Raw genomic sequence first — 126,751 nt, 5'->3', positions numbered from 1 at the left:
AGTGATGTTTTACCTAAATTGCTATCATGTTCTGGTGTGGTTTGTATTGCAAAATTATGTCGATTCTGTAATATGACTGTGTGATGAGTGATTAGAAAAGAAGAAGGGTAGGATGAGGTTCATGGAGAATACAGGAACGAGGGCAGTTTGGCAGGTTCTGGTATATCGCCTAGCGGTTCCTTGATAGTCGCCAGGCGATGGCGCGGGTAGACCCAATTAGGGCTGTGTTGCAGTTGGTTTTGTGGAAGGGAGAAAGAGAGTTTTGGTAAATTCAAAGGGGACGGTGCGATTGGTGATTTAAAAGAGGAAGACAGGGGTGCATGTGTGTTAAAGTATGATTCTAGATGAAGTGTGGACGATGGAGGGATGATGGACATATATAAATAACTTATCGCTGTGTGGGATAGTTGTAGGAAGAGATGTGTTAGGATGGAGTATTTTCGATGAGGTATAATGTAGATGCGATGTTGGCTAAGTAAGGGTCTTGTTAAGTGAAAACTTAGGCGTAGACTCAATTGGAAAGGATTTGAATTGAAATTATGGTAAAGTTATAATAAAAGAAAATAACAGTCACATTCTTAGAGATAACTGGACTATGGGATATTGTCATACAGTGGAAATCTGATGCGAGAATAATACTAGAGCGGGTTCTGCTATAACTTAATAAGTTACATTGTTCTTCTTGATGGTGGGTAACTCATCTAGTTTGAATGGGTAGAAATGTGAGTATATGTGATAAGAAATAGATTTGTGTGATGGGATGATTAGGCTTGAGGTTCGTTAAGTGGAGGTGCTACAATGATCTAGAACACTTTAGGGTTTAAGATGGATAGTATGGAGTGCATGTAATATCAGGTTTCACTATTGTCATGGCGCCTGGCGGTTCGAGTAAAGCGCGCCAGGCGATAGACATAATAGGGGGAACCTCTGCACCGCGTGGCGCCTGGCGACAAGGGATTGCTCCGCCAGGCGGTGTTGGAAAAATAATGGCGCTGGAAGAGCGCTGGCGCCTGGCGGCGGGCAGGTACCGCCAGGCGGTCTGAGCCTGTTTCGCCAGGTGGTGCTGGCTGATGCGCCAGGCGGCTGTGCAGCGGGTTACGAGTTGTGTGTGTTGTTTTTAACTGACAATGATGCTTTGCTTGGATCGGGAGATGTTGTGCCATGAGCGGGTAGGTTCAGGGATAGTGGTTGACATGTGATGATATGAGCGGGGAGGTTCATATCCAGTTACTCTCACGTGGGGATACGAGCGAGGTAGGTTCGTATGTTCCGTGCTCACGTTGAGAGATGCCACGTGCGGGGAGGTACGAGGTTGGTGGATCACATGTGTTGGACTACGGGCGGGCAGGTCCGTAGAGCAGGACTACAAGCGAGGAGGTTCGTAGAGCAGGACTACGAGCGGGGTGGTTCGTAGAGGTAGGACCACGAGCGGGCAGGTTCTTGTGAGCATCATATTCCCGAGTCCAAGGCTAACCTGTTGTGTGATTTGAAGGCTACAAAGCCTTGGGGTTAAGGTCTTGGCCAAGAACTATGTAAATGAATAAGATGGGTGTATGATTTACTTTGCATATTGTATATCTGTTATTTTATTTTTCTCAGCTCACCCTTTCTATTTGTATATGGCGATGATCGTGTGATTCGTTACACGGGAGAAGATGTTGAAACAAGTGGAGCTGAGGATGTCCAGCCGACAGAGTGAGGGCTAGCTTGGGGATTAGAGCTAGGGTTTTTCTCTTATTTATTTACGACGTTTTATATTATAAACACGAATTTTGGAAACTTGTAACACTTTAATGTTTATGATATGAGTTTTGGCGCGTGCTTTTCATGAATTTAAATTTTCCCACGTTGGGAATATTATTAATGCGACCTTTGATTTAATTTATTTATTTATTTTTAAGTAATATTCCTTAGGGATGTTACAGTTACGGTGTGTGATCCGTAGCTTGGTTTCCCGCATGTGCTCTATCGGTTGTGGCCGATAGGTATGGCAGCAAGACATCTTGAGGTAATCGTTAGAAGACGTAGAACACGATTATCATGGTTATGGCCATATGGGATGGAATCAAAGGAGGAATTCCTTTGGTGTGATTGTTTAATATATATAACTGTGTCATATTTATATATATGTGTAATTTGTTAGCTCACCCTATCTGCTTGTGTTTGGCGATGATCGTGTACACGGTACACGGGAGCAGATGATGTGCAAGTGGATCTGGTGAGGCGTAGAGCTAGAACAGGGCTAGACTTGGGAGATTTTTATCAGAACTTTTATGAAGTTTTTTTTATTTCAAATAAATTATAATTATGGATATTCTGAACTTTTGGATAATTACAATCTTATTTATACTTATGGATTTTGGTTTAGTTTTTACTATGTAATGAAGTTTTAAATTTCCCGCATTTTGGGAAATGAGATTTAATAAATGATACTGACATATTATTTCTAGTTTATTTTATTTAAAACCGTAATATCTGGACAGGATGTTACACTAGGACTGTGAACTTTATTGGCTACATTCTTGATTGTGGCTAACTTCATTGTCAAAACGCCTATAATTCTAATATGTAAGTTAATAGATACAATAAATGGTAAACAATATTATACGTACTAAATAAACTAATCAACTAACACATATCATATCCATTACTCTTTGAATCAGACCAATTCAGCACATTCATCACCCATTAACAACTTTGAATCATTTGAGGAGTGTGATATTGACACTGGCAACCGTTCTAAAGGCAACAGTCAAATCATTATTACAAAACCACAAAACCACATTGAAATTAAATTTACAAACCTAAACACAATTTGAGCTTAGCTTGAGTCAACATAATGACAACTATTTGAATTTGGTTTTCCCCTCAATTACTCATAACTTTAACGTGATAGAAATCCCACAACGTACACCCAACCAGGACACAACTATAAAAGGAATCACAATAGTTTATCAATATCAATTAATAAAATGAAACCATAATAACAAAAAAAACATTATACTCAATCCTTAATAACCTCAAATCCCTTATATGAAATACAACATTGTCGGTCTAAGTCTTACACCTGACGTTGTCCACCACCTTAATAATATTTTAAACGAATAATAACATCACCACAAATCATTAAATATAAAAACAACATTATATGTACCTACCAAACACCAAATCAACATAGAAATTTCCATCAACAATATCCTCGATACTTTTGAAATTGTAAACGTTTAATGGAATATTTGAAATTGGATGTTCTTTTATAGTTGTTGCTCCTATGAACAATAACTTGTAAGGATGCTCACATACTAGAAGATTCACGGGTTGTAGAGAGTGAGAGAGAAGGGCTGGAAGAACAAAGAGGGCTAGTGTGGATTAAGGGAGAACTCAAGTTTTTGCAAATTGAGCTAGGAATCCAGGTTAGGGGAGCTATACTACGTGCTTTATATATATCGTAATGTTTATGAAATGATTGGAATGCATTTGAAACCCAATTTCTGTCAAAAATGTGATGCACTGTTCATGTTTCTGGAATTTTCCAAAAATCGCTTGGCGGTGTCGGATGACCCGCCAGGCGACACACGTTCCAGGACCCAGTTTCTGGATTTCTTCCATGAACTGCTTGGCGGTTAGGTATTGTCTGTCAGGCGGCGAAAATTGGCTTGTGCAGTTGCTCCATTTTCTTGAACATTATGATGTTTGTGATGCTTGGGTGGAGTTTTGCATCCAATTGTACACCTATTTTCATGTTACTTTGATGATAATGGTGTGAATCAGAGTATGATTTGGAAAATTAGGGTTCATATGGGAGGGTTGGAAATTTGAGAATATACTCTTGTTATAATCGATTTGTGATGAGTTCTGCTATATTTGAGAAGCTCGATTGATTCATTACGTATGTGTGTGTGAATTTGTTTATGGATAACTATCTAGAAATAAGATTCTCAGTGATATGATATGTATTTTTGTATGAGTTGGAATTAGGGTTCATGATGGAAATGGAAATGATGAGGTATGGTTTTATGTGTATGATTAGAGTGTGGTTTCATGAGAATAATAATAATTTTAAATAAGCACGAATTTATAAGTTTAATTGAACATGGAAGGGGGTGCCAAAATGCATAACATAATTGAGGACTGGGGTTTTAGGGTTCGTTTCAGTGAAGGAAAATCTGGACAAAACCCGAAAATGCATGCATTGCCTGGTGGCGCATGAACTGCCACCAGGCGACACGTCAAAACAACTTGCTATTTTGATTTTGTCTGGGTTTCGTGTTATTGGGTATTTAATTGGTAAATTAATACGTATATGATTAAAATTAAGCATGTAGATGAATGTGGCATAATATGGACTAAAGGAGGTCAAAATAAGTGAAAGTTGTGAAGTGTGATATAGTGTAGTGGTTGTTTTTAAATGTTTGGTTGTATGTGATAAGCTATAATTCAGAATGTATGCTAATTTGGTAATAAGAGTGAGATTGATTTATGTGCACCCTCACACCGACAACACTAGCCAACCCGAGCCACAACTCAAGAGTTCCTCATGTTCATATGCCATCTCAAGCCACAACTCAAGAGATGCTATTTTGAGCCACAATTCAAGGAATATCACGTGCTCAACCCCTATCTCGAGCCACAACTCAAGGGATACGTTCTGAGCCACAACTCAAGGAACACTAGCAAGCCGACCTTTAAGATATCTTAGAAGCCTTGTAGATGACGCACCTCAAAGCAAGCGAACACATTTGCTTCACGGTATCCCCTGGCACAACGTCTTGGGCGCGAAGCGCATCAGACTTCCAGATCGCCTGGCGGGGGACGCGTACCGCCAGGTGCCTCGCACCTCTGATGCCACTGTCCTTCAGTTACCGCCTGGCGGATCGATCATCGTTGCTACGCGCCATGCCCTCTGTTGCTTTCTGCAACTGTAACTATCGCCTGGCGGGTCCCGTTCTATCGTCAGGCGCTGCACTAGTACAACAATAGGTACTAGTTTAGGCCCTACAAATCTGATGGTACACTCTCAATAGGCACCAAACACCCCCTGTGAACTTTACCAAGTTAATTTAAATAACTTCCAATATCATTAGATTCATAACCCAAGATTTCCAATAATGGAACTTGTTCAAGTTCAACATCGCCAGTTCACTAGATACCACTGTTAAATTTATATCTCATATACCATATTATTTATTCCAAATGGTACCTAAGTCTCTACCACTTTTGGATAGCATAACCATCATATCTTAACAATATTTACACTACAATTCCAACTAGAGCAATTCCACATAATTTTACCACTCTAGCATTTCAGTTTTCCATCCCACCAAACCAACCTATGGTTTTATTAACCAGAATTCTAGTATCATAGTGTCCAAACCTAACCAAAACAATTTATAGCTTATTGCTCATACATAACCTCCTCTGACTCATTTCCTATACTCGTAGTCTTCATCCTGCATATTCAAATTTCTCATTTAATACTCATACACTTTCCAAACTCCCATGTGCATCAAACACTCTTTTGCCACTAATTTGGTATAGCGCCTGGCGGCAATTCAAGTGCCGCCAAGCAGTTCCTGTTGTACCAGGAACCCAGAAGCCCCCTTTTTGCACATGCGAACCTCAACTTTTCCCAGTGTTCCTCTTGCATATGGATTCCTATCAATTCTCACACAATCCAACTTCTAATTATAATAATTTGTATCCTTAGCACATCCATTATCAATTTTTTCAAAATAATTTAAACACCAATTATTCTTGTAACACTCAAATCCAAGGATTTCAACCTTAAACTCGCATTCATAACAATTTTATAAATTTTCTTCTCCAATCACATATAATTCAAATTCCACAAACATCCACTGATCGATTAACGTTTAAAGAGGATGTTTTTCCCAATCGACTCAACCTAGAAACCTCAATTTTATCAAAGTCGAGCAACGATGCTCGCGTCACCTGGCGGGTCAATCACCACCGTCAAGCCCTTCATCAAGGAAACCCAGCTCACCGCTAGGCGGTTCCTTGCAGGAACCCAGAAAATGAACAGAAATAGTATGAGTCACCTGGCGGGCTTCTGGAAAATTTCGAGAAACCCAGAATTTCAAACAGAACAAACATTATTCATACTATACATTCCATTCATAAAGCAATTAAACTTAAAATGCAAGACTAAGGAGTTATAGCTCCCCTAGCCTGGAATTGCTTTGCTTAGAGTTTGAATTATCAGTATTCCCTTGAGCACCAATGTCCTCCCTTTGATTCCTTCCCAAATCAGCTCTTATGCTTCACTCAAAACTCACGTTTCACTCTGGATTTTCTCTCCCTATTGTGCAATACAATGATAGACTAAGCAAACCCTATTTCTCACCTCCAATTGGCCTTTTAATTAGGTCTTAATGAGGGTTAATTAGCCAAAACAAAAAATAAGTTTAATGGTGAGGTTAATTGCTATTCAAGGGCCATTATTGAGTTGTTTTTCAGCCCCTCTTGGATGCTCTTTTGTCAGCTAGGGTTTCTTTGCCCTCTCACCTTCACGCCAAAACTAATTTTAGCAAAAAGAAAGTTAATTTGCACCTACCAAGGTTCGAAGCGATAAACATGCCAATGTTAAATTTGTGCACAACTATTTAACCAAATCATGTTTCGTGATGTTTAATATAATTCTATGATTATATTATCACTCAACATGGTCAATCATATTGTCAAAAATAATATTAAATTAAATAACACACAAATGGCATACATAGAACTTGAACTCAAGTTCTCTGACACAATCAAGTACTCTCAATCATTTGAGCTAGTACTTTTCCACATCCTACATGTCAGAATTAAATGCCATAAAGGCTCCCACTACCTGCATTTATTAATTAATTATTTATTTAATTAATTAATTTTCACGGGTCTTACATTTTCCCCACCTTAAAAATTTTCGTCCTTGAAAATAGGACTTACCAGGAAACAAGTGGGGATAAGACTTGCTCATGAGATCCTCCATCTCCCACGTCATCTCCTGAGTTGCCTCGTCCCAGAGAACCTTCACAGTTCGAACCTCCTTCCCTTTGAGTTACTTAACTCCGATCGTCAAGTCCTCGCGCACCTGAACATTGTCCTCCTTCAACACATGAGTAGGATATGCAATGTACTTCCTGAGTTGTGAAACGTGGAAGACATTGTGCAGATTTGCCAAGTGAGGTGGCAAAGCAATCTCGTATGCCACCAGTCCAATCCTCCTTGTGATCTGGTACGGTCCGATGAATCTAGGAGTCAGCTTCGTCTACTTGAAAGCTCTCCCAATTCCTGCTGTAGGCGTAACCTTGAGAAATACATGGTCACCTGCCTCAAACTCAAGCAGCCTTCTCTTATCTGCATAGAACTTCTGCCGACTTTGAGTTGCACACATCCGATCCTGAATTATCTTTACCTTCTAAGTCGTCTGCTGCAAAAATTTTGGACCAAGTACTACTGACTCTCCATCCTGTTGCCAGTATAACAGTGTCTGGCATCTTCTGTTATACAACGCCTCGTACGGTGCCATTCCAATGTTGGAATGATAGCTATTATTATATGTGAACTCCACCAATAGCAGCATATCATTCCATGTCCCCAGGTGATCCAGTACACATGTTCTCAGTAGGTCTTCTAGTGACTGAATGGTTCTCTCAGACTTACCATCTGTCAAAGGATGATAGGCCGAGCTCATTCTCAACTGAGTGCCTAAGGCTTTCTGCAGCTACTGCCAGAATCTCGATGTGAATCTCGGATCCTGATCCGACATAATACTCACTAGCACACCATGTAGTTTGACGATCTTTCTGACATATAACTCTATTAGTTTGTCTAGAGACATCTTCTGATAATAGGTAGGAAGTGAGCACATTTCGTCAATCTTTCTACAATGACTCATATTAAGTCATGCCCTCTCATTGAACGTGGCATGTGAGTAACAAAATCCATGGAAATGATGTCCCACTTCCATTGAGGAATATCCAGAGGCTCCAGCGTACCACCCGGCCTCTGATGCTCAATCTTCCCCTTCTGACATACTAAACACGATGCCACATAATCCGCTACATTTGTCTTCATACCTTTCCACCAGAAGGTCGCTTTCAGATCTTTATACATCTTAGTCATACTTGGGTGTATGCTAAGACGACTCTTATGCCCTTCCTCAAAGAGTATCTTTCTCAGTACAAGGCTCCTAGATACATAAACCCTCTCCTTGAAACGTAGGATGCCATTTTTACCCATCCTATAGTCTTTTCTCTTCTTAGTGCCCAACTCGCCAATGATTTGTTGTAGCTCCTGATCATTACCTTGCTCCACCCGAACCTCGTCTAGGAACTCATTAGTGATTCTCAGCAAGCTACATCGCATATGACCTACACCAAACCCAAGTTCATTTCCTGTAACTTCTCAATAAGCTCCAGTTCCTTCATCATCATTGCAGACATGTGAACTCTCTTCCTTCTCAGGACGTCCGCAATGACATTTTCTTTACTAGGATGGTATAACAGCTCAAAGTCGTAATCCTTCAAATATTCCTTCCAGCGCCTCTGCCTCATATTCAGCTCCTTCTTATCAAACAAGTATTTCAAACTCTTGTGATCCCTGAATACCTGGAACTATGAACCATACAAGTAATGCCTCTAAGTCTTGAGGGCAAATACCAATGTAGCTAATTTCAAGTCATGTGTCGGATAATTCTTCTCATGCACTTTCAACTGACTCGACGCATAGGCCATTAGTCGTTTATCTTGCATCAGCACACAGCCCAACCCCTGATACGAGGCATTACAATACACCTCAAACATCTTGGTTGTGTTAGTAATAACAAGTACTGGTACGGTTGTCAACCTCCTCTTCATATCTTCAAAGCAAGCTTCACACTTGTCTGTCCAAGAGAAAGGTTGGTCCTTTCTGGTGAACTGTGTTAGTGCACTCACCATCTTGGAGAAACCCTCCACAAACCTCCTATAATAACTTGTCAAGCCCAAGAAACTTTGCACCTCTATAACTATCTGCGGTATCTCCCACTTCACCATTGTTTCAATCTTTGCTGGATCCTCTTCTATACTTTGGATTGATATTACATGGGCCAAAAACTGTACCTCATCCAGCCAAAACTCACACTTTGACAGCTTCTCATACTGTAACATCCCGTCAGGATATTACGAATTTATAATTAAATAAAAGAAATAAATTAAAACAACGCGCATTTAATAATACCTCATTTTCCCAAAACGCGGGAAAATTTAATGTTTATTAACCTCCAAGGATAAAGGCAAAATCCATAGTTAATAAAACTGAAACCACACAATAAAATCTCTCAAGGGAGTTTACAAAATAGTTCAGCTCGACATAATACAAAATATATAAAACTCCCAAGCTTTCCCCTCGCTCCGATACTAAGCCTCACCGGCTCCACCTGCATCAACAACATCTACTCCCGTGTACCACGTACACGATCATCGCCACACACACGCAGATAGGGTGAGCTTAACAATTAAATCACATATATAAAGTTGCAGAAATATAAGCATATAAACACATGAGATTGTACACGACATAAACATCTCACATTACCCCATTCTTTAATTCCTACCATCAGACCCCGAATCAGATCATTCGTGTTCTACAACGTTTAAGGAGTACTTCAAGGTGACTTACTGCCATACCTATCGGCCACAACCGATAGAGCACGTGCGGGAAAACATGCTACGGATCAAACACCGCAATGCCAGGTAGAGTTCCCATATACGAACATAGTCTGTATCGTCCCAAGACTACCAAACTCGTCAGCCAACAACTAAGGAGGGCAATCTCTCTGGACCCATCCGTACTGGCCACAACCAGCACACTCACACCGGCAACACTCGCCAACCCGAGCCACAACTCAAGGGTTCCTCGTGTTCATCTGCCGTCCCGAGCCACAACTCAAGAGATGCTATTCTGAGCCACAACTCAAGGAATACCACGTGCTTAACCCCTATCCCGAGCCACAACTCATGGGATACGTAGCTGTAGACGCCCTGTAGATCACAAATTCCTAATCAAAACTCAAAGCTGCAGTAGTATAAATCGCCTGGCGGGAGACACGTGCCGCCAGGCGCTGCCAGCTTCCAGACCGCCTGGCGGGTGTCGCGTACCGCTAGGCGCACAATGCCTTTAAAGTTCTCTCGCAACAGTGACCGCCGGGCGGAACTACTCTGCCGCTAGGCGCTCACCACCTCGAGACCTCACTATTGTCTCGCTACCGCCTGGTTTAAGGTGTTGTTGCTCGTGTCTATGCAGTTTCTTACCTTATTTCCACTTGCTCAAACACCAGTATCATATAATCGTAAAATTACTATCATTGGTGAGGTCCAATCCTCAACCTCCTAACTTGGTAGCATCACCCATTCGATTATAACATTAAACTCCTCTCCTTCTTAACTTGTTAATACCCTTAGGTTCGTTACACTTAAGTTGTTGCCAAGTCCACTACGCTGTTTGCCATCTAGGTATTTTCCAGATTTTTCCTGCACCCAATGCCCGACCATTTTTCCATCTTCTTGAATACACACAAATCTAATCCCAGCACAATCATAACAATTCATTTTATACTTTCATCGATCACCAATTCCTATGTTCAATTTACAGTAACACATTAAATATTTGTGGTTTCTGATAACATACATTCAACCCTAACTCATATTCATTGTTCAATTCATTTAAGCCTTCGATTAGATGGTTATACCTATTGTTGGTCAACATTACCACTCTATAAGAATCACTGCTGCCTTTTGCCCCGATCAGATTTCACCCAGAATTCCAGAAAACCCAAAAATGAGTCAAAATACCTCGCACCGCCTGGCGATTCAACCAGTCGCGCCAGGCGCCTCATCAGCAACCCAGAAAATAGCTAAGACGCTTTGCGTCGCCTGGCGGCCGGGAATGTGCCGCCAGGCGGTTCCTCTTCCAGGAACCCATAACACACGAAATAGCATGAGTCGCCTGGCGGTGATTCATCACCCACCAGGCGGTTTCTGGAAAATTCCAGAAACACAGAATTATAACGAATTTAACAGTACACAAACAACCAATATACCATACAGTTACACATTATAATCATATGCATAAAAATTACGGAGTCCAGCTCCCCTAACCTGGATCCTTTTAAGCTTTAACCCTTGAAACTTTGGATAGTTCTCCTTCGCACACTAGCCCTCCTTGGTTCCTCTCTTTTTAGCCTCTCAATCTTTCCCAAACCTCACCAAATTCCAGAATTTTCGTGCTCTCTCTGTAAGTCAAATTTCCAGATTGCCAAACCCTTCGCTCTACCTCACTATAGCCTTTTAAAGGTGCCCTAAAAACTATGCCAATGCTTTAAAACGAAAATTACTTATTGAATGGAGTTTATTATCATTTACCAAAACATTATGGCTCATTTCCAGCCACCTCTCGGCTGCCTTACCACTAGGGTTTCTTCCTAACCCTTTCATATTCAAGTCAAATCCAAAATGCCCAAAAAAATATAAAATTAATGTAAGTTCTCCAAGGCTTGAACCCATAACCATGCAATTGCCAAATCAATATCAAGCCATCATGCCAATTTATATTTCATGCAAACAATCATAATTCAACTGTCATACTATTTCACCACATGATTATCACATATTAAAATAACGACGAATAACAACACAAAAGGCATACATAGGACTCAAACCCAAGTCCTCTCACACACCCAAAGTACTCTTAACCACTTGAGCTAGTACTTTTCCACGTTATACCAACCATAATTAAATGTCATAATTATTTCTCCTCCCATATTTATTAATTAATTATTTAATTAATTAATTAAATTCTACGGGTCTTACACATACAACTTATGCTCTCTGAGAATTCCCAGCACCACTCTCAGATGCTGTGTGTTCTTCTTGACTCTCAAAATATATCAATATATCGTTAATGAATACAACGACAAATTGATCCATATACGACCGAAAGATTTTGTTCATGTAGTCCATGAAAATTGCAGGAGCATTTGTCATCCCAAACGACATCACCACATACTCGTAGTGCCCATAGCATGACCTGAAGGCTGTCTTTTGCACATCCTCTGGCTTGACTAAGATCTGATGATATCCAGACCTCAAGTCAATCTTAGAGAACATAGTTACTCCCCTCAGTTGATCCAACAAGTCGTCGATTCTTGGCATTGGGTATTTGTTCTTGATAGTCAGCTTGTTCAGCTGACGATAGTCAACACACAATCTGAAGTTGTCGTCCTTTTTTTCACTAGTAACACTGGTGCTCCCCATGGTGATGCACTCGGTCGGATGAACTTCTTCTCTAGCAGATCTTCTATTTGCTTCTTCAATTCAGCTAACTCTGTTGACGCCAAGGATGAGATCATTAGTGAAATCCACATCCCTGCTTGGTGGTAGTTCTGGTATTTCATCTGGAAAGACATTCGCATACTCATTCACCACTGGTGTGCTTCTACTTCTTGGAAAGACATTCACATTCTGCTCAGTTGTACTCTTTTTCTCTCCTTGAGCCACTATCACGAAGCAAGTAGCTCCAGCTTATACTTCCTTCATCGCCTTCTGAGATGCGATCAACTCCAGTCCTATTGTCTCTGGGAATACCACCCTGCGTCGTTCGTAATCGATGACAAAATGGTTGTCTGACAACTAGTCCATCCCTAGAATCACGTTCAGGCCCTCCATTGGCAAGCAGATGAGATTCACCTTGAACCTGCGGTCTGCCACTACCATAGGGCATCCCACACAAATAGATGCTGGTGTCGCAACTATCAACTTGCACCTTAGCTCTCGCAACACAAGTCTGAGCCTTCTCACACATTCATTAGACATGAATAAATGGGTGGCTTCTGAATCAAACAACATAACAACCTCGTGATCAAACAACAAATAAGTATTCTACACCAGGTTACTTGACTAGTTTGCCTCGGTGGTTGTCAAGGTGAATACATGCCCTGGTGTTATGGGTCGCTCTCCCACTGGTTTCTTAGCTGGCGCACCTTCACCAAGACTGGAAACTCCCTGATCCGGAGTGGTCTAAGAATCGTCGCAACGCGTGTTTCATCCCACCCTTATATTTTCTACACCTCTACTCCTCGGTAACAACAATTGAGTAGAACCTCGCCAGATATTCAAAAATGTCAGTGTATGCCTACGCAGTCAGGTTCCACTGTTAGAAGATGAGGAATTCGCTTCCCTCTCGTGTTTGGCACTCTCAGGAAAGTATTTCTCCATGAATCTCGTTCTGAAGGAAGTCCATGTCACCTGCTCCTCCCGGGTCTGCATCAACTGTTGCATTCCCACCCACCAGTACCCTGCATTCGCCACCAGCAGGAAGGTGACGAAGGTCAGCTTCTGTGCATCAGTGCACTCTATGACTAGACAAATTTTCTCGCACTCTTTGAGCCACATGTCTACCTCATCAGGAGTGGATTTGCCCGTGAATTTTGAGGGCTTGTGCCTCATAAAGTCCTCCATCGTTACTAGGCGAGTGGGTGCTACCACAGCCCTAGGTTGCGCTGCAATGGGCTGCATCGCATCAACCATCCGATGAATCACATGTGTGATCTCATAAGCCCCAACGTTATTGCTCCTTTGCCTGTTTGCCATAGCTTGAGCACGCCATATTTTTAGTTGTTCACACCAAACAGCTCCAGTTAAGATTTACACAGCAAAAAAGAGCAAACATAACTCAAAATAGTCTCGCAAGCGAAACACAGTAAGTTCACTCCCCATACACCCCAAAAATCGTTTTGAAAACAAAGCTCTGATACCAAATGTAACATCTCGACCGGATATTACGGATTTAAAATAATAAAATAAAGAAATAATAATTAACTTCACTAATTAAATCTCATTTCCTAAAAACGCGAAAAATTTAAAAAAATCATTTAATCTCAAAATAATTGAATCCAAGCTTTATAAAATTAAATACAATATTTAAGTTTGATAATATAAAAGGATTACAAATTGTTCCACAACATAATAATATAAAAGCTTTGATGAAAATCTTTATCCCAACTAGCCTTGTTCCGGCTCTATGCATCACCAGATCCACCTACAACATTCTTTGCTCATGTGTATCGCGTACATGATCATCGCCACCCACAAGCAGATAGGGTGAGTTAACAGTTAAACAAACATATATATAAGCCATGTTCTACGTCTTCTAGTAAATACTTCAAGATGTCTTGCTGCCACACCTACAAGCCACAACCGGTAAAGCACGTCTGGGAAACTATGCTACGAATCACACACCATAAAGCCAGGTGGAGTTCCCAATACGAATAATATTTGTAACATCCCAAGACTAGCAAACTCGTCAGTTAAATACTGAGGAGGGCAATCTAACTGGACCCATCCGTACACACCGTTACGTGCACACTCACACCGGCAACACTCGCCAACCCGAGCCACCACTCAAGAGTTCCTCGTTGTCAACACCCAATTTCGTCCGAGTGAATAAATTTATTTAAAAAAAAAGTTTTTTAGTTAATGAAAAGTAAAAAAAAATTTGAAACAAAATTTTCTTCAAAGATTTTCATACTTTAATTTTAGAAAAAAAAAAGAAAAAAAGAGAGAAGAAAAAAAGAAAAAAAAAGGAAAAAAAAGGAAGAGCCTATTTTGTTATCACACTCCTCTTCATGAGTCCAACAACTCAACATATCTTCTACCACCTTTGTTCTGATAGAGAAATTAGTGATATGATTTTAATAATTAAAAGTAATATCTCTTCATATAATTAAAATTAATATTACTGATCTTGATTGATTTTGTGCTTTGATTTGCTATGATTTGATCCTTATAATGTACTGCTATCATGACCAATTCTTTCCTTACATTGTTCATTACAATTAAGGCTAGAATTGCATTGAGATTGCAATATGTGAATATTAATACATAGTCTGTCATATGAAAAAGACCGAAAAAAAAGAAATTTTCTACACTTCTCTAATTCTTTCCCATCATCACTCTCACATACACCCCTCCTTTTATATCTCTCTTTCAAAAAAAAAAAATATAAACATATTGGAGGAGGTAGGGAAAATAAGAAGATAGTTATAATGTAGGGAACAAAATAAGGAGATTGATAAAAAAGAGGAGGAACCGGAAAGTTTGTGATGTATGTCAGTGCCAAATTTTTTTCATTTATTCATTCCAAAATTTTCACTATATTTGTTTTAATATTATACTTTTTTTTCCTACTTATGGGTATTTTTATCTTATTCTAAAAATCATAACAAAAAAATAGTTTTTCTCATTTCTATAGTGTTTGTCTAACACCAATTCTAAAATAATTCCAAATAGTAAAAATTTAAATAAAAAAGTTTTCAAAATTACAAAAAAAAAAATCAAATAAAAAAGGTTCTCAAATAGTTTTTCATAAAGAACTACGTAACCTTGATTCTCCATTCACATGGAGATACGTAGGAGCGATAATTAATCTTCATCGGGCCCAAAAAATAGTTTTGTTGTTTTTTTTTTGTACATTCTTTTATTAATATCTTTGGCAAAAATTAAATATTTTGAAAAAACCACATAAATTTTGCACATTTAATTAAAGGCATCGTCTTATGACGAGAGTTGTCGGGGTGCTAATACCTTCCCCACGTAACCGACTCCTGGACCCAAAATCTAATTTTTTGCAGACCTTGCTCTTTTTATGGTTTTCCATAGTTTTCTATAATAACTATGGTGGCGACTCCAAACTCTGTCTTTACAAAATTTAGTTTTTGGTTCGGCGTCCTGTTGCGATTTCGGTTGCGACACTCGTGTTCATCCATCCCGAGCCACAACTCAAAAGATGCTATTTCGAGCCACAACTCAAGGAATACCACGTGCTTAACCCCTATCCCGAGCCAGAACTCAAAGGATACGTTCTGAGCTACAACTCAAGGAAGACTAGCAAGACGACCTTTAAGATATCCTAGAAGCCTTATAGATCACGCACCTCAAAGCAAGCAAACACATTTGCTTCACAGTATCGCCTGACGTAGTGTCTTGGGCGCGAGGCGCATCAAACTTCAAGACCGTTTGGCGGGGGACGCGTACTGCCAGGCACCTCGCGCCTTTGATGCCATTGTCCTTCAGTTACCGCCTGGCGGATCGACCATCGTCGCCAAGCGCCACGACCTCTGTTGCTTTCTAAAACTGCAGCTATCGCCTAGCGGGTCCCATTCCGCCGCCAAGCGCTGCACTAGTACAACGATATGTATAGGTTTAAGCCCTCCAGATCTGATGGCACACTCTCAATAGGCATCAAACACCCCATGTGAACTTTACCAAGTTAATTTAAACAACTTCGAGCTGATTTAATCTTGCTACTAATTTTTATAATATCATTAGATTCCTAACCCAAGATTTCCAATAATGGAACTTGTTCAAGTTCAACATTGCCAGTTCACTAGATACCACTGTTAAATTCATATTTGATATTCCAAATGGTACCTAAGTCCCTACCACTTTTGGATAGCATAACTATCATATCTTAACAATATTTACACTACAATTTCAACTAGAACAATTCCACATAATCTTACCACTCTAACATTTCAAATTGCCTTCCCACCAAACCAACTTATGGTTTTATTAATCAGAATTCTACTATCATAGTGTCCAAACCTAACCAAAACAATTTATAGCTTATTGCTCATATATAACCTCCTCTCACTCATTTCCTATACTCATAGACTTCTTCTAGCATATCCAAATTTTTTATTTAATACTCACAAAACCTAAGCTACACTTTCCAAACTCCCCTATACATCAAACACTCTCTTGCCACTAATCTGGTATAGCGCCTGGCGGCAATTCAAGTGCCACCAGGCAATTCCTGTTGTACCAAGAACCCAGAAGCCCCCTTTTTTCACCTGTGAACCTCAACTTTTCCTAGTGTTCCTCTTGCATATGGATTCCTATCAATTCTCACGCAATCCAACTTCTAATTATAATAATTTGTATCCTCAGCACATCCGTTATCAATCTTTCCAAAATAATTTAAAGACCAATAGGTGATAGGTCTCCTGGCGACACCTAGCTCACCGTCAGGCAGTTCCTCGTAGAAACCTAGAAAATGCACAAAAATAGTATGAGTCGCCTGGCGACTTTGAATGCTTGTCAGGCAATTTCTAGAAAATTTCCAGAAACCCAGAATTTCAAACGGGACAAACATTGTTCATACATAGACATGCCATTCATAAAGCAATTAAACTTAAAATGCGAGACTAACGAGTTATAGCTCCCCTAACCTGCAATTCCTTTGCTTAGAGTTTGAATTTTGAGTATTCCCTTTAGCACCAATGTTCTCCCTTTGATTCCTTCTCAAATCAGCTCCTATGCGTCACTCAAAACTCACGTTTCACTCCAGAATTTCTCTCCCTATTGTGCAGTACAATGATAGACTAAGCAAACGCTTTTTCTCACCTCCAATTGGCCTTTTATTTAGGTCTTAATGAGGGTTAATTAGTCAAAAGGAAAAATAAGTTTAATGGTGAGGTTAATTATTATTCAAGGGCCATTATGGAGTTGTTTTTCAGCCCCTCTTGGCTGCTCTTTTGTTAGCTAGGGTTTCTTTGCCCTTTCACCTTCATGCCAAAACTAATTTTAGCAAAAAGAAAGTTAATTTGTAAACTACCAACCCATAACCATGCCAATGTTAAATCCATGCACAACCATTCAACCAAATCATGTTTTATGATGATTAATATAATTCTATGATTATATTATCACTCAACATGGTCAAGCATATTGTCAAAAATAATAATAAATTAAATAACACACAAATGGCATACATAGGACTTGAACCCAAGTCCTTTCACACAATCAAGTACTCTCAACCTTTTGAGCTAGTACTTGTCCACGTCCTACAGGTCATAATTAAATGTCATAAAGGCTCCCACAACCAGCATATATTAATTTATTAATTTTCACGGGTCTTACAACTGGTATGGCGCCTGCCGGCTTGCCCGCGCTGCCAGGCGACAACTACCTAAAACAGTGGCAGTGGCCACTATACGCGCGTGGCGCTAGCGGCAGTTTTGTTTCTGCTAGGTGGAAGAGGTGTAGCAGAAAGCCTGAATGGCGCCTAGCGCCTGGCGGCGCGAGAGGTGCACCAAGCGGTCTGGAACCAAGTTCCGCCTAGCGATGCGAGAGGTTCACTAGAAGGTTTTGGGTGCAGAGTTGGAGTGCGAGGAGGATTTCTACACAACTTTGGATGAAGTTCATGATGTGATGCTTTGGCTGGGGGCCCAATTACGAGTGTAACTTGTATTAGGGTAACACGTGGCCCCTCGAGGTTGTACCCCTATGGTTTAGGAAGTCCAGTGGAGTGTGCTAGATCATGACTCTTACGATGAGGTTCTGAATGATTGCCCTCTTCAATGCAACTGATTGGGTTTGGTAGTCTGGGATAACTACGGACTTCGGTTCATTTTGGAGAACTCCACTTGGTGTCGCGGATTGCAGCCGTGGCAATTTATTCCCGCGTGTGGACTATTAAGTGGTGGCCTGTAGTCGAAGGGGCGAGTAGATACTCATGCAGCAAATATCGACCAGTGTACTCACCAAAGGGTGTAGAATCAAGAGGCATCTAACGTAAGGTTTGAAAGTTGAGGAACTGATGAATGGGAAATTTCTAACACGGGTTATAGTTTTAAGATGCTTTAATTATGTCATGTTATATTTGTTTTTTTTATTTGAGCTCACCCTATCTGTGTGTGTTTGGCGATGATCATGTAACTTGTTACATGGGAGCAAAGGTTGATGCAGGTGAGTGTGTGGATGCTTAGAGACGGAGTAGAGAACGACTATGGGAATTTTACTAGTTTTCTTCTTGGAAGTTTTATGGAATATTTTGTATTGGCTTTACAAATACTTTATAATTGTAATATTTGAACGCCGCATTGAAATAAATGTTTTAAATTTTTCCGCGTTTTGGAAATAAATTTAAGAATAAATGAGGTTTTCTATTATTATATTTAGTTGTTTTCATTTTAAATAAGTAATTTCCGGCTAAGACGTTACAAATCTTCTACTACCAAAAAAGGATGAAGGAAGAACAACCCTATTTCCTTGTTGTGAGCCTTGAGTTTGTGAGCTGGTGGAAGCCTTCTTGGAAGTAGTCTCCTCGATCGACTCTTATTGATTTGATCGGTCGGCACTATCTGATTGACCCATACAGTACACATACAAACACTAAAACTAATTGAGCGACCACACATTACAAACATTTCCACATGGTGCGTAAACATTTGACAAAGTGTATAAAAAATTACACAATCAAATATATGGAAAAACCTAAAACAACAACAAAATAATATTTTAATCCCAAAATAAACTAAAAAAGCAAAACAACCAAAATCAAAATTCAAATTCAGAGAATAAAATCTCCCACTACCTATAATACTGAATGAAACACAAAATCAAATTGGATAAACTGAGAACCACAATTTCACCACCACAAGCCCAATCGTCAAACCGTAAAATTGCACTCCCTCAAATTTCAATCATCAATTGACAAGTGTGTCTTGATTTTATTCTCTCGTTAACCAATTGAACACCATTAACAAATAGAATCACTTTAACTTTATTTAAGAATTATAAAAAATCAATTAAATAGAAAAAACAATCATATCCTTAAATAAGTATAAAAAGATACATTCTCAAACAATTGCATTCACTATGTTGAAAATATTACACATAAATTTTAGATTTAATAGTTAAAGTGCATTTCTTCAACATTGGGGATGTAGCTCAGATGGTAGAGCACTCGCTTAGCATGCGAGAGGTACAGGGATTGATACCTCGCATCTCCATTTTTGTGAATGGAAACTTGAAAAAATGATATAAAAATAAACTAGTTTTGAACCTGTGCATATGCACGAGTTCAAAAATTATTCATAAGTTTAGAAAGTCAATATATATGTAAAAAGTAGATTTTGTAAAAATACAAAAAAGATATAAAATTTTAAAAAGTATAGAGCAAACTCTCTAAGAATAAGAATATACTATGCTAAAATATGTAGAAACTCACTTAATGCTTATTCTTAGACTCGTTTAATTAATGCATGAAAGACATGTTTTATATTTTATGCACCAAATAGTTGTATAATTAGTGCATGGATAGACTCATGTAATATGTATTACTAAACTCGTGTCATAAGTGTATGAACAAACTCGTCTAATGTATATTGCAAGATGCATATAATTATTGAATGGAAATACTTGTCTAATGTGTATTAATAAAGTCTTCATATTTGTGTATGAAAAAACTTGTCTAATTTATATTGTTAGACTCATCTAATGAATATATGAATAACTTGTCTAATGTGTACTGCTAATGACTTGTCTAATGTGTACTGCTAGATTGCTTTGATTAATTTTTCCATAACTTGTCTAATATGTTGTTGTTATATTCTTCTAATTAGTATATTTGCAATATTGCCTAATGTAGATTGTTAGACTTATGTAATATTTTTTCCATACTCGTCTAATAAGTGTATGGGAAGTCTTGTATGATATGTATTTCTAGACACGTCTAATTAGTGCCTCTACAAACTCCTCTAATATGTATCGCTAGACTTGTCTCATAAGTATATGGACACACTTATATAATGTGCAAATTTAGATTCGTTTAATCATTGTAAGTTGAGACTCGTCTAATACGTATTGCTAAATTCGTCTAATTAGTGTATGAACATCAACTTTGTTTTCAGTCTTGCATTTCGTAAGCTGCATTCAATTCCATGTTCTGATCACTCATATTTGGCCATTTTAAGAATAAATATTGTTATTGAAACAAAAACATAGTACACATTCACATTCCATATTAATCTTTTATAGTAAAAGCACATTTAAAAGACAATAATAATATAGATGAGTGCGGTTAAATTTTTACATTCAATCCCATAATATAAGAAAGACATGGAGAATGTTCTAGAGAAAACAAAACATTAAATATAGTATCCAATTTTTACTGAAAATCCATCGAAGGTGTTGGACCTGGTTGTTAAAAAGATTTTTTTCTATCTCGTGTTATTTTGACACCTTGGACTTCAGCATCTTTACTTAGGGATTCCCTGGGTAAATCATCTTTCCCTGCGAGAACAACTCTTCTTCAGCCACCCAAGCTTGCACGTGTAGAGCTTTTAAATTCAGGTTTAATGAAGTAGTAATCCATGGTATATTGAGGCAAATTTTTTTATTATACCTCCAACTTCATTTACTTGACATGTACCTTCTTTTTCCTTTAAATTGTTGATATGTAGAGTTTGTTCTTTGTTTTACTGCTTCCCATTTTTGGAGTTTGAAACAAAAACTTCTTAAATGGACTTTTCATTATATGTAGTGTATAATGTGAAAAAAAATGAAATCTATTCAATCATTTTATTTTATTAAATCCTTTATTGTATAAATGATTGATATTATAGCATGAGTACAACTTGAACTTCTTTAGATCAACAATGAAGGAATAGTTAATGAAATAATTTTATCGGTCATGTTCTGTAACTTTTCCTTTTACAATCTTTCAAGGTTGGACATTTTGATAATATTTTCCTTTTTTCATTTTATTGTTGGGTAAAGTTGTATTATTTTAATGCAAATTAGTTGAACTGAATTTCTAAAAGTTAATCTCAAGTGTACTTCATCAAATGTCAACATCAATTATTCTCAAATGTACTTCCTCGAAATGTCTACATCCGTTATTTAACATTTTATTTATTATAATTTACTTGTGTCATTATAATTAATATAAAAATAATTAATGTTAATGTAGAACCTTCTATTTTGATAATTGTTGACGTTGGTTCAGAGTAATATTGACTTTTCACTTTTTGTAAATATCTTTTGAACTTCACAATCCTACTTCTACAATGAAGATATTTGAGGGCAACGACAAGGCTTTTGCAAAACGTTATTTCTTCAAAAATTGGTTCTAGAGTTCAATGACCTTGGTATCTCCGAACTGGGTAAGTTTTCAAGTTATGTTATCATATTTCTCTAACATTACTTTTCATTCGTCATATCTGACAAATAATTCTTTTTCCCTTACCTTTTATTGTTAAATTTGTTGTAAAAATGAAATCTTTCATGACATGTCCAACTTTTAGACCATATACATTTACATTTTAAAACTCATGTTATCATACAACTTGAAATGCCTAAAGATTGTATTTTTTTTTACAACAATTGATTACTTTATTACTCTTTATCCCAAAGACTCTAATTTTTCCAAAATCGGTTACTTGTAAAGCATACCCAAAGGAAAAAACTACATTTTAAATTTATTAGATGAATTGAGTTTAAAGTATGCTCTCCAAGATTTGTAATATGTTATTTGGTCAATACATGGTTACATGATAAAAATAATTCTTATTGTTTATAAAAATAAATCATAAACATGACTTGGTTCCATTTTGTGATTATTGTGTAACAGTTTGTTTAGGTTGAAGAAACTTTCTTTCTTTACTAGGTATATAGCACATGCTAATGGGTCCAAACTATTTTTGGGATCTATGAAGGAATTATATTATGGTTGAATTTGAAGACTCTTTGACCCAAACCCAAACAGTTCGTATAGCCTGTTAACTTGCAAATTATTATAAGTTGGATGAATTGTACTGGTTAGTCATCCTATATTGTGGACACTGCTACTTTCAATTTAGGATTCTTAGTTTCTTTATGGATGAAATAGAGTATCCCACATCCCTGATGATTCCTATTATGCAACAACCATTATTTTCTTCGAGGTTTTTCACTTGTTTTAAACGATCTATTGGTCTTTGAAGTACTATTTTAAAGTTCATAATATTGTCTTTGGTGTATTAAATTTATCTTGATTTCATGCAATTTTTTAACATGGTTGCAAAATTCCATCTGCTTGGACAACTCTTTTCTACTACTTTAGGGACATGAATAGACCTTTGACTTGGTTCACCTTATTGATCCTTGTTAGAAGAAACATGATATAGGTCGGACAATAAAGATTTGATCTTATATAAATGGATCTTAGAGATGTGCCAATACTATAGTTTGAAGGAAAACAAAATCATACATATGAATTATGTTTACAAAAACACCTTTTTATTTAAGGTTTTTTCTTCTAAAGGAATTGAGATTGAATATTCTCTCCAATTGATTACTAGTACTAATGATGATTCAAATCTTGGAGGATATGACCCTGCAAATGATGTTGAATCCTTTTCACGGGTATCTAACTCTTAAACTTGGATATTAGTATGTAATATTGTTTCATGTGTTATAATTATAACGAAATTCTCACTTTGTTTAGTATTTGAAATTCGACTTTGCTGCAAAAGCTTTGGTTAAAACACTACAAGAAAATGCTTCATTAGTAACCAATTTTAGTGACCAAAAATTGTTAGTTACTATAATTACTAATTTAGATACAAGTTTACAAAGTAAAAAATTATTAGTTGCTAAAATAGTTACTATTATGAATAAAAAATTATAATTGGTCACTAAATTGGTTTTTAAAATTAGCTACCATAGTTTTGGCTACCAAAGAAAACTGGTCACTAAAATTTAGCTACCTAAGTTTTGGCTACCAAAATAACTTAGTTACTAAATTGGTCTCTAACTAATTAGTGACAAATTTAGTGACCAATTATAATTTTTTATTTATATTAGTGACTATTTTAGTAACCAATAAATTTTAATTTTGTAAAATGGTATCTAAATTGGTCACTATAGTGACTAATAACTTTTACTCACTAAAATTAGTAACTAATAAGACATTTTCTTATACTGAAAAGAGGACACGCCATTTATTGGTCAATGCTGAAGGTGATTGTTGGCCTTGTACAATCAGAAGGTCTCGAAGAAATAACAAAGAATGCTTTTTAAGTTGTGGATGGAAATATTTTTGCAATCAAAACAAATTAAAGGAAGGAATTATATTCTGACTTGGTGTAGATAAGGACCTAAGCATATTTATCTATGTAATGGAAATAAAGATATAGTTATTTTGGTTCATTACAATGAAGTACATCTATATTATGTATGTCAGTACAATGAACAACAATGATTTTGATATATATATATATATATATATATATTGTGTTTGTGGTCCTTATTCCTTAACTTTAAATTTAGGTTAAAATATCTTTTTGATACCAATTTTCGTCAAGTTTTGTCAAATAAGTCCTAATTTTGGTTTTGTGTTCAAATAGGTCCCAATTTTGTTCAATTAGATCCTTTTTTGCTAACATCGTTTAAATCATTAACAGCCATGAACAGTGACTGCCACGTGTCACTTCATGGTTTTTTTATTTTTAAATTTTTTTTAAATTTTTTATTTTTTATTTTTTTTAAAAAAAATTAAAATGTCCACGTGTCAATCCAGTAGTGTGTCATGTGTCAAAGTCAATGTTTTATACTCAATTTGGTCTCTATATTTGTTACTTTTTTTCAATTTAGTCCCAATTTTGTTTAAAATTGACTAATTTTGTCCCTATCGAAGATGTGACCAAATTTAATTTTTATATCAAAGTTATAATGATGTGAATTTTAATATATTATATAAAAATAATTAATAAAAAATGTGAATTTTAATATAAAAATTAAATTTGGTTTCAATTTAGAGAGGGACCAAATTGGTTCATGTTAACTAAAATTGGGACTAAATTGAACAAAAATAATACATATAGGGACCAAATTGAATATAAACCATTGACTTACATGTGGCACACTGCTAGGTTGACATGTTGACATTTAAAAAAATTTAAAAAAAAAATCACAAAGTGACATGTGGCAGTCACAGTTCATGGTCATTAATGACTTAAACATTGTTATCAAAAAAGGACCTAATTGAACAAAATTGACGAAAATTGTGACCTATTTGAACAAAAAATCAAAATTAGAACTTATTTAACAAAACTTAAAATTGGTACCAAAAAGATATTTAACCTTAAATTTATGTAGTATGTGATTGTTATAGGTTAACCTTAAAGAAAATGAGACAAAAAAACTAAATATCGACTTTGAAACCAAATTTTGTATTAGTGTAGAGACTTACATATTTACATGTTGTGAGCCTTAGTTTTTATGCATAAGAAGTTGGTACTTCTAGATAAAGAATCCAAACAAATTTACATTTTATTAATCATGTTACATGATAATTGGTTGTACCAAAGACTACACGTAAATTTTAGAAAATAGTACACATAAATTTTGGATTTAATAGTTAAAGTGCATTTCTTCAATGTTGGGGATGTAGCTTAGATGGTAGAGCGTTCGCTTAGCATGCGAGAGGTATGGGGATTGATACCCTGCATCTCCATTTTTATGAATGGAAACTTGAAAAAATGATATTTAAATAAACTATTTTTGAACCATGAGTTCAAAAATTATTCATATGTTTAGAAAGTCAATATATATGTAAAATGTAGATTTTGTAAAAATACAAAAAAGATATAACATTTTAAAAAGTATAGAGTAAACTCTCTAAGAATACTAAGAATATACTATGCTAAAATATGTAGAAACTCACTTAATGTTTATTCTTAGACTTGTTTAATTAATGCATGAAAGACATGTTTTATGCACCAAATAGTTGTATAATTAGTGCATGGATAGACTCATGTAATATGTATCACTAAACTCATGTAATAAGTGTATGAACAGACTGGTCTAATGTATATTGCAAGATGCATCTTATTATTTAATGAACATACTCGTCTAATGTGTATTAATAAACTCGTCATATTTGTGTATGAAAAAACTTGTCTAATGTTATATTGTTAGACTCGTCTAATGAATATATGAATAACTTGTCTAATGTGTACTGCTAATGACTTGTTAATCATCCATTTTTATATATTTGACTTGTTTTTTATAGTTAGAAGAAAAAAAGTTGTATTGATAACTTAATTAAAATGAAATAATGTTCAATACTTATTTATTGATTTGAGGTTGACTTTACATAATTGTTCGAACACTTTTTTCTAGTATAACTAAATATGTAGCAATAAATATAAAATATTCCCTAATTTTAATTTGTTTTATTCTATTTCATTTTGGGTAACTTTTTGTTGTAAACGCTGACAAAAACATGAACTAGATGAACTTCCTGAAGCGTGTAGATTTAAATTCCTTAAAGACTTATTCGCGGTGTGTTTCCTATAGGATACAACAGGAGCTATCCAAATCTTTCGCAAATCTCAGAACTAGGGAGAAAAATACTCTTTAAAGAGTAAGTAAACCAGAATAATATGAGAGAATAAGAGGAGAAAGAAGAGAGTTTGAGGAAAGTACAGCAAAAGAATATGAGAGATGTGTTTTTGGATGAAGCACAAACACTATTTATAGGTGCAGAGAAGGGTTTGAAATAGGCTAAACGATGAAAATATTGTTGTAAATACCAAATCAAAATCATTGCAACAATATTGGCCAAATCAAAATTGTCTGTCGCAACTTTTGTATGTTTTCGATAACAATTAAAACTTGCTTTTACAACACTTTTCACACAATATGGCATGTAACCAATGGCACGTATGGCTTAATTTTTCAAACAATTTGTCATAAACCTTGAATACTTTTTCTAACATGTAAATTAAATTGATACATGTTTTACTCGTGGTGCGTATATTTATTGTATGGAGAAGGTACATGCAAACATGGTGAGTGGGATATTTTAAACTTCTCCTCTCCATCAATCCAAGAAACTACTAGATATGGTCATATGACTATATCCAATGACATTTCTCCTAACACTGCATGTATCCGCATAACTCTGAACCTCAAAATCGTTGGGATGTAGAACAAAGTTGATTTCCTCAACATTGTTACACTTGCATGCACTGACGTCCCAATTTAATAGAATAATTCTAATAAATAGAACGACGCATGTTTATAGTATAAAATACAGCACCGACAGAAAGTATATCAGAATTAACCTTTTATAGTTATCCCAAATTATACTTGAATGGAAACTCAAAGGCACAACATAATGTCATGAACAGAATCTAAACACAGATTAGATTAAATTGGAAATTTTCTCACAGATCAAATAAACTACAAAATAACAGTACACAAGGAAAGAGGCTCAACAATAAGCAATAAAGGATCCAAGAAGCCTAACTAAACAACACCTTCCCTGCCAACATCACGATCACCAAGAGTCACCGCGTCTACTCACACTAAGGATTTGGTGATCATCACAAAAAGAAAACCGAACAGAAACATAGACACAGGGAGAAAGGGTAAGCTAGAGATAAAATCAAATTTTTAAATAAGCATTTTAGTAAGTACATAAGGCATGTGAAGGCAAGTAATGCAAGACCCTCAAACTCAATTATTCAGATTATGCGCTTGATATAAAATTCTAAAGGAAGTATGCGCTTATGCTGATTTCTAAACTCTACAGAGTCTCGACACAAGGGGTTATCACCCAATTACACACAAGGTTAATCCCATTCTGTCTTAGGATCAAACACCTCCCAAGACTAGGACCTCCTGCCATTCTTACCACATAATTCATTCTACTCTACGAGTGTGAACGATTATCAGAGTTCAGGATACCTTCCTTTATCTAGAAATCTCCTATATCAAGGCATACACTAACCACACCATCACCAAGAGTTTCCCATGAAACTATCTTACCAACAACATTCCACATGTCATCTCAAGCCTTATAATCTCATGCCAATGTACGGCCAACCAACCAAGTCATGTCTCATTTCATACCAAAACATCAATTTCATTCTCATTACATCACATAAAACATACATGGTATCATACTTTAAGCATTGAGGAGTAAATCAATCAGTCATGGAAGCAACAAATAATCCAAAATCAATATGTTGTCAATCTCGCTCAAGCTAAAGAGCTCTCGCTCAGGCGACAAGAGCCTCTCGCTCAAGCTAAAAGTTCTCACCTGGGTGAGATTGCCAACAAATATCACTGGAGCATCCACGAGTTCTCGCTTAAGCTAAACCATCTCGCTAAGGTAAGGTTACTCTCACTCAGGTGGAAGGCCTTCGCTCAGGCGACAACTCGCGACAGAGTGCAGGGACGAGCTTCTGCATATTCTCGCCTAGGCGAGAGCTTCTCGTTTGGGCGAAAAATCACTCGTGTAGGCGAGCACAGCAAATCCCCATCTGCACTCACGCACACAAGGCCAACAAACAGTATCAAACAAACATGAAATCAACTCCATAGCACATAAACGCCAATCCAGTAGATTTTAAAACACAATCTCAAGCAAGAACCAAGCAAATCATTTTAAAAGTCTTTGAGTTATAGCTTCTGTAAGACCCGGGAAAAATTAATTAATTAAATAATTAATTAATTAATAAATGCGGGAAGAAGGCGCCTTTATGGCATTAATTGTTGTTTATTGTTATATGAAAAAGTACTAGCTCAAGTGGTTGAGAGTACTTTGATGTGTGAGAGGACTTGGGTTCGAGTCTTATGTATACCAATTATATTGTTTTTTTGTTAGGATATGTATGAGTATGTGATTGGTATTGTAAACTATTGTTGATTTGTGAGTATCATCAAATGTGATTTGGTATAGTGGTTGTGATATGGCCTTATGAGTGGAAGGTCATGGGTTCAAACCTTGGTGGGCAAATAATAAGTTTTATTTTTGCTAACTAATAGTGGTGATATGAATGTGAAGGGGTAAAGAAAAGCCTAGCAGAATGGGCCCCCAATGGGGCTGGGAATTTATCAAATAAGTAATATTGAAAAAGAAATTAAAGGCCCAAAACACGTTTTATTTTTAATACCTATTTTAAAGGCACCTATAAAAGCCAAAAATTAGGTAAAGGGAAGGGTTTTAGCATTGCTGGAATTTGCTTGGGAGAGGAGCACGAGTTTGAGAGGGTGAACTAAGTTTTGAGGTGCAAGGCTTGAAACAAGAAAGGATTTTGAGTCAAGGGGTTCTGCATTCACAATTGTTGAGCAATTAATCCAGGTTAGGGGAGCTGAATTGAAATTATATGCTTTTGGTCAGATTATATGCTTGGTGTCGCAACCAGAATCGCGACAGGAAGGCGAACCGAAAAAGAAAACGGGTTTTTAAAAAAAGATTTGGGAGTCGCCACCATAGTTATTCTGGAAAACTATGGAAAACCATAAAGATAAGACAAGTCTGCAAAAAACCATATTTTGGATTCGAGAGTCGGTTACGCGTAGGGAAGGTGTTAGCACCATACCGCGCCCGCCCGAGGGCGGTACCTTTAATTAAAAATGCAAAGTTGATGTAGTTTTTAAAATATTAATTTTCCCCAAAATAATAAGACAAAAATATTAAAAAGAAACAAAAAAAACATTTTTTTTAAATTTTTTGGGCCCGACAAGGATTTGACCTTGGTCCTACGTATTCTCATTAAAAATGAGAAATCAGGGTTACCTAGTTCTTTAAAAAAGATATTTGAAAAACAATTGAGAAAAAAAGATTTGATTTTTTTTAGAGGTGAACCTGACAAGGACTGACCTTACTCCTACGTATCTCACAAGGGAGAATCAAGGATCACGTAATTCTTAAAAAGATATTTTGTTTAAAACGTTGATGTTTTTATATTTTGAAATTTCATATATTTTTTGATGTTTTTGAATCATTTGAAAACAGGTGCCATACGATGCGAGCGATCGGACAGACACTAAAAGAAAAAAAAAACTATTTTTCGATATTTTCAAATTATTTGGAAGAAAGTGTCACACGACGCAAGCGGCCGGACAGACACAATAAAAATGAAAGAGAACCATTTTTATTTTTCTATATTTTAATTTTTATGATTTTCAAATATGTTTTTTTTTCCTTTTTTAAAATAAATAAATAAATAAAATTATAAAAGGATGAAATTATTTAAGAAGAATAAAAGTGGGAAACAAAAAAGTAAGGGTGCACGAGTAATTGGTGGGGTGCACAAAGCAAATACAACAACAAGCCCAAAAACAATAGACAAAGGCATGGGGGTGCAGGAGTATCACATGTGGGAGGTGCATGAAGTAACAGGTGGGGTGTGTGCAGTAAATAAAGAGGTGTGTTAAGGAAACACAAAATGGAGGTGCAGGAATTAAAAATGGGGGTGTACGAAAAGAAAGGAGGAGGGTGTGGTTGAGGTAAAAGAGGAGGTGCGTGTAGTAATTCAAAGCCTGGAGCACCCTTTTTTTTCCTTTTCAGAAAACCCTAACAAAGCTAAGGCTTATTCCCCTCACATGGCAGCCTCTTCTTCTCGACGCCACCATCACAGCTCCGGGACCTGGGACGCGCGCCCGCCCCCCCTTCAACGCCGGCCACCGTCGCGAGCCCTGCTGGCGACGATACCGTCGTTCGATTCACCTCGCGTGAGGCGCTTCTACACCAACGTCCACAACGTCTTCTCTTCCTGCTCCAATGCGTTCCAAACAGGGGCTGCACCAATCCCTTTCATGGCCGCGAGGTCCCGCCTGCTAGAGACCGCCATCAGCGATTCCAACCACCACCGGTATCCACGCTCGCGACCACTCGCCACCTATCCTCTTCCGCACGAAAGGCAGGTGCGCGCGGACTCTGCAATTCGTCACTGCCGCGCCAGCCACCGTGACTTGGTCTGCAACCATCACGCGACCACACTGCCTCCTTGTTCATCTATTTGTTTTTTTCGTATTGTTTTTTATGCAGGTGAATGTGAAAATGACGATGGAGGAGTCTTGTGTTTGTAGTGCAGTATAAGAGTCCAAAATTGAATATGTTGTTTGGTGACGAAGGTTCGTTAATGGCGGGCGGGTTTATGATGAGGGAGATGATGGGAGAGTTTGTGTTGATGACCGTGTGAATACTGCTTTTGGGTCTATGTTTTATTTTCAGGTGTGACATGAAGATGATGGTGAAGTGTGTTTGGGTTCTGGTTTGGCGATTTCTTGCAACTAGAAGGTGATGAGGGAAAGATGATGGTGGCGAGAGAGATTGAGGGTGAGATTATTTTCCAGAACTCATTCGGGCAACAGTAACACCCAAACAAGAACATATCTTAACAATGGCAAATAAGATATAAAAAATAAAAAATAAAAATAAAAAGAAAAAATAAAAAACACATTGTGCTCTGTTCTTTACTATACCCAGGTGCGATGGGAATAAACAAAAGGAATAACAGATGTAACTATGCCCATCTCAAACCATCCATACACTCATGAACATCAATATCAAATCACGTTAACATAAGCTCTAATTCATACACCCATGAACATGAACAGCAACATCAAGTCACGGTAACATAAGCTAAGGAGGAGTTAAGAACACTTACCGTGAAAATAAAACTTAATGCACTAACAGCTTTGCTTCCGTTTTCAAATTTGACTCCTTCTCTCCCTCCCTGATTTCTAGTGCCCCCTCCCCTCTCTGTAGTAATCAAAAAAAAGACCCCCCTCTCATGAATCTTCCCCCTTTTATTATGTAACCCTCTGCACCTTCCAATTTCGAAATTTGGGACAAGGCTGAGAACAGATGTTGCTTCCTGCTCCTTCAGCCATCATGACCATGCTACATGCTCTTCCCAATACAAACCATGATAGCATAACATGCATGGGTCTGACAAAAGAGAGACCTTACGTTATCTCTTTCTTTCCCCTTTCCCTTCTCTCTTTTTTTTCTTTCTTTTTTTTCCTTTTTTTATTAAACTAGAATGAGAGACATAAAACAAAAATGGAGTTGTAATAATAGAAAGGAAAATAATGTAATAATCAAAATAATAAGCCCAAATAAACAAATAAATAAATAAAACTAAACTAAAATAAAAAATAATAATAATAAAATAAATAGATAATTATTTTTTCCTCAAACTAAAACATTTTTTTTCTTTTCTTTTCTTAATTATTTACTTATTTATTCTTCTCAATTGAACTTTAATTAATCAATTAATTTTTTTTATTTTATCATTGTTACCCGGACGAAATTGGGTGTTGACAGCTGCCCCTCTTTACTTAGATTTTACTTGATAGTATGAAATTTTAACTTTCATAGGTTATCAAAGTAAAAGATGAGTAAAGATAAAAACACTAATTTCGTTTAGGTTTCAAAGGAAAAGAGGAAAAAACAAATCAAGCATATACAATGACCAATTCAAGAAAAGGGTCGTGATCCAAAGAAAAAGATAGACTCGACCATTTTGAAGGAGAGGATCTTGTTGTGACAAAGAAATCAATGACCATTCCATCGGAGAGGGCCTTGATGTGAAGAAGGAAACAAATGACCATTCCATCGCAGAGGGCCTTGATGTGAAGAAGGAAATAAATGACCATTCCATCGCAGAGGGCCTTAATGTAAACAAGGAAATCAATGACCATTCCATTGAAGAGGGCCTTGATGTAAACAAGGAAATCAATGACCATTCCATTGGAGAGGGCCTTGATGTAAACAAGGAAATCAATGACCATTCCATTGGAGAGAGCCAAGGAAATCAATGACCATTCCATTGGAGAGGGCCTTGATGTAACAAGGAAATCAATGACCTTTCCATTGGAGAGGGCGTTGATGTAAACAAGAAAATCAATGACCATTCCATCGGAGAAGGCCTTGATGTAAACAAGGAAATCAATGACCATTCCATCGGAGAGGGCCTTGATGTAAACAAGGAAATCAATGACCATTCCATTAGAGATGGCCTTGATGAAAGGAGAACCCGAAGTTTGATTTTGATGTGTCAGTAAACACTGCTTGAATGCTTAGCCGGCAAGATTCAATCTTTAGGCAAATGATGTAATGTAGTGAGGATGCATAAATGCATGGATGCATGGATAAAATTTATAGGCGGCTTTATTTTTTGCCTTTTTACTTATTAATTTTTTTTCCACGACACCCTACAAAAATGAGTCTGCTCTTAGTGAATGTACCCGTGATGCCTCGTTGGTATCCACATACTTTTATTCCCTTCTTTTTGTTTATTATTCTCTTTACGAACTCAGCGTGACATTCATTGCTTTAAATTTATGGAGAGAACTAAATGGTGTTTATTGAATGAAAAACAAAGCAGAATACAACAAAATTTGGAGACAATGTCAATATCCCCTAGTAGCACTTCCTATCAAGGAATCATCATGTATAAATTTTTTTGACCGCATCAGAATTGACCGGTAACGGTAACTCCTCTCCATCCATCCTTGTGAGAATTAGTGCCCCACCAGAAAATGCTTTCTTCACCACATACGGGCCTTCATAATTTGGAGTCCACTTGCCCCTATGATCCTTTTGTATAGGTAAGATCTTTTTCAAGACTAGCTCGCCTTCATGGAACTCTCTAGGGCGCACCCTCTTGTCGAACGTCTTTTTCATCCTTCTTTGGTATAACTGTCCATGACACACTGTTGCTAGCCTTTTTTCCTCAATGAGATTAAGCTGGTCAAATCGGGCCTGAACCCATTCTGCATCTTCCAATTGGGTCTCCATTAACACTCGTAGGGATGGGATTTCTACTTCGAAGGGTAGTACTGCCTCCATTCCGTACACTAAAGCAAAAGGTGTTGCCCCAGTTGATGTACGTACCGAGGTGCGATACCCATGCAAAGCAAAGGGAAGTATCTCATGCTAGTCTCTATACGTGACCACTATTTTCTGTACAATTTTCTTGATATTCTTATTAGCGGCCTCAACTGCCTCATTCATCTTTGGACGATAAGGAGAAGAATTATGATGTTGAATTTTAAATCCTTCACACAATCCATCATTTGATTGTTCAGATTGGTGGCATTATCAGTGATTATCTTGTTAGGCAACCCGTACCTACAAATTAACTCTCTTTTTATGAATTTAGTCACAACTTTCCTAGTCACACTAGCGTAGGAAGCAACTTCCACCCATTTAGTGAAATAATCAATTGCAACTAGAATGAAGCGATGTCCGTTTGAGGCTTTTGGCTCTATAGCCTCGATGACATCTATCCCCCACATTGAAAACGACCATGGGGCAGACATTAAGTTTAAAGTAGTGGGTGCCGCATTGATATTATCTGCATATTTCTGACATTTCTCGCACTTTCTCACGTGTGTGCAACAATCATTCTCCATAGTCAACCAAAAGTAACCAGCCCTCAAGATCTTTCTAGCCATCGAGTGTCCATTCATGTGTGTGCCAAAAGTTCCTTCATGCACTTCCTCCAATATTGACTCGGCCTCTTTTGCATCCACGCATCGAAGGAGAACCATATCATGATTTCTCTTGTACAACACATCCCCACTCAGGATAAAATTTGCAGGCAACCTTCTCAATGTCCTTTTATCATTCTCAGATGCTTCTTCAGGGTATTCTCTGGTTTTTATATAGCGTTTAATATCAAAATACCACGGCTTACCGTCTAACTCTTCTTCAATGAAATGGTAATATGTTGGCCCTTCATGGCTCTTTATTTGGATCATCGGCATTACCCCATCCTGATTAATCTTGAACATCGATGATAAAGTAGCTAAGGCATCTGCCAATTGGTTATCCTCTCGCAGAATATGGTGGAATTCAATGAAATCAAAATACTCCATCAATTCCATGATATAAGTTTTGTAGGGAATCAACTTCTGATCCCTAGTTTCCCATTCTCCCCTCAGTTGATGGATAACCAACGCTGAATCTCCATATACGTTAAAAAATTTTGCCTTTGACTCAATTGCGGCTTGGATGCCCATAGCGCATGCTTCATATTCAACGATATTGTTTGTGCAATTAAAACACAACCTTGTTGTCATCGGAATGTATTGGTTTTTTGGAGATATTAGTATTGCCCCTATACCATGTCCCATGACATTAGAAGCCCCGTCGAATAATAACGTCCATTTCTTTATGTTCTCATCTTCTTGGTCATCTTCGAACAAGGCCATGATGTCCTCATCAGGAAATTCGGGTTGCATCGATTGGTAATCGTTAACGGGTTGTTGAGCCAGATATTCAGCCAAAGCACTACCCTTAATGGACTTCTGAGTGACATACACAATGTCGTATTCTGACAATAGCATTTGCCACCGGGCTATCCTTCCAGTGAGAACGGGCTTTTCAAAAATATACTTGATAGGGTCGGTCTTGGATATCAACCAGGTAGAATGACTCAACATGTATTGTCTTAGACGATGGGCAGCCCATGCCAATGCGCAACAAGTTCGCTCTAAAAACGAGTATCGATGTTCACATTCCATGAACATCTTGCTCAGGTAGTATATGGCATGCTCTCTTTTTCCATTTGCATCATGTTGACCCAACACACAACCCATTGACTCATCGAGTACCGTCAAATACATAATGAGTGGCTTCCCCAGTTCGGGTGGGCGTAACACAGGAGGATCTTGTAGATATTGTTTAATTTTGTCAAAAGCAGCCTGACAATCTTCATTCCACTTAACCACCTGATTTTTACGCAATAGCTTGAATATTGGTTCACAAGTGGCGGTTAACTTGGAGATGAACCTAGCAATGTAGTTCAGTCTGCCCAAGAAACCCCGTACCTCCTTTTCTGTACTGGGAGCAGGCATTTCGATTATCGCACGCATCTTGTCAGGATCGACTTCTATCCCCTTTTGACTAACAACAAAACCCAACAACTTTCTCGATTTCACACCGAATGTGCATTTAGCCGGGTTTAGTTTAAGCTTAAATTTCCTCAATCTCTCAAACAATTTCCTTAGGTTGAGGATGTCATCTACATAAACCTCGATTTCTTTGTGCATCATATCATGAAAAAGCGCCACCATGGCCCTTTGATAGGTTGCCCCAGCATTCTTAAGCCCGAAAGACATCACCTTATAGCAAAATGTTCCCCACAATGTGATAAACGTAGTCTTTTCCATATCTTCCGGTGCCATCTTAATCTGATTATATCTTGAGAAGCCATCCATAAACGAAAATAGTGAGAACTTGGCTATATTATCCACTAATGTATCGATGTACGGTAATGGGAAGTTGTCTTTTGGACTCGCACGGTTCAAATCTCGATAGTCAACGCACATCCGAACCTTCCCATCCTTCTTGGGCACTGGTACAACATTTGCCACCCATTGAGGGTATTTTGCCACAGCTAAAAATCCAGCATCAAATTGCTTTTGCACTTCTTCTTTAATCTTTAATGACATTTCTGGTTTCATCCTTCTTAGCTTTTGTCTGACTGGAGGACATTCCGGCTTGAGTGGGAGCTTATGTTGTACTATATCAGTATCTAAACCAGGCATATCATTGTACGACCAAGCGAACACATCCCTAAACTCCTTTAGCAACGCACATAATTCTTCTTTCACTTCTTTCTTCATACTCGTTTCAATTTTCACTTCTTTCTTTTCATCCCCCTTGCTCAGGTCAAGCACTTCAACATCTTCCTGATGGGGTTTTATTTCCCTAGATTCTTGTTCCACTAATCTCATTAATTCGGGGGAGAGTTCCGAATCACCTTCATAATCATCTTCCATCTTATTGACAGGGTGCTCAAAATTAGGGATATCAACATTGTTATTTTCAAAACATTCATTATCATATCTGCATTATTTGAGTTTATAAAAAAATATAAATAAACAAACAACAGTGAAAAATGCAAACAAAGATAACAAAGGTAGCAAACACAAATTGATTATCAAGATGAGCATAAAGGAAAAGGTGTCATCTTGTTAAGTCATGAATCCTAAAGCTCTTGGTAAGACAATAGGATAAATTAAAAATATTACATTTTAACCAAATTAAACATCACGGGTAGATCCAAAGCCTCCCAATTGTTGAGTAGCGCATTTGGAGCACAAGCCTGCATAAAAATCGAGCTTTCAAGTTCATCTTCATCTCTGACAGCTGCTATGTGACTAGAGTTGATCCATCCCACACTGCGGAAGCTATCTTTGATGTCGTAGATGCGAATCTTTCCTAATCCCAGTTCTTTTCTTTGGATTCGAGCCACACCGCGCTCTCTCCTTTCTTCCGCCAACCTCCTCTTATCCTCTCTAGTAGGCTTGTATCCAAGGCCGTATTTATTTTTTTTCTCGGTGACTTCTAAAGGATACATCAATCCTTGCTCGTAGTTGCCTAGCCCCTTTCCGTACTCATATCCCTCTTTCAACATGACCTTGGTCGTCATAAGGGAAGTACGCGACAAGTGCGGGTTCATTGGAAAGGGCTCCACATAGGCATTTCCCATAATTTCCAAAGATTGGAAGGCTGTCTCGAGGGCTTCCTCTGCTGCTTCAATATAGCGAGAAGATGAAGGCCCACTTACTAAAATATCTTCCTCCCCTGAAACAATCACTAATTTGTCACCCATGACATATTTTAACTTTTGGTGCAAGGTTGAAGGTACCACGCCCGCTGAGTGAATCCAAGGACGACCCAACAAGCAGCTGTATGCTGGAAGGATGTCCATCACTTCGAAAGTTATTTGAAAGACACATGGCCCTATTTGGATTGGCAATTCTACATCTCCCATTACTTCTCTTGTACTCCCATCGAAAGCTCTCACTATCATTGCGCTTGGTTTCATGTGAATACCTTCACACGGTAGCTTTCCCAATGTCATTTTTGGCATTACATTCAAGGAAGATCCGTTGTCGATCAATACACGTGCTATGACATGATCCAAGCATTTTACAGAGACATGGAGGGCCTTGTTGTGTCCCATCCCTTCAGTAGGTATCTCCTCATCGGTAAACGTGAGGTAATTGTTAGCAGTGATATTGTTAACAATTTCCTTAAAACTGTCCAGAGAAATATTTTGCCCCACATGCGCTCCATGGAGTATCTTCATTAACAACTTTCTATGAGAGGTTGAATGCATGAGTAGTTCTAAAAGTCAGATTCGAACAGGCAGGCGATTCAACTGTTCGACCACTTTATACTCGCTTTGTTGTATGAACTTCAAGAACTCGCAAGCCTCCTCATCAGATACTTCTTTCCCATCGTCTTTTCTTAGACCCTCGTCGGTTTGGATGGTCTTCCCTTTCAAGAGTTCCTTAGCCTTCTTGGTATTCACTGATTCACTATTGCCAACTCCATCTTTCACCAAGTTTGGAGGCGTAAAGATTCGACCACTGCTCCTAATTCCACCGATGCCTGATATATTTTTCACCGCTGACTCACCACTGATAGGTTGACCACCTACCCGTTGTTCCTCACCCAACATGTATGCACCATATTTCCATGGGACAACTTTCTCACTTTTGTAGGGAAATGGGGAGGGTGCTTGGATAATAATAGATTGCCTTTCTTGAATTGTCAGGGCAGAGGTGGATCTAGTGAAATGAATCACCAATGGCTCTGGCAAAGTCACACCTGGTTCCGCACCATCTTGTGCAAATAGTTCTTCCTCCATGTCCCCGTGACATACTTGCACAAAGTTTTTGTCTATAAAATTTTGTAGAACATCCTCGAACTCGGTGCATTCATCAATAGAATGTTTAGCACTCGGATGAAATCCACACTTTTCACTCAGGTTATATTCCCCTTTTAACAAACCCAATTTTAATAATGTCTCAAAAACAAACCGTTTGGAGCTTCGAATTTCTTTCACATCCCTCACCAGTCGGTGTTTCTTAACCTCAATGGCATTTGTCGAAGGGTTCCCAAGACCAGAAAGGGGATTAGCCTCAACACTAGGTTTGTCTTCATGGAACTTTATCCATCCTGAGTTGATTAAAGCTTCCACCTTGTGTTTAAGGGACACACAACTCTCAATAGAGTGACCAACTCCCCCTCCGTGATAATCACATTTGGCATTTGGATCATAATTCTTGGGGAATGGAGGCTGCACAGGCTTCATCGGACAAATGGCCACCAAACGCTTTTGGAGGAGATGAGGTAACAATTTCGTATATGACATAGGAATAGGAGTGAAATGAATGAAGTTTCTCTCTTGATTCCTCCTTAGATTAGCGTTTTGTCCCACGTTTCTGTTGAAATTCGAGTTAGGTTCGGTTTTCCAAGCATTATTTTGAGCATGTTGTGGTTGATAAAGATTAGACGGTTGATAAAACCCTTGCTGCTGAGGTCGTGTTTGATGAACAGACACTGCATTGGCCACATAAGGAGGTTGGTTCAAATGTGGTCGATAATTATGTGTAGGAGCCCGACTTTCCCACATAGGTATCAGTGAGGCCGCCTGTACTTCCGCTTCTTTCTTCTTTCCGAAATAAAATTGGGTTTCTTAGGAGTTGCAGCCGCGAATGGGCCATATGCAATCTTTCCACTTTTTAACCCGATTTCTATTCTTTCCCCTATGATAATGATATCAGCGAAATTGGAAGACACATTCCCCAACACATGCTCATAAAATGGTGATTGCAGTGTGTTTACAAACGTCGCCACCATCTCCTTATCAAGTAGTGGTGGCTCAACCTGAGCAGCCAACTCTCTCCACCGTTGTGCATATTCCTTGAAGGACTCAGTATCCTTCTTGGCCATGTTTTGTAATTGCAATCTATCTGGCGCACTATCTGTGTTGTATTTATACTGTTTCACAAAGGCGTCGGCCAAATCCATCCAGGAATGAATTCGAGACTCCAAGTGTGTATACCAATTCAATGCTACCCCAGCCAAACTATCTTGGAAACAATGTATTAGCAATTTTTCATCATAGGCATAAGCAGTCATCTTTCTACCGTACATTGTCAGATGGCTTTTAGGGCATGTGGTGCCGTGATACTTTTCAAATTCTGGGACCTTAAACTTGTGTGGTATCATCACACCAGGAACCAGGCTTAATCTCGCCACATCACCGAACCCATAGCTTCCACCACCCTCAATGGCACGAATCTTTTCCTCAAGAATTTCAAGTTTACTTTTAGCCCCATCAACAACAGTGGACATTGCTTGGACTGTAGCGTGTGGTACAGCTTTAGTCACAGCATCTGCATCGATGAAGGTCTTCGGAGGCTGGGGCACCACAGTCATCCTCGGTCCTGTGAATGTGACTGTCTCATTCATCTCTGCTCCTGTCATGGGTGTCGAAGCTAACATCGGCCCTGGAGTACCGTTCGATAGCGTGTTGTTAGTTGTAGGAAAAGAGAAAGAAGTTTGTTCTGCATCTGAATATTCTCCAACTGGAGGAGTGTATCCCGGAGGCAGACTGTACATTGGGAACGGAACTGACGCGCCTAGAGGCATACCATAAGAATGAGCATTCTCCTCGACCCTAGCGGATGAGGTCTCCCCTGAAGCCTTCAGTGACTTCAAAGCCTCTAGGATTTGGCCCACTTGATCCTTCAGCTCGTTAATGTCAGCCTTCACAGCTTCATAGGCTTCTTCCCAATCCTCCATGCTTTTGTGGTTAGCTCGTGTGCGATAAGGGTGTCATGGAAATTTTGCTGTCGTATTTGATTTTGCTCTATTATTTCGTTAAATGAAATGAATTATGAAGAATGAAAAGAAAGAAAATGAATGCACAACAGTTACTCTAGTTGGAAATTTTAAAGCTGTGAGAGCCTTAAGGTAAATATATCATAGAAATTAACACGAAACTGATACAACCCAACCATTAACAAGTCTTCTACATTCATTAAACGATAAAAGAAAGAAAACCTATTCCCTAACCCTGACTATCATGCTTTTCATCTCCCTCATCAACTTCATGCAATGATTAAAGAAGGCTTCAATCTCCCTTGGCGGATTGAAGATCGGTAATGCAGCCTCTGCTTCAGCTAATAATTGTGGGATTTCTTCAATTGCCCCATTCGCCATGGCAGCTAGCTGTGAGAAACATCTCTTCCAATGTTCTATAGTCATTTCCTGCTCAGCTGTGTACTCATTCATCCGACTGATCACATCTCGATGTTCCTTTTCCAATTCAGCTCTATGCCAACGCTCCTCGTCCATCTTCACCTCATACGTCGACACCACCTCTCTCATTTGTCGTTCAACCTCACTGATTCTCATTTGAGCATTGTGCAACTGTCTCAGTGCTTCAATTTTCTCTTTCTTAAATTCTTCACACAACTGATCCCTTTGGCGCTTAGATGTTGCTGCTGCATCTCTCTCTCGGTCCCTTAATTTTAATAAGGTGCTTGCTGCGGCCAAATACTGTTTCACTCTGAAAGCATGATCTCGTTCTTCTCTTTGTTGCCTAAGAATCCCTTCATACGCCTTTGTCATTTCCTCATTATCACACCTTAGATCCACATACTCATGTCGGAGACTTTGAAGCTCGTTAATTAATTTGGCATTTTTTAATTTCATCTTCTCGATCTCTTCTTTTAGCCCCTTCACCTCCTTAGACTCAACAGGTTCCAATCGCTCCGGAGTAGGAGAGTCTGACTTGAAGGGTAACTTGATCACATTAACCCTTTCCAGAATCCATCATCGGTAAGATATCTTCCCGTCTATTACCCATGGCCTTGGGTCTTTTTTTGCGCGCAGAACCTCACCCTAGGCACTCCTAACTCGTCGAATTAGATCTTGAGAAATTCCTTCTTCATAATAAGTCCATATGGCAACCAGAGATTATGGAGTCGGAGAGCTCTTAATTGGACACCCAAACTGTCGTTGAGCCAGAACAGGGTTATAATTCACACAACTTCTGGTGCCTATCAGAGGGACGTTAGGGAAGTCCCCACAAGAAATGACATGCGACTTGCGCAGCCCAGGGACACACCATCTTAATTTTCCCCCATTCAAACTTGCACAGAATTGGGCCCATTCCTTCGCCCCTCGAATTTCAACTCCACCATGTGGCAACTCCCTAATCTGACATTCAGCATTTACTGTACCCAAGCGGACTCGGGATATAAACCATACATACAATATAGGTACACAGCATAACATCTTCTTCCTCTTGAGTGCGTAGCACAAATTCAAACCCCCGTACACATCAGCTAGAACCGCAGTGACTGGACTTTCCGAATGAATCTTGTAAGCGACAAACACATTGATGGCCGCTTGATCAACAAAATTCTCCATGTTAGGGAAGAGCACGACTCCATATAGCGTGAGAGCCAACACATCCATGAACGTCTCCCCTATCTCCTTCTCAGCCAAACGACGCAAGTGCCCTTCTAAATACCCTTGGGGGATCCCCTTCGAGTTGCCCTTGGAGGCCATTTTACTCTCTAGCTCAGCAGGGTGTACCTTCAAGATTCCTGCCAACGTAGAGATAGATGCTCGTTGCTCAGAATATCTGTAAGGGACTTTATCTTCCACCGACAAACCCAAAATCTGCTCGAACTCTTCTACTATTGGTGCCAACTGAAAATCCTGGAAGGTGAAACATCTGAGCGACGGATCATAATATTGGACCAAAGCGATGACTGTCGACGCTTGGACTTCCACATTCAACAACCTCAATAAGTTCCCACACCGCTTCTTGAAAGCATTCTTCTGTATAGTCTTCATTTGTTGCATCATTTCCCTTAAACCATTCAGATTGCTATCTATAACCCTGATAGGTAACTTCTTCTTCAAGGCATCCGACCCTAAATTCCCTCCGACTTGAAATCCCATGTTAATTTCTTTTGTTTCATTTTTTTTCACAAACTCAATCACAGCCTTAAAATTTCTGACCTAGAATCACAAGAAATGTTATGGCATGGCATGACAAAATACATGTTATACATGAAGAAATAATCAAAATGCATGTATGATGATGCCGCGAAAGAATGTACAGACACATGACTTCATTGCTAATTCAAATAAGGCGAGAAAAATAAGATGAGAATTAAGGTAATGCACATGTCTCCCCTTGTCAGGATGGTTCCTAAGGTAAAATATATGCGCTTGTCAGGATGGTTCCCTAATACTTAAGGATCAAGGTCACTAGAGCTATGGTCCACTTCTTGGCAATTCCCACAACAGTTGGTAGACAACAAGATGTGGGAGTACCAACGAAGTAAACAAACTCTAGCTGGGGTTCTCACAATGACCACTTGGGAAGTTCATCCACTGTGGCACTGCTACACAATCCCCTCTAACTCTAAGTTACACAGACCCGGGTATAGGGCCCCGCTCATGATATGCACAAAGTGTGTGTGTGGAAGGAGAATGATGCATACCATAATCCCCACCTGCAAAACATCCAGAAAACTTCTCAGGCAGATATACAGCAAAATATGCAAAACAATTTACACACAATCACTTCAAGAGACAAATATATACACATCCAAATAAAGACAATAATAAACAAAGAAAAAGAAAGAGGAAATAAAACATAAGGAAAAACCCCAGTGAAGTCGCCAGCTGTCGCAACCGGAATCGCGACGGGAAGGCGAACCGAAAAAGAAAACGGGTTTTTAAAAAAAGATTTGGGAGTCGCCACTATAGTTATTCTGGAAAACTATGGAAAACCATAAAGATAAGACAAGTCTGCGAAAAACCATATTTTGGATTCAGGAGTCGGTTACGCGTAGGGAAGGTGTTAGCACCCTACCGCGCCCGCCTGAGGGCGGTACCTTTAATTAAAAATGCAAAGTCGATGTGGTTTTCAAAATATTAATTTTCCCCAAAATAATAAGACAAAAATATTAAAAAAGAAACAAAAAAACATTTTTTTTTTAATTTTTTGGGCCCGACAAGAATTTGACCTTGGTCCTACGTATTCTCATTAAAAATGAGAAATCAGGGTTACGTAGTTCTTTAAAAAAGATATTTGAAAAACAATTGAGAAAAAAAGATTTGATTTTTTTTAGAGGTGAACCTGACAAGGACTGGCCTTGCTCCTACGTATCTCACAAGGGAGAATCAAGGATCACGTAGTTCTTAAAAAGATATTTTGTTTAAAACGTTGATGTTTTTATATTTTGAAATTTCATATATTTTTTGGTGTTTTTGAATCATTTGAAAACAGGTGTTATACGATGCGAGCGATCGAACAGACACTAAAAGAAAAAGAAAACTATTTTTCGATATTTTCAAATTATTTGGAAGAAAGTGTCACACGACGCGAGCGGCCGGACAGACACAATAAAAATGAAAGAGAACCTTTTTTATTTTTCTATATTTTAATTTTTATGATTTTCAAATATGTTTGTTTTCCTTTTCTAAAATAAATAAATAAATAAATAAATTTATAAAAGGATGAAATTATTTAAGAAGAATAAAAGTGGGAAACAAAAAAGTAAGGGTGCACGAGTAATTGGTGGGGTGCACAAAGCAAATACAACAACAAGCCCAAAAACAATAGACAAAGGCATGGGGGTGCAGGAGTATCACATGTGGGAGGTGCATGAAGTAACAGGTGGGGTACGTGCAGTAAATAAAGGGGTGTGCTAAGGAAACACAAAATGGAGGTGCAGGAATTAAAAATGGGGGTGTACGAAAAGAAAGGAGGAGGGTGTGGTTGAGGTAAAAGAGGGGTACGTGTGGTAATTCAAAGCCTGGAGCACCCATTTTTTTCCTTTTCAGAAAACCCTAACAAAGCTAAGGCTTCTTCCCCTCACATGGCATCCTCTTCTTCTCGACGCCACCATCACAGCTTCGGGCCCTGGGACGCGCGCCCGCCCCCCCTTCAACGCCGACGAAGACATCGGCCACCGTCGCGAGCCCTGCTGATGAAGGATTGACCCCAACCAAGGATGAAGGCACATGCTTAAGAAGACTAAGCATGTTTAGAAAGGAAGTTCACTAATCCTTCATCCCTTTCATTTGTGTATGTTATTTTTGATTCCCTAAGTTGACTTAGTTGAATCAACTTTAGTTGACTTGTTGACCTTTGACTAGGTTTGACTTGTTGACTATAGTTGACTTGACTTAAGCCAACATGTTAATCTATGTTTATTTGCTTTGTAGGTTAATTAGGAGTAAGAAAGCAATGCTAGGTGGCGCATGGTGATTGGGGAGCATAAATGATGTGGATGAGAGAGTAAAGCAAAGGCATAAAGCATAAAGTAAGAGGCATAAAACAAGTGTACCTATGTACCTTTGGTCTCCTTTGTTTTTAGCACACTTTGGCCAATTTTTGGAGACATATGAGACACATTCTTTGTCTCCTTTTGTGCTAGAACGAAATTAGCCTTGCACACACCATAGTTAGCTCTTTTGTCTCTCATTTTTGTAACCTTATTTGACCTAGTTTCTGGAAGCTAAGGTTAGGTTTTTGTAGAGACATCCTTAGGTATCTTTTATTTGCTTAGAAGCCCCTAAACTCTTCTATATAAGGGGTGCTCCTAGACATGTAAAAGGGTTGAACATTTTGAAGTAAAAACACTCTTGTGTCTCAACCATTTGTGAGAGTTTCCTCCCTTGGGAGTGAATACTTTTAAGCCTTATCTTGCATAGCAAGTGGCGGCACACATCCACTCATCTTCAAGGTTGCCATGGCTTCTTGCCTAGCCTTGTAGTGGCGTGTTTCTCACATTTTTATCATTTCTTTCCTTTCCATTTTATGTTGTCTTCTTCCTTTAATTTGTTCTTGGTTTTCTATGGTTTATGTGCTTTCCATTTCCTTTTTGTTTTGAATCAATCCATCATCTTCTTCTCTTGAGCTTTGTGAAAGGAACCTTCACATCTAGATAGCTTGCTATCTTAATGTCCAGTGGGGATTTCACTTAGCTTTCTTAATCAAATCACACCATATTCAATAATCATAAAAAGGAACAAGATAATCCTCTCATCACCTGCCGGCGACGATACCGTCGTTCGATTCACCTCGCGTGAGGGGTTCCTACACCAACGTCCACAACGTCTTCTCTTCCTGCTCCAATGCGTTCCAAACAGGGGCTGCATCGATCCCCTTCATGGCCGCGAGGTCCCGCCTGCTAGAGACCGCCGTCAGCGATTCCAACCGCCACCGGTATCCACGCCCGCGACCACTCGCCACCCATCCTCTTCCGCACGAAAGGCAGGTGTGCGCAGACTCTACAATTCGTCACTGCCGCGCCAGCCACCGTGACTTGGTCTGCAACCATCACGCGACCACACTCCTCCGCTCAGAGCTCCGAATCGCCGGCGACGAGGCTGCCGGTGAGGGTTTCTGCCTCCTTGTTCATCTATCTGTTTTTTTCGTATTGGTTTTTTATGCAGGTGAATGTGAAAATGACGATGGAGGAGTCTTGTGTTTGTAGTGCAGTATAAGAGTCCAAAATTGAATATGCTGTTTGGTGACGAAGGTTCGTTAATGGCGAGCGGGTTTATGATGAGGGTGATGATAGGAGAGTTTGTGTTGATGACCGTGTGAATACTACTTTTGGGTCTATGTTTTATTTTCAGGTGTGACATGAAGATGATGGTGAAGTGTGTTTGGGTTCTGGTTAGGCGATTTCTTGCAACTAGAAGGTGATGAGGGAAAGATGATGGTGGCGAGAGAGATTGAGGGTGAGATTATTTTCCAGCACTCATTCAGGCAACAGTAACACCCAAACAAGAACATATCTTAATAATGGCAAATAAAATATAAAAAATAAAAAATAAAAATAAAAAGAAAAAATAAAAAACACATTGTGCTCTGTTCTTTACTGTACCCAGGTGCGATGGGAATAAACAAAAGGAATAGCAGATGTAACTATGCCCATCTCAAACCATCCATACATTCATGAACATCAATATCAAATCACATTAACATAAGCTCTAATTCATACACCCATGAACATCAACAGCAACATCAAGTCACGGTAACATAAGCTAAGGAGGAGTTAAGAACACTTACCGTGAAAATAAAACTTAATGCACTAACAGCTTTGCTTCCGTTTTCAAATTTGACTCCTTCTCTCCCTCCCTGATTTCTAGTGCCCCCTCCCCTCTCTGTAGTAATCAAAAAAAAGACCCCCCCCCCATCTCATGAATCTTCCCCTTTTTATTATGTAACCCTCTGCACCTTCCAATTTTGAAATTTGGGACAAGACTGAGAGCAGATGTTGCTTCCTGCTCCTTCAGCCATCATGACCATGCTACAGGCCCTTCCCAATACCAAACCATGATAGCATAGCATGCATTGGTCTGACAAAAGAGAGACCTTACGTTACCTCTTTCTTTCCCCTTTCCCTTCTCTCTTTTTTTTCTTTCTTTTTTTTCCTTTTTTTTATTAAACTAGAATGAGAGACATAAAACAAAAATGGAGCTGTAATAATAGAAAGGAAAATAATGTAATAATCAAAATAATAAGCCCAAATAAACAAATAAATAAATAAAACAAAACTAAAATAAAAAATAATAATAATAAAATAAATAGATAATTATTTTTTCCTCAAACTAAAACATATTTTTTTCTTTTCTTTTCTTAATTATTTACTTATTTATTCTTCTCAATTGAACTTTAATTAATCAATTATTTTTTTTTTATTTTATCATTGTTACCCGGACGAAATTGGGTGTTGACACTTGGGATGTTGTTTTGCCATGAAATTTCGAGTTCTTTACAAGAGAAATTAGGGGATGTGTAACTGGTACTGTTGGATTGGGAATTTCATGTGAATTGGTGCTCATGATGACTATTTTGTATTGTGTATGTTTTTATGGTATGAAATGTGAGAATGGGAGTCTGTATGGCAATTGTACCTTGTATTCTGTGAGTGTAATGTTGACAATTGAATTGGTGGGTTTTGGGAGCGTTTTGGGTTGCTGATGAAGTGCTTGGGTGCGTAAAATAGTGCAGAACCTGCATTTCTCGCTCAGGCGGGTTGGACTCGCCCAGGCGAGACATGCAGGGACTCATGTTCTCACCTCGCTTGAGGTTCTCGCTCAGGCGATTAGCTTTGGTTTTAAGTGACTCATACCCTCGCTCAGGCGAGTGGGGTTCGCCTAAGTGAGATAGCGAGGGAGTTACGCGTGTTGAGCACGATTCCTCGTCCAGGCGAGGGGTTTATTGATTTTGAGCGAATCGGGGTTTCGCCCAGGCGAGACGACCTCGCCTAAGCGAGATGTCGTGATTGTGTTTTATGCTTTGTTGTTTGATAGCTCAGGCGAGATGGAAATGGGTGCTTGGGCGAGAGATGACCTCGCCTAGGCGAGTGGATCTCGCCTAAGCGAGATAACGTGGTGTGGTCACTGTTTTAAGCTCGCTCAGGCGAATTGAGTTAGCCTAGGCGAGGCTGAGGGCTGAGCTTGGGCGAGAGGTCCCTAGCTTAAGCGAGTTTAAGTGAATTACTATGTTTTTCATGTCTTTGAGAGTGTGTTGGTTGTTTTATGCTAAGGATAGGATGTGTTTGCATGTGGTTGGTGTTTGGGCTTGAAGGACTAAGTCCAATAGGGGTCTGGGATGTGCTCGGTGATTGGACACATGATGGGCATGGAACTGGTTGAGTTCCCGTCGTCTACTAATGGGCGAGGAGTCCTTAGTATGGTGATTGCATATGTCGGGCGCACGATGGGCAAGGAACTGTGATGTTCCCGTCGGCTACTATTGGGCGAGGAGTCCATAGTATGGTGATTGCGTGCGTGCCAGGGTCCAAGTGTGAGACTTGGATGTTTATACTACAGGCAAGGAGTCTGTAGGGCAGGACTATGAGCGGGATAGGCTCATAGGGTTGGACCACGAATGAGTTAGTTTCGTGGGAGCACAGGGAAGTCCCAAGACCTAGTTCATGCATATGACTCATGAAGGACTATGAGGTCATGGTTGGGTGATTGAAAATTATGGGTTTTGTACTTATATGATTTGGGTGGGGAAGCATATTTATTTCATATATATTTGTTTATGTTTTATTGTGCATAACTCACCCTATCTGTGTGTGTGTGGCGATGATCGGATATCTTGTTATCCGGGAGCAGATGATTTGACAGGTAAGCCAGGAGACGCTTAGACTCGGAGCGTGGGCTATCTTGGGGATTTTTGTACATGTATTATTATTTTGGTTTTTGAGATAATTATGTAATCATTTCGGGAGCCATTGAATTTTATTCCAGTTTTATATGTACGGACTCCTGATTTATGACAGTTATTTTAAAGTTTTTAATTTTCCCGCATTTTTGGGAAATAGTGATAATAAATGCGGTATTTATTTTTAATTGGAATTTTTATTTATTAAAAATTAGTAATATTCCTTAGGGATGTTACAATTGGTATCAGAGCAAAAGTTTTGAAAATATTTTTAAAATATTTTGAGGCTAGTGGGGAGTGAGCTTATCGATGTGTTGTTTGTGGTATGCTGTGTGTTCAATGTGAAAAGTGTGTGGTTTTGTTTGACTAAACGATTGATTTTTAACAGTTGTAATGCGGCTTATCCAGGCTATGGCTGCTAACAGGAGGAGGAGGGGTAGTGGCACTGATGACATCGCAGAGGCGATTCACCGCATGGTGGATGCGATGTAGCCACCTGTAGCAGCGTAGCCTAGGACAACGATTGCACCAGTCAGGGTGCCGACAGTGGAAGATTTCTTGCGCCACAAGCCAGCTGAGTTCACTGGCAAGGCTTCCCCCGATGAAGCGGATGCATGGCTCCGCAAGTGTGAGAAAATCTTCAAAGTGATGAATTGCGAGGATGAGCAGAAATTGTTGTTTGTTGTGTACCTGCTGAATGAGGATGCAGAATATTGGTGGGCGGGCATGCAAAAACAGATGGAGAATAGTGAAGAGCCAGTGACTTGGGCCAACTTTAGAGCTCGTTTCCTAGAGAAGTACTTCCCAAATACGGCGAGACAGGACAGAGAGGCTAAATTCCTAGCACTGCAGTAGGGAGACATGACAGTGCAGGAATATGTGAATAGGTTCGAACACTTGGCGAGGTATTCTTCCCAGAACATTACGGAAGAGTGGAAGTGTCTAAAGTTTGAGCGAGGTCTCAGACTTGAGCTGAAGAGGGTGGTAACCCCTCTGAGAGAGGAGATTTCCCCTCTTGGTGGAGCAGGCCAAGAGTGCTGAGAGTCTTGAGAAGGGCCCTAGTCCTATTGTGAGCCGACATCAGAAGAATGTCGCGGAGGCTAGGCAGATGAAAAAGCCGTACAGCCGGCCCCAGACATCTTAGGGTCCCAGTTGCTATCAGTGTGGCGGACCCTGTAACACCCCCGGATCCTCTTGGGCTTACCAGGCATCCCACCTGCCACCCTCAAACCGGTTGTGTTAGGTCTGCAGCCCAATGCACCCCAACCCCTCACCCTTCTCCGTCCATTCATACTGGGTGGGTTGTTGTCAGTGGGAATCGAACCCCCAACCTGACCTTTAACACCCCTGGCAAACCAGCAGATGCTACCAGTTGCGCTGCAGCACAACTGGTAGCATCTGCTGGTTTGCCAGGGGTGTTAAAGGTCAGGTTGGGGGTTCGATTCCCACTGGCAACAACCCACCCAGTATGAATGGACGGAGAAGGGTGAGGGGTTGGGGTGCATTGGGCTGCAGTAACCTGACATGGTCTGGCGGGCCAGGGATGTTACAGACCCCACCTGAAGAGAAATTGTCCACAGCTGGCAGGTGGAGTTGGAGGGTCAGGAGACCGTCGCAAATGTTTTATATGCGACAAACCTGGACATTTAGCCAACAATTGTCCAGAGAAGAAAAGCCTTAGCACGAAGAAACCAGCCGCATCGCCAGCAGAGCGAGCGAGAGCAGCGGGCAAAGTCTTTGCCCTGACCACCACAGAGGCTACACAGTCTGGTAATCTTATACTTGAACCTTGTGTATTGTTTGGTAATTTAGTGTTGTTGTTGTTTGATTCTGGGGCAACCCATTCTTTTATTTCTAATGTGTACGTGGGGAGATTGCAATTGGTGACACGTGATTTGGGATGTGAGTTGCTTGTTTCAACTCCCTCATCAGGTCAAGTGGCTACCAGTTCAGTCTGTGTTGGGTGTTCTATGGAGGTGGCAGGTCGCAAATTCAAGGTGAACTTGGTGTGCTTGCCTTTGGAGGGACTGGACGTAATTTTGGGGATGGACTGGTTGTCTAACAATCACGTCATAATTGATTGTGGACGGCGCAGTTTGGTATTCCCAGAACATGAAGGACTGGAGTTAATCTCGGCTCAGAGGGCGATAAACGAAGTAGAAGCCGGAGTCACCTGCTTTATGATAGTGGCTCATGCAGAAAAGAATAGTACCGCCGAGAAGATCAATGTGATTCCAGTCATGGAGGAGTATGCTGACGTATTTCCAGATGAAATACTCGAGTTGCCACCGAGTAGGGATGTGGATTTCTCCATTGATCTCATCCCTGGGGCTGGCCCAGTATCCATGGCGCCTTATAGAATGGCACCTGTAGAGTTGGCAGAGTTGAAGAAGCAAATAGAAGATTTGCTTGAGAAGAAGTTCATTCGGTCGAGCGCATCACCTTGGGGAGCACCGGTACTACTAGTCAAGAAAAAGGATGGCAGTTCGAGGTTGTGTGTTGATTACCGTCAGTTGAATAAGCTGACCATAAAGACCAAGTATTCGCTGCCGAGGATAGATGATCTGTTGGATCAACTGAGGGGAGCCGCAGTGTTCTCTAAGATTAACTTGAGGTCTGGATACCATCATATCTTAGTCAAACCAGAGGATGTGCAGAAGATGACGTTCAGGTCACGATACGGTCATTACGAGTATGTAGTGATGTCGTTCGGGGTGACAAATGCTCCTGCTATTTTCATGGACTACATGAACAGAATGTTCCGACCATACCTTGATCAGTTTGTTGTCGTGTTTATTGACGACATATTGATATACTCGAAGGATCGGGATGTACATGCAGATCATCTGAGAGTGGTGCTAAGAATTCTCAGAGAGCATAAACTGTATGGGAAGCTGTCAAAGTGTGAGTTTTGGTTGGATGAGGTACAGTTCTTGGGTCATGTAATTTCAACCCAAGGTATATCGGTGGATCCAGCGAAGATTGAAACAATGGTGAAGTGGGAAAGGCCGCAAACTGTGACTGAGGTGAGGAGTTTCTTGGGCCTGGCAGGTTATTACAGGCAGTTTGTGGAGGGATTCTCCAAGCTGGTGAGTCCCTTGACTCAACTCACTAGGAAGGACCAGCCTTTCTCATGGACAGACGAATGTGAGGTCTGTTTTAAGGATATGAAAAGGAGATTGAGGTATACTGTGATGCTTCATACCAGGGCCTAGGTTGTGTATTGATGCAGGAGAAATGACACATTGCTTATGCATCTCGTTAGCTGAAGGTGCATGAGAAAAACTATCCTACACATGATCTAGAGTTGGCGGCGGTGGTTTTTGCCCTCAAAACATGGAGGCACTACTTGTATGGGGCATAATTTCAGGTATTCAGTGATCACAAGAGCCTGAATTATTTTTTTGATCAGAAGGAATTAAATATGAGGTAGAGGCGCTGGATGGAATACCTGAAGGACTACGACTTTGAGCTATTATACCATCTTGGTAAGGCTAATGTTGTAGCAGACGCTTTGAGTAGGAAGAAATCTCATGTCTCGGCCATGATGATTAAGGAGTTGGAGTTGATCGAGAAGCTTCGAGATATGAATCTGGGATTGGATATGGAGACAGATCACATACGGTGCAGCATGTTGAGGATCACTAATGAATTCTTGGATGAGGTTCGGGTGGAACAGGGTAAGGACCAGGAATTGCAGCATATCATTAGTAAGTTAGGCACAGAGAAGAGGAAAGACTTCAGGATGGGTAGAGATGGCATCCTGCGATTCAGAGAGAGGGTGTGTATACCCAGCAGTCGGGTACTGAGGAAAATGCTCTTGGATGAAGGGCATAAGAGTCGTCTTAGCATACACCCAGGTATGACTAAGATGTAAAAGGACTTGAAGGCGACTTTCTGGTGGACTGGTATGAAAACTGATGTGGCATCTTGTCTAGTGTGTCAGAAAGCGAAAATAGAGCATTAGAGGCTAGGTGGTACGTTGGAGCCTCTTGAGATTCCCCAGTGGAAATGGGACAACATTTCCATGGATTTTGTTACTCATCTACCGAGGTCAGTGAGGGGGCATGATTCTATATGGGTAATAGTGGATCGATTGACGAAGTGCGCTCACTTTCTACCTATTAATCAAAAGATGTCCCTAGATAAGCTGGCAGAGTTGTACGTTAGGGAGATAGTCCGGTTACATGGTGTGCCTGAGAGTATCATATCGGATAGAGATCCGAGGTTTACCTCGAGGTTCTGGCAGTCGTTACAGAACACTTTGGGTACTCAGTTGAAGATGAGCTTGGCATATCATCCTCAGACGGATGGTCAGTCTGAGAGAACCATACAGTCTCTGGAGGACTTATTGAGAACGTGCGTTCTGGACCACCTCGGGACTTGGAGTGATGTGCTACCACTGATGGAGTTCACTTATAATAACAACTACCATTCCAGCATCGGGATGGCACCGTACGAGGCCTTGTATGGCAGGAGGTGTCGAACACCTTTGTGTTGGCAGCAGGATGGGGAAGCTGTGGTACTTGGTCCAGAGTTCTTACAACAGACCACTGAGAAGGTAAGGGTAATACAGGAACGGATGTGTGCAACTCAGAGTCGGCAGAAATCCTACGCAGATAAGAGGAGGAGGCCACTCGAGTTTGAGGCTGGAGACCATGTATTTCTCAGAGTTACACCTACAGCAGGTATTGGGAGGGCCTTGAAGTCGAGGAAGTTGACCCCTCGATTCATCGGTTATCAGATTACGAGGCGAATTGGACCGGTGGCGTATGAGATTGCATTGCCACCTCACTTGGAAAACCTGCATAATGTTTTCCACATATCACAGTTGAGGAAGTACGTGGCGGATCCTACTCATGTGCTGGAGCAGGATGATGTTCAGGTGCGTGAGAACCTGACTCTTGGAGTTGGATCGGTGAGAATTTTAGATTCTCAAGTCAAACAGCTCAGAGGGAAGGAGATTTGGACAGTGAAGATTCTCTGGGACGAGGTAACCCAAGAGATGACTTGGGAAATGGAAGATCTCATGAGGAAGTCCTATCCTCACCTCTTTACTGGTAAGTTCTATTTTCGAGGACGAAAACTTTTAAAGGTGGGGAAATTGTAAGACCCGGGAAAAATTAATTAATTAAATAATTAATTAATTAATAAATGCGGGAAGAAGGTGCCTTTATGGCATTAATTGTTGTTTATTGTGATGTGAAAAATTACTAGCTCAAGTGGTTGAGAGTACTTTGATTGTGTGAGAGGACTTGGGTTCGAGTCTTATGTATACCAATTTTGTGTTATTGTTTTTTTGTTAGGATATGTATGAGTATGTGATTGGTATTGTAAACTATTGTTGATTTGTGAGTATCATCAAATGTGATTTGGTATAGTGGTTGTTATGAATGTGAAGGGGTAAAGAATAAGCCTAGCAGAATGGGCAGCCAATGGGGCTGGGAATTTATCAAATAAGTAATATTGAAGAAGAAATTAAAGGCCCAAAACTCGTTTTATTTTTAATACCTATTTTAAAGGCACCTATAAAAGCCAAAAATTAGGTAAAGGGAAGGGTTTTGGCATTGCTGGAATTTGCTTGGGAGAGGAGCACGAGTTTGAGAGGGTGAACTAAGTTTTGAGGTGCAAGGGTTGAAACAAGAAAGGATTTTGAGTCAAGGGGTTCTGCCTTCACAATTGTTGAGCAATCAATCCAGGCTAGGGGAGCTGAATTGAAATTATATGCTTTTGGTCAAATTGTATGCTTGGTGTCGCAACCGGAATCGCGACGGGAAGGCGAACCGAAAAAGAAAATGGGTTTTTAAAAAAAGATTTGGGAGTCGCCACCATAGTTATTCTGGAAAACTATGCAAAACCATAAAGATAAGACAAGTCTGCGAAAAACCATATTTTGGATTCGGGAATCGGTTACGCGTAGGGAAGGTGTTAGCACCCTACTGCGCCCGCCCGAGGGCGGTACCTTTAATTAAAAATGCAAAGTTGATGTGGTTTTCAAAATATTAATTTTCCCCAAAATAATAAGACAAAAATATTAAAAAGAAACAAAAAAAACATTTTTTTTTTAATTTTTTGAGCCCGACAAGGATTTGACCTTGGTCCTACGTATTCTCATTAAAAATGAGAAATCAGGGTTACGTAGTTCTTTAAAAAAGATATTTGAAAAACAATTGAGAAAAAAAGATTTGATTTTTTTTAGAGGTGAACCTGACAAGGACTGACCTTGCTCCTACGTATCTCACAAGGGAGAATCAAGGATCACGTAGTTCTTAAAAAGATATTTTGTTTAAAACGTTAATGTTTTTATATTTTGAAATTTCATATATTTTTTGGTGTTTTTGAATCATTTGAAAACAGGTGTCATACGATGCGAACGATCGGACAGACACTAAAAGAAAAAGAAAACTATTTTTTGATATTTTCAAATTATTTGGAAGAAAGTGTCACACGACGCGAGCGGCCGGACAGACACAATAAAAATGAAAGAGAACCTTTTTTATTTTTCTATATTTTAATTTTTATGATTTTTAAATATGTTTGTTTTCCTTTTTTAAAATAAATAAATAAATAAATAAATTTATAAAAGGATGAAATTATTTAAGAAGAATAAAAGTGGGAAACAAAAAAGTGTGTGACTTTCCTTTTATTTAGTATTTAAGAATGGTAATATGATTTTAAATTAATCTAGTTTACCTTAGTGTGTTTTTGTTGTGGTGTTGGTATTCGCTTGCTATGATTGTATATTTCATGAGAGCAAAAGGTATTGTAAGGCTTGAAAAGGAGCAACACTGAGGCTACCATGGGATCTCTACTAGTTAAACAATGATAGCTTAAATAGAGGTAAAAATGTTTTGTACTAGTTTGATCATTCTCTTCTCTTTGAAATAATGTTTAAAATTCATTTACTATGGAGGAGTGTACACTATATGATTAATTTTCTATCTATACATGTGTACTTAATAGCTTTATGTAATAACCTTTTTATAGTGATTATTTGCTATAATTGGGTAATTACACACCTGTCAATCAAACAAAAATACTTAGGGTGTGTTTGAATTACAATTAGAAGATTTAAGTCTAGTTGAATAAAATTAAAAATCTCATTCAATGAAAGAGTTGTATGGTTTTGTTTTGAAAACATCCTATGTTTGGAGCTCAATGAAACAGAACAAAAATTTGTCAAACATCATTTATATCATTTGTGACTTACAATACAAAGTAAACTTGAGTTTGTGCTCCCAAATTAAAAACCTAACGCACACTTAGGGTGTGTTCTTTTGTGTAGATGGATTTGAGGGAGAGTGTGAAGATGGATTTGAGTGGATAAATATGTGTTTTTTGAGTGGATTTAAAGGGTAAAATGAGTGGATTTGGATATAAATTTTATGAAAGTTAGTGAGAGATTTGATTGATGTGATAGATAAAATAAATTGTGAAAATAGATAGATTTTGAAAGTTACCAAAATACCCTTGATGAAAAAAGAGAATGATTTTGTAATTTGATGTTATAAAAATAATTAAAAATAAATAATACAAATTTTAAAAAATTTAAAATTATATAAAATTAAAATTAAAAAAATTAATTTTGTATGAATGGAAAAAAAAGTTATAAAATTAAATGTGTGAAGTATATGAATCCCAATATTGTAGATGCAAACCAAAACAATATACAGAGAAGGCAAACATAATTGGAATCTTGTCTCCTCTAAACACCACCATGATTACAATAACCACTTATATTTTCAAGTGCCAACAGAAACACCCTTTGTAAGCCACAAAATGGAGAAGGTATTGCATAAACCATCACACACAAGCACTCCATCTTACCAACACAGAACCTTTACTGAGTAACTTGCTTTACCAAACTTACGTGAATCTTCAAGCTTGAACTTCGACGACGTCCACGACCAACGGACACCGTCAACAAGGGCCACCACCTTGACCAACTATGGAGCATCTAATGAACTCACAACCTGAAAGAACAAGAAACAAGTTAAAAAAATCACCACACACACACAACATCGGTTATGTAACCGGTGTTACTCTTTTCATTGCACCAGCACTGGTTACGTAACTGGTGTCACACACACGCATCACTGCACCGGTTATGTAATCGATGCACCACCCCCTCACAACCACTCACCAACACCGGTTCACTTCACTCACACTGTTGCAAAATGCCATTAAATAACACCACCACACCATTGGTTCACTTCAACCACACACCGATGCATGTTCGTATTAAACAACACCACCATTCACATGCTTGGTAAAAATAACAAGGTTAATTTGGTAAACTTACCTATAATACATTCAAATCTGAGCATATAAGAGAAGATGAAATGTGGAATGTATCCCATAAATCCGCGCCTACAAATCCATGCATATCTGCTGAAAAAAAAACAAACGCATTGCTATAAATTCGTCTGTGCGAATACACACAAACAGTGTTATACACATAAAGGAACATTGCGTTAGTCTTTGTTTGAATGATAGGATAAATTTGAAAGAGTGAAAAAGGAGGAAAATGAAGAGAAAGAGTATGAAAAGTTAAATTGCTTACATTTAAGAAGAATGATTAGATTTGAATGCAGTAAATATGTGAAAAAAATTAATTATATATTATTATATTTAAAAAGATATAAAATAAAAATGTAAAATATTTTAAAAAAAAAACAAATTAATTTTTTTTAACTAAATAAAAAGTTATATTTTAAAATAATCATATATAAATTAATTATGTTATTTGATTATTTTACATCTTCCTACAATTCTTTGTAAAGTTAAAACGAAAGTTCCTACAATTCTTTGTAAAGTTAAAACGAAAGTGAATATATTAAGGTTATCTCTTTTTTTCTGTAAATTCCTTTTTTAATTATGCTTTTTCCTATCCACACTTTTCTATCACATCTATCATATGATCTTATACTTAAAAATCATGTTTTATATATACTACTTTTTACTGTTTACGTAGAAACACGTAAACAATTTTCTATCACATCTATCATATGATCTTATACTTAAAAATCATGTTTTATATATACTACTTTTTACTATTTACGTAGAAACACATAAACAAGGTAATAATCACACATTCCCTTGCTCTGACAACAAAATCAAAATGCATAAACTCGATTATAAAAGTATAAAACTTAGGTACTTAATATAATAAAAATTTAAATATAATTAAAAATACTAAAATTTATAAGAATCTTAAAACTTAAAAGCTTTTTTATTTATTTATTAACCAAATTTTTTATTTATTTATTAACCAAAGTAGTAACTAGATAAAATCTTCTCAGCGTCAAAATTCAGGTAGAGTTCATTTAAATCAAATCAGAATCAATTAGGGTAAACTTTACCTGTTTGGAAGTACACCTCTAAGCAAACGGCAAAATTGAAAAGTATAAAATATAATATGCAAAACATGCAACTAATGTACATACACTCTTCCCTTCATGATGCAGTAAAGTCAAGAAGCTCTTCTTTTGCTAAGTATAAAATAAATCAACCTAATTGTCTCCTTCTGTCGCCATTTTCCGTTTATGTGACCTCTTTCTTTTCCTGCTTCTCTTCACTTCATTATCTCCTTTCGTTTCCTGCATAGAAGCAACCATTAATGAACTTGTAACAAATATGCGGGAAAAATGTTCATTTTCAAAAATTTCTGAGAATTGCTCGCATAACCAATACCCAGTTAAATAGGAACTATATTTGCTAAATTGTTTTATATTTTTATGTACAAAAAATTAGCATATATTATATGGTTTTAATATGAATGGCTGTGATGAACAAACGTTACACGAGTTGATGCAAAATTAAATCCAAGATTTACAAGTGTTTATGCGCTCATATTAAAAAAAAAAATAGAAACTGCAAACTCTACCTTAGAAGGACCAATATTTTGACTTTTACTTTTCTTCTTGCAGGAAAGTGGGTTTGGACCCTGCAAAGTTTGAAAGCACTGTTACAAAAATACAAGGAATACTAAATAGAAATCACAAACTACTAAAAGTAATATAGCATAAGAATATATCCCAGTTATTAACATAAATAACTACTTTGGTCATCAATTTTTCCTAAAACAATGTCACCAAGATTTCCTGTTAATTAATGTCGGCATATTATCAAACTTTCCACAAATAACTTAATGTTTGAGAACACTTTGTTTTTCATTTACAAGAAATATGTCATGAAGGTGACAGGCCTAATATACGTGATAAAACCACATAATTAAACACAACGAAAATAATAGATGAAATCTTGACCATATGTTTTATTAGGACTGTGTGATTAGGCTTTTTTTCGAAATGAAAAAATACAAATAGCAGAATGTCCTTATGAACCTGATTGAATTTTATTCTAATTACAATGCTCATCAAGCACATAACATAATTCAATAAAAATATATTTTCATGGTGATAAACAAATCAATTCATTGCATTATTAATGTAACAAAGCTCTATTTGTGGGAAAATAATAGGATTCTAAAACTAAGCAAAACTTTGTTTATTTTATTCCAAAAGCCTCGTATGATAATAAAAATTGAAATTAGGAAATAGATAAAGCAAAAGCTTAAATTATAACCTTGGCTCTTTTTCTCTTGAACTGAGGTTTATCCTTGACTGCCATCGGATCCCTTGCAAAAGTATTCGCCTCTACTGCCTGAACATTTACGGTCTGATCTCCTGAATCCACATTTTCCATTGTTTCAGTAATGGAATTGTTAGGTTCCTCGTCACGCAGTCTATTCATGACCCTATCCTTCAATATCTTGTACTCTTTTTCAGTCATATGCAACCGTCCTTCTTCAGAAGTTTTAACATATTGCCGTTGAAATGCAGATGGGGATTCAAGAAAAAGAGCATTCCTCAGACCATATATTAGAGGCACACCAGGTACCTGATACAAGTATATTAGTAAGAATAGTACGTCAGAACGTGCAATTCTGTGCAGCACTATGAAAGCTTACTTTATACAAAAATAACCAAAGTTTTCAATTTTTTTTCTTTTGTTGAGAACATCACGCGGAAGGAGTGAATAAAAATCATACTTATCATTTACAAGAAAAATAGGAACCAAATGAAACACAAGTTAAAAATCAGAAATGGAAAAACATTATATAGATGCCAAGGCATGTGTTAAAGAAATTTCTATGTAACCTGATAGGAACCGAAAAATGAATAATGGACCACAAGAGCACTTGATCCAAGAAGCACAAAATCAGCCCAAAGAATGGATTGTTTATGTCAGACAGAAAAGAAGGAATTAGGAAAAGGTGGGGCATGAGTTGAGGTGGCAGAGTTTGTTACGGAGAGAGACTATAAGGCACGTTGAGTCTAGTTTTGGGGAACAGGTTTGTTTTTGGTGGAATTTTTCTGGTATGGAGATGCATTTGCTCTCTGTAAAGGAGCCTAGCTCTGGGGCATAAGAGGGCCTATCCTCTTATTGCATTATTTTTCTGTTTTGCATCCTTTAATTCCAAGAAGTTCTCCATTTCATCTATCTTTGATTGTTTTCTTTGACTGTGTTTGTTTTTTCTGGTATACAACATGACCATTCTAATTAGAAATAGCTATTTGAAATAATCAGAGTTTTCAATCTTTTTCTTATGTTGAGACCATCACAGAGGTGCATAAAAATAATATTTATATAATTTACAAGAAAAATAGGAACCAAATGAATCACAAGTAAAAGATCAGAAATGAAAAAACATTATACAGATGCCAATGCATCAAGATGTTAAAGAAATTTCTATGTAAACATTCTAATTAGAAATAGCTATTCCAAATGACTCAATGAGTAACACCAAGATGGCAGATGCTTCACACAAGGCAAGGTGATGCAACCACGCTGGATTGATTGAATGCGATTAGAAATAGGAGGGAGATATAATTGGATCAAAATATTGGAGATATTAACCAACTGAACATCTCTATCATTGAATCTGTATCAAAAAGAATAAAAGACAAGAAATGGTATATAAAGATACAAAGATGAGGCAGATGCACTAGACATGACAGTGTCTTGTTTTCCCAGACTTCAATGTATCAACCATTTTCAAAAACTTTTCATAATCTTGGGTTTAACAAGTAGTTTCACATTCAAATTGGTAGTTTGGACAAGGCAAAAATCCTTCAATTGTTATTTAATTGTCAATTAAACACTAAGCTCGTCAAAGGCAATAGCATATATCAAACAGTAGATTCAATTCCACTGGCGGCAATATTAAATTGTCGTTCAATTCAAATCCACCCCATCCCACCAACAAGGTTTTCAGATAAAAGGATTTTGGCCGGATAATAAATTTCAAAGATACTTGTAAGAGGCTACAATTAACCTAATACAAAGATAAATGTATTCTAAGTCCAATAAGAGAGACTATGATAGTTAGATATCATTCAAAAATTAGTTCAACAGTTATACAGTTTTTATTTTTCCCAAGATTATAAATTATAAAAGACAAATACTAAAATAAGAAACATATGTAACCATTGGAATCAACTTTTCAAACAAATAATATATGATGCAAACCTCTTGCAGCTTTTTTCGGAGGTCAGTGTCCTGACTAGCAACAAAGAAATGCTCAGAATTGTTTTCTCCAACAGCCTCCTTGATGCAAGCATCTGCACCCACACATTTATCATGCTCACATCTGCAAATTGGTTGGAGTAAATATCAAAGTAATGACCATTTCAACATAATACCAACACTCAATATTAAAATAACATCAAGTACTAACCCTGACCAGTTTAGGACAAATTTAAAATACACAAAAATACACCGTGGTCAAAAAGTGTAATTAATAATAAGTATTCTTCTGTATTCAAATTTTCATAAAAGCACCGCATCAATTATTTGTCTTATGGACTAAAGTTGGGTAATTAGTTTAACACTTTGAAGAGGGTGGTCAACATCCTAAGTCTCAGTTTTTGAAAGAAAGACCTAGATTGGTAATGGAATATGGCCTCCAACCTGCACTTTTAAGTAAATTTTAGGTATAGAGCAGTAAGCCGGCTCATTTGGCCTCCCAGTTTTGATGGTTAGAGATAGACAGTGAAGAAGCCTTCCCTTTGTGTCTGTCAAAATAATAGGGTTTCAAAAGGGAAGGGTGACCAGTTGGTTGTGGAAACAAATCCAAACACAGCCTCTTTACATATGCAAGAGAAAGGCTGCGTACAATTACCCTTTGACATTATGGTACTTTGGTTAATTAGTTAGGTATGGAAGGATGGAAGGATAAGGACGAAATACTATGAAATTGACATTAACTTAAATGATGTGATATATTCCAATGTAATGATGATATGACCACTAGTCCTAGAACACTAAAGGAAACAAAACATGAAATACAGAAACATAATCACCAATTCTAAGAGAAATGAGAAAATAGGAAAGTAATTCTAAAGGATAACCTAAGATAGTATAGTATAATATATTTCAAGACATTCTAATATAATTGAATAACAATTTAAGTAGTCAAGTCTTCCATCAACATGACTTACAAGTGTAAAATAGTTTAGTTACTCCAGTCCAGTCATTGTTCAGTGTATTTAATCCAAGGGTCCAGCTTGTTCCAGACACATATCTAATCTAAAATTACATCTTTGTTTAGTATCCCCTTTGCAAAACAAACATAAATTCAAATGGTTCCAATTACTTGGATTCGATTATCATTCATTTTGCAAGAAATATATTCATTGAAACAGTAAAGCTAATGAAACAATGAATCTCACATCATATGTGCTCGAACAGTGAGGTAATTACCTAGCAACTATAAGTTTATGAGCATTCTCCAGAGTCTCAGAATATGAGCTACCAAGTCGCTTCAACTCAGCCAGAACACACCTGCATCATGTCCATAAAAAACCCCAAAGGGAAATAAAAAAAACAACAAAAAGAAAACATCCAAAAAAAACAATTATATGGCATACCAACTAGAAATAAATCTTAGCTTAAACACACACAAATAGAGAGCAACCTGGTTGTGTAGAGTTTGACAGAAGCACCGAGGATATTGCCAAGTGCGATGTCAGCTGGGGTTATTCGATTCACAAGGAGGTGATGCACAAATGTTCCATCGCATAAAACCTTATAAGGCTTCCGAACACCAAAGCATGTAGTGTAAAACGTCAAAGTTTTTCTATGCCTCTTCTGCTTCTTCAATTTCATCTGCAACAACGCACAACAACAGAATCGAATCACATTGCAGAAACGGGAATTATCTCGGATACTAGACCATTAGTTTTGTAAGATTGAATGAAAGAAAAAAAAATCAAAGGTTAATATAATAAGCAAAAGGCATCAAAAGAGAAAAATTAATGTGGATGTAAACAAATCTCTAAACAAATTGGCTCGTGAGATTTAGGAAGAAGTGTGAAGAGAGAACTTCGATGGAAAACAATTTCAATTTGAGAGAGAAGAGGGAGCTGACACTAGAGTGTGAGTTGTAATAACGCCAAAATAAATGAACTAGGATAATGGAATGGAAATAGTTGGAAATGGAACCATGATGAAAGCCTAAATTATTCTGTTCAGTCAGCTTATGCCAGTCATCAAAACTAGTTATTTGAAGACCATTGGCACCAACAAAATCGTTTGTATTACAATAGCTAGCCATGAACCAAACACCACAAGTAGTCCTAAACTAACAGAAATCATTATGTGGCAACATTACGTATGAGCAACAATAATCGGAATAATAGCAACAAGGGCAAATAGGTCTAAGCTACTTGTTCTCACACAAATATGTCCATTTACCTTGTTCTTCCATCTAGAATTAATATTAAACTGTATAGAAAAAAGGACTAACCCTTAATTTTCTTGTAAAAGTTCCTCTGGTTTCTCTTGCTCTTATGTCTATCAATGTTGACCTTTTCCTCTGGACTATAAGGACAGCTACTACTACTTTCTTTCTATGATCAAGCTACACACTGCATGCCAAATCCACTGCTCAGTGTTAGAACCACTAAAACAAATAGAGCCAAAACATCACACCAGAGATAAACATATATAAATAAAGTTCACGAACTTCTTTTGAGGCCTAACCTGGCCCATTTAATAAAATTCTTGATCATGGCAATTGCAAGTATCATAATTCTTGATCAAATAGCAGTATATGATAGGCAAAATATATCAACTGTTAAAAAGGTTAAAAAGGGTCAAACTCGTTATATCAAAACCAATACATGAAAATCAAAACAACTTCATTTTAGATTTTTCTGTTATTTGAGAAATCTAATCAGCGAGACCAGTGAAGAGTGCAAATCAAATCCAAGAATCAAGAGTAGAGATCACCAAATCATGTAACTTCATTGCTTCTCTCCCCTGTGAGATTGAAGTGGTGGGAATAATGGAAAACTAAAGTTAAAACTCTACCAGAATTCAAAATCTAAGACAATGGAGATTTCGAGTCTTGCAAATGAATAACTTCAACAATTTAATTGCCGGAATCTCCACTTAAAACAGAAGAATAATATTAATTTGACTGATACAATGGAAGAATAAAAAATCTCTGATTTCTTACAACCTGCAAACAAAATTTGGCTGAAGCAAAAAAAATTAACCTTCAAAAAATCTGATTTCTTACACGGGTACACTTGAGTTTGCATAAATGTATAATAACCTTAACGTTATACGAATCAATAAAAAGCACATACTACACGACAGCTGAGACCTCGCGTCACGAAACAAAACAAAACCCTAGAAGAGGCACAATCACTCACAGAGAGCTCGGGGATGTGAGGTGACTTTGTCACGGCACGGGTCGCGGCGGACTCGGAGGTTCCGACAGAGCAGAGCGGAGACGAGCAGGGGGCGGAGTGGGCGCAAAGAAGAAACGAACGAAAGCAACCAAGTCGAGAACCGCCGTTATGGTCACGTCACGGAGGAGAGCTAAGTTTAAATTACAAACTAGTGCTATACTCGTGCGTACGCACGGGTGTTGTGTTTTTCTTTTTCTTTTAATTTTGTAAAATAAAAATATATATATTATATTTGCAGTAAATAATTATTTTATATATACCATTATATAATATAAATTTTAATATGAATAATAAATATTAAAATTAGATATTATTAAAATTAGGATGGATAAATGTAACTTTAATCTTTGTTGTTATAGATTTTAGTGGAGTAATTTAAAATTGGTTACAAATAACTTTAAATGTTTTGTTACTTTGAATAAAAATATATTATATTTTCTAATAGATTATTTTAAAATTGCTTACAAATAATTATAGATATTTTGTTAGATGGAATAATAAAAATATTATGTTTTTTTAATTGCTTACTAATAAATAAATTGGTTATAAATAATATTATGGTTATGATTATTGTGATATTTATGTATTAAAATGTCACATGGTTATTGGTTACTATAATATTTGGAGGGATATATTAATTAAAAGTTTAAATATAGTTGCAAAAGTAGGGAATTTTTTTTTTTTAATATTTTGGAATACAAAATTACAAACATAGTAAGTAATATATAAAAAAAAGATGTTTTAAGAGGGAAAAAAAACTGTTTGGTGGATTTGTGTGCATTCAGAGCAAAAGTTTAACCCTGGGTGCAAAAGGAGAAGACAATTTCATGACTGTATCAAGAAAATTGTGCACTAAAAATTTTCAAAATTCATTACCGTGATTTCATCTAGAAAAATAAGTTTATTTTAAAATTCGTTACCGTAATTTCAGCCTGTAAAAATAAGTTTGTTTGTATATAATATGAAAATACATTGGATTGGAAGACGATAGTTAATTCAATATTTGTATAATTATTGTTATATTTAAATAGAAAAATTATATTAAGTGTTATAATTATGTATAATTATATATAATATCTAAATAAATAATTTGATAATATTTAGATGTAAATTTATTTGCTTTAAATTATAAAATTATTAGTGATGTGTAATTAAACCATATAAAAGGTTGAGTGGTAGAGTTTACACTTTTCCATATAAAATGTAGACATAAGATATTTTAAGAATCCAAACAAAATAATAAGAACAATAACGATCACAATAATGATAATGATAATTATTATAATACTAATACAAAATAATAATACTATTATTAATAACATTAATATTAATAATAAAACTAATAATAATACTGAATATTTACTAATACTAATATTACAATAATACTACTAATACTAATAATAATAATTCAAATAATAATAATATTATGGATCCGGTAAAAAAGAATAATAGTATGAAAATAATTAAATAACTAATCACAGTAATAAATCATATTTATTTCAAAATAATAATAATAATAATAATAACTTTTAATAATAATGTTAATAATAATACTAATGTAATACGACTAATAATAATAAGTATTGGCTGGTATCGTACGGCTATTATTATTATTTTTTAAATTATATTAAGAAAATTAATATAATTATAAATAATATGATTTTTTTTACTAATATATAATCAAAGAATGAATGTTAGTTGTGCGTACACATAGATATATATAACTTGTAATTTAATTATATGTCTAGCCTATGAAATTATTTTTCAAAGTATACTTTGTATGAACTATATAATATTTTATGATTAGATTAGATAAATTAACGTTTTTTTTATCAACAAAGAATAAATAAATTAAAGATAAATTAAAGTTAACTCTTTCGTACCTAAATCATGTGCAAATGATCCTAAGAAAATTTCTCTGGTCAATTAAATGTCAGAAAAATTTCTTCGGTCAATTTTTATCCCGCAAAAGAAAAAACATTTTACATCCCTATCTATCTTTTAACTGTAATTATTAGTTAGAACGTCAGGAAAATACGATAATTTTGGAAAACATATGACTTTGTCACTTTTTTTAGTAAAAAATTTCTATTACGTAATTCAAATACACTTTATTGTGTTATAATTAGACCTTCATATTGTGATAAGTTTTTTTTTTTATTTTTTGTTTTTCTCTATCATGACTTTATTGTATTTTGCCATGATTTTGTTATTGTTTATTTTTTACTTTAACAAATATTCCATGTGATAATAAATGAAATATAATTTCATAATGATATTTTATTTGAGACTATAATTTTATATAATCTACTATTAAATTTAAATAAAAAATATTGTAGCAAAAACTAAATATTAAATTTAAAATTTATTTATGAATTTATAAATATTAAAATAAAAATTTAAATAGAATCAAATATGTTATCCTAATTTAACTATCAGCATTATCTATATAACTTTTGCTAAATTGGCTTCTTGACACGTCTCCTAATATATGTAAGACTATTTACGATTAATGATATATACGAATAGTTTAAACATATTAGTTTATTACTAATAACAATATTAATAATACTAATAATAATATTAATAAGGCTAATTCTAATTTCAATATTGATAATAATAACAACAATAATCACAATTGTATTAATAATAATAATAATAATAATAATAAAATACAAATAATGATTATAGTAATAATAATAATGTAAATCATGTTGGAACTCCATTGAAGTTGCGGGGAAAAACCTATGATACAACAATCCACCATATTTCAAGTCCTTCAATTATTCACCCAAGTTTATATTTTGGAAACAAAAGAATAGAGTGGGAAAACTTTCCTTAATCCTGACAAAATCTTTCACATATAGATACTTTATTTCATTCTACACCTCTTGAAAAAAAAAACATAGTTGGAACACTTTATTGTATTCGAATTTTTTTTTTATTTTTTATCTTAATTTATATTAAAATATGAATGTAATATTCTTATATTTAAATAAATAATTATGAGTAATTTTTATATAAAAACATGTAGTTATATTTTTTTTTACATATTAGAGTCAGTAATATTTTATAACATATTGTTTATACATTTGACATATGATATTTTGTAACATTGTTTAAACAGTTATAGTCTTTTTGTTAACTTGGACTCCAAGTTTTATATCCCATGCTTCAATGTTTTGTAAACTCTTCTATTCTTTATTTAAACTCGATATGACATCGACATGGTATAGGATCTAGTATAGAAGCATTACACCTGAGTTATGGATCACATTCAGCAATGTCATAAATATATGTTTCACATCAAATGAGATGTAAAAAAACATAATAGAATAAAAAAAACAAAAAAATTCAAGAGGTGTGTGGTACATCATCTGCTTGCTTTCTTATCTTCTCCACAAGCTATGGTGGTGTAATTTGTTTTTGCTTGATATTTAAATGTTCATGTACCGTAGTAAGAAAGTATAAGCACCACATTCTAATGTAGTATGGGAACAGTAATTGTTCATAAACTATTTGAACTCTGAACCTGTGCACAGAGTGCAACAACCCTTACAAAGGTAAAATTTGGATTGAGTGTGTAACCTATGTCTGTCATAAAAATAAAAGAATCATTACTGAAACTTACTTTTAATTCATTATTGAGTTTTTTTTATAATATAAAAAAAAATTCATAGATTCCTTTTTTATATAATAGATTACATTACGTATAATAATAATAATAATAAGATTAAAAAGTAATAGTTGGCTATGAATTTATTTGTTTTAAATTAAAAATCTGACACAATAATTGCTTAGTTGATGAGTGATGTGCAGCAAAAATTTTATTAATTCCCCACTCTTTCACTTTTTAGAGTTTATTAACTATTTACAGTTAAATAGTTTTCTTTTTCTTCTATTTATTTTACTATCTAAATAAAAAATGTCAAATAAATATAAATTTGATTTGACTTGACTTAATGAAATAAGAAAAAAATAATTTATATTTGATTTGACTTGACTTAATAAAATAAGAAAAAAATAATTATCAATCCATATTTTACATTTTAGAGTTAAGTAACATTTGATCACCAACCATTCACTGGGACATTATATTAGGAGCTAAACAAATGAGAAGAGATGTTCTTTAAATTTGATACTAAAAGAGAGAAGTGATTAAGAAAATCAAATTAGAGTCTTGATGGAAGCCGAGTTCAGTGTATCTAAAATTATATAAAAGGTGTTTTACATAGAAGTTGACTTAAAGAAAAATATGGAGGATGCATTCAAGGATCCATGTTTTAAATTTTGAAGACAATGTTATTATGAGCTTCTGAGGAACTCCCAAGGTCCTTATCATATTTCAATCTTGCATCAACATATTTCATTCATTAGTCAATTAAGAGGAAAACATTAAAAATAATAACTCTTGAAATTCATTATTACCTCAAAAAGCCAACAAATGTCTTTAGACACATATACAAAGCAACCCAAATACCAATGAAACCACCCATAGAGAAAAATATAAGCGCAGAAAAATAATGCTTAGAATTGTCACCGAAATCTAAGAGTTACCACAATTAAGCAAAGCTCTTAGTACTCATTCTATAAGGTTGAATGATATTTATCACAATACCAACACTAAAATATGGAAGAAAAACCCACCATGGAAAAGGATAAATATGCAAAATTAGAAGCTCCAAAGTTCACACCATCAAATACAAATGCTAAAGACTTAAGGATTGAGCGACTACCACAAACCGATAAAAGAACGAACAGGAAAGTGAATCTTTGTAGGTGCTGGAAAGATGGCCAAATTAATATCTGGAACATCATAATATTAGTTTTACATAACGTGCCCTCTCAAAAGATTATGATGTTTAATCATTTAAGCAAGATAAACGCGGACAACTTCATCTTCTATTATGTATGACATTTTAGAGAAAGGAAAAATGAAGTATTCACTTGTAAATTAAATAACAAAAATAGTAGTAGTAGATTAATTAAAATAGAGGTGCATGCTGAATATATAATTTCAAAAAGAGTAAAAGAAGAGAGAGCTTGTAGTTACTCTGATTCTATCACCTTTCCCGCATATGGAAGCAGCCCCAAACTCTATCTTTCTAGCTTTGAATTCATGAATACTTTATGTATACAACCGCATATTCTGTCATTACTCCATATCTGCAAAATCAAAGTTTTTAATGGAAGAACAATTATTCAATGACATCGATAGTACAACAACAACAACCTTGCGATGTTTTATATTAATCAAAGATAAAAAAAATACATTACCATTCAGACTTGTTATTAGTACTAATATAATGCTGAAGAAACTTGAGTATGTCTGGTGTGCACATTTTGGAGTTCCACGTGTGGTTATCACCTATTACTTGTTGATACCAGTTACCATAATCAATTATCAGCACCACACACAAAAAAGAAGAAGCTAAAACCCCATAAAGTAAACTCATAATATGTTATACTAATAACCTGAAGAGAAAACTGCTTCAGTGTAGGGAAGTCAGCTTTGAAACTTGTGGCAGAAACATGTGGCATATAAAAACAAAATTGTACAATTAATTTATAGTAGTATGAGAAAGCAATGTGCTTGACTAACCAAGCAAACATGAAAGGAGAACTCCAACCCCATAAAGAGATCGGAAATTCTGTAAACTCACATGACAGGCACATGTATAAAGGAAATTCTCATTTTCTTTTTCATATAAAAAGACGTAGTAGATAAAAGGTTGAAGTGTGTATGTTTAATTGAGTGTGGATGTAGTGGAACCAAATAATATGATAACAATCATCGTTCCACATCATATTTTGGATGGAATGTTTGACATCCTAAAAAACTAAAATCACTTACATGATCCAAGAAAACAAACTATGCATTGAGCTTACAACTCTAATCCATGCCACAAGCCTTATTGCTTCATCCACCACACACTCAGATGACACCAAATATATAATATTGAAACCTATAATAAAAACCAACATACAAATTGATAAGGAGAAAACATAACTACTGAGTGATTGATGAATTACAGACACCGAAAACATAACTATAACACAATAAATCATCATTATTCCTAATCAAAATTCCATATGATTTATAAAGCATATACCTTTGACAAGTTGTATGGATTGAGATGTAGTGGGGAAGAACCCCTTTGTCTTTGCTGCCACAAAATTAAATGGGCCTCAAACATATTATCATTTGTCACATGACACAATAAACATCGAAAGAGATTGGCTCAGAGAACATAATATTAAAATAAAACTAAAAAAATGGGAAAATAATAAAAGTTAAACCTTTTTCGTCTTTTTGCATGAGAACTTTGTCTTCATCTTCGAAAACCTTCCATTTTCTCTTCAAGAAATAATCAAGGCTACCAAAATAATCAAGAAAACATAATGTTGTAATTGGAACACATTAATATATAGGATTCAAGATCAAGAAAACATAATGTTGTAATTAACTACCCTAGGATTCAAGATCATTAATGTATAGTTGACTATTCCTTTGTCATAATTAAGTTTCATTATCCACTCTAATAAAATTTCGTTTTTCATGTGCAAAAGTGTCCCATTGGAGACTCATAGTAGCTCTATAATGAATCAAAGAATTAAGTTGTTATATATTACTTAAAAATCCTAAGGTTATTGTGAATTACTACTAAGTATATAAGGCTCACAATGAATCAAAGAATTAAGTTGGTAAAGAAATTTTTCTCCTAGAAAACCAACACTGTAAGCACACACAACTCATAGAGAAAAACAAGGTTGAACTAAGACGTCAGAGTAGTATTAATTGGAGACCATAATAGAAATAGAAAATCATTGGTAAATCAATCAACCTTGTGTAGACGAAAACATGAATCAAGACATTCGCTTCACGATTGAATTTCAAATACCTAAATGAATTTTTAATATTAAAAGATGATAAAGTAAACCTAATTGGAAACCGTGGTGGAGTCATACGACAACCAAAGAAAACGTGACATGAATAATGAAGTAAAGGATTTGTTACCATGCCTTTACTCTGGAGTGGAGGGTGTAGTAGAAGAGGAAAGTGATGGAAAAAGGGAAGTAGAAGAGGTGGAAGAAAAGTCGCATTCTGCCTGTGATCCGCCATGACCCCGAACCATTACACTTATAGTACGTCAAAGCATTTGCAATAAACAAAATTACGACAAACCGTTAAAATCAAAAGATAAAGTTTCAAACAATGTCAAAATTAATGAGCTACTACACACACTAGTTGAATTAAAATAAAATCATGTCAAAATAAAATATCAAAATGGAGTATGAAGTACACTAAACCAAATGTAGTAAAAAAAAAAGTCCAAATTTCTCAAAATTTTCCCAATTTTAAACAAATAGTCCCTTTCTTCTACAAATTTAAAACAAAATAATGACACAATAGGAAACATACATTCAACCCTTTAATTACGTAAACCCATCAGCCTTAATCAATTCAAATTTAGCACCCAAAATACCCATTTCACTAAATGTATTATAAAACCTAAAACACTTACCATTAAACTTCAAACGAACACCAATGTAACCATAAACAACAGCTGCAGAAAACATTAGCACATACAGAAAAATGAAACAAAATCACAAACCCTAAAAAATCACATTTGGGAAAAGTTATAGCTAGTATTCGACCTTTCTCAACAATAAGTAGGCTTTTATTGTGATTCATCAACAAAAGCAATAAACCTTGTTGGATCCATAAACTTCAAAAATGGAAAAAAAATAATGGTATGCACCAACTTGATAGTTGATGATCTTATTGGCATCGATTAAGGCATGATAGTAGTTTTGAAGGGAATCAAACCATGATAAAACTCTACACCATCAAAGAAGAAGTACCCAAATTTAGCATAAAACAAAAAAACACAAAACATCTGACAAAATCATACAACATAAGAATAAAAATTATTGATGAAGGCTCAAGAGAAAAAAAACACAAATGAAGGATTATGCTCCTAGGGTTTTAGAAAGACAAAGAAATGAGAAAAGAGCATTCACTTGGGAAAGCTTTTCTGGATTTCAAATACAAAACCATATTGAAAGATAGCCCATGAAGGTTCTGAAATACACTAAGTTCGCGCCGGGTGATTATGATGAAAAGACCAATTTGCCAATAAAGATGCCGATCTCAAAAAAAAAGCAAGGATAAATTGGGAAACACAACAATAATGAAATGACCAAAAACCCACAGTTTAGGACAACCGTCACAATTTTAAATATGGGTGTTTAGAGAATATCCCTAGTAATTAGTTTTTTTAATTTTTAAGTAGAAGATTAACGGATAGAAAAGTATGGAGGAGAAATTTTTTCAAGAATAGAAAAAAATAAATACCAAAGTTAATACAAAATACCATGGTTCTTTTTGTTTTATTTTTTAATAATTTAAAACAATAATATGTCATATTATCAACAAAAATATTTAATATATTTTTCATAATTTAAAAATTCGACATAAAGTTTTGAAATTTTAGAAATATTTTTTAATAGGAATGAAATGGTTAGGATTAATGATTATCAACATTTAATTTAAATTTATGGGTACTATGTTATAAAATATAATTATGAGTTGTAATAATATTTAATTACTATTTTAAAATTATGTTAATATAAAACATTAAATATTATATTTCATAAAAATATTATTTTTATTTTTTCTTTGTTTTTATATTTTTAAAATGTTTATTATTGTTGTTATATTTAAATAAAAAATTATTTGAATAATATAGTTAAGTATAAATATAATATTTAAATGAAGAATACGATAATGTTGGAAAAAGTAAATAATCAATTATAAGTTTTTGGTAGTTAAATTAATTAATATAAATAGTAACAATAATAAAATTAATTTATATATGACATTGACACAATTGACGATGTATAAGTAAAATAATATTATTATATCATTAAAATTTATACCTAAATTTTATAACTACATATTAAATTAAAATAAAATATATATGTTTATGTTACTGTTAAAATATATAATTATTATTATAATTATATATAATATATATAATCACATATATTTATTGAAGATAATAACAACTCTAGATTTTGGTAATATGGAACAAATAAATTTTTTGATAATGTACTATACTAATAATAATATTATTAGTTATATTTATTCGGGTATTAATAAATAATACTATAGTTATGATTTTTTTTTCTTAAGAAAACTAATATAATTATTATTAATAATTGATTTTCGTAATTATATTTAAGTGTTATAATTATGTATAATTATAAATATAATATTTATAAAATTTATAATTTGAAAATTTTAAATAATTAATTACAGTTATTTTTTATAATAAATTTATTGAAAGTAAATTATGGAAATGATTCTTAAGCGAAATATAACTCTCTTTTACTTGTCCTTTGTACACCTCAAGAATATATAAGAATATATATGCATCAAGTATAAGACAAACAAAAATATGATCTTATTCCCTTTTTATTCGTTTTATTCATTCATTATATATAAAGAATGATAAAATATATTTTCGGTCATTTAATTTTTAGTAAAAATTGAAATTATTTTATTTTTATAACTTTTATCTAATTTAGTCTCCTATCTTTCGATATGTATGGATATAGTATTTTTAACCAAATTTTGTTAATTTTATTTACTTTTCAGATGTCTTTCTGTTGGGTATTGGACTACCTTCCTATGTGGAGAAAATGCCCAAAATTTGAGAAGCCCATGTCTCACTTAAACCTAGTGGAGAGGAGGCTATAAAATAAAGAGAGAGGCAGAACAATAGAGTCAGAATACACTGAAAGCCCTAACACATAGAGGGAGAGGTAAAGGGAAAATTCTGTTCACGTTTTTCATAGAGCTGTCGCAGTAAATTCGGCGCTGCGGATTCGTTCACCGTTGGATCGGGCTGAAATTTTTACATCAGGTTCGGAACTCATTGCTCTTCATTCTGACCGGTCGGATCTTTGATACGAGGTCTGAGTTGGGAGATATTAATTTCGCACTACAGTAGTGATTTGTAGAGTTTTTTCTCTCTTGTTCTTCTCTATTTGAAAGCTTTGTTGCTTTGTTATTTGGTTGGGTGTTGACACTAATTTGTGCTATTGATTGAGACTCTTTTGTACTCTTGTTGATCATAGTGGAGCTATTTCTTTGGTCTGGACGACTCGTGGTTTTTACCCTTGATTTGAGGGGTTTTCCACGTTAAAAATCTTGGTGCCTTTATTTGTGCTTTTGGTGATTTATTATTGCTGCTCTTTGATTATTGCTCCTCATAGATTCTTGCAAGTTAGGGGAAATTATATCCGCTGCATTCTTTGGTATATTGTTTGTTATTGTTTTCCCCATCAGAGTGGCATCAGAGCTCTTGGTTGGACTATATTTACTTGTTTGAATGATGGAGGCAAATGCAAAGATGGTTGCTTTGAATGGTACAAATTATCATTTGTGGAAGGGCAAGATGAAAGATTTGTTATTTGTCAAGAAATTGCATCTTCCGGTCTTTACTACACAGAAGAAGAATGGGACTTTGAGCACCAACAGGTATGTGGTTTTATTCGACAATATGTTGAAGATAATGTTTATAATCATATTGCTAATGAGACACATGCCAGAGCTTTGTGGGAGAAGATTGAGTCTTTGTATGCTTCTAAGTCGGGCAATAATAAATTGTATTTGTTAAATTGCTTGATGAATTTGAGGTACAGGGAGAATTCTTCTATTTCTGATCACTTAAATGAGTTTCAAGGGCTCCTAGATCAATTGTCAGGAATGGGCATAAAGTTTGATGACGAAGTTATGGGATTATGGTTGCTTAATACTCTACCAGAGTCTTGGGAGGTATTTCGGGTTTCAATTACGAACTCTGCCTCGAATGGTGTTGTTTCTTTTCAGATGGCAAAAAGCGGTGCTCTTAATGAAGAGATGAGAAGGAAGGCACATGGTTCTTCATCTCAGTCTGAGATGCTTGTTACAAAAGCTAGGGGGAGAAGTCAGAAAAAGGAACATAAAGGTGGTAGAGAGAAGAGTAGGAGCAAGTCCAAGTCAAGATACAAGAATTTAGAGTGTCATTTTTGTCATAAAACTGGGCACATTCAGAAATACTGTTTTAAGTGGAAAAAGGAGAACAAAGACAAGAAGGGCAAACAGAGAGAGAATGACCATGATGATGATGATCGTGTCACTACTGCTACAGATGGTGATCTTGTTCTTCTTCGTGACTTTGAGTCCGTTAATCTTGTATCTGATGAGAGCATGTGGATTATTGATAGTGGTGCTACACTGCATGTTACACCTAGGAAGGAGTTCTTCACATCTTACACTTCTGATGATTTTGGAGTGTTGAAGATGGGTAATGATGGTGAGTCTAAAGTGATTGGTGTTGGTGATATTTGCCTGCAAACCAACATGGGAGTGCAGTTGTTGCTTAAAGGAGTCAAACATGCTCCAGATGTTCATTTTAATTTAATCTCTATGCAGTTGCTTGATGATTGTGGTTATGACAATCACTTTGGTTCTAGTAAATGGAAGCTCACTAAAGGTAACTTGGTTATGGCCAGAGGGGAGAAACAATCTAAATTGTACTGGACTAAAGCTTTGGTTGCTAAAGACAGTGTGAATGCTATGTATATGGAGGCATCTTTGTGGCACCGGAGGCTTAGTCATATAAGTGAGAAAGGGCTTAACTGCTTAGCTAAAAAGGATGTGCTTATGGGATTGAGAAATGCAGAATTGGAGAAATGTTCTCATTGCATGGCTGGTAAACAAACCAGAGTATCTTTTAAGAAGCATCCACCCTCAAGGAAGTCAGAATTGCTTGAATTGGTGCATTCTGACGTTTGTGGCCCATTAAAGGTAAAGTCATTTAGTGGTGCACTTTACTTTGTTACTTTTATTGATGATTGTTCCAAGAAGCTATGGGTCTATGCTCTTCAGCGGAAAGGTCAAGTACTTGAAAAGTTCAAGGAATTTCATGCTATGGTTGAGAGGCAATCAGGCAAGAAGCTGAAATGCATCCGTAGTGATAATGGTGGTGAGTATCGTGGACCTTTTGATGTTTATTGCAAGCAGCATGGTATTAGACACGAGAAGACTCCTCCTAAAACTCCTCAGTTGAATGGTCTAGCGGAGAGGATGAACAGAACCTTGGTTGAAAGGGTTACATGTATGCTTTCGGAAGCAAAGTTGCCTAAGCACTTTTGGGGAGAGGCATTGCTTGCAGCTGTGCATGTTATTAATCTCAGTCCCGCAGTTGCTTTGAATATTGAGGTGCCAGACAAAATTTGGTTTGGTAAGAATGTTAACTATGATCATTTGCGTGTCTTTGGTTGTAGGGCATTTGTTCATGTTCCTAAGGATGAAAGATCCAAGTTAGATAAAAAGACAAGGCAATGTATCTTTATTGGCTATGGTGAGGATGAATTTGGCTACAGGTTTTATGATCCTGTTGAGAAGAAGCTTGTTAGAAGTCGTGATGTACAATTCATGGAAGACCAGACCATTGAAGACATTGATAAGGTGGAGAAGACCACACCCGAGAAAGATAGTAATCTCACTGATGGTAATTCGATGAGGTTGCCCGCTCACAATTTGGAGAATGTTGAAACGGAAGCTCAAGACAATGAGCAACATGGTGATGTTGATGATCAACAGTTTGGAAGTGGAGTAGAGGTTCCAATTGATGATGCTCAAGAGGAACATGATGATGATGACGATCTTGGTGATATACCTGAATCACCTCAAGTCCAACTCAGGAGGTCTAATAGACAGAAACAACCTTCTACAAGGTATTCCTGTGATGAGTACATAACCTTGACTGACGGTGGAGAACCTGAGTGTTTTGAAGAGGCTTTGGATAGTGAAGAGAAGAAACAGTGGCTGGATGCAATGCAAGATGAGATGAAATCTTTGCATGATAATCACACTTACGACTTGGTGAAATTGCCTAAGGGCAAAAGGGCATTGGAAACTAGGTGGATTTTCAGGGTGAAACAAGATTCAAATTCTACGCTTCCAAGGTACAAGGCCAGATTAGTGGTGAAAGGTTTCAGACAGAAAAAGGGTGTTGATTTCAATGAGATTTTCTCACCTGTGGTGAAAATGTCATCCATCAGAACTGTGCTAAGTTTAGCTGCTACTCTTGATTTGGAGGTTGAGCAGATGGATGTGAAGACAGCTTTCCTTCATGGTAATTTGGAGGAAGAGATATACATGAAGCAACCTGATGGTTTTCTTGTTAAAGGCAAGGAAGATTATGTGTGTAGACTAAGGAAGAGTCTATACGGTTTGAAGCAGGCTCCAAGGCAGTGATATAAGAAGTTTGAGTCTTTTATGTGTGAGCAGGGTTACAAGAAGACTACTTCTGATCATTGTGTCTTTGTTAAAAGTTTTTCTAATGATGACTTTATTATCCTGCTATTATATGTTGATGACATGCTTATTGTTGGGAAAGATATTTCCAGAATTGACAGGTTAAAGAAGACACTTGGCGAGTCTTTTGCCATGAAAGACTTGGGAGCTGCTAAAAGGATTCTTGGCATACATATCTCACGTGATAGGAGAGAAAAGAAGATTTATCTATCACAAGAGCAATACATTAGGAAGGTGTTGCAGAGATTCCAGATGGAAAATGCTAAAGCTGTGAGTACTCCTCTTGCTACTCATTTTAAACTGAGTGTTAAACAGAGTCCTTCAAATGAAGTTGAGAAGATCAATATGAGTAGAGTTCCTTATGCATCTGCGGTGGGCAGTTTGATGTATGCGATGGTGTGTACAAGACCAGATATTGCACATGTTGTTGGTACAGTTAGTCGATTTTTGTCAAACCCAGGTAGAGAGCATTGGAATGCTGTGAAATGGATTTTGAGGTATCTTCATGGTACAGTTGATATGAAGCTTTGTTTTGGAGGTGATAAACCTACTTTGATGGGTTACTCAGACTCAGATATGGTTGAGGATATTGATTCCAGAAAGTCCACTTCGGGCTATTTGATAAAGTTTGCAGGAGGAGCTGTGGCTTGGCAATCAAGACTACAGAGGTGTGTAGCGTTGTCTACTACAGAGGCAGAGTTCATTGCTATTACTGAAGCATGCAAGGAGTTGTTATGGTTGAAGAAATTCTTGCAGGAGCTTGGTTTTAGGCAAGATAACTATTCATTGTTCGTTGATAGCCAAAGTGTTATCCATCTTGGTAAGAATCCAACTTTTCATTCTAGATCCAAACATATTGATGTGAGGTATCATTGGATACGTGATGCTTTGGATGCTAAGTTGTTGGAGTTGGAAAAAGTTCATATAGATGATAATGGTGCTGATATGATGACTAAAGCATTACCAAGAGGAAATTTTGAAGTTTGTTGTGAGATCGCCGGTTTGACGGTTATCTCCACATAGTTGTGAGGGGGAGATTTGTTGGGTATTGGGCTCCCTTCCTATGTGGAGAAAAGGCCCAAAATTTGAGAAGCCCATGTCTCACTTAAACCTAGTGGAGAGGAGGCTATAAAATAAAGAGAGAGGCAGAACAATAGAGTCAGAATACACTGAAAGCCCTAACACATAGAGGGAGAGGTAAAGGGAAAATTCTGTTCACGTTTTTCATAGAGCTGTCGCAGTAAATTCGGCGCTGCGGATTCGTTCACCGTTGGATCGGGCTGAAATTTTTACAGCAGGTTTGGAACTCATTGCTCTTCATTCTGACCGGTCGGATGTTTGATACGAGTTGGGAGATATTAATTTCGCACTGCAGCAGTGATTTGTAGAGGTTTTTCTCTCTTGTTCTTCTCTATTTGAAAGCTTTGTTGCTTTGTTATTTGGTTGGGTGTTGACACTAATTTGTGCTATTGATTGAGACTCTTTTGTACTCTTGTTGATCATAGTGGAGCTATTTCTTTGGTCTGGACGACTCGTGGTTTTTACCCTTGATTTGAGGGGTTTTCCACGTTAAAAATCTTGGTGCCTTTATTTGTGCTTTTGGTGATTTATTATTGCTGCTCTTTGATTATTGCTCCTCATAGATTCTTGCAAGTTAGGGGAAATTATATCCGTTGCATTCTCTGGTATATTGTTTGTTATTGTTTTCCCCATCAGACTTTCATGATAACATTTGAGTTATTTACATCGTTTGACATATTTTCGCATCAATATTAGCTGAAAAATACGTTTAAAATGTCAGGTAAACTTCAAAAGTTGGTTAAAATGACTAAATTCACGCATTTTGAAATATATACATTTCTAAAGATAGAGGACTAAATTGATTCAAAGTCGTGAGAAAGGACTAATTTCAATTTTCACTAAAAATCAAGAGATCAGAAATATATTTAATCCCTAATAAAAAATTAACTGAAATTCAAAACTGAAGAGGACTACATTTCTCCAGATAGATGGTTTTAAACCAATTTACACTCCAATTATAATAACCCAAATGCAAAAACTCATAGTTACATAGGTAATAAAATAGTAGGTTGAGAGTACCTTTTTTTTTTCTTAAATGAATCGAATTACACGTATAAAAAACTGATAATGAATAATTATTTTTACATGATTTCATTCATAATTATTATAGTATAATTTCTTTTAATGAATTAGGCGGAGTGATTTTTTTCCTTACTTGGATCAAATTCCATTCAACCCGAGTTGTATGACAAATTATGTAATTTTAATGAAATTATTTTTATTTTTTACTAATATATATAATCAAAGGAGGAATGTTTGTTGTTCACACATATACATCACTTGTAATAAATAACTGATTAATAAAAATCATAATAATTAATAACTTGATAAAAATCAAAGTATGAACAACAATTCAAATCAGTCCAATCCAACAATTTCAACTACACTTGATAATTTCACGATACATACCAAGTTTTCTTCCTCTTAAATTTCTTATTTTCTCTATACAAAAGGAAAATATCACAACTACTAAAATTATTAAAATTATTTCTTGAACTCACACTTATCATAAGGAATTTGCATGTTTCCTCAACACTCTATCACTATAATTATGCCATCATTTTTATCTTTCAACAACAACACATTAAATTTACAACCTTTCCTTCCATCAGGAATTGCTATATACATTCTTTCTATGTTCAATTCTAGCCTTAAGTCCCCACCTTTTCAATACCATTACAATTATGTCTTAACATGTTCTCAAAATCCTCCACATAAATTCTACTCAACAATTTCTTATAGGCTAACAATTCAAATGTTTCATCATCATATAATACATAAAAAACTAGAACTTCGTACCAAGAACAACATAGAGCATACAAACTAATTATTTTCTCTCACATGTTTAATGACCTCCTATAATGGCTCTAATACATCCCACATTGTCACAACTCAAAAGGATCTTCTATCTACACTAAAAAACATTCATTTGATGATTGGATCATACCATTCAACTTATAGGACCATATAAATTTAGTTTGGAATATTACTTAAATAAATAAATAATTCAAGAAAAGAATTTAAAAAGTCAAGATATTATTATTTCCAAATGCGGGAAAATTTTAAAATATTTAAATACGCGCCAAAATTATAAGAGGGTAATAATAATGACTTTAAAATTTCCAAAATCCATAATCATAAATGAAAACATCATAAATATAAAGTGAAAAACTCTTAGTTCTAATCCCCAAACCAGCCCTCACATCGTCGCCTGAGCATCCTCAGCATCACCTGTATCCACATATGCTCCTGTGTAACGAATCACACGATCATCGCCATACACAAACAGAAAGGGTGAGCTGAGAAAATAAAAATAACATATATCCATATGTATATTAACATCAGATAAATCATACACCCATCTAATTCAACTTACTTAGTTCTTGGCCAAGACCTTAACCCGAAGGCTTTTTAGGCTTCAAATCACACAAATGGTTAGCCTTGGACTCGGGAATATGATGCTCACACGAACCTGCCCGCTCGTGGTCCCACCTCTACGAACCTCCCCGCTCGTAGTCCTGCTCTACGAACCTCTCCGCTCGTAGTCCTGCTCTACGGACCTACCCACCCGTAGTCCAACACATATGATCCACCAGCCATGTACCTCCCCGCACGCAGAAACTCTCAAGCGTGAGCACGGAACATATCAACCTACCTCACCCGTATCCCCACGTGAGAGTAACTGGATATGAACCTCCCCGCTCATATCATCACATGTTAACCACCATCCATGAATCTACCCGCTCATGGCACAGCATCTCCCGATCCAAGTATAGTATAATTGAGTTAAAACATCACACAAACAAGCTATGAACAACACTGCTACCGCCTGACGCGGCCCAAGCACTGTCAGGCGAAATATGCCCAGACTGCCTAGCGGGTCACTCCGTGCCACCAAGCGCCTCGTCATTTCCAACCCTACCATTTCACAGACATCGTCTGGCGAGGCACACCCTGCCGCCAGGCGCCACACGTTGCAGTGCACATCCCAAGTAAATAATTTAAGCACCCAATCAATCATATTCATTGCATCCATAAAAGAATATCCAAAGAGTGGTCCAATGCATCCAACCACATCTTTGATATTCTTGGTTTTAACCAGAAAAAAAAAGTGATGGAAAATAAGTTAAATTCAACTTAACACGCGTGTCTATTTTTGTTTTTTCTTTCTTCGGTTTGTGCACAGTAATTTGTAAATGGGTTCTACACCGACATCATGTTATATATTATATTAATTACTTATATATATTTATATACCTTTTATTTTTAATAATCTCTACCAGTACAACTATAGTTAACCAAAATGATTAAAAATATTTTTGTTATATCCACCATCATTCAATTGAATTTGGTATAATTATTAATATATCAATGTGTGTTATACTAATTTACTATATTTGCTTTTCTCTGAATATATTACTCACAATACAGCAACCAATAAATAGAATAATTTAAGACTTTCAAATCATAACAATGAAACACACCAAATATCAAAATCTGAATATTAAAGATGGTGAGTTGGCATATGAGAAGGAAACATAGGATTCCTTTAACTTTTATTAAAGAGAATATATATATATATATATATATATATATATATATATATATATATCATATTAAAGAAATTAGTTTGTCATAAAGTCAAGAACAAATACTAAACTGTCTCTATTTTTTTCTGCTGTTTTGGCTCATTTTCTTGGACGATGAATCAGCATCTTGTCTTTTTATTTATGAAGGTAAAATGGAGTAATTCCATGAACTTGAAACGCCTACAACTGGATCCATAAAAATAATAATTTATACTTTTTAACAAGACAAAGACGTATTACATTTGTTAACTACATTTTATGCTATTTTTTTATTATATATTGCTAATGAAGTGTTATATTATATATTTTTTTTACTATTTTGTTATAAGACTTTTAAAAGAAATAATGAATCATTATATTATTAATCTAAATAGGTCAATTGGTAATTTTCTTACATTAAGAACTATTCATGAAATAAAAACATAACAAGATACAAAATTTAACTTTCAATAATCTTATAAATTCAACATTTTAAACATATGATAACAAATAATAATTACGAACAATAGATTATAGTTTATATTTGCTTATATAAGTTAGTTTGCTATACTTTAAAATACATTTCAAAGATCTAAAGTGTGTCTCTTTTCACTAAATAATTTTAATAAAAATTTAGGCATGACGTTTATTTCAAAAAGTCTGACATAATTTTATCACATTTGTTTTTGAATTTGAAGATGAATTTGAGGGGTGAATTTGAGGAAAAAAGGAAGTGGAAGTAGGATTGTTTTGATTAAAAAAATAGGTTTGAAATGAATAGATTTGAGATAAAAATTTATGAAAGTTGGTGAATGATGTGATGAGTTTGATATATTAATAAATGTTTTAATGGATGAAATTGTAAAAAAAAGTATAAACTAAAGTTAAAATAAAATTTAAATTAAAAAATAAAAATAATATCTCAAAATAAAAATATACTAAAACAACAAAATATTATTATGTAAATGAGTGAAATTAAATAATATTTTTTTATTTCTTTTCAATGAATTAAATTTTTAATAGATTGTTAGTTAATTTTAGGTTAAATTATCCTTTTGGTCTCTCTATTTGTCATGAAATTTCATTTTGGTCCTTACGTTTTTCGTTGTCTTAATTTGGTCCTCATTTTCTTAAAAATGACTCAATTTGGTCCTCACCGTTAACTTTGACCAGACAGTGTTAAAGTCAATGCCATGTGCCAATTTCTGGTTTTTTTGAATTTTTTTTTAATATTTTTTGAATTTTTTGAATTTTTTTGAATTGTTTTATTTTTTTTGAGACGTGTCATTTCACCGTTGTACCACGTGTCAAAGTAACTCAATTTGGTCCCTATATTTGTTTTTAATTTCAATTTAGTCCCAATTTTTGTAAAAATGAAGCAATATTGTCCCTCCTTATATTGAGACTCAATTTAATCTTTGTATACAACTTATGATGATATTCTTAATAAAATTGACATTTTTATTAAATATTTATAGAAATATTTTTAAATAATTTTTTTTAGTTTTATTATTAAACAAAGTTAAACCCCAAACTTAATTTCAAAAATTAACAATTGTGTCATCATATATAAAGACATCAAGTGTATCATATTATACAAACTTGGTAAAGATTAAAAATCAAATAACTTGTCACACATAAATTTAGGAACTAAATTTCAAGTTCAAAACAAAATCAAAGTCTAATATTTTGTGTAGAATTTAAAGTTAATTTAAAATATTTATAGAAATATTTAATAAAAACGTTAATTTTAGTAAGAATATCACCATAAAATTTATAAAAAAGTAAATTTAGTGTCAATTTGAGGAAGGACAATATTGCTTCATTTTTACAAAAATTGGGACTAAATTGAAACTAAAAACAAATATAAGGACCAAATTGAGTTACTCTGACACGTGGCAAGACTGTGAAGTGACACGTGTCAAAAATAAAAAACTAAAAAAAAATTCAAAAAAACCATAAATTGACACGTGGCGTTGACTTTAACATCGTCTGGTCAAAGTTAACGGTAAGGACCAAATTGAGTCATTTTTAAGAAAATGATGACTAAATTGAGACAACGAAAAACGTGCGAACCAAAATGAAATTTAATGAGAAATAGAGGGACCAAAAGGGTAATTTAACCTTAATTTTATATAAAAAACAAAGTTAATATAAAATTAGGTTAAGTATGTTTTTAATCCTGAACTTACTCAAAATTGAAATTCGTTCCTGTCCGAAACTTTGATACATTTTAGTCCTTAAACTTTATAAATGAATAAATATAAGTCATTTTAGTCACTTATTTTTTCTTTGTGTTGAAGACCAAACGTAGAAAAAAGTGAGCTGAAACCACCAACTGAACAAAAGAGTCGTCAGGATCCAATAAAGAGAGATGAAGAAATGGTCTTGTATGATTAGTCCAGTCCGATAAGAATATTTTAATAGGATAATAATATTTTGACTCACTTTTAATCTATCACTTCAATCATCCTTTAATTATCACATCACACCACACTCAAAAAAGTCAAAATAGATAATTAAATGGTGATTGGAGTGATGGATTAAAAGTAGGTCAAGAGAAGTGAGTTAAAATATCATAATCTTTCTTAATATTATAGTTATGTTTTATTGTAACATTTATCGATAATTGTTTTCGTGTTTATGAATATTTTCCTTGCTATGCATTTTTAAATATTAGTTAAGCAATAACTATGTTCATTATATTAAATTTCATATTATACATTACATTTTCTTTTATAACCATTATTTCAAACTAATTTAAACGTAATTATTGAATTTAATTAAGATATATCTTCCATTAATTAATTATTCCAATTAAAGGTAATTATTTTTTAATTAATTAATTACTTTTTTTATTTTCTCTCTTAAAAGAAGATTAAAAATATCAAACTTGAAATTCGGTTCTCTAATAATCTAATTATAACTAATTTTTCTGATTTTAGAAACCAAATTCTAACCTAAATAAATTTGTGATATTTGATAAATATAAATCAAAATGTACTCTTGGATAATTTGGACAGTGCTATGAAGAATTCCAATTAGGGAGCATAAAAGAAAGAAGATATATTTGTTCTCAAGTAAAAACAAAAATTAATATACAATTAAGTTATTATATACAAAATAGTTATTGAATATAGTTACCCTAAAAAAAGTGTATCAACGTAGGTATAATATGTGATAAATACTGAATTATTTTAAAGAGATATTTATTTATCTACTTGTTAATGAGACGAGTATGAATATCCTGAAATCAGTAAAATATATGATATATAAATATATATTCTTAGTGAGCATTTGTAAATAATAAATATATGTATTTATTTATCTGCTTGTTTGTGAGATGAGTATGAATATTATGATATTTTACTTGTGAGTATATGTTATTCGACAATAATTGTAAGTGATTTTTTTTAAAAAAAAATTCAAATAATTGAAATAAATTTTTTAGTGAAAAAGTATTAATTATGAAATAATAGTTTAAAATTTCACTTCATATATTTTTATTTTTTATTTAAATTTATAAAGTTGAACTTATTTTGAAAAAATTAACTTTTTAAAATTTATATTTTAGCATAACTCAAAAAGACTAATTTATTTGTTTAACATTTTATTGAGTAATTTTATTTGAATCGTACTTGAAAAATATTTTTTTATCTAAGTTTATATTTTAAAGGTTTATTTTATTTAAAATAAAAAATAAAGTAAAAAAATAATAAGGAGTATAAAAAAAATCATTGATATTTATTATGGATACTTAACGAATAACGAAATGGGTAACAAGACACGTTTCTTTAGATAAATTAGAACTTGTATTCAATTCGATCTGTCCTATTGTCATCCTTAATTATCATGTAAATGCAAATGTGAAATAAATCTCAAATTTATAAAATAAATTTAAGATAAGAAATACATGCTTTATAAAATTAATAATGACTCATTTGAAAGTATTTATCAAATTGACGCAATACTGGTGAAATTCGAGTCAAACTCACGAAAATTTGATATTATCATTAAGTTAAAAATCTTAAGAAAATAAATTTAGAAATGTTTTTCTTTATACCTTTAGATTCACTTAAATTTCTATCAAATTAATATAACATATAATTTTTAGATTAAGTTAAATACACTGCCATATCTTAAACTAATTTTAGTTATTATCAATATTAACAAACAATCTACTATGTGCATCAAATCAATTGAGTTTCATATTCTACAAAAGAAAATATAAACTCAAACATCGACAAAGTCACAGGATGAATGAACAACGTGAACTTAAAATATTTTCACTGATGTAACAAAAAAAAAAATGTATTCCACAGTAAAATATGAGTCCAAAGGTGGATTCATTGATTTAAAAGTCACCAAATTTGACCCAAAGTATAAGATGAAGAGCCTCAAATAAACTTTCTTCTACAGATAACTTATAAAAGACTAGAAGGTATGTTTTGCAAGAGAGTTCTATTATATATAAATGCAAATCACACTCTATAAATTAATTTCATAAAAATAAATTAAATTTCAAACATAACTTCTATGCCAATGAATTGTGTAAAAGATAGAAGAAGGAAAGAAGAAGCAAGATTTGAAATAGCAACTTTATTTTGCAAAGGCATTGTACATTTTGAAAGTAACAATGGTAACTAAAGGAAGAAGAAGCAAATACTAAGTAGACACAATTTGTTGAGAAAAAGAAGAAGAATGCAAAATTTAGTATAATAATGAAGAAAGAAAGCTTGAAATGGAGTAACATAGTTACATGTCAGTCTTTCTTTTCTTCAACCTTTGGTTCTTCCTTCTTTGTTTCTTTGGCCTCCTTCTTGGGTTCTTCCTTGGGCTTGGGCTTCCCCTGTTTTGGCTTCATAAAGCAGAAGCAGGAGCAGCAGGGACACTGAAACAAGAACTTCATTTTAGATCTGAGAATGGTGGAGAGAAGAAGAAGGGTATTTGCAGCTTCTCTCTTTGTTCAATAATTTTGTGGTATTTAATTCCCTTAATTTACTCTCTTTTGCCTTTTCTTTAGCCAGCAGGGTCCATTGGATTCCACTTGTGTCACTTTCAATGAATCAATGAATCAATGAATGTAGTGCCAGCTTTTGAGTGAGTGTGTATGAGCTATGAGCATGGAATAGGCTACCACCATCTTCACAAAATGGGGTTCTTTGTGGGTCATCTTGTCCATGCTAACTAAATACCTGTGAACCAATTTGAGTTATACTTTAATATTTTTTAAAAATTAAATTGATTTGTAAAACATGTTTTAAAATGTATATATTTAGTTTAATTACTCTTTTAGTCTTTGTTTTTGTCAAGACGTAACAAATTGCTCCTTCAAGTATTTTTTTTTTCTTAATTTACTCTTGATTTTTTTTAAAGTGATTCAATTTGATTCTTGCTGTTAGTCTTTTACACACGATATTAAAGTGAGTGTCACCTATCAATTTGTGATTATTTTTATTTTTATTTTATTTTAATTTTTGTCACATGGAAAAAATTTTAATTTGGTTCTATATTTGTTTTCAGTTTCACTTTAATCTCATTTTTTTAAAGATTGAACAATATTGTCCTTCTTTAAATTAAGACTCAATTTATTTTTTTGTATAAATCTTGTGTTCATATACTTATTAAAATTAACATTTTTATTAAATATTTTTGAAAATATTTTAAAATGAACTATAAAATATATACAAAATACATGTTTGATATCATGTTAGTTAGGATCTGAATATGGTTATTAAATCTAATATGAAACAGAACACAAATCATGTAACAAAAAAAATACATGAAAAAATTAAAATTAATAAGTTGAATAGTATAATTTCAAGATTTAAGTATTAACTCTATCAATTCACCAATGTGAGCTGTCTTAAATATTTCGTATAAATTTTAAAGTTTATTTAAAAATATTTTTATAAATATTTAATAAAAATTTCAATTTTAGTAATAATATCAACATAAGATCTATACAAAAATTAAAATGAATCTCAATTTAACGAGGGACAATATTGTTTCATTTTTACAAAAATTGTGGCTACATTGAACATATAAAACAAATGTAAGGACCAAATTGAGATTTTGTCCACGTGACACGACCTTGAAGTGACATATGTAAAAAAAAATTATAGGTTTAAAAATATATATATATATACTTTAAATTTAGTTATTAATATTTTTCTTTAAATAGTTCATGTTAGGTATACTACCATTACATGAAGATTTTATTAAAAAAATAAAAAGAAAAACATGAAAAAACATATTAAATTTATGATAAAATTATATCATACACATAGGCAAGAAATACCTATTACAAAAAAAAAACAAGTAAAAACATGCATCGTTAAAATTAAACCAATGATTTCTTTTACAAAAATCATTTCATACTTTAAACTCTGTATACCTAAAAAAAGAAAAATTCTTTAGCATATTAAGAAATTGATCATTATTCAATCCTCTCACTCATTTCTTAGAGGTATTTGTTTTGGAGATTTAATATTAACTTTCTTTGATATATTCCTATATGGTTTCCTTGTAGTTTGAAGTGACTCATCATCATCATCTTCCCTATTATAATTTTTCCTCTCATTAAGTATATTAGTCCATTTAGAAGCTAATTTCAATTCCTCCGCAAAATAAGTTTTTTTAGACATCAAAGAATTAAAAACCGTCTGAAAACTACAATGTGATGAATCTAATTGTTATAAACCCTGCAAATTATTGACAATGAAAGTGACATCCTCCAAATAAGACAAATCAACTAAGGAATCATGGTCCATCGGCAGACCATCAGTCGTAACATCTAGATTCTTAACAAGAGAATTTTTATTTACAACACAAATATTATCATGAATATCAATATCTCAAGATGTGACTCAACAATAGAATATACCACAACAAGAGATGAAAGCACAAGCTACACCATAGGTGACATTAGAGGTTCACAAGAGGCTCCACCACTAATTACTTTTTTTTCATCACTCAATTTTTTTTAAATGTTCAAATGAAAGTCAATAATCATAATTAGTTAATTAAAATGTTTGTACCCATTATATTAGATGTAGGAATAACAATGGATTAGATGTAAGAATAACAATGGGTGAAAGTTTAACTATCTGATCTATGTTATTAAAATAAAAATTTATTCGTCTTATATTCATATTCATACGGTTATCTTATCTCATCCATATCATAAAACAAGTATACATATAAGCTCCTTTACTATTCAAATTATTGATTAAATAATTCTTTTTAAAATAAAAATAAAAATCTTTAAAAAATATATCATATTATCAAGTATTAAATGTCAAATAATACACATTTTTCTTCTACCTTATATTTATTAAAACGTTAATATACAATTAAAAACATATTATCCTACACAATAATACTTAAAATAAAATATAATAATACATATTGTATGAAACTAGCTATTTAACCGTTTTTTTATCCGAATAGAAAAGATGTGCTACAAAAGCCACATAAGACAGTAATTTATTTTATTGGGTATCTTTGTTTTAATCTCATCAAATTCAATAAGTTTGGCCCACAAGGAGACAAAAGTACAAGATCAAGAAAATGTGGTCCATAAATTTGAAATGGAAGATGGAAGGTGCATGATTTTATTGACTTTGGCTCTAACAAAATCATCTTTAGTCACATGCACACCACTATACCTTGTTTTCTTCTTAGGCTCCTAGTGACACCATAGTGCACATATAAAGCAGAGGATAGGAAAACTTAATATTAATAGGAAAATATTTTAAATGAAAATTGATATTAAGATTTTTGTTATAGATATTTTAAATATAATAAATTTATAAAAAAATTAACAATAGAAATTATAAATTTAATTGTTATTTGAAGTAATGATTTAAATGAATTTATTAACAATTATATAAAATTTTAAATCATACATACATATTTAGGAAACTCGATTTCTTCTCCATGATCATTTGCAAATATTAATCGATGTAATAATATATATATATATATATATATATATATATATATATATATATATATATATATATATTCTTTCGGTTTAATAAAGAAATTTAAATTATTGAAATAAGGGCTCAGATGTATTTTGATAAATTTTGTCCAATGACATCTGTAAACTATTTAAATTTAAATTTTATTTTAAACTTTTTAATTTCAAGAATATATCCATTAAAACTATTTTGTATCATTATAAAAAATATTTATTTCTTTCTTTTGTAAGCAAAATCTCTTTCACCGACAAAAACATAACCTTTATTTATAATAGAAAATTTTATTTATATTAAATTATTTAATTAGTTATGATGTTCATAATGATACGTTGATACGCATAAGGTATGACATGTATCTTATTATATTTATTTTGAAAATAATATGATATAATACATAATAATATATATATATATATATATATATTTATTAAGAAGTATATAATAATTATTAAAAATATGTGAAATATATAATTGTTATTGTGTGAATCCAATTATATGTATCAAAGTTGTTAACATAAAAACTTATAAATTATTGTGATCAAGTACTATTGTTTTATAAATTGGATAGTTTATTGATTAGTATCCATAAACTATCCTAACTAACGTATTGACACGGATACATGATCCAGATTGAAATATCGGTAGATCATATTTTTATATTTTACATGATTAATTACCTCAACTAATTAAAAATAATAATTTTAAAATATCTATTTTTAATGTTATTAAAAAAAATTAAGTTAAAACAATCTCTTGAATTTATATTAAAAAATTTAATACAATAAATAAATAAAAAATATAATATCATTAAATAAATACACATATTTATAATTATATAAAATTATCTCTTTCTTCTAATATTATAATTACATAATATTCATGATTCTTAAAAGTCTTCGGTCGAGGACAAGGAGAGTTGTCGGTCTTCACAGACGACGCTAATGTTCCAATCCAATCTAAGTTAGTCTAAAATTATTGTAAATCATATTTTTTATATTTTATATATTAATTAATTAAAATTAGCAATTTTTAAAATATCTATTTGTAATGTTATTAAAAAAATATTAAGTTAAAATTGTCTCTTTTATTTATATTAAAAAAATCTAAACAATAAATAAATAAAAAGTATAATATCATTGAAATAAATACAATGTTTATAATTATATAAAATTATCTCTTTCTTCTAATATTACAATTATTAGTTATATAATGTTCATGATCCTTAAAAGACCCCAATGGAGGACAAGGAGAGTTGTCGGTCCTCGTAGACGACGTTAATGTTCCAATCTGACCTAAGTCAGGTTCGGTAGCATCGTTAGGAACAACAACTGCATCCCTAAGAGGTATTGTTCTTTTTGGAGCGTGAAGTTCCATCACAGTTTTACCATTAAAAGGCGCATCGAAGGATGGAGGGAAGAAGAATTATTTAAACTGGCTTGACTTTGACTCATAAGCGATATGTGAGACTTATGGGTGTACCAGAACAATTTTCATTTTTTTGTACACATTTTTTTCAAAACCCTTTAAATTATTATTTTCTTAAACTAAAATAATTACTTTATCAATTTTTATTTGTGAATATTTTTGAAAGTTAGTATTTTTTATTTGATAATTTTGTTAAATTTAACAAATTTTTTAAACAAATAATTATTTATAATAAACTGTTAAATTAATTATATTTATTTTTATAATTACAGCAATAATAATTTTATTATTTTTTACTATAACAAAAAGTGAAAACACATGAACACATGTATTTTCTGTAATATCTATACTATTATATAAAGATGATTTTTTTATGTTCATATATTTTTCAAGATTATCCTTTAAGTATTTTTTTTTTCTTTTTAAATAAAAGTGTTTACAGAATAAATAAAAATCATCTAAAATTAAATTAAAAATATTTATATTTATTTTTATAGTTATATTTTTATTATTTTTGTTATAATAAAAAAAAGTAAACACATATGCGAAGTGTATTTATTTTTACTAGTTTCTATAAGAATTATTAGTTCCGTGTTATTGGTACAATAAAAGTGTTTATTAAAAATTCAAATTAGTGAACTACATCAATATTAAAGGATGAATATTAACTAAGGATGTAATTGCTATTTATTAAGAAATAATTAGAAAAAAATAATCTTAAGAAAAGATCGAAATTAACAGGGAAAGTAAGATTAAGGAGTGAAAAAAAAAATATTAGTGACATTCGTAGTTATTGTAAGACCCTAGAAAATGGCGTTTTAAAAATGATAGTGGTTTAAAAATAGTGAGACTTGATTATTTTAATATTAAAAGGTTTTAGTATAAATAGAATTGTTATAAACGAGTTTCATTATTTTAAAACACACCATCTTTCTAGAAACCACTTTTCTAGAGTTCTCTGACTTCTCTCTAGAGGTTCTGTCTCTCTAGTCGTCTGATTGAAGAACCAAGACCGTAGGATTGATCCTCTCGGCGAGCTCTTCAAATTGGACCGATCAGTTTCTCCGTTCGCGTAAGTTGAGTTTCCGCTCTTTATTTTAGTCTTTTTCTGTTTTCTGTTGCATGCAGGTCCTCTTCCGCTTGCATGCGACGTTTTAATCATCAGTATGAGTCTCTGCTGATCAGTGATCATAACGGTATGTCCTGATCATTCTTGTGATGTTTCTACGTGTAGATAGAGCATCCTGTGGAGTTAGAGGTGTTGACGTTTTTAAGGCGTTAACGTTTATAAAGTTGTCTAAACAGGATAACTGGTAAGGGAAGCTAACTGTTTTACTTGAATTTCATCTAGAAATCATTCTGATGACTTTGAATTGCATGATTGATTGTTGTATGAGTGCTTGAATTGTGTAATTGAGTGTACGCTTGGATTGTGCTAGATTTCTTTACTGTTGCGTGTGAGAATAGATTGGGAATCTGGTATTTTCGCCTAAGCGAGCAGCTCTCGCCTAAGCGAAAACACCAGAAAATCATCCCCTGTTTCTGCGCGAGATCTCGCCTAGGCGAGCCAGTCTCGCTTGAGCGAGAGTCACTCTCGTCTAAGCGAGACAGCTTAGCCTGAGCGAGAATTCGCCCAGAGTTTGGGTTGTTCTCTGTTTTGAGCCTCGCTCAGGCGAGAATGACTCACCTAAGCGAGAAAGCCTTTTTGCCTAGACGAGACCTTCTAGCTTGGGCGAGAACCCCTATAGTTGAGTGTTATTTCTTTGTTTCTAATGGATGAAGCTATGTTTGAATGTTAAAATATGAACTTAGTTATGATATGCATGAATTGTTATGACTGGTAATATGTGTGGTGAAATTGCATGAAGTTGGAATATGAGAAGAAGTGGTTGAACTAGGATTTCAAGGGAAATTCTAAGAGGAATGTTTTAGTGTATGTAAGGACATAAGGACTCAATTTTGGTTGGTATCCTGACGCTCCTAGTAACCATTAAGACTCATGTAGAGTATGATGGATTACGTCGGGGGGAGTAGCAGGAGGTCCTGGTCTATGGACCCGATCCGCCATAGAGGTGATGGGACTTACCCTGGGAGTGGTTGGGTGATAACCCCTTGTGTCCAAACTCTGCAGAGTTTGGGAACCGTCGCAGGTGCAAGCCACCAAGAGATCCGATGTCGCTTACATAATCCGGATATTGAGTCTAGAGTCATGTGTATGTGTTGTGGTGGTCTATATGATTCTGGTGATAATGAGAAAGATTGCATGGTTTCTGTTTATAATTGAACTACATGATTCCTTAATCAGATTAGCTTACCCTTGCTTTTTGTGTTCCTGTCTTGTGTTGTATGTTTCCTTTTGTGATGATCACCTATTCGGTGGGAGCAGATATGGTTGCAGTGTTAAAGGCACTTCTGGAGGATGAAGAGCCATCGTGTTAGTGTTGAAGAGGAGGTTTCCAGTGGGAGCTTTAGCAGTGGTCGGTAGTACAAAGTTTATTAGTTTAGTTTAAGTGTATAAGTGATATATTTTTATAGTCACACCTTTTGTAAGACTGTATTAATATATTGAGTACACTAAATTATCTATTTTGGAACTATGATGAAACTTCCTATTTTTATTAGTTTTAAGCTGCTGAAATTGGAATGTTACAGTTATAATGCACTAATTTTTGTTTTTCTTGGTGTAGTAAATAATCATGATTCATACTTATAAGACATTGGTTTTTTAATTTATTAATTAATAACATCTATATTTTCTACAATTTTCTGTTTCTTTTTTTAGGAAAACTTGGTCCCAAAAATATCATTCTAACTAATTTTCCCGTGACCGACAACATCTAAAACATTCAAAATTCGGGTCCAGCGACCAAATTCTGGCCTACACGGAACCTACTTGTTTTGAACATATAAAAAAAAGATTAGAAATGAGCAAAACAGAATAAAAATATTAAATAATATTATAATTCAAATATTTCACTAAGCTTGTATTTGTTTTTCTTTACCTATTCTTGTTGAAGATGAAAGATATAGGCAACATTTCCTAAAGCGGATATATGAGAATAGGCACTTATTATAGTGAATATTGTGATCTAAAGAGTTTTAGGATTTCTGTTTTACCATAAATCTCGTTGTTTATGATTTTTTTTCCGTTTTTTCCACCTTTTGTAACCTAAACTAATTTAAGATAGGTTTAGCTTCTTTTTTTGTTGTAACAAGCACAAAGAAAAGTATTCCATTTTTATACCTTTTCTCCATTCACTCATAACCTTTTGTTTTTGGTTTCATTAGCGCAGATTTACGTTTCATAATTGCATTATATGTAGGGATGTCAAAAATATTCGTATCCGCGGATAAAATCTGTAATGGGTAGGAAACGAATATTAAAAATGGATACCTGCTACTCGCGGGTATGGATAATTTTGATACCCGCATGTTAACGATGCAAGTACGGGTATCATAGTATCCGTACCCGTGGATAGCTGTACCTGTTAAACTTTAATTCACAAAAATACCCTTACATATATATATATATATATATATATATTAGTAAAAAATATTCTTACCTAATTTTTTCTAAGTTATACATCTTGTCTTTTGTCTTTTGTCTTCATTCTTCCAGCTTCAAATATTGGTATGTTATCTTCTTCCAAGTACACCCCTTGACATTCTTCTCTTTCCCTTATTTGAAATTGGGCATATACATCAAACCCAGAGGCGGAGGATGTAAGGGGCAGGCAGGGGCCACGGCCCCCCCTCCCCCAATTTTTTTTTTTATTTTTTTCCATTATTTTATACTTTTTTAAAATTATGTAAATTTTTAAAATTATTTGTATATTTTTAAAATTAAATAATATTATATTCAAAATTAATAAAAATTAAATTAATTATATTTTTATTCATTTTATAAAGTACAATAATAAATAATTAAATATATAAAGAAACAAAATTGTTAAGGTATTTTTTATTTTCTCTTCCATTGTCTTTTGAGTTTTTCATATGTTGTATTCTTCTTTCATGCTTATTTATTTTCTTTTGTTATTAAAAAAACGTTAGACATAAACTCAGTATTTCTATACTCATTTATTCATATTTTCTCTTTCATTATTAAATAAATAAATAAATAAGACAACTTTCTCTTGTCTCACTTGATAGTGAACTATTTGTTTAACATTTAACATTATTTTTTATCTCATGACCCTTTTGTATATTCTTTTTTTTATTAATATAGAAGAAGAAACAATGTACTATGTGATTTTTCACAGTCGATTTTTAATTGTAACTTGATTATCATAGTTTTTTTTTAGTAATTATCTCTCTCAACTTTTGATTAGATTATGATAAATTATTTTTTAGTCTTAAACTTATTTTTTAAATAGGTATACTAATGAAAAACAAAAGAATAAATTTATTTTTTAAAATTGATAGAGAAACTACCGATGAAGATGAAAATATGATAATATGGTTATTTATCGCATAACAATAAAATGAAAGCTTGTGAATATTTTTTAATCAAATGCATGTTAATAAAACGGAAGATGAATATTTTGCAGATAATATGGTTATCTACATAAAAAAAAAAGTTAACTAAAAAATTTAATTATAATTTAATTACCATAAGTTCAAAATATGAAAAAATGATAGACATTCCTTTAGATATGTGTAATTTCTTTGATAATTATAAATGTACTAGATTATGTATTTATTTGTATTGAATTAGTCACAATAATATTAAATATATAAATTTTGTGTATATTATTTTGGCTCCCCCAAAAATTTTGGTGAAGATCCGCCATTGATCAAACCCTATATAGACAGTGACTTTTATGGTATGCTTGTTACCAAATGATGAAATCAAAATAAGAATACTTGGCACGTGACACTTGAGGTTTGTTATTTGATTATTTTTCAGGAATCAATCGGAGAAAGTGGGCTTGTTGATCAAAACACTAATTAAAGAATTTCCATTATGTTGAGCATCACTTTATATTTATTTTTATAATTATTTGGACTTGTATGAACTTGAGTTTGTTTGAACTTTATTGAAAATTTATGACAGTGGTATATTTTATTTTATTTGAATTTATGATTAAATATTTATTTTTTAAATAATTTTGTAAATACTCGCGGGTACCCGTGGATACTCGCGAATATGAAAAAATAGACGGGTACCCGTATAACGAATACCCGACGGATATGAGTACATGTATGGGGCGAATATTTATCCAGCGGGTAGGGTACGAGGGAGCTACTACCCGTACCCTACCCGTCCCGTTGACATCCCTAGTTATATGCTTTGAAAATTATGCATACAAGGACACAATGATATAGTGGCAATTTTATAATTTTAGTAAACTTTTATGTTTCAGTTTCTCAATTAACTGAAGGGTTTTTATACTTCAGTTCATAAAGAATTGAATTTCAATAGCTCTCAAAATTTTCAAAATTTCTTTTACTTTTATTTTTTTAACCCGAGCCCAGATGTTTAGACCTCGATTTCTAAAAGAAAATAGAAACCGAAATAGAAAAGGGTTTGTGCCTCAGATATATAAGAATCGAGATCTATAAGTTCGTTAAATTTACAAAATTGCTACTTATTTTTTTAATTATTTTATGTTAAATGATCTCAGTTCCCACAAAACCGAGGTATAATGACTATATGTTTCGGTTCACATATAACTTAGGTCTAAAAGTTGGATAAATTTTAAAAATTGTCACTAGGTGCACCCTTTTAGGCTTCGGTTATTTGATAAACCATTGCCAAAAGCCCTGTATGCTTCGGCTTTTTAATAATCGAAGCATAAAGGTTTGCCTAGGTTAATTTTTCGTGAAAGTTGCAAAGGCACACACTGTTCATTTATGCATTTTCTCCTTCATTCTCCACTGTGAACCTCCACTGAACAATTGTCATGGCCTTCGTTCACCACTGAACCACCATCATTCTCCTTCGTTCCTTCGCGAAACTCACTTCGTGAACACCATAGCTTCTACTTCAACTTCATCCGCCGTCATACGTGGCCATTGAAGACGTCCTTGCATTCCATCATTGTCGTCGCTACAGGCGTGGGAGGCGACCTCCATTTCTGCCACACTTGCTCACTTGTTGAGCGCTTCTGTTCTCGCCGCTACTTAACGTCTCTAGCGAGTGTTTTTTTTAGTTATGTGTTTTGGTTTTGGTTTGTGTTCCCTTGTTGTTAGCATTTAAGAGAGTATAACAATCTTTTTTTTTTTTTTTTGCGATTTTGATTGAGTTTGTGTCCTCTTTGGGTGTTTTATTCATTGTTTGTAAAATTTAGGGTTTTTTTGTTGTTATTGATGTACAAGTACTATTGCATTGAGTTGGAATTGTGCAACTTTCCAAAAAGTGTCTAAGATTGCATTCTCCTCTGTTGTTGCTTGCATTTAGCGCTCTCAAGTTCCTATTTTTATCTTTAAAATTTATTTTTAATGAGTCTATAATTATTTTGTTTTTGAGATTAATATTGCATGGAGTAAGCCTCAGTTTTCCGTTTGAGATTGAATATGGAAATTATTCATTGTCTCTAAGTTTTTTCTTTTAAAGAAATTATATTTTCTTAAAAATAATTTTAAAGGAGACAATACTAATAATTTAAATGTATTTAATCTTGAATTGTTCGATCGGACAATTTAAGAAGATTAATCATTTTTAGTAGTTTATTAGTGCTTATATATATTTTAATATACAAATCTTAAAATTCATGAATATTTAGTGTGTTTATTATTTTGATCTTCGAGTGCATATTTGATTGTGGTTGATAATCACTTTCGTAACTTGAAGACCAATGGAAAATGCTAGCAAAATTTCGTGAACTTTAGGAAATGTTGTTTAAAATTAACAGGAAAAAAAATAAATTTTGTCCCTTATGTTGTTGGGTTAGTGTACTTTGTTGACTTGTAATTATAATCCGTCATTTTAAGGTATAACAATGAAGTTATTTTGAATTCAGACGTCATTGGCAGTTACTTATGATTTTCATAAAGGACAAGATTGTTGTGTGGTTTTGTCCTTGCACAAATCTCTACCTAACCATCTCGAACAAGTAATAGATTGGTAAGAAACTCAATGTTATAAAATTTCTTTGTTATATAAGTGTATCCTAAAACATTCTCTTTTCCATAGTTCAATTGTTGGAAATAACATGTTATTAGGGAAATCAATTGCCAAGGAAAAAAAAACTTGCATAGTTGTCCCTCTAGGTTTGGTATTTTGGTCTACAGTATTATAATTGTTTGATTCCTTTTCTTCCTCAATTATTTATAATTGTGCATTCATATTATATTGTAATAAACAAACCATCACATATAAGTGTGGTTACTATGTAATGCAATGAATGTCAATCAATGTTTGTGCTCATATTACAAGTAGTTAGAAAACGATAATAATTGCATTGAATCAAATACTTATATGCAACTTTGTCCTTTTATATCCTAATTGAAATTATTGTCTTGTGTGAAAAAATTTAAGACTCCTACACCAATCCCCGATAAGTCCATTAAGTATTTAGGTATAGTTTGTGCAAAATACATTATACAAATGTACAATAGTATTTAGTACATTTATTCATTGTAAGGATAACATGTTATTGTAATGATAGTCTATTAAGTATTTTGACTTATTTTGGTTTGATAAGTATAATGTTCTATTTTTGGGTTGTTTGTCTTGTATTTTGAGCAGGTTTAATATTAGGAAGAAACAAAAGCAATAATGTATTCAAAAAATCACATACTTTATACCTCAATTAAGACCAAAACTGAAACATAAAAGGGGCAGTTGGCCTCGGTTCTAGTAACAATCGAAGTCTATTACCTTTAAAAATACCATAAAATTTTAAATCAAAAAGGGTATTTAGCTTTGATTATTATCATAACCGAGGCCAAAAGTCCACCATTTTTTATCTTGTCTGTATATGCCTCGGTTCAGCAACCGAAGCCCAATGTCAAAAATAACCGTCATCAAAACCCTTTTTTACACTAGCACCTCTCTCCATTTGCTCGTCACTTTTTGTCTAGGAGGAATAAGGAGACCTACTTTTCTTGCTATTCATGTCTTATTTTCTGCAAACACGAAAACTTTATCATCTTTTAAAAATGAAATAATTTTAATATGGTATTAGAGAAGGTATAAAACCCTTCTATACTTTCGTTGCCACTTTTCTCTTCTTCTTTACAGTTCTTGGACCTTACGTGTCTGTATCATGGAGAACAACACTAATACTAGTGCTGCCACCACACAAACCTACAACATAGATCAATCTCTCATCCTACAAGTCGTTACTACCTACACCCAAGAGAAAACTCGGGTTCTGTTCTTATTTCTCAATCCTTAAATGAAACCAACTACAATTCTTAGAGTAAAAGCATGAAGAGAGGTCTTTTGTCCAAAAACAAGTTCAAGTTTTTAGATAGAAGCATCAACACTCCTAAAAAAGATGATTCTCCCTACGATGCATTGGAAAGATTGAATGTGACCATTCTTTCTTGGATCAACAAAACGCATGTTATCTTCTCAAATTGGTGATAGTCTCATTTTCATTGACAAGGCCAAGGAGCTTTGGGATGAATTAAGAGATAGATTATCAAAGGGAGATTATTTTCATGTCTCGGATCTCCTATAAGAAGTTCATTCAATAAAGCAAGGTGAGAAAAGTGCTATACAATATTATAATAATTTGAAAACTTTGTGGGAAGAATTAGGATTTTTAAGGCCTATTCCCAGTTATGTTTGTGGAAAACTTTGTGAGTGTGACCTACATAAAAATTTCACAGAAACTATAGAAAATAAACATGCCATTTGTTTTCTAAAAGGCCTAAATGATTCCTACAATAACATCAAAACTCATATTTTTAATGGAACCTCTACCTAACACGAACAAAGTTTTTTCCACGATTATGCAACAAGAAAGGCATACTAATAATTTTGATGTTGAAAAAAAAGTACTTAATACTACTAAAAGAAATTACAAGCAAGAAGAAGGACCTTGGAGAGGACATGGAAGATGAAATGCATAACGTACTCAAGGAAGATGAAGAGGACGAAATCCGAACTATTAGAAGTAGAGTTCTTACTTCCATAAGATGAATCACACAATTGATGAATGTTATTCTAATCATGGATACCCTCAATCGTATAAACAAAAGAAAAATTACAACAACAATAATCAAGAAAGAGGCAACCAACACAAAGGTAATCAACAAATGTGTAATTTTAGTGCTAAAAATGGAGAATTTGAATGCATTAAACATGATACTAAAGAAGAAAATATGTCTTTCATTATGGAACAAATGAAGAAGCTATTGAAACTTGTTGAAGAACCATAAAATTATGGGCACAACCATAGCCATATTCAAAGGAACAACAACAATAGTTCAACCACCAACACTCAGGAAGGGTTATTGATCATGTAACCTATAATAAAGAACATTTCACTTTTACAAAATAAAACTACTAAATATTAAATTGCCTAACAACTCATGTGTCACTTCCAATTTTGTTGGAACTGTTCAATTTTCTAAAGATTTTATTATCTTTAATGTTGTATATCTTCCCAAAAAAAAAACAATTTGATTTCAGTTCAAACTCTTATTAAAAGATTGGGATTGCAAGCTAACTTTTCTTTTAAGTCTTGCCAAATATAGGAAATTACTTCATCCAAGATGATTCGAGGTGCATCAACAATGGCCAATATTACCTTGACAATTTTCTTGTTTTTGTTGGTTTTAATGTTAGAACTGTTTTAAATTGTAAAAAATATGATATTAATTTCTAGCACTACATATTGGACAGCCAAGAGATAAATTAAAGAAATTTGCAGAATCTTTCTTTATATTCGTTATTCTTGTGTTGATGCTTGTGACATTTTTCATTTTTCTAAATAGCATAAATTGCCTCTTCTAAGAGTGATGGTTGTTCCTTTAAAAGTTTTGATATGATACATGCTGACATTTAGGGCCTTATATTTGTTCCCTCTATTTATGGTCATAAGCATCGTGGATGATCATAGTAAGCACACATGGCCTTTCCTTATGCATGGTAAATGCTAAAACTATAAAACTTTTATTGAATTTCATTGTTCATATAATACAATAGTTTGGCAAAGTTATTAAAATCATTAGAACTGATAATCGACTTGAATTTGGTGATACTAATTTGTAAAACAATTTTGGTATAAGTCATCAAAGAAGTTTTTTTAGACACCACAACTAAATTATGTTGTGGAACGAAAACACCAACCCATCTTAATATTGCCTGGAGTTTACTTTTCCAATCTAATTTGCCTAAGTCTTATTGGTTTTATGTTGTTACTCATGTTATACATCTTATTAATAGAATACCTAGCTATGCTCTTTCAAATAAAACTCCATTATGAATTATTGCATGATAAACCTCCTACTTATCTCAATTTGAAGGTTTTTTGTTGTGTTGCTTATGTTTCCACCCTAGAATTTTCTATAGCTAAACTTCATCCGAGAGCTAAAAAATGTGTTTCCTTGGGTTTAAAACTAGTACGAAGGGCTATGTTCTTCTTGACATTAACACTATGTTAGCTTAAGATGATAGTCCTATAGACAAGAATTTGCAAGTGTAGAATTGCACAATATTGACGTTCCTATAAACTAATTTATAAGGACGAAAAAGAATGGATTTGGGGAAAATCCTCAAAATCCAATCTCGCCATGGGTGAAGAGGTTTGGGGGGATGAGAACTGGTTTTATCATTATGCCCCCTTCACGTGGAAATAAAATTTTCCTGTGGGTTCACTTCATGCCCCCTTCATGTTGCATGTTTGTGTCAGTGTTGTGTGGATAAAGGAGAATATGTGCATTGTGTGAGTGAGGAATTCGGTTGCACGAGTGATAGTGTGTGAGTGTGAGTTTATGTGTGACGGTGTGTGAGTTTGTGGCATGGGAGAGGAGGTTACCAAACTGGTTCCTTGGTTTCTAGACAATCCAGGAAACTTCCAAACTAATCGAGAAATATATATATATATATATATATATATATATATATATAATTCAATAATTATATATAATAATTATAATAATATATTATTAATATTAATATTATATATATATATAGAATAATTATAATAATAATAATAAGTAATAATATTATATATATACAAATTCATCATCAACTCTCTTCCAAATTCATCTCTTCAAAGAAACACACCCTAAAACTAGAGATATACATGTCAGTTGTAATGTGATTTTTTATGAAAATATCCTTTCTTAAAAAATCTCTAACTCTGAAAATAAATAGATCAATGATGTGCAAGAGAGTTTTAATTTTCTTCTAGATAGTATTACTTGTCGTGACATACATTTGTGGCGGATCTTTAACCAATATTTTGGGAGTGTCAAAATTTTGGTTAAATTACTCTTTTAGTCTCTCTTTTTTCGTCCAAAAATGTCAAGTTAGTCTTCTAATTTTTTTAATCTCAATTTGATCCCAATTTTTTTAAAATTGATACAATTTGGTCATTTTCGTTAAATTTCTTGAAGGGAAGCAAGGATTTTTAATCAAAATTGATACTAGGATTATGTCACTTACACTAACAGAGAAAATCATCCTCATTCATAACTTCAAATTTAATATAACAAATTTGATCTGATTCAAGAAATTTAACGAAAAAATATTAAATTGCATCATTTTTTCAAAAATTGGGATCAAATTGGAACTAAAAAGAACTGGAGGACTTACTAGGGGTGGCAATGCGGGCCAATTCAACCCGTTTAGGCTCGAGCCACACTTGGCCCGCAAAATGTGGCTCGGGCTGGCCCATCTCGCATTTTCAAAGCGGGCTAAAATTTCTAGCCCGCCCAGCATAAGTGTGGGCCCGCAGGCCAACCCGCCTTTTGTTTAAAAAGAAAATTCTTATGATGAAGCTTTCAATGTTCAACAAAATTGAAAATTTTCACAAGTTTAAAAAATTAAGCAAAGACTTTAGGAAGTTGGATGATAAATTGATAATTCACCATTTTCATCATATTTATATTCGTACTTTGACATACAGGATGTGTTATTCAAATTTTAGCACATTCAAAAATACATAATATTTGTCGTTTCCTATCATACAAGAATTTGGAACATTCATGCAGAAATGCAGAAGGAAAGTAACTAATATACATAAGTGCAAGTTAATTTTTTATTATTTTATGCTAGCCACGACCCAGCCCGCAGGGGCCAACGATCTCAATGTCTTGGCCTGTCCCGCAATTTTTTGGCAGACCAATTCCATATGCCACTCTCAGGACTAACTTCATATTTTTGAACGAAAATAGAAACCAAAAGAGTAATTCTAAAATTTTTATATAAATTTGATAAAACATTGTATTTACTTTTTTTATGATAATAAAAAATAATAAAATTATAATTATAATTAAAAAATAAATACAAATAATTTTTATACTTTTATTATAATTAATTTCATTTATAATGATTAAATTAAAAAAAAACAGTCAAATAAAAAAATAATTAAATTAAATAAATGATCACTTAAAAAATAATATTAATAAAATAATAATTATTTTTTTAAATATCTAAAAGGTAAAATTAAAAATTTGAACAGTAAAAAGCTTTTTCTCTGATATAGATATAGATATATAAAAAAAATTTAAAATATCAAATATATTTAAGGTATTAAATTTTTAAAATGTATATTTAAAATTATATATTATTTAAGTTATAAAGATATAAAAAAATTTGGAAACCGTGTCCCCTTCAAGATCCACCGGTGACACACATAAAAGGAAAAAATGATAATTCTCGGTAATATTCTATTGTCAACCGTTACAATAGAAATAAAGTTAAATCATTTCAGATGTTCTTATTTTTGTAGTGAAATCTCAAGTAGGTCCTTCATTTTTATTTGACTCGATTGAGTCCCTATTTTGGAAAATTCGTTGCAATCAGTTCTTTACCATTAGTTGCATAGTAACGGTGTTAATTATGTGTCACGTGTCAGCATGTGGTTTTTTTGATTTTTTTTTTTTTAATTTTTTATTTTTTTTTAATTTAAAAAAAAATAAAATTGTCACGTGTCAATCTGACATTGTGCCACGTGGCAGAGACGGTGTGATGGGGCAGTGATAGTGTCACATGTTACTATTGGATGTGAAAAGTCTCAATGTAGTCACTGTAGTTGTTATTTTGTCTTAATTTGGTCCCAATTTTTTTAAATTGAATCAATTTCATCCCTATATCAAATTTAATTTTTATATAAATTTTACAACGGTATTTTTATTATAGTTGATATTTTTAACAAAATTAAGTTTATTTAAATGTATATTTTGCACTGATATTTATTTAAATTTTGTTTTAAATATTTATATATCTATAATTTATAGATAAATGTTAGAGTTGCTTTAAAAATAAAACTTTATAAATTCAAATATAAAATTTTAAAAACATTTTATAACAATTCTAACATTTGTCTATAAATTATTGCTATATAAATATTTGAAACAATATTTAAATAAAGTTCAATACAAAATATACATTTAAACACACTTAATTTTGTTAAAATATCAATTATAATAAAAATAGCATTGTAAATTTATATAAAAATTAAATTTGATATAGGGATGCAATTGATTCAGTTTTAAAAAAAATGGGACCAAATTGAAACAAAATAACAAATACAGGGATTACATTGAGATTTTTCACATCCAATAGTGACATGTGGCACTACCACTGCCACATCATATTGTCTCTGCCACATGGCATAATGTCAGATTGACACGTGGCAATTTTACTTTTTTTTAAAAAAAAATTATACAAAAATATTTAAAAATTTAAAAAAAAATCAAAACATCACATGCTGACACGTGACACATAATTAACATCGTTACTATGCAACTAACGGAAAGAAACTGATTGTAACAAATTTTCTAAAATAGAGACTCAATTGAGTCAAATAAAAATGCTTGAGATTTCGTTACAAAAATGGGAACCTCTTAAATAATTTAACCTAGAAATAAAGATAATAGGGATAATAATGCTACTTGCAGTAAAGCTAATCAACAAAATATAATATATAATATCAACAAAACAAATATATATATATATATATATATATATATATATATATATAATTACTACCAAAAAAAGAAAAAGCAATAGAGTAAATTTGGAATCGCACCATATCATTTAAAAGATTTCTAATGCGTGGAATTGAGTCATTTCACAAACAGATTACAATTTTTTAATCTAGACCAATGGACCATTTTAGCTAGTTTTGAATGATTAAATAAAAGTAAATAAATATTTTTAAAATCTAAACCATTTTATTGAAATTAAATTTTAATTTTAAATAAAAGAATTTAATATATAAATTATAATGTTATTTTAAATTTTTAAATATAATTATTATTGTATAAATAGGTTTGTATAGACTAAGTGTATCCAGAAAAAAAATTGATTAAAAATTACCGGATTTAATTTAATATACAATATTTTTAATCTTACCGGAAAAAAAAAAAACTAAATTTTATAGATTTTTCAAACCTGTCTATAAGACCAAAGCTATTTTTTTGATAGCACTACACCAAACTGTAACTCAAAGACCTCAGCTCTATTAAACCATTTAAGAAAAAAACATCCACAAACTCTACGTTTGCTAATTTAATAATACGCTTAATTATTGCTAAATTATGATATTCTTAATTTTCTAACTAATCTAAATGAGAAAATAGTTTTGTTAATACATGTAATCATTGTGCACATGGAGAGGAAATACTTTTTCATTCTGCACTTCGTAATTTCTAACTGCACCGCATGATTTTCAAAATGACTTTATCTTTCATAAAAGTGATTTGTAAATTACTGGAAATTTTCAGCAATAAGTTTTTCGAAATTTTACAATAAAATTTCTCGAATAGAATATTTGGAATAGGATTTTTTTAATTGAAATTTCAGAATAAATTTTATGAAACACATGAAATGAGTTCTGGAAAAGCTTTTCGAAATAAAATTTTGAGAATAAACTTTCTAAAATTCATGAAATACATTCTGAAACATTATTGAACGATTTTCTTCTTCTTTTTTTTTATCAAAACCAACCTTTTCCCACAATAAATTATCTTTCTTCTCGTTCCTTTGCAGTGAAAAATGGAGATATAATGGTGACGACTGTGACACGTAACGATCATTATTTATGATAGTTAGCGAAAATTAATACATATTTAAATATAAAATTAAAATTAAGACTTATTTTATAAAACTTGACAAAAATTAAAGACACGTTGGGAATTACGGAAGTGCATGAAGCAAAAGCCTTCATCCCATTGCTCATATGTGCGGGCCAAACTTACTAAAGTTTGGGCTCTCTTTCTTCTTGTATGCTTTTAATTAAACTTAGGTAATTGCTTTCTGCATCCATCAATTATTTCCTGCACTCCATCGATTTTCAAAATTACTATTTTATTTTTATAAAAGTGACTTCCAGATAATGAATCCCAGAATAGGCTTTTCCAAAACAAAATTTTCGAAATGAGATTTTTGGAATAAACCATTCGAAACGGTGGTAGTCGGGTGGTGATGGTAGTGGTGGTGAGAGTGGCAACAACAATAGAAGTGGGGTGTGATGCAACGGTGAAGGGCATTTAGATATTTTCCTTATTTTAACAGGGGTGCAGGAAGAAATTGATGGGTTGCAAGAAGCAATTGTCTTTGCTTTAAACTTATATATCCTTAACCATTCTTTACAACGAGACAAAAGCCGAAACAATTGGATAATGTTAACAAAGAAAAGGTTGTGGATTGGGCTACCTCTCTTACTCCCTTAAGGTTACAATTCAATTCAATTCAATTTCTTTTGGATCAAAGGGTATATTTGAGTTACAAACCAAAAGAAAAAAAAAAAAGTGAAAAGGAAAAGAACATATTCCATTTTTGCTTTCCTTTTCTTTATTTTTTCTTTTCTTTTCTTTCCTTGTTTTGAAAGGTACTTCGAGGAAATTTGGAGAGAATTTGAAAGTTGAGATTGTTTATATAGTTATTCATTCCAAGGAATCTATACATCTTACGTTTAATATATGTAATTTGAATATAATCTATATTTTACTTAAATAAATGCACACAACAAATATAGCCCATAAAACTTATCTAATCAACAAAACATTCATTGTTAATATGCGATTAGTTCAAGTGAAACTGAATTCAAATTTCTTAAATAACGTTGCAAATAATGTTTACCTACTAGACCAACAAGAATTACTAACAAATACATTCATTTTGTTATGAGAAAGGAAAAACTAACTCTAAACTCATTCTAATGCAACTTTTGGTGTGAAAAAAATTAATTTTAAAGTAAGTAGAGAAAAAAAGTAGTGGAGGTTTTTAATTTTTTTTTTTTTTTTAAAAGTGCCAAAGAAGGTGGGTTTGGTGATACCAACAAAATAAGTCAATGGGCACCTTCATTTTGGGCTTAATTATTATTTCTAGGTCAAGTTGAATTTGATTACTTATAAACCAAGTTAATTATAATTAATGTTAAGCATCTTGGGTTGACAAAGTGCCTAGAGTTAAGTGAAGTAATCTACATTTGAGTGTGAAACAATGAGATTAGAGATTGCTTAATAATAACAATTCATGGTGTTTACTTATATAGTACTTAACTAGATTCTTCATTGATTAAACAAATAGAAAAGAGAGACAACGGTCATTTAATCTCATTAATTTTTCATATTCTAAGATCATAATCTTAAAAACAATCAAATTTGACCTTAAAATACTCTTCATTGGGTCCAAAACTTGATTCTCTTAAAAATGAATTGAAATTGAAAAGACAAAAAAAAAAAGTGCAATACATAATATCAATGTTTGAAGACAACCAAACAGCACTTATTATACAGCACATTATGTTACTTTTAGACATTTATCAGAGAAATATAAAGTCATTGAAACTAAGTTTTATTTATTGGTTCCATGGAAAAATGGGTGTATTAATTACTTTAGAAATGTCAACTATCTAAAAAGAGAAGAGCATGTGAAAAAGGGTTATGATGGATGTGGCTATGGTGGACGGTGCCATCATCATGCTAGACTATGAAAAATCCCATCTTTTATAAGCTTGCTTCTCAAGACTTATCATAACCAAACTTTGTCCCAGAAAAAAAAAAAAACAAGAAAAAGGTTACGAGGTTCATGCCAAAATAGCATAATGACCATTAATCTTTATTAGGTTTTTGGATCATCTTTAACGAAATTTGGTGTCACGATACATTTTTTACTCAAGTTTATCTCCTAGGATTGTTCACTAGCTTTCACTTTACCACGTTTGAGAGAAAAGGGTAACTTTGCTTTGCACAATTTCATATTCTACACCAACCAAGCAAATATCATTTTCCATGAAAAAAATAATGTGTTCTTGTTAGGATTCTATTTAGACCACAATTATTTGGTGTACACAAGTGTGTGTAAATTTTTATCCATATTTGTTTTTTCAATATTTGAAAGAAAAATTATAGATAAACACTCAAAATATTAAGTGGTACTTCTTAGAGAAAAAATATATATAATGGATGTAATGTTATAGAAAAAGATATATGTTTATTTACTAGGTGTTTGTTTATATATTGTTGAAAGTCTCACATCGAATAGAGATAAGGTCAATTCATAATAGATAAGTGGGGTGCAAATCTCACCTTACAAGCCAGTTTTTTGTGGGATTGAGTTAGGCTTAAATACCTTGGCGTGAGGGGGTGTGTAGGAAGTCCTGCATCGACTAGAGATAAGGCCAATTCATAATATATAAGTGGAGTGCAAACCTCATCTTACAAGTCGATTTTGTGGGGTTGAGTTAGACTTAAAGTTCACTTCTATCATATATTATTACCTTTATCAAAAGTGTCAAAATAAAAATAGATTAAATAAACGAAGTCATTAATCTTGTAGGATTTTTTTAACAAATATATTGTAATTTATAAATTATGGGAAATTTATTGTAATTTTAAAACATCAATTTTATCCTAATGGTGACCTAATTATATTAACAAGAACGGGTTTCTTTTATCTTATAAGAATCCACTTATAATATTTAACCTATAAAATATTATGTTTAAAAATATGTATAAATAGATGGACGAAATTAAATGATAAGAAATATTTATTCGTATCCTTTATAAATTTTAAATGACAAGTAATTTAGGATGATTTAAAGTTAAAATTAATTTTGTAGGTAGATTTTAATGTGGTAACACTCATAACTAAACCTCGATTATATATCATCATAAATATAACATACATTAAATGGTATTTGAATGGTTGAATTGATATATATTGGAATGCTTAGATTGAATTGTTATTGTGTTTTCATTGGTTTTTAACATGATATTTGACTTTGGAATTGTCAATCTGAATTATACTAAACGTAACATGCAAATTGTGTGTGAAATTTATGAAAATGTGACTTTCAAACTTATAGTGGAATGATCAAAATAGTTGACTTTGGAATTGAAATCTATTTTGAAAAATTTTGCATAATTTTTGGTACAGTATTGAAGAAACAATTTCTTTTAAACTTATTTCGTTGATCTGAGAACAATATAGGATAATTTTTATTGAGATATATGATATTTAAACTCTTATAAATGTTCATATGTGCGAATGTAATAAGTATATTGAAATGAAATTTGAGAATTTTATTTCTTTGATGTATATTATGTTGAATTTAATAATTTAACGTCAGATATTTGAGATGTATGTGGAGTTAGAATTGTAAAATAAGATTATTCTAAATAATGTAAATTAAAATGTTGGATAATGAGAAACTAAGATAAGATTTTTGTATCAAAATATCAATGGTTCTTTCCAAGTAAAATTTCAAATCCACACAAAATACATGAAAAGTTTGTGTATAAAAATATATGAGACTCCAATAAATATAGTTAGTCAATTTTTTCTATAGAAAATTCATTATCGACAAAACTAATTATATGATATGGTGTAGAAAAAGTTTTTTTTTTTCTTTTTACTATATTATACTTATCTCTGATTGTACTGAATAAAATATATCCTAACAAACTTTATGCATAAGTCCCATTGATGGTAGTTTTAAAGATCACTATTGTTTAATTAAAAGTGGAAATGAGGATTGCTTAAATTGGGGCTTTAATTTACCAACTCCATATTAGAACTTTGTTTCTTTAATTCTCTCTCAAGTTATAATAACTCCATATTCGATCATGTCCCATGATGATGACGAACCAAACATCGTGTTAATTTTGATTCTGTCATATTAATTCCCCTTCACTGGTTTTGGTTGCTTTACACGCAAAAAATGTAACACCAGAGGTTGCTTTCTTATGCAAGACAAACCCAACATTGTGTTATTGGTCAAAGATGATGCCGTTAGACTTACGTTGTACACAAAAATATATATAAATATCCACTTTTTTTTTTCCTTTTTTGGGTTTTCTGAATCTTATTTTCTTGCTAAGCACGTGTGTTTGGTGAATTTCGAAAAATATAGATGAAAAAAAAAAAACATCTTTTTAGCATGTATTGTGCTGGTGATAAGGAAATAGAGTATAACAAAGACAACATGATGGTAATTGCGGTCAAATTTATGAATAAAGACTAATTAATTAGAGTGTATTTATAATGTAAGTTTATTTGCATAATGTTGCAATTATATATTATTATTTCGGGCCTACTCTTAAAATTCATTAGAATAGTTTATTTATTTGTAACACACACAAAAATAATTAAAGTGATGCATATGTAAATCATGCAATTAAAAAAAATGCAAGAAAATGTTATATACGAAGTTAAGAACTCGCTATAGATTAAAGAAAGATTCACACTATCTTCTTTAAATTCATTATTCCTATGTTACTCAAATTGAAGTTATATTCAAATTGAGTTTCCTTTTATAATTCTTAGGCTAGAACTTAGCTGAGGCAAGGTGTAAATGTGGTGATTGAAATCCTAACCTTGCATTTGTATACAAATTACTATATCCTCGTTTCGTTCTTGGTTTAACTAACCCTTTATTCGAAGTGAATTAGATTCAAAAAAAATTATAAATTAAAGATAATTTTTACATGTTTTCATGATTATTAATCCTAATTTCTAAGTTATTTTTCTTGAGTTTTTCCTTCAACTTTCTAACTCTCCTTTTATTCAAGATTTCCTTTTAAATAAACCTTTTTTAAAGTTTAGATTATTATCTTATTTTTTGATATTTTTTTCTTTCTTCTTGTTGTATGTTCATCATTTAGTGCATGTTCACCATGTCACTTTCTTTATATTGTTATTTGAAGATTAATTAAGGTTGTTTCTTTATGATTTTTTTTTTATGTTTAAACTTTTTTTCATTAATCTTGAGGAGTTATATTCTTATTGCTAAGAAGAAGATTCTCAATTAATACTTTGAACTTATTTATGTATTTGTTTTGAGTTTGTCATTGTTGAAAAATTGTCATTATTTGAAGAGTTCAGATTATTTATTGAAATTTTTTTATATTATTTTTTATTGAGCATTAAAGATACATAATATTAATACTTTAAAAAAATTTATAATATATTTTAAAATTTTAAAATTAGTAATCATCAATATATTTTATATTTTGAAGACACGATAGATAAATAGTACATCAATATATTTTGTATTTTGAAGACACAATAGATAAATAGTACAGAAAACCCAACAAAAAATCTAAATTCTTGTTTGAAAGTAAAAAAAAAAAAAAAGCTGATTAATAATCTAACCCAAGACTTATGAAAACAAAAACACAAGATTTACCAAAGATATTAATGTCTATCACTCCACCAAATTCAAATATAGATCCAAAAATCCTATAAAATTCAACAGACAGTTCACTAAAAGAAAGAAAGAAAAAAAAACTGCCATTGACATCACAAAAATATAACCTTGTTTCTCACCACACTCGTGACTTTTATCTGTGTGTACAAGTAATAAGGAACTATGTTTCTTTCAATCTATAAGAATATTTTTGCTTTGAAAAGTTGTTAGTCTTAAAAAATCTACTGCCACTTTAATTCCATATCCAAATTATTCTGGAGCACACAAGTTGATCTTATAATTTTGACTAAATTCGTCTCTATGATTTGTTAAACCAAACATAAGTAAAATCAAATTAGAACTTTTAATAATCATAGCAAAATATATATATATACTTATAAAATGAAGCAATTCATTAAACTAATGTTTTAGTATGGAATGTACCTACACATTTAGTACCAAAACTTACAATGATAGGTTAAATAATTTATTTATTTTATTTTGTATGAAACTTTTGCAGGTTAAAAAGAGAGTTATTTTAAAATGGAATGGTTTTACCTAATGATTTGATTAATGGGGGACAAAATTTACTGAATGTTGTTTAAGTCAAACCTACCCACATCTGCATCACTGTATGCGCCGATCATGGTGAAAGCATTACCCAATAATGTCAACGTTGTTAACTACTTTTCCTCTGTCAAATCTCTTCTTACGTAGTAACAACAATACCCACAAATAGTAATAGTTTTTCAGATTACCAGCTCTTCATAAACATTCACTTTTATTTTTAAATTTTTTTAAAAATACAATAATGCATCTTCTTAAATTCACTAAAATTCCTTAAAATTCATTCTCACACTATCCTAAATCCATCTTCCGAAAACAAAAGCCTTAAACAAAGTTGTCCTAATAAATTATAATATTTAGTTAAATCATACCCAAACCAATAACATACAACACACTAACTTTTTTTTTTAAGTTTTTCTTAAACTTTCTTTTTTAACTTTATTTATATAACTTTTGTTTAAAATTTAATTGTATAATTGTTTTTTAAATTTAATTGTATAATTTTTTTTACATTCATAAAAATTTAATTTTTTTATTTTAAAATTTCATACAATTTTAATTTTTTTTTTAATTTGTATTAATTAATTATAATTATTTTATAACATCAAATTACAAAATCATTCACTTTTTCCATCAAGGGTATTTTGGTAACTTCCTAATTCTATCTATTTTTACAATTAATTTTATTTATCACATCAACCAAATCTTTCACTAACTTTCATAAAACTTATCTCCAAATCCACTCACTTTACTCTCTAAATCCACTCAAAAAAATACAAAAATTCATCCACCCAAATCTACACAAATTCATCTTCACACTCTCTCCCATGTCCAACCCCTCAAAGGAACACACTGTTAGAGTTTTGCTTTCTATTCATCCCATCATGAGAGATAACAAAGCGATGTGTAAGACTCTCTATATTTAGAAGATAACATACCGCATTTATTCATCCACATCATTCCCAATGGCAAACTCAAGTACCTTTCACTTTCTTTTCCATCATGAATTGGATTATTGGCTCATTAAAGATTAATATTATGCTATACATTTTGGATCTTTATGAGTAAAAACATGTGATTAGGTAAGATTATTATTTTTTAGAAAATTCCTTCTATTGGTATCATAGCCAACCCATACTCTATTCAAGCGTGATTTTGAAATTTTTGAAATTTAGTTTCCTACGCATATCAACAATATATTAATATGCAAAAAAGCACTTCTTAAAATTGGTGTTTTCCAAATTCATGATGAAAAACTCATTTTGAATTATTATTATTATTTGGATTTGGTGCATAAAGGTTCAAAATTTGATTGTTTAGCATTTTAAATGAGCTAATTGAATCAAGAAGTCATCAAAGTGACCTTTTTTGAGTAGATTGTTTGTGAAAAATGTTAAATATTTGTCTTTATGTTTATACATGCGAGTATTGATCGGCCCAAATTAAGATTAATATTTGGTCGAATTACATACACACGTATGATGGTAAACATGTGATAATTATGATGTTTTTTTTGTCAATAATAAATCAATCCAAAGATAGGTTTGTTGTTTAACATGTCTTATTATCGATGTTTGATCATTACAACAAGATACACCTAGCAATTAATATTATTGTTCAAATACTTGATATATATTGGTGATGCATTAGGTGTCTTGAGATGAGTTATGTCTTTATTTGAACGTATTAGTGATTGATTTTATTTATTTATTTATAATGTGAGCACAATTACATTATTTATTTTGTTCTCTTTTCAATTACTATTGCTTCAATATATGTTAATTTAAATTTGGAACCACTTCTCAGTGGAACAAATTTTGAGGATTGGAAAGAGAACACAAAAATTGTTTTGGGCTACATGGATCTTGACCTTGCATTGAGGATTGAGAAACCCCATTCTCTTACAGACTTTAATTCCTCTGGAGAGAGGAGAGATTATGAGAAATGGGATCGCTCAAATCACATGAGTCTTATGATCATCAAGTCCGACATTCCTGCAATTTTTAGGGATACTATCTCTAAGGAGATAACAAGTGTCAAAGATTTCCTTGCTGCAATTTAAAAACGTTTTGCAAAAGGCAATAAGGCAAAAACAATTACTCTTCTTTAGAGCTCGATTTCCATAAAATTTGAGAGAATATAAATATTGCTTCAAAACTTAAGGCGTTGAGATGTCAAAAGATTTACTCATACATTTAATATTTATTTCTCTCCCTTCACAATTTGTTTAGTTTAAGATATCTTATAACTGTCAAAAGGAGAAGTAGTCTCTTAATGAGCTCATTTTATATTGTGTGCAAGAAGAGGAAAGGTTGAAGCAAAAAAAAGATAGAAAATGCTCATTTTGTAAGCACTTCTAAAAAAATGGCAAGAGAATGAAAATTAAGGATCCCAGTAATGAAGTTTTTAAAGGTCCAGCACAAAAGAAACAAAATCAGGGCAACAAGTGTTTCTTTTGCAATAAGTTTGGACATACAAATAAGAAATGTACTAAATATCACGTTTGTTGTGCAAAGAAAGACATGTCTCTTACTTTGGCCTATTTTGAGGTCAATTTAGCTTCAGTGCATAGAAACATTTGGTGGTTATATTCTGGTATAACAATTAACATTGGTGTTTCAATGCATGATTGCTTGAGCTACCGAAAGGCAATTAAAACTGGAAGATGGATCTATGTTGAAAATGGCAAATCAATGGATGTGGAAGCTATAGGGAATTTTAGATTATTATTATGTATGGGATATTATTTGGATTTAAAAGACACTTTTGTTGTACTTTCATTTATATGTAATTTGTTTTGGTTTCTTTTTTGGACAAATCTGGTTATGTTCATCTGGAAATAATGTATTCAATTTGTCTTTAAATTCAGATATTGTTGGAACTGGTTCACTTTTGACATATGATAATCTATATTTGCTTGACAATGTGGTTGCCTACAGTGGATCATTTAATGCAGAATCATGTGGTACTAAGCGTAAAATTGACAATAATAACTCAGGAGCATTATGACACAAGCGCCTAGGTCACATATCTAAAAGTGGAGTTGAACGTCTTGTGTCAAATGGAATTTTGGATTCCACTGACTTCAAAAATGGTTGTGTTGAATGCATTAAAGGTAAACATAAAAAAAAATAAAGAAACTAGGTGTGTATAGAGCTATAAACACCTTAGAATTGATACATACGAACATTTGTGGGTCATTCCCTACTCCTTCATGGAATGGTGAACAATATTTTATATATACATGAAAAATCTCAATCTTTGGACGTATTCAAATTATTTAAGGTTGAAGTTGAGAATCAACTCAACAAAAATAATTAAGATTGTTATATCTGACCATGGTGGAGAATACTATGGTAGGTGTGACAATACAAGAGAACAACGTCTGAGACTTTTTGTCAAGTACCTAGAAGAATGTAGAATTGTTCTACAGTACACCATGTCGAGGTCACCTAGCATGAATGGTGTGGTTGAAAGACGAAATGGGATTGTTAAGCATATGATAAGGAGCATGATTTGTCATTTTACCTTGTCAAAGTCACTATGGGGAGAGACACTAAAGACTACAACTTACATTCTAAATTATATGCTAACCAAGGCAACTACCAAAATACCTTATGAGCTTTAGGTTGGGCAAAAGCCTAGTTTAAACTATTTTTATGTATGAGGATGTCCAGCTGAAGCAATGCCTTATAAATCAAATGAAAAGGAATATGGCCCCTGAATAAAAAGCTACTACTTTATTTGTTATTCTAAAAGATACCGTGGCTTTGAATTTTATGATCTCAAATTAAAGACAATTTTTGAGACGAGAACTGCCACATATTCTTAAGATATTGAGTTTTTGGGGAAGAAAAATGTTAGAAACTTTGCCTTAGAGGAAGAATCGAAGAATTCCATAATTGATTCTTACAATTGTTTTTGATAAAGCAAGTTCGAAACCTCTACAAAATATTTTCACTTAAGATAATTTGGTCATTCATGATGAACAAAATCAAGATGAAACTCAAGACTTTCAAGAACCTATGCTTAATGAGTCAGTACCTTTACAAAGATCCACTAGAGAAATGAGAAGTACTAATGATTACATAATATTTCTCCAAGAACAGGAGGAAAATAATGGAATTATAGAAGATGACTCAATCAACTTTTGTCAAACCATGCAAAATTCCAACTTTAAAAAGTTGATTGAAACAATAAATGAGGAGTATAAGTTCATGCGAGACAACAAAGTTTGGAAACTTATTCTGTTACTAAAAGGTGTGAAACCCATTTGTTGCAAAGTGATATCTAAAACTAAACAAAATTCCAAAAGTAATATAGAAAGATATAAGATTTGTCATTATACCCAAAAATTAAAAATTGACTTTAAAAAAATTGACTATATGGATATTTAATATTTATAATATCAAAATAAATACATACATTAAAGCAAGGGTTAAATATGTTTTTGGTCCTTTAACTTTCAGTGAATTTTGGAATTAGTCAATTTCGAAACTTTGAACCAATTTAGTCTTTCATCTTTTGAAATACGTGAATTTAGTCCTTTTAATCAAATTTTTTTAAGTTTATTTGACATTTCAAGCGCGTTTCACAATAGTATTTGACTTAACATTAAAGCAAAAATGTGTCAAACAGTATAAACAACTCAAATACAATCTTGAAATGCGTACAAAACATCAAATAAACCTAAAAAAAATTGATTAAAAAGACTAAATCCACGTATTCCGAAAGATGAAAACTAAATTGGTCCAAAGTTTCAAAATAGACTAATTCCAAAATTCACTGAATGTTAAAGGACCAAAAACATATTTAACCCTTTAAACAAAAGTATTATAATTGTGGTACTAAAAGCCGGTTTAATCTTTGAACTCATAAATCCAACTAATACATACCAAAATTAAAATTGCCTTATAAATTAAAATTTCCTTATAAAGAACTATAGAAAATTTAAATTTATCTTTCATTATTTGAACATAAAATTAACTAATAATTATCGAAATTAGAATTAATTTTCAATACTAAAAACCAAATTGGTCCAAAGCTATTAAAAACATATGCCTCTAACAAATATGATAAATGTGTATTTTCATCCTCTATATTATAGTTGGGGACCATTGAGTTTCTCTAATATCACACTAGCATAAATGTAATATTTTCATTTACTAGACTTCGCCAACATAATATTAACAATTTACTAAAGTTATGCAATTGAGATACTTTGACACAATTAAGACATAAATAAAAGTTAAAATCACATAATCGTAAAATTTAAGGAACTAAAAACACAAGTGAGTAAATTTATACTTTACCTTCTAATAGAAAAAAATAAAAATAAAATATGACGCAATGATTGTGTTACCTTGTACCCGTAAGTTTGAAAACAGAGGGTATGTGAAGGTGAGTGGTCAATGCCAACAAAAAAAAAAGGAAAAAAAAAAGGGAGTGGTTATTATTTGATTGAATGGAATCACGTGACTATGAGGTGCAGGCAGTAAATCAAATCAAGTCACGTTTCACATTAACTAACTAATCCCATTCACTTTAATTAATCAATTATTATTATTATAATTAATAATCACTATTAGTCACCCTACCACCCTTCCCATTGCTTCACCTTAACCCACGCTCTCTCCTTCGCGTGCCTTCCACGGCCTCCAACATTTTCCCTCTTCTTTGCTTCTTCTGTGTACGAAAATCCCATGAGCAAGTTCAAAATTTCAAATCTGTCTAATTCAAAATCAGATTTTTAGTTTTATGTTCAGAGAATATCTTTCAAGATAAAAAATAAGAAAAAATGACTAAACTCTTTTAATAAACATAATTACTTTATACATTATTTCATTTTATATAATGTTCTAAAATACGTAGTGATACTAAATTAATTTGTTTGTTTCCAATAAGAATTAGGTTTAATAAAAAAAACTAATTTTTATAATGGAAATTTTAATTTTTATAGAAAAGATATTTCTGAATAAATTTGTCTCAGAAAGGTATATATGGAGAGGAAGAAAGTTTACACTTCTAAATTGATTAAAAGTTAAGTGTTATTAATAATGAAAATAAATAAATTGTTGCATTGAAAACCATATTCATTATTTTACTCATTTCACTTTTTTATAAAAGTTAATTAAGAAATATTTTTTATTTTTATACGAATTGTTGAGACACAATAATAAAGTTTTGGTTAAAATACATTTTATTTCTATTTTCATTTGGTTTTGTTAATTAAGTTGTAATTATTTTTTAACAAGGTCCAAATTTTTGTCAATTTTATTTAATTTAGTCTTCTTTACTAATATTTTCTAAATAATTAACATACAGTGAACAATATATATCACATGTAAGCTCATGATTTTTTTTAAATTTTTAATTTTATTTTTATTTTTCCTAATTTAAAAAATGTATATGACATCGTGTCATGTGGCAGTAGTTGTGCCATAGGGTCAATGACAAATGTTAGTATCATGTGTCAAAGTTTTATATTCAATTTGATTTCTATATTCGTTATTTTTGTTCAATTCGATCTTTTTTTAGATTGAGCAATTTTGTCCATTTTCAAATTGAGACTAAATTTAATTTTTATATAAATGTTATACATTTTTTATTAAAACATTCCTAATTTATAGTTAGAGTTAGTTTAAAATTGGAATGAAAATTTTAGAAGTGAGGACTAACATTATTGGTTTAAAATTTTAAGAGGTTAAAAATCACATAAACTATTCAATATTTTATGTGACTTTTAGGTTCAAAATCAATTAAACTATTTAATACTTTGTGTGATTTTTATGTTAAAAATCAATTAAATAGTCTAACCTAAAAATCGTATAACATTTATATAAAAATTAAATTTAATCTCAATTTTGAAAAAACTAGGACTGAATTGAATAAAAATAACAAATATAAAAATTAAATTGAATATAAGACACTGACATATGGCACATACTAACATTGATACAGATGTCAAAATGGGTTTGAATCCATAAGTTAACTCGGCTTACTATGGTTACTATGGGTTCGAGCCGGATTGGGTTGAGAAAAAAATAGTTTTTTCAATAGTGGGTTGAGCTGAATCTGACTCACTTAACCCATAGGGTTAAATAGGTTCGAGCAGGGTTGAAGGTGATTGACCCACTTAATCCACCAACATTTTTTTATAATTATTTACTACTTCTAATTATATAAGTTCACAATTTCACATTTTAAATGCTAGAATATTGCTTAATAATATTTGAATAATTTGAATGTTTAATTAATTTATTTTGTCAAGTTATATACATTGATATTTTAATCTTTAACTATTATTTTTATAATAATATTTCGAGCGAGGATTAGGTGAACACGTTGATTCCACTATCTTATAAAATAAATTAAGTCAACTTACTATCATCGTAATACAACAAATATATAAAATAAATTACAAAAAAAAAACATTTATAAGTGAGTAAATCTACTAACTCACCAACTTATGGTGGATCGGGCCGGGTTTAAAATTTTCAGCTCACCAAAAAGTGAGTCGAGTTGAATTGGTCTTTTTTAGCTCAATTTGTAGTGAGTCAACTCGTGTAAGACAGATTAGCTCACTTTGACACCCCTACTGTGACACGAGGCTCACTTGACACGTGAACTTTTTTTTTAATTAAGAAAAATTATAAAAAAGTTATAAAAAAATTATAAAAAAAACACAAATTATCACGTACCATACATTGTTTATTGTGCGTTAATTATTAAAACACCGTTAACATAAATAACTGAATTGAACAAATTTTACAAAAATTAAAATGGTATTAAAAAAAGCTAAATTGATAAAACCGAAACTAAATATGTATTTTAATCTAAAGTTTTTAATTCTTTCCGTCTTTATTACTATTATGAAACTAGAAGTATGTTTTGCCATTGCAATCAATTAGTAGTGTTGAAATTTCTCGTTATAAAATGTATCCTTAAAACATGCTCTAAATATTTATTTATCAAAATATTTCAATAAACTTGATATAAAAAAAAAAAATCTCTCATGCATGCACCCGTAAATTAATTAGCTTGTTCATAAATCCATAATTAAGTGATAGGGACGGAACACCAAAAGAAAAGTGATAGCAATTAGCAATCTTAACAACAAGGTTTTGGGTTCAAAACGTATAAAAAAAGACATTAATTAGTTTTATCTCTTTTAACTTAACTCATGAACCTACTTGAACTTATTAAGAGTAAACCATTTCTTAAATATAGATATATCAAAAATAAAATAAGTCCAAAAAGTATATAAATAACAATTTATTTTATAGCAACGGATATATTCGTTGTTAATATAAAAATGTAAATAACATTTACATGCAATGTGTTATTTTAATTTATCTAAAGATTATTTCCTTCAAGATGGTGCCATTTTATGGGTAAATTTTTTTACTTATTATTACTTTTAGTTAATTTAAGTTTATTTTTAACATATTAATAAATATGTAGATAGTGCAAGTATACACATATCCTTATATTTAAATAGGTGATTAATTATCTATGGATCTAAATCAATAGATAAAATATATATATATATATATATGAATAAATAACTGTTTATTTACATAGGTGTGAGACATCATTGAATATCCTAAATTGAAGCAATGGATTTTGTTCCACCGAAAGCAAAGAAAATTGGTATTGAAAAAAGAAGAGGTCAAGCACAGTTGGTGAGCTGAAATTGTCAACGGTTTGTGAACTAACCCTTCCTCCATTGAAAAATGTTCATAGACTTTCACAATCTTTGTTATTTTAAATCAATGCAGCTAAAAAAATCTCTTCACTTATTCATAACGTAGTTTAATTTTCTATTTGAATTTGGATGTGAGAAAAAAAAATGAAGAAAATATAGAAATGTTTGTTTCATCTTCAACAAACACAAGTAAACAATTTCTCTTTTACAAGTCAGCATTGTGAAAAGAGAGAAGATGTAATTTCCTCAATTTTGACTCTTGAACTATAGAAGACTTTAGAAAATCATTACTTATTCATAAAGCTAAAACCTTATATTTATCAACATTGATTTAAATAATTGATAATAGTGTGTTTCATTAGTTGCTTATATTTCAATATAATGATAGTGTTTTGTGATTTGGAAGGCTTCAACATATTGAAGAAGATAAGGAATAGAGGTTGGGTGGATAGAAGATTACAAAGTTGAAATGTTTACAAAAATACACTCTTAAAACAAAACTTAATCCAAATTGAGTGGTTTAAACATTATTTTCCTCTTCAATGTGGGAAATCGATTTTTAAAGAGTCGAATTTTCAACTTCCTTTGTTGGTTTAGTACTAAAATTTTATAAGAATTGAATTTTGGTTGGATTTTCGTTATTAAACTAATCAAAAAGAATTGAGAATTAAAATTTCCCTCATCGTTGATGATAAAAGACAAAATTTTCAAAATCTATCTTGAATTTGGTTATTATATAAATCAAATTCAGATGAAATTTCCACCATCGTATTCTAACCTTAAACAAGTGCTAATTAAAAAAGTAATGTTGAAGTTGTGATGAGAAGTGAACTTTAAGCTTAACTCAATTTAATAAAACAAATTTTTAAGGTGAAATTTGTAATCATTGACGTTGTGTTTGGATCGAGGTTTGTACTATGCATGAAGACAGATTAGCGGGTGGCATACAAGTTTGTTTCCAGTTATTTGCAATAAAATGTGAAGGTGAAAATGCGAATTACCCCTCATATACAAAAAATGTGAAGGGGAACCACGTCATTTTTTAGAATTTACCAACATAACTCTTTACAATTTAACATTCTCATGCAATTTTTTAACCTTTTTTTAAGCATGTTATCCATATGTAAATCCTTGATAAGATTTATGATGGGTAGAGATTTTAACTTTTTCCAATTTCAAATAAAAATAAAAATAAAAATTTCATTTTAAAGTTATTTTCATTAATTACTTTTAAATTTACTATACAAATTATCTCAAGGGTAATTTGATAAACATCTAATATTATCTACAAAAATAATTTGTTAATCTATCATATTTATCACATTATATACAAACTTTCATCTCAAATTCACTCAAGTCACACTATCTTTCTCCTAATCCAAACAATTCCAACTTTTTCCTCTCAAATTCATTCTCTCTATGTCTATCTCCCAATCAAAATACATCCTAAATATTTATAAATAACCCGATAACAATCCAATAACAAGTAAATAATAAATTTTGATAACATAAATTCTAATATAACTCTACTAGTATCTTAATAAACGAAGTCAAAACCTAACTTAAAATTACAAAATCACCTTACAAAATTTTCACAATTGGTTAGTTTTTAATTTTTTAATTTCTGAAAGAGTATGATTTGGAAGAAACGAAATTTGATGGAAGGTTATGAAGTGAGAAATGACTCCATTTTGAATGGTTTGTAGAAATTGAGAAGCAGAAGGGTAGGCGAGGCGCAGAATGCAAAAACGGGGTTTGAGGTTTGAACGTTGAATAAAAGAAAAGTAATTGTTGTGTTGTGGTGGTTTTAGAGCAGCCATGGAATAGCAGCAGAATCCATTAATTCCAAAGAGAGAGAAAGGAAGAGACAAAATTAGGTAGACAACATTGACAATGAGAGAGAAAAATGGGACCCATATGTGTTCCTAAGTCAGCACCTTGCACACACTTTTGCTCTTTCTTCCCAATCTATTCTCCACAAGTCAGCCCCTCTCTCATCTTTTCAAAACTTCTAACTAATACTTATTATATAAATAATATTATAATCCTCATACTTCTTATATTAAGTCAAAAGTTTATAATTTTTTTTTCATTAAATACTAAATTCATGTCATATCAATCATATTCCATAATATTATAGACAAATAAGTTAGTATATTTTTCTAGCAAAATGGAATATTTTAGTTTCCTACCCCTAATTCTGGATTTCGTCCTTTTATGAAGAATCAGGACTAAGAGTATTAAAACTGTCGATTAATGTAAATGGGCAATTCAAATTTTACTTTCCAAACTGAAAAAATAAATAAATTTTTATAAGCGAATAATTTTAACGACAGAAAATAATTAGTTAGGATTAATTTATATCAACTTTTAAATTAAAAATTATTTGTAATTAAAATAATTTTTTAAATTAGTCTCTAAATTAATTATTATAGAAAATTAGTTATTAACATTTGTTATTAAAAAAATTTGTCTATAAATTTATATCTAAATTGGTCACTAATATAATAATTTATAAATCAATCTTTTAGTAATTAAAAGTTTGACAGTCAATGTTACTGTTTAATTTAAAGACCAATTCATTATAATGCTTAATTTAATAATTATTTTAGTTACCAGTATTTAAATTGATCATTATAATAATTAATTAATTTTATGCCTAAATGTTGCTAATAAGAGATTTTGTTATAATAAAAAATGATGAAATGATTCATGTATAGATATCCTGAGCTCTCGTTTTTAGGTTGAAGAAATATATCCATTATAAAATAATGATTAAGAGTATAAATTAATGTAAATAAACAATTCAAAATTTTAGTTCGCAAATGATGGAACGAATCATGTAGATAGTTTATGAGCTCTCGTTTTTAAGGTGAAAAATATTTTCATTATAAAATAATCATTCCTTTTGGAAGTTGTTATAACTTCTATTACTAAAGATGAATAAAAAATAATGGAGTTGTTTCAACTTGTGTTTTATATGGTTAATAATTAATATGCTAATAAAAATTAAGACATTCCATTTAAATAGAATAATTCTATTAAATAAAACAAATATCATATGAATAGAGCATTCGAAAAAAGTATATTAGTATCAACCATTATAGTCATTCATAATATATTGAAAAGAAAAGTTAAAGCTTAAACAGATGCCATAAAAATCGTTAGTCGAAATGGAACAATTGTCCAAAAGATTGCTCATAGAACGAAGAGTTGACAAAATAACCGTACATGAACTATATTCCCAACACAAGGAACAATAACAGGACCAAGCCTAGACAACTGCATCTCCATCACCTGAACGACCACCAAGAGATTCCACATATGCTCATACCAAATTATTTGGTGATCATTGCAAAAAAGAAAAACCAAACAGAGAAATAGACACCAAACAGAAAGGGTAAGCTAGAATAAAATATTTTTCATCATGTTATTAAGCAAGTAGATGTTAAATCGGGATGTAAACAAACAAGGCAGTAGGCACCCAAACCATGTGATAGCAAACAAATGCAAGACTTTCTGACACGATTATCCAGATTCCACTCGATATAGAATTCTAAATGAATTATGCACCTGTGCTGGTTTCTAAACTCTACAGAGTCTAGACACAATGGGTTATCACCCAACCACACACAAGGTTAGTTCTGTAATGCATTAGGCCAATTACGTCCCAAGACTAGGACCTCCTGCCACTCTTACCACATAAATCATTCTACTCTATGTGAGCGTGAACGATTATTAGAATTCAGGATACCTTCATTTATCTAAACATCTCCTACATCAAGGTATATACTAACCACACCATCATCAAGAGTTTCCCATGAAATTCTTTTATCAACAACATTCCACATGTCATCTCAAGCATTATCATCTCATGCCAAAGCACCACCAACCAACCAATTCATGTTTCATTTCACACTCAATATAGCAAAATTTCATTCTCATTTAATCTCATACAACATGCATGGCATCATACTTCATGCTTTTACGGTAAAACACTCTATCATACAGGCAAACAATCACATCAGAGAAGAAAATAGAACTAAAGCATGACCTTACACCAGTCTCGCTCAAGCTGGAAGTCCTTGCTCAGGCGAGAGCTCGAGGAGTGAAACAGTGAGGTTTCTGCGACTTCTCGCTTAGGCGAGACCTCCCCGCCTAAGCGAGATTACTCATTGCTCAAAACGAAGGCTCGTCGCCTAAGCAAAATTTCGAGTAGAAACCAGTGAGAGTTTTTTATGCTCTCGCTTGGGCGAGACTCGCTCGCCTGGGCGAAAACACCAGGTTTTCTCCACTATTCACGCATGCAAAAATAAAAAATTCAAAACCAAATAGCATTTTAACATTTTCCAGACAACCACAACAGCAAACAAGCCATATAAACATGAAAAAAACTAAAACAAGCATAATATTATAAAAACATGCAAACCCTAGCTTCCCTTACTTGGACATATGCTAACAAACAACACAGGCACCCAACAGATGAACACCACACCTCTAGGAACAAATTAGTAAGCTGGAAACACTGATACTAGAACGAAAACGAGGTTACAAAGATGATCTCTAGACGAAACCACGACAACAAAGCTGGAGAGGAGAAAGTATAAGTTGAGGATCAACTTACATGGAAGAAATGGAACTGAACTACCTCGAAGAAGGAAGAAGTATATGCCTTAGCAGAGCTTTCTATTTCAGAAGTGTGAGGGAGAAGGGGTTGATTCTATAAATGAGCGCATAATGAGAAAATGTGAGTAGCTAGAAGGGTTCAGGAGGTTCAAATGGGCTGGCTTGGACCTCTTACTCACTTACGCTAGGCCCATTAACTTAAAACAGAAAAGTGGGTCTTACAAAAATTATTTATAAGTCTT

General features: G+C 33.3%; 5 protein-coding genes and 1 long non-coding RNA gene across 8 annotated transcripts; all 6 read right to left on the bottom strand.

Moving 5' to 3' along the window:
• Positions 1–33,060: 33,060 nt before the first annotated feature.
• LOC114165210 (uncharacterized) lies at positions 33,061–33,462 on the bottom strand. Its single transcript, XM_085673462.1, has one exon. It carries the CDS (start codon positions 33,460–33,462, stop codon positions 33,061–33,063), a length of 402 nt encoding a protein of 133 aa, XP_085529588.1.
• Positions 33,463–39,054: 5,592 nt separating this feature from the next.
• LOC146886472 (uncharacterized) lies at positions 39,055–40,224 on the bottom strand. The gene has a single exon (XM_085673461.1). It carries the CDS (start codon positions 40,222–40,224, stop codon positions 39,055–39,057), a length of 1,170 nt encoding a protein of 389 aa, XP_085529587.1.
• A 1,179-nt stretch (positions 40,225–41,403) lies between these two features.
• Positions 41,404–42,399, bottom strand: LOC114184676 (uncharacterized). The gene has a single exon (XM_028071991.1). The coding sequence runs from the start codon at positions 42,397–42,399 to the stop codon at positions 41,404–41,406; it is 996 nt and encodes a 331-aa protein (XP_027927792.1).
• Positions 42,400–57,968: 15,569 nt separating this feature from the next.
• LOC114183344 (uncharacterized) lies at positions 57,969–64,571 on the bottom strand. 3 transcript variants are annotated; one of them, XM_028070343.2, is made up of 8 exons: positions 64,369–64,571; positions 63,456–63,576; positions 62,625–62,815; positions 62,411–62,491; positions 61,178–61,298; positions 59,231–59,545; positions 58,530–58,589; positions 57,969–58,242 (listed from the first exon to the last, which is right to left on the bottom strand). In XM_028070343.2, exons 3-8 carry the CDS (start codon positions 62,813–62,815, stop codon positions 58,156–58,158), a joined length of 855 nt encoding a protein of 284 aa, XP_027926144.1. In that variant the 5' UTR covers positions 63,456–63,576; positions 64,369–64,571; the 3' UTR covers positions 57,969–58,155. The 3 variants fall into 3 exon arrangements, with proteins under 3 accessions (XP_027926144.1, XP_027926143.1, XP_027926145.1); XM_028070342.2 differs by having other exon boundaries at positions 63,456–63,592; positions 64,369–64,554; XM_028070344.2 differs by lacking the exon at positions 63,456–63,576 and having other exon boundaries at positions 64,369–64,556.
• Positions 64,572–69,366: 4,795 nt separating this feature from the next.
• On the bottom strand, positions 69,367–70,784 carry LOC146886471 (uncharacterized). Its single transcript, XR_014994991.1, has 5 exons — positions 70,708–70,784; positions 70,521–70,574; positions 69,883–70,373; positions 69,685–69,775; positions 69,367–69,573 (listed from the first exon to the last, which is right to left on the bottom strand). It is a non-coding gene; the product is annotated as an uncharacterized LOC146886471 (long non-coding RNA).
• A 16,231-nt stretch (positions 70,785–87,015) lies between these two features.
• LOC114185724 (uncharacterized) lies at positions 87,016–87,551 on the bottom strand. Its single transcript, XM_028073599.2, has one exon. It carries the CDS (start codon positions 87,338–87,340, stop codon positions 87,194–87,196), a length of 147 nt encoding a protein of 48 aa, XP_027929400.1. The 5' UTR covers positions 87,341–87,551; the 3' UTR covers positions 87,016–87,193.
• Positions 87,552–126,751: the final 39,200 nt, after the last annotated feature.

The sequence above is a fragment of the Vigna unguiculata genome, chromosome 5 (genome assembly GCF_037176805.1).
Source record: "Vigna unguiculata cultivar grain cowpea cultivar isolate G323 ecotype 2 chromosome 5, ASM3717680v1, whole genome shotgun sequence".
Classification (NCBI taxonomy): Eukaryota; Viridiplantae; Streptophyta; class Magnoliopsida; order Fabales; family Fabaceae; genus Vigna; species Vigna unguiculata.
Note: the sequence above shows the minus strand (reverse complement) of the source record. Positions and strands in the feature narration are given on the sequence as shown.

Coding starts and splice junctions, on each gene's coding strand:
- LOC114165210 (XM_085673462.1), bottom strand. CDS start 33,462: ATGGAGGCAGTACTACCCTTCGAAGTAGAAATCCCATCCCTACGAGTG.
- LOC146886472 (XM_085673461.1), bottom strand. CDS start 40,224: ATGGAGGATTGGGAAGAAGCCTATGAAGCTGTGAAGGCTGACATTAAC.
- LOC114184676 (XM_028071991.1), bottom strand. CDS start 42,399: ATGGGATTTCAAGTCGGAGGGAATTTAGGGTCGGATGCCTTGAAGAAG.
- LOC114183344 (XM_028070343.2), bottom strand. CDS start 62,815: ATGAAATTGAAGAAGCAGAAGAGGCATAGAAAAACTTTGACGTTTTAC. Junction 62,492..62,624: donor GTCAAACTCTACACAACCAG/GTTGCTCTCTAT, acceptor GACATGATGCAG/GTGTGTTCTGGCTGAGTTGA. Junction 58,590..59,230: donor TCAAGAGAAAAAGAGCCAAG/GTTATAATTTAA, acceptor CAAACTTTGCAG/GGTCCAAACCCACTTTCCTG.
- LOC114185724 (XM_028073599.2), bottom strand. CDS start 87,340: ATGAAGTTCTTGTTTCAGTGTCCCTGCTGCTCCTGCTTCTGCTTTATG.